This window comes from Carcharhinus amblyrhynchos, chromosome 4 (assembly GCF_965287045.1).
Source record: "Carcharhinus amblyrhynchos chromosome 4, sCarAmb.v2.hapA, whole genome shotgun sequence".
NCBI lineage: Eukaryota > Metazoa > Chordata > Chondrichthyes > Carcharhiniformes > Carcharhinidae > Carcharhinus > Carcharhinus amblyrhynchos.
In genome coordinates, this window is record NC_137327.1 from 62,121,652 (window position 1) to 62,265,830 (window position 144,179).

Here is a 144,179-nt window from a genome sequence, read left to right on the forward strand (position 1 = left end):
ACATATGCAGTGCCATGTCCCATGCAGCACCCCGCAAGCTCTGTGTTTAACATCCTCATTGTGGTCTGAAGTTAGTGGATATCCCTCTTTTACACTTGTTAATTTAAACACCCCACCCCTACAGTAGGCCATTTGGGCTCTGCCAGGTTCAGTACGAAGGCGAACAGTCCAAGATGTTCCACATTCTATTTCTGATCAGAACACAGCTAGAGTTTGCAATGAGGGTAAAGGTGTTAATTAGAAGAAATCTATGTGGAGGGATTGGGCATTCCAGGTGTCGGCAACTGTGTTGTACATCGCCTCACCAGGATTAACTCACCAGAAATAAATGATTTTGGATGCAGTTCTCAGCTGCCATACTGCACCTTCTTCTCTCCTATCAGCTTTTACACTGGCTAGCACTACTGCCTCACAGCACCAGGGACCGGGTTCAAATCCAGCTTGGGTCATTGTATATGTAGAGTTTACGTGTTCTCACCGTGTCTGTATGGATTTCCTTGGGGTGCTCCAGTTTCCTCCCACATTCCAAAGATGTGCGGATTAGGTGAATTGGCCATGCTAAATTGCCCTGGAATTAGGGAATTAGCAGGATAACTATGTGGGGTTAATGGGAGACAACTTTGGTGAGATTGTTGTCAGTGAAGCCTCCATGGGCCAAATGGCTTCCTTCTGCGTTGTAGGGATCTTATGATTTGCTATTGGAAACCCTTCTCCAGGTTAAACACCAACCAATTGAACTGCACTCACTCATTTCTCTTTTCTATTCAATGTTTGACAATATATTCTGCTGCTACCGTTCAGCATTCCCCGAGCTCCCAATGACTGTAAACAATTCACTCAATGTTCACACCATCCAAAATAGGTGGTGCCTTGTTTACAGTTGTTAGCACAGAGTTTGGGGCTGGTATTAGAAGGAGCACAGGAAGGTTTAATCTGATTGAAGGTGATCTCATTGAGCAGTATTTTGTCATAAACTCTCATGTTTGTTCTGCTAGTTCAGACTTGTTATATCCAAGTGTTATGTCCCTGTGGGTCAGTCCAATGGTGCTTTGCAGCAGAGTGCAAGCGAGCCAGTGGCAAGGCCCAGCGATTCGCCACTGTCTCTGCTGTCTGTGGGTGAGATAGGTCTTCAGTGCTGTGACTGTTCAGAGCATTTAAACCTATATTTACATCCATGTTCTTTTTAAATACCTCAAACTCCAGAAGAGAATAGTGGTGTTATGATGTTCTTATTTAGTAGAAAAACCTCTCAGACTTCCAAACTCATGAATTTCAAACGAGAAATACATGGAGCTGAGGTATCTGGGCTTCAACACAAACAATGCAACAATTTGCATTTACATAGCACCTTTAATACAATAATATGTCCCATGTGTTACATTGTCTGTTCTCTGGATCTGAAGGATAAGGTCATTCTGGGTAGATTGTCTGGTTTGGAGAAGATATAAGAACAGGGCAATGAACGATCTACTTGAAGTGGGTTTGGTTGATCTCTTGCCCAGTCCTCATGGGCAGGGGATGTGTCTGCAGCTTAGAGTTGTCCCACTCTGGTATCAGATGAATAATTTCATTACGAAAACCACAGTGTGCAGTTGTCGCAGGAAACAGAGAGTGAAACATTGGTGACGGAGTGGATGATGCTGTGGGCTTGGATGTGTGTCTGGCTATATTTTCAAGCATGTTCTTATTAAATACCTGAAGCTCAAGCTCTAGGCTGTTCTGGGGTCTTTTGGGATTGAAGATTAATGTCCTGGATGTGGCGGACAGCAATTCTGGGCATAGAGTTGCTAGCTAGGACTAAAGGTTGGTTTCATCACATGATTTGCCTCCATTTTCTAGCCATTAGTTGGTCAACATGTTCATCCTAGTGATGCACTGCCTTCCTACAGCCTCTGATTTTTCTCCACCCCATGCAGTGTCTTAAAGAGGCAGGAACCTCATTTCAAAATATTTGAATACATTTAACTATCATTGACGAGCCTTCCAGACATATGACTTCCAGCCCCCTTGCCCCCGGATATTCACCAACATTTACAACAGGAATGTAAAAATAGGAATCAATTGAGGGGAAGCTACTTGAGGTGCAAAGGTAAGTATAGCCCCCAGGAAGGGAGAGAGAGACATGTGTGGGAAGGGCGAGGCCTGATGCTGGTGTGTGGTGGGGGTCACCTCGATGCTGGTGTGATGGAGGTTGCCCCGATACAGTGTGAGGTGGGGATTGTATTGATGCTTGTGTGGAGTGGGGGAGAGAAGGAAGGTGGATTTATTTTTATCACAGTTCAGGATGCTCTTTAAAAACAGGGATAGATACACTCAGGGATCAGTTACCACGGGTTCCCCCAGTAATAAAATATGGACAAGTGGGAAACGGATGCATATGCGTGAGACAGTTCCCCTGTTATTACAGTTGGGACCACACAGAATTGAGATGCCTGTGTGGGTGGGACCAGTCACACAGGCTATCCTAGGAATGGATGTGTTCACCAGGCGGATTGGTCTCTGTGCTTCTCTAAAGTGAAAGTCACCTGAAATATCAGGCTCCTGGAGAGAGATGAACTGTAGGAACTCCCAATTTGGGCTAAGGACAAGAATGATAGTGGACTGTTACAAATGGACCTAGTAACCTTTACGGGTCCCCTCCACCTTGTACCAGGCAGTATCCCATTAGTTACACATCAATAGATGGAATTCTGCCCACCGTGAATCAGTTGGTGGAAAGGGGAATATTGAATAAGACTGATAGTGTATCCGACAATTCTGTTTGGCCAGTGAAGAAAGCAAAAGGAACCTGAAGGTCGATTGTGAATTATAGAAATGCTAATCCCCTTGGTAGATGATCCTATGACAATTTTGAACACCCTATCACCAGACCATAAGTGGTTTTCAGTAATTGACACAGCAAATGGTTTTTGGTCTTTTTCCTTAGTACCTAAAGTTCAGCCTTGGTTTGTTTTTACAACACACCAACAACAGCACACATGAACTAGGCTCCTTCAGGGATTCCACAATAGCCCTACAGTTTATCAAATTACATAGTGAAATCACCTCTGAGAAATGCAATGCCATGGACCAATTCGGTTATCATCCAACATGTAGAAGATATTTTGGTTGAGCTCCAAGACTGAAGAACAGCAGGAGAGTGATGTGAGGGCTTTGTTAGATTGCTTATAACAGAAGGGCCATTAGGCCAAAATTGATAAACCCCAAATTGCCCAGGAGTAAGTTGTTTATTTGGGTCAGAAGATATCCCAGGGCAAGAGGGAATTAACTCAGGATCGTACTGCCTGTATACAGACAGCTAGGCAGCCCACCATGGTCCAGATATTAAGAGCATTTTTGGGCCTCTGCAACTGCAATCAATGCTGGGTAGATTTTTGATTTGATTTATTATTGTCACATGTATTAACATACAGAGAAAACTAATGTGTCTTGCACTCTATACAGACAAAGCATACCGTTCATAGAGAAGGAAAGGAGAGAGTGCAGAATGTAGTGTTTCAGTCACAGCTAGGGTGTAGAGAAAGATCCACTTAGTGCAAGGTAGATCCATTCAAAATTCTGACAACAGCAGGGAAGAAGCTGTTCTTGAGTCAATTGGTATGTGACCTCAGACTTTTGTATCTTTTTCCCGATGGAAAAAGTGGAAGAGAGAACGTCCAGGGTGTGTGGGGTCCTTAATTATGCTGGCTGCTTTGCTGAGGCAGCAGGAGTGTAGATGGAGTCAATGGATGGGAGACTGGATTGTGTGATGGTTTGGGCTACATTCACAGTTGTTTGTAGTTCCTTGCAGTCTTGGGCAGAGTAGGAGCCATACCAAACTGTGATACAACCAGAAAGAATGCTTTCCATGGTGCATCTGTAAAAATTGGTGTGAGTCGTAGTTGACATGCCAAATTTCCTTAGTCTTCTGAGAAAGTAGAAGCATTGGTGGGCTTTCTTAACTATAGTATAGACATGGGAAGGACCATGACAAGTTGTTAGTGATTTGGACACCTAAAAACTTGAAGCTCTTGACTCTTTCTACTTCATCCCTGTTGATATAGACAGGGGCATATTCTCCTTTGCACTTCCTGAAGTCAATGACAATCTCCTTCATTTTGTTGACATTGAGGGAGAGATTATTGTTGCAGCATCAGTTTATCAGATTCTCTATCTCGTTCTGTACTCTGTCTTGTCATTGTTTGAGATCTGACCCACTATGATGGTGTCATCAACAAACTTGAAAATCAAGTTGTAGGAGAATTTGGCCACACAGTCATAGGTGTATAAGGAGTATAGTAGGGGGCTGAGAACACAGCCTTGTGGGGCAGCGATGTTGAGGATGATCATGGAGGAGGTGTTGTTCCCTATCCTTACTGATTGTGGTCTGTGGGTTAGGAAGTTCAGGATCCAGTCGCAGAGGGAGGTGCCAACGTCCAGGCCACAAAGTTTGGAGATGAGTTTCAAGGGAATAATGACATTGAACACTGAGCTGTAGTCAATAAACAGGAGTCTGACATAGGTGTCCTTATTATTTAGGTGATCTAGTGTTGAGTGCAGAGCCAGGGAAATGGCGTTTGCTGTGGACCTGTTGTGGTGACAGGCAAACTGTAGTGGATCCAGGTAGTCCAGCAGGCTGGAATTGATTTATGCCTTTCAAAGCACTTCATAATGATGGATGTCAGAGCCACTGGCCGATAGTCATTAAGGCACACTGATTGGTTTTTCTTAGGTACCAGGATGATGGTCATCTTCTTGAAGCACATAGGTACCTCAGATTGTTGTAAAGAGAGGTTGAAGGTGTCTGTGAATATCCCCGCCAGCTGATCCACGCAGGATCTGAGTGTACGTCCGGGTACCCCATCTGGTCTAGTTGCTTTCCTGGGTTGACCTTCGAGAAAGTTGCTCTGACATCTGCATTGGTAACCCCAGATATAGGTTCATCTAGGGCAGAGGGCATGATCTTGCTCACCTGTTGCTCAAAACGGGCATAGAATGCATTGACCTCATCAGGGAGGGGTGCGTTGGAGCTGGCGATTTTACATGCCTTCATCTTGTAGCCTGTTATGTTTTGCAAACCTTGCCATAATCGGCGGGAGTCAGTGTGGCTAGTCTGGACTCTACCTTGGTCCGGTACTGTCTTTTGGCATCTTCGATGGATCGCCTTAGATTGTATCTGATTTGGTCGGTGTTGCCTGACTTGAACACCTCAGACCTGGACTTCAGCAAGCAGTGGATATCCCTGTTTGTCCATGATTTCCGTCTGGGGAACACACGGATTTGCTTCTTTGGCACACAGTCATCTACACTTTAACTAATGAAGTCAGTTACTTGTAGAGGCGTACTCTTTCAGACTGGTCACAGAGTTTTTAAATACTGACCAGTCCACAAACTCTAAGCAGCCCCATAGGAGATCATCCAATTCCTCAGACCAACATTGAATGACTTTTTTTGATAGATTCTCCCGCTTCAGTTTTTGCTTGTAAGCTGGGAGCAGGAGCACAGCTTGTGGTCTGATTTGCCAAAGTGTAGAGCAGTAGGCATATTTGATATTTGTGTAGCAGTGGTTTACGATGTTTGGGCCTCTGGTGGAACAGGACGCGTGTTAGTTGTAACTTGGTAGTACGCTCTTGAGATTCGTACACACAATTGGCACAACTGTTGACAGACACCCTTAAAGGAAAATGAGACTTGAAGGTAGGAGTAGAACTGAACCAAAATAATTTTTTAGCAACTGAAGGAGGCCTTGTATACTGCTCCAGCGTTAGAAAACCCGTTAATGGAAGACCCTTTATCTTGTCTGTGCATTAGAAAGGAGGATATATGACCAGTGTACTCACCCAGGACCATAGTGATACACTGAGACCAGTAGGCTTTAACTCAGGAAAGCTGAATAATGTAGCCCATTGATGGGGGGGCATGCTTGAGGATAGTGCAGGCCATTTTTATGGTTGTCATAGCAACAGCAGTGTAGTCTTGGATCAGAAGCTTATCATTAAATACTTCATGTGGTTCATACTTTATTATCTATGAATTGGGTCTCTCAGGTACTGCACCAAGGTGGACGATGGTATTGGAAGCGCCTAACATTGAGATCATGAGAGGAAGCCCAGTCAACCTGGCTATCTTGCTTCCTGAGACGGAAGAGGAGGAGATTCCCCATGACAGTGGAGACTTGATACAAGAGATGGAGGAAATCAACAGAGCAAAGGAAGAAGTCTTGGAGGACCCATATATCCTTCTCTATACAGATGGATCATCAGTTGTTGAGAATGGATTCCGGAAAGCAGGCTGGGTTGTGACCAATCTTCGCTCAGTGGTCGCTAGTGGAAGCCTCCCATTAGGGACAGACCAAGTTGTGAGCCCTGGTGGAAGCCTGTAAAATCACACAAGATCAAACTGCCAAAATATACATGGATTCTAGCTACGCTTTTAGGGTAGCCCATGATTTTGGGCAATTGTGACGATAATGTGGTTTCCTCACAGCAGCAGGGATACTGATTAAACACAGGCAGGATATGAAGGATCTATTGGAAGCCATGCAGTTGCCTAAAGAAGTGGCCATTTTGAAATACAAGACACACACTCGAGATACCAACACTGAAGAGGCCAAAGGAAACACCTTAGCTAACGAAGCTGTCAAAGCAACTACTGGAATACAATCCAGTAATATAAAGATTCAAGAGCTTTCTGAAGTTCACTGGCCTCAAGATCTCCCGATATTGCCCCAGATGCAACATGGTTGTACTCAATAGGAGAAATGGACAAGTATGGAAAACGGGGCAAAGTTATATCGAAACGATGGGCCCTATTTTACCATTGCAAATGGGCACGAAAATGTGGTAAGGTCGGGTATGAGGCCATTAACGTGCTCTGCGCCCGTATCCGCGCAGATGGCCACTTTACCAAGACCTGGGAATGGCTGCAATCCGATTTGCACCTGAAACGGGCATTTGCATGCATTTAAATAATGAACTGTCCACCCAACTTTATCACCATTTCCCCCTTTTCCACCATGTTTGCTGAGCCGGAATCGTGCCGAAATGAACTTGCTGAATGAAAGTCTGAACGGGGCACTCCTGCTGCTGAAGAGGTGCATTCAGAGGTTCCAATGGCTCTCTGACTCAGATCAGTGATTGGGTGGGTGGGTGGGGGGTAGGCAGGGGAGAGGCGGGTCACATATTCTTCTGGGGGAGAGGGGAGTGAGGCCAGATCATTCTCTGGGGTGGTGGGGAGAGGTTCGGCAGGGGGGGGAGTGGTGGTGAGAATGAGGCCAGATCATTCTCTGGGGGAGGAGGAGGGGGGTAGTGAGGTCAGATCATTCTCTGGAGCAGTGGGGAGGGAGGGAAGTGAGGCCAAATCATTCTCTGGGGTGGGTGGGGGGAAGAGTGAGACCAAATCATTCCCTGGGGTGAGCTGGGGGGGGGGGTGGTGGGGAAGAGTGAGACCAAATCATTCCCTGGGGAAGCAGGGGGAAGGGTGGGGAGGGAGTGAAGCCGCATCATTCTCTGTGGCGAAGGAGGGGGTGTGGGGGGGGGGCAGGGGCTAGTGAGGTCAGATCAATCTCTGGGGTGGGGGGAGGGGAATGAGGCCAGATCAATCTCTGGGGCGGGGGGGGGGGGGGTGGGGGGAGGGGAGTGAGGCCACATCACTCTCTTTGGGGGGGGGAAGAAGGAGGTGGGAAGGAGGGAGACAGGTAAGATTGGGGGGGGGAGGGGAGGCTCGATCGCTCAATGGTGGGAGGATGGATCTCTGGTGAGGAGGAGAGGGGAGGCAGGGGCAGGGGTATCTGCCGCCATTCTGTGGGCGATTGGTAGGGGGATAGGGGGCAGGGGATTGTGATCAGTCTGGGCAGTGGGGGGGAGTGGATAAGGGGGACAGTGATGTCTGTGGGGGCCATCACTCCCACTTTCTCCACTTTTTGCGGCCCGGGAGTGATCTGACACAAGCACGCCTTTTCAAATGTTTTTCTAACTGCACAAGCACAGTTCAGAGCTCTGATTGTTTTGGGCGCGATAAGCTCTGCCCACAGCGCGATTCAGACCTGTGATTTTTTATTCAGGCTAAGTGTGTATGGGAATGCCTGAAAGCAGATCTCTGAGTCGGATCCAAATTGCACCCAGATTCAGCACTTAGAATCAAAATGCTAAACTCAGGCCTGATGTGTGGCGACGCACTGAGACAGGAAGACCAGTAGCCCGTTACTCTGATGGCCTTCTTGGCGCAGTAAATTCACTCCTGTGGACACCTTGGATCCAAACAGGCAACAGCACAATTTCAGTGCAGCTGGTGGGGCATGGTTTAGAAAGAATGCTCAAGCTGTCGTGGGTCACTGCTTAACCTGTCAAAGGAATAATACTGGGACCAAAGTGCAAAAACCACAAATAAAGGCATGCACACTTCTGGGACCATTCCAGCACCTACAGGTGGACTATATTTCACTGCCATCATGCCAAGGCATGCAGATGTTTTGGTCATCGTGGACAAATTCTTCGATGGGTGGAATCGACTCCTACGTGTTGTGCCACAGCCGCACACAGCAGAAGTCCTCTGTAAACACTACATACCGCGGTGGGGTCTGTAGTTATAAATTCTGCAACCTTTCAACTTTGCAAGGAACTGTGATTGTGGGGCGCATGTGGCTGGAGGAATGGTGGGGGGACTGTGATTGTGGGGCGCATGTGGCTGGAGGAATGGTGGGGGGACTGTGATTGTGGGGCGCATGTGGCTGGAGGAATGGTGGGGGGACTGTGATTGTGGGGCGCATGTGGCTGGAGGGTATAAACAGTAACTGTTGATGTGCTAGGGGCAAGCAGCATTCTTTAACCTCTAGATGTGTTCCACTCCATTTCTCTCCCCCCCATCCCATTTCCACCACTGCCCCCCCCCCCCCCCCCCCCCCACCCACCCCTCAGAGTGACGAGATGACCAGCAGGAGGAGGAGGAAGAGAAGGAATTAGAAGGAGGGAAAGAGCATGCCGAGGAACACCAACCAGACACTGGAGGGCTGGCAGCTCAAATGAGACACGCAAGGGCAGCAAGGGAGGCCCTGATCACCAGGCACTTCAGTCACTAGGAGTTTATATCTGTAGCCGCCATCCTCCCCCACCCCAAAATTCCTTCTACCTCCTCCAGTATTGTCACACCAGAGTGGTGGGCCTGGGTACATTGCGTTAGCGAGTTATTTGGCAGGCAGGAGGGTGATGACTCGCTAAGCACCATTTATGATAATGCCCTGGTGCAAACTACTCTGACTCCTACCTGAGCTCCTCATGCACGCTGGTGCCTGGGCTCACTCTGTGTAGTGGGTAAGGGACCTGAAACATCCCATACAGTGTCTTGTGGTGGGTGGGGTGGGGACGGGAGGGAATTGCTCATGGGGTCTGGGGAACAAATGCTTTCCTTTTCTCAGTGACACAGCATTGAGGGGCCTCCCCAGCTGACATCAATATGAAACATCGTTCCGGTGATCATTAATGGAAGCGGATTCCTATTTGAGACAAATTAGTCACGGGTGGATAGTAAAAAAAAATTTAATTGCAATAATAGTGCTTAAATCAGACGTTCAAACGTAAAAACTTGTGAACAGAAAATGTTAAGGTGCTTAAATATCTTTCCAACTAGAGCAGTCCTTCACCTGTGCCGTCTCAGTGCAATGACAACTTCCTAATCTTACATGGTTTATCAGTACGTCTCAGTGTGACTCTCCAAAATGTACATCGGTGGTGGAGAGGGTCTACCTTGCTTCATTGCTTGTGATGCACGTGGTGGGCCTTCTCTGGAGGCCCTGAACCTTGAGGACACTGGCCTGCTTCCAGGTGTTTTGGATATTTCCATGACAACCTCTTCAGCCCGCTGCCCCAAAGTCAGGAAGTGGGGAGTCAGAAGGTATAGCCACAGCCACAGTCTCCTGGCTGGAAGGCCCCAGCAAGGGCTTGAACCTTTCCTCCTCTCTTGGGGTTCCTGTGGGCCCCTGGATCACTCCATGGGATGATGGTGTTCCTGCAGTGGGTTCCAGAAGCTCCAGTGTCATCTGGCACTGCCAGTCTTGGAGGACTACCTACGTCCTACCCATGGTGGTTCAGCCCTCTATGATGGCACTTGAGTCTGGAGCCACATTTTAATGGCTGCAGCAAATGTCCTCTGAGACTGGGCCACACTCAAGCCCTCAGCTGTGGCCCTCTGAGACTGGGCCAAGTTCTCAAGGGCTGCTGCCATAGTCCACCGTGTGTCAGTGCCGTCCCGCTGGGTTTCTTGCAAGCTCTCGAGCCTCTCAGCTGCAGAACCTCAAGAATCCTGTTCAGTCCCTCAGCTTTGACCCTGTGTGACTCAGCCATGGCCCTCTGGGACTCTGCTGTAGTCTGCTGTGACTCGGTCATCGCTTGGAACCTGCCACTCATGGTGAGGGTCTCCTTCCCCAGGCTTTCCACTTTGGATGCCACCCTTGCAGTGTTGGCCTCAGAAGCACACAAGACAGGCAATAGATGTCCACCTGAAAGCTCTGGGAATTCTTCCAAAAGCCTCGCAGTTGGTCCAGTGAGGTGGTCATCTTTCTTGCATTCTCAGGCTCTGTTGCTGCGTCTCCAGCAGCTGAGGGTGAAGTGATCTTAGAGGCCCAGCATGTAGCCTGGGGCCAGCTGAGTCCTCACCTCTGGCAGGCCCCCAAATGCCAGAGGCCTTTCTTCCCCCCTGTGTGTCCCAGTCTTTTGGCTCAGCAGCCTCTGGGTCAAGTGGGGGTACACCAGTCTGGTAATTGTGTTCCAGCTAAATCTACCACTACAGGTACCAATTCGTAGTGTGTGTTGTCAAATAATATTTTCCCTGTATGTTTTAGTATCAACCCATCTTGGAGCCCCGGGGTGATTTCGGGCCAAATGGGAATGGGTGTATTAACAGTTGGTCTTAATCCATTCTTAAATTCATAGTAAATATACTCGTTCTGAATAACCTTTCCGGGGCACTTCTTTCCTAATTCCAGACCTTTTTCTGGACCATTGGCTAGACAGGCTAGCTCCATGCATCCATGGTTAGTGTACGCCCACCAATCACTAGTGAGGGTCATCCTTAGGGAGCAGTAATCAGAGCTCCCATTATCTTTCCTGTACACCATTCTTTGGTTATTACACCCAAAGGGTGTATTCCTCTTATTGGGGGGTATCATAGGATGCCATCCTCACATTTGCCTGCATCTGGTGGTGTTCATTTAATTGGACTCCATTGAATTGGCCGAAAACGGAACTAATTGGTTCCATAGTCGGCCAGCATGTGCTGTTGGGTGCTCCCCTCTCTTTTGTTGGCAGTTGTTTAAGCCTTGTACTGGGTCATCCCTATTGTAGGCAATGGCAGCCAGAACAGCTGCCTTCATTTCTGGTAGGGTTCCCCCAGCCATGTCCTGGGGTTCGGGTAAGGCGGAACGGATGGCAGGACTTAAACATAGGAAAATAAGTTTCACCTCTTCTGCCTCGTCTAGGCCGTTTAAAACACGATATTGGGTGATCTGGTCAAAGAGAGCATGTGGATCCCCGGAGGGTTCAAATACTCCAATCACTGTAGCAATGTCAATGAGCTGTGTCATGGTGTATGGAGTTACATAAGTTACATTGTGGTTCTGTCCGTCCCGTCATCGGATGGTGACCGGATTCCATCGGTACCGGAACCGGATTAGTGACAGGGCTTATTGGGATGGGAATAGGACAAGGAGCTGAGACTGAGTTTTCCGAGGTGGGAGCTGGATTACGTGGAGCCATTGGTTCCATTACCTGGAAGGGAGGCGGGGCTCCCCAGTCGGCCCAGTCAGCAGTGACGCTAGTTGTTGCATAATGGCAAGCGTCCAAAGGTGTGCGGGTTAGGTTGATTGGCCATGCTAAGAAATTGCCCCTTTGTGTCTAAGGATGTGAAGATTAGAGGGATTAGTGGGTATAATATGGAGGTAGGGCCTGGGTGGGATTGTGTTCAGTGCAGACTCGATGGGCCGAAGGGCCTCTTTCTGCACTGTAGGGTTCTATGAATTCTATGAATCCTCTTCTAAATTCCCCCACTCTACCCCTGTGTAATGTGTATGCACACATTATACCCCTTTTTAGGGCTAGTTGTGATTTTAAATCTGCAATCTCATGCAGGCATTTGGAGTGGTCTGTTGGACGGGCTGTATTTGCTTTTCCTGCTTGGTGCAAAACTTTTACTGCAGCCTGCAGGTCGCTGCATTTATGTTTAAATTCCTCTACCTGTTGCAGCGCAGCCTGTCTCTCACTGACAGCACGCTGTACCTTTTGGTAAGCTTTATCACATTGAGCCTGGAAGTGGCTCATGTGTATCATATTGATTTGGTTCCTTTCCTCTTGTGTGTCTACCTCTGCTTCCAATTGTTGTGCACATGTGGTAGCACTCATTAAGTCCTGCTTTAGTTGGGTTACCCGGGCCTCTGTCCCGTTTAACCCGGATAATCTCTGCTTCTCTACCAAGAAGCTGTTTGAGACAAATAGTAACCACAATCGCCTTCCTAAGCTTGGGAGTCCTTTTACCCAATTCCTTATAGGCATGATTCCAACAATTCTCTCCCTTGGATCCCAGATCCGGTTTTGGGGCATCACCCCACTGTACCCATTTGAGCCACTTATGGTTCAAATACAAATGGAGGACTTCCTCCCATTTGGCATGACTGGCCATAACTATTTCCTTTTAGGATTCGTCACTTGAGTATAGGTAAGGGATTGGGGTAGGGTTCCAGTTTTCACTAAATTCCCTCCCATAGATTTTACCCAAATTCCCTAGACTGTCCTAGTTCTAACTACACAGTTTGTCCACCTTGTGTTACAGACACCGGGTTTATGGCCCTATTTACTGGTTGAATCTGTATTAGTCCTTCACTCACTTAAGACTGGCCGTCTTAATTCAGGCTCAGATGGAGTGTTGCAGAATACCGGGTTGAAGGTTTGACTTTGGAGCAACGTATCACTTCTTATCGAAGGACCATCTGAACTCTCCATTCACCTGACGAAGAGGCAAACCTCAAAAGCTTGTGAGTTTACTATCAAATAAATCAGTTGGACTTAAACCTGGTGTTGTCAGACTTCTTACTGTGTTTAGCCCAGTCCAACGCCGGCATCTCCACATCAGATTCTGACATGGCAGGTTTTCCAAAAGGGAAAATGGCTTCAGAACTGGCTTCCCTCATCTTGGGGAACACAAAAAGAAAAAAGATAAAACTCATTTTCTCCATGGAAACAGTCTTATGAATCATTTAGTTTCAGTGTATTAATAGAAGTTCTTTGGGGCCTGAGCTTGTTTATAAGGTGGTGGGACTGTGCTAAAAGACTGTTTTATATTTCACAGAAAGTCTAGGCTGCAGATCTATCTAAATAAGCCATCGCTGTAAAGTCCTGATTACATTTTAACACTACTATTTGAGTGTCTGATGGTTAAAAAGCTTTCTCAGGGTTTCCATGGTGACATCCATTTTATTCTCCCCTATTCTGATGACGCTAACTGCGGAATATTGTGTTGAACATTGTACAGTGAGTCTGAATCATTTCAGCTTCTCAATTACTGCTCTCCACTGGTGAGGTGAGAATGAGACTGTCAATTACTCTGCACATACCAGACATCTGGGAGCATGTTGCACAATGAATAACAATGTGAAAGTTCTGATATCTGCGTCCATTGCAAGTCTGCTCCAATTCCACTCAGCCAAGTCCCCAACCTGAGAGGCAGAGACAGAGAGAGAGAGAGGTAGCGAGAATTAATCAGCAGTAATTGGTTTTGATCAGTAACTCCTGACAGAGTCCGTGCGTGGATGTCCGAGGAAGACAGTTCACTCCATGGTCGAATGGACCGTGGACGTTTGGTCCTGGGAGACGGGTTAAAGTGTGAGTGAGAACAGGGACAGGTGGTATCTGCGGATTTTGGCTCCACCATGAGGACAGCCTCACTCAGCAGAGGAGAAACGAACCAGTTGTAGAACGACATCACAAATCTCTCACTCATTCCATGGCTGGACTGAGGCACTAAAAATAGAAGCAGGAGTAGGCCATTCAGCCCCTCTAGCCTGCTGCACCATTCAATTAGATAATTGGCTGATCATTTACCTCACCATCACTTTCTCCACGCTATCCCCACATTAGTACTCTCTGTCATGAACATATGAAATGATTAAGGTTCCACAGCCCTCTGGAGTAAATAATTGCAAAGATTCACCATCCTCTGAGTGAATAAACTCCTCATCTCAGTCTTAAATGGGCTACCCCTTATCCTTAGACTGTGTTCCCTTACCCTAGACCCGTTCATCCAGTCAGAGGGAACATCATCCCTGCATCCAGTCTGTCCAGCCCTGTCAGGATTCTATACATTCTAATGCAATCCTCTCTCATTCTTCTAAACTCCAGCAAACATAGGCCCAAATGATCTAATCTCTCCACATCGGACAATCCTGCCATCCCAGGAATCAGCCTGGTGAACCTCCTCTGCACTCCCTCTATGGCAAGTACGTTGTTCCTTAGGTATGGGGACCAAAACTGCATGCAATATCTAGGTGTGGTTTAACTGAGGTTCTATACAATTGGGCAGCACGGTAGCACACTGGGTGGCGCGATAGCACAGTGGTTAGCACTGCTGCTTCACAGCTCCAGGGACCTGGGTTCGATTCCTGGCTTGGTCGCTGTCTGTGTAGAGATTGCACATTCTCCTCGTGTCTGCGTGGGTTTCCTCTGGGTGCTCCAGGTTCCTCCCACAGTCCAAAGATGTGCGGGTTAGGTTGATTGGCCATGCTAAAAAAATTGCCCTTAGTGTCCTGAGATGCCTAGGCTAAAGAGATTAGTGGGTACATGTGTAGGGTTTGGGGGTAGGGCCTGAGTGATTGGTGCAGACTCGATGAGCCGAATGGCCTCTTTCTGTACTGTAGGGTTTCTATGATTTCTATGACAATTGAAGCAAGACTTTGGTACTCCTGTAGTCCTTGAAATAAAAGTCAATGTAACATCTGCCTTCCTACCTGCTTGCTGCACCTGCATGTTAGCTTTCAGTAACTCATGAGCAAGAACACCCAGGACATCAACACTTGTCAAAGACGCGTGTATTAGGTGGATTGGCCGTGTAAATTGCCCCTTAGCTAGGGTAAATTGGGTTATGGGGATAAAGCCTGGGTGGGATTGTGGTCAGTGCAGACTCGATGGGCCAAATAGCCTCCTTCTGCACTGTAGGGATCCTATGATTCTATTCTATGATTTGCCAACTTTCACCTTTTAAGAAATACTCTTCACCTCTATATCTCCTAGCAGAGTGAGAATGAGTAGAATAAGTAACTATTGGGTAGGACTTTTTAATCCTCCCTGCTTGCTGGATCTTCCAGCCCTGCCTTGTCAGCAACTGACTCAATTCCCGTTTGAAGAATGTTTATAAATGTCAGACTCTGGTTTAGGATCACCCAGCATTATGCATTTGGCCTTCTTAACCTGAATGATCAGAAAGTTTCAGGTATCTCTGTGCAATGGCTGTTGTGTGACCTACAGAATGGGAGCAATATGGAGAAAACCCCCTGTTCTCCAGAACCGATTCATGGGACCTTTTATATTCACCTGTGACATAGGGCCTTGGTTTAACATTACATTCAAAAGACAGCACCCCTAACAACACAGTATGGTGCAGCACTCCCTTAGAACTGCACTGGAGAGTCAGGCTTGATTTCTGTGCTCAAACTTAGGACTGAGACTCGAGCCCAGGACTTTGTGACTCAGAGTGTGCTATCCACTAAAGCACAGCTGACACATAGAATGGACAACTTGTCAAAGCCTGGCATTCCCGATGAGACACAGTAAGAAGTCGCACAACACCAGGTTAAAGTCCAACAGGTTTATTTGGTGGTAAACACCACTAGCTTTCGGATGTGTTGAGACCTGATTGGATCTTCTGTTACATTGCTAATGACTGGCTGGGTGCCAAGAGAGGGTGATAATGGTGGTGAGTGCCGAGAGAGGGTGATTATGGTGGTGAGTGCCGAGAGAGGGTGATAATGGTGGTGAGTGCCGAGAGAGGGTGATAATGGTGGTGAGTGCCGAGAGAGGGTGATAATGGTGGTGAGTGCCGAGAGAGGGTGATAATGGTGGTGAGTGCCGAGAGAGGGTGATAATGGTGGTGAGTGCCGAGAGAGGGTGATAATGGTGGTGAGTGCCGAGAGTGGGTGGTAATGGTGATGGGTAAGTGAGATGATAGTGACGGGTGCTGAGAAAAGGTAGCGTTTGGGAGGAGAGAAGTGGTTTTTTTTTGATGATTTTGGGTTGAGAACACAGAATGGAAACTGACAGAGACAGGGAAAGATCTGATAGAGAGAAGTTAGGATTACAAATCAGTAAATAAATAAAAGAGTGAAATATAAACATCGGAACAGGCTGCTTGGATTGAAGATCTGTTTCTCCACTGTAGATTGTGCTATTTCTATGCAAAAACAAATATAGCACTGAAAATAATGATGTGGAGATGCCAGTATTGGACTGGCATGGGCACAGTAAGAAGTCTCAGAACACTAGGTTGAAGTCCAACAGGTAAACCTGAGGAGGTAAACCTGTTGGACTTTAACTTGGTGTTGTGAGACTTCTTATTCCGAAAATAATGATGAAGGAATATAATGCATACAATGATTTTCTGTTATTATTTAAAGAGCCTGAGAACGTGGTGAGGCAAACCTCAAGTGGTTTGTCTCACTTTGTATCAAACACACATGCTGGGGTTTGAGTACATGGTCCAGTGCAGTTCCATCTGTTACTGCTATTGGAGGGGCTGCTTTTTGATTGCAACATCACTCCAGAGTTACAAGAGAGCACCCCCAACCTCCCAATCAAAACTTATATCTCAACCAAATCTCCTCATAAATATAGCATCATTGCTCAGTTCCCTCATTATTGTCTGTGAGACCTTGCTGCGGGCAAATTGGCTGCCTGGGTATTCCTACATAACAATAATGCCGACACTTTGAAATTCTAGTTGTTGTGGAGATTCTGTGATGACAATACAGCAGAGAAACACAAACCGTTTGTAAACGATGTCCCAGCCTTCACTCTATATTGAATGAATATTGCAGTTGTGGAGAGTCCTTGCCAACTCTTATTTCCATTTCAAAAATCAAAGAGCATTCATTCAGAAGGGAAACTTAAGACAGCACTTAAATAATTCCAGGTTGGAAATTTTTACTGTCTATTCCTATGAGTAGACTGACACTGAAATCCATTACAGATTTCTTCCTAGTGTCAGTTCAGATGATCTCTGTCTCTGGTGATTTTGATCTTCCTCCATTTTTTATGCACTTCAAACTTTGCCTCCCACAGAAACACTGACAGCCTCTTGTCTTTTGGAAATTAGGATCTAGCTGAAGTCAGTTTGCAGTCGCAGATCTGCCTCTCTCTGACTTCTTCCAATTCCACGTTCCAGCACTAAATTAGAAATTTGCAATGATAAATAGAAACATTTAATCACCCATCACAGAGTCAAACTGCCTCTTGAATTTAAAATTCTCATCCCTGGTTTCATATTCTTCCATAGCTCAGCCTTCCCCTCCTCCCTATCTCTGTAATCCCCTCCAGCTCCTCAACACTCCCAGAATATTCAAATTCAGTTTTCTCAATCTCTCCTCATCCGACAGTCCCGCCATCCCAGGGGTTAGTCAGGTGAATCGTCATTGCTTTCCCTTTGAGTCCATCCTTCCTTAGATGAGGAGACTGAAACTATACACAATACTCCAGGTGTAATCTCACCAAGGCTCTATAGAACTCTAGCAAGATTTCTTTACTCAAACCTTCTTGCAATAAGCGCCAGTATTTCATTTGCCTTTCTAATTGCTCCCTGCACTTCAGCTTTCAGTGATTTGTGAATACAGTTCACAAGGATGGCAGCCTAGTGGTTGATATCAAGAACTAATAAACCAGAGGTCCAATCCAAGGTTCTGCGGGTATGGCTTCAAATCCCATCATGGTAGTGGGTGGAATTTAAATTCAATGAATCACATATAAAACTTGGTATTGTCAGTTGTTGTAAAAACCCATCTGGTTCACTAATGTCCTTTAGGGAAGGAAATCTGCTGTCCTTACTGGGTCTGGCTGACATGTGACTCCAGACTCACAGCAATATTGTTGCCCCTTAACTACTCTCTGAAATGAAATGGCCAAGCAAGCTAATCAGTTCAAGGGCAATTGGGGATGGGTAACAAATGTTGCCAGTGAAGCCCACCTCCCATGAAAGAATAAAGGAAATCTGTGGCTCTCCGATTCTGGCCTTTTGCATTTCCTTGTTTCCATTGGCCTATTGTTGGTGTCTGTGCCTTAGGTTGTCGAGGTCCTAAATTCTGGCATTCCTTCTTGACACCTTTGCCTCTCTCTTTGCCTTTATGTGACTCGGTGAGAAGTGTTTGAGAACTTTCCTGTCTACTGCCTTAGGGAGTATAACTCGTTAAATGTGTTATCCAGATGCAAAATGTCCACTGTAGGGTTCAGAGTTTGTTTTTTTTGTTGTTGCCTCATAAGTAATGCTGGGCGTTCTGCTGCTTAGGAGTTGCTGGGATATCCTGACTGTGTTGGCAGCTTCTTAACTGCTGCACTTTGCATCCCGATTGAGAACTGTGCCAGTCACTGACATTGTCGATGACTCTGCCTAATTACCGATGCCTGGAAATCAGCTCCTTTCCACTGTACACATCGACGATCCTTCAGCACCACACCCTATTGTGTGGAATTTGCCAGATTAACACATTGAACTGCATTTAACAAAAACAATTGTCGCCTGTAATTTTGGGAAGTAAAACGAAGAGAAAGAGAATTAGAAATGAAGCAAGGGTAAAAAACATCACCCCCCCCAACCCCCTGGAGTGCTGATTAATTAAAGGCAAATGTGAGACAGAAGCGGTGAAAGCAGTCAGGGACCTTTCTCAGAGACAAGTCCAGGCAAGTCACACACTTAAACAATTATCTCAGATGGGTCTGTTAAATCAAAGACATTTGCTTTATAATAAATTCACTTTCCAGTAACTCAGCTGTCAGACTGCTAGAGATTGCTGCAATCATCCTAGCATTCCTGATCCTTACAACAGGAGCACAGCCTATCTGGGAGTTGTCTGACATAAGCAGCCATCTTGAATAAACTGTGAGCTCTGCAACATAGGAACAAGAGGGACCATTCAGCCCATCAGGCCTATTCTGGCATTCAATGAAATCATGGCTAATCTGTAACTTAAACTCATCTATCAGTCTTGTCTGTCTATCAATCTGAGTTTTGGCTTTATCAAATGTAGCCTTGACAGGCTGTGTTAAAAGGATAGGAAGAAGTCTCGTTACACCAGGTTAGTCCAATGCCCACATCTCCACATTTTAAAAAGATAGGCCCAGATTACACTTTGTGCAATAACTCTGTCCATCTCATTTATTTGAGTCCAGAAGAGAAAATGCTGAAAGGTCTCAGCAGTTCTGGCAGCATCTGTAAGGAAGGAAAAGAGCTGACTTTTTGAGTCCAGACGACCTTTTGTCAAAGCTTTATCAAAGCTGTCCAACTGCTGTGGGTTAACCCATAATGCTATTAGGCATTTCCCCAGCAACTCTTCAAATTCTCTTCAGCAACCTCCAAACTCACAGCCATCTAGAAGGATAAGAGCAGTAGATACCAAGGAACACCACCACCTGAAGGTTCTCCTGCAAGTCACTCATCACCCTGACTTGGAAATATATCACTGTCCCTTCGCTGTCACTGGGCCAAAATCCTGAAACTCCATCCCTACCAGCACTGCAGCAATTCAAAAGGCAGCCCACCACCACCACCCTCTGAAGGGCAATTGGGATGGGCAATAAATGTTAGCCTAGATATTAAAAAAACACTTCTCCAATCATCTTTCTTCATCCCTGTGCCTGAGGATTGGAAGATTCAGGCCAGAATTTCTGCAATTCTGCCCTTATTTCCATCAGTAACCTTGGTTACATCCAGTCAGGATGGGTGACTTCTTCACCTTAAGTATCGGCAACCTTTCCCTCGCATGGGACTATTCTGTTAGCAGTGTTCTGCTCGCTCCCCTTCCTTCATTTCCTTCTCAGGCAATCTCTCTCTGGCTGCTCTCAGTTCCTTCCTGATACTGCTGCTGACCTGTGGGATCACATTGTGCAGGAGCTAAAAGCACAAAGTTTTGGCATGTTAGCAAAACATTCCAGTAACTCCACTCTTAGAGTTCAGTCAGTCCTTGTAAAATTATAACTTCATCATCCTGAGGTTTTCAGTCAAAGTCAAGGGCCATTACAGAACTGTCACTTTGATGTTCAATTTAATCAGATTGGATAGGCAATCTGATCTTTGAAGGATAAGTTGTTTTTTTCTGCCAGCGCTGTATCAGAGTTTCTCTGCTTTATATCTCATGGAAGAAACTTCAGAAGAATGTCCTCTGTAAAAGCTAGTGACTATGAATTAGAAAATCCTTTCAAGGGGACAGCACAATGGACCAAGTGGCCTTTTCCTGCTCCGTATGTATTTATGATCCTCTGATATTGCAAAAGAGGGGCTCATAGTAAAAAACACTGCTGCTGTGAAGCCTATTGGGCAACACATTTACTGAATTGTGAGAGAACAGGAATGTTTTCAATAAATTGAGCTTTCCTCAACTCTGTGCAAGGTAGCTAAAACAATCACATGTCCTTGTGTATGCATTCAGATCTTTGAAAGAGCTGATGCAAATTCTTATCTTTGTAAATTTACTAATGAATCTGCCTCCACTACCCTTTGAAACCAATACATCCCTATCCAGAATACCTCACTATGTAAAAGAAATTCTTCCAAATCTCCCCACTCTCTTTTCCCAATTTTCTTTACTCTATGTCCTCTGGTTACTGGCATTCCCATGGAAATTAGTTCTGCTCATTTATTGTACAACTTGGACATCTTCATTAAAATTCCCAATTCGCATCTCTGACCAAAGGCTTATAGAATGATGGAATCGCGACAGTGTATGAATAAGATTGGTATAGAGGGATAGGGGCCAAACATGGGTAATTGGGACTAACTTAGTCATTAAAACCTGGGTGGCATGGATAAGTTGGGCTGAAGGGCCTGTTTCCATGTTGTAAGCCACCATGACTCTATGACTCCAATACAGAAGGAAGCTGTTCAGTCCATCAACCTTTCACCGACAACAATCCCGCCCAGGCCCTATCCCTGTAAACCCATTTATTTACCCTGCTAATCTCTTGACACTAAGGGGCAATTTAGCATGGCCAATCAACCTAACCCATACATCCTTGCATTTGAACAATCCCAGCTTTTCTATCTCCCCATCCTGGATATATGACTGCCCTGATCACATGTCAGGGACTCTGTTCCTTCTCAGGGCCGTCCTGTTTCCAAAATATACAGTGATTGCTGGTAAATGATGAGCGAGAGGTCAGAGTAGGATGTAGCCCATGGCTGTGTCTGTTGTTGAGATATTGAAGTGAAACTAAAGCAGTCTTTAACTTCAGACGGTTAGATTCCAATCAATTAATTACTGAACTGTTCGATTCCCAGGCGGTACTTCAAATAGTTAGAAGATAAAAGGACTACATCATACTTAATTAGCTTGTTCATTAGCATGTTAATTTATTATACCTGTCAGCATTAAAAATTGATGTCAAAGCTCTCATAACTCAGTTAGAGACACATGCAGCAGACAGAATCCTGGAATGATTTGTCTGACCTGATTTCATTCCCTCCTGATTTTATTTCCAATTTGATGGGCTTCAGAAAACTGACCTAGGGCAGAGTGGTGTTCTAATAAGGGCACCCAGTGAGTGAGGGTGCAGAGTGAGACCCAACACATGGCATAGGGTTTAAAAGTCACAGTGAAGTGGCATGAAGTAGAGTTGGATGGAGCATAGCTTCAATAGAGTACTTCTTCAGAGAATTTGGTGTGTGAGGGAATTTTGAGGGTTAATATTTTTAGAAAATTTAATCAATCTTTTTTCACACTTTACCTACAACCTGTAGTATCTTTAAGTCTTAGGGATGTACAAGCTGCCTGCTAGTGGCAGTTGCAAAAATAGTTAATTAGGTAGCTAGTTAGAACTGGTTATCTGGTCAACAGGACTTAACTATGGGGAATTTTTGCTTGCATAGATGCAGGAGGGTCTGCTTACACATAAATAGTACACAGTCCAGCTCAATGGAAGACCACTCCAGAAGAGAACTTACTTACCTGGGAGAATTCAATATGACCCCGTGCTATGTGACCTCTGCTGTGGGATAAGGATGAGAGCAGCTGGTGGAATTTAAATTCGGTCAATAAATGGAATTGAAAGTCCTAATAATGATGACCATGAGACTATTGTTTTAAAAACTCATCTAGTTCACTAATGTCCTTTAGGGAAAGAAATCTGCCATCCTTACCCAGTCTGGCCTACATGTGACTCCAGACCTACAGCAATATGGTTGTGTTGTATGTAAAATTATACCTCTGAGACTGTTAGTGAATCAAAGTACAGTGGTTTTTATTTCAAAGCTCTGGTGTTTATTCCAGAGCTTTGGGAGAACTGGTTCCAAACAGGAACTACCAGACTTCTCCCAGAACACAAACACAAGTGCGCATTTACACATTACGAGTCTTAGTGTCAATCACAATACAAATTTCCAATTCCGGCCAGAACTCCGGGTCTTCCTTCCTTGGTCGTGATTCAGCCCCAGATCTAATCAGGAATTATAGTACTGCAGTCACAACACAGTCTTCAATCCGGTCATGATTCAAGCCCCTTCTACAGCAGCACCGGCATCCCTTTGGTCCCTGTGCAGTTGCAGCAGGAGTCTTCCCGTTGAAAGCTGATATCGTGATTTCCCATCAGCAGCTGTCAAAAGCTGGTATTGTAAATTACCATCTGTGTAACGATGTCCAACTAATACAAATAGGTAAGATTTGCAAAGTCTACAAAATAACAGCCTCATTAAACTGTCTTTATAAAAATGAGAGTTAAAGCATGTAAGACACGAACAAATAACTTATATTAATGCCAGGAGTAATATAAGCTTGAGAAGATCAGTCATGAGGAAGGGTTATGTTTGGGATATATTCTAAGTACAAAATCCATTAACCCTTTCCCTTTTTCAAGGTACAAAATGCATACACCCTTTCCCTACTTCAGTTGGCTCTTTGAAATTGAGTGACAAGCCACTTGAGGGCAATGAGGGGTGTGTATCTAATGCTAAACTTGTCAGTGATGCTCATCTCCCACGAAAGAATCAAGAAGCATATAGAAACATAGAAAATAGGTGCAGGAGTAGGCCATTCGGCCCTTCAATATGATTATTCAATATGATTACAGTTGATCATGCACTTTTAGTATCCCACTCCCAATTTTTCTCTATACCCTTGATCCCTTTAGCCACAAGGGCCATGCCCAGCTCCCTCTTGAACGTATTTAACAAACTGGCCCCAGTAGCTTTCTGTGATAGAGAATTTCACTGGTTCACAATTCTCTAAGTGAAGAAATTCTTCATCACCTCAGACCTGAACCCCTTATTCTTAAGGTATGATCCCTAGTTCTACACTTCCCCAACATCAGGAACATTCTTCCCACATCTAACCTGTCCAGTTCCATCAGGATTTTATATGTTTCTAAGAGATCCCATCTCAATCTTCTAAATTCCAGTGAGTACAAGCTCAGTTGATCCAGTCTCTCTTTATATGTCAGTTCTGCCATTCCAGGAATCAGTTTGGTGAACCTTTGATGGACTCCCTCAATAGCAAGAATGTTCTTCCTCAGACTAGGAGACCAAAACTGCATACAGTACTCAAGGTGTGGCTTCAACAGGCCCTGTATAACTGCAGTATGACATCTTTACTTCTATACTCAAATCCTTCTTGCTATGAAGGCCAGTACGCCATTAGCTTTCCTCATCGCCTGTTGTACTTGCATGCCAATCTTCAGTGACCGTTCCACCATGACACCGAGGTCACATTGCACCTCCCCTTTTTCTTAAATGCCACCACTCAGATAATAATTTTCCTTCTTGTTTTTGCCACCAAAATGGAAAATCTCACATTATATTGCATATGCCAAGCATTTGCCCACTCAATCAGCTTGTCCAAGTCATCCTGCAGCCTTTTAGTGTCCTCCTCACAGCAGGCACTGCCACTCAGCTTAGTGTTGTCTGCAAATTTGGGGATATTGCATTCAATTCCTTCATCCAAATCATTAATGTCTATTGTGAATAGCTGGGGTCCCAGCACTGAACCCTGCTGTACCCCACTAACCACTGCCTGCCACTCTGAAAAGGAACTGTGTATTTCCACTCTCTGCTTCCTGTCTACCAACCAGTTCTCTATCCACGTCAATACATTACCCCCAAAACTATGAGCTTTAATTTTGCTCACTAATCCCTAATGTGGAATTTTGCCAAAAGTCTTTTGAAAGTCCAGATACACAACATCCATTGATTACACCCTTGTCCACTCTGCTCGTCACATCCTCAAAAAATTCACAAGATTTGTCAAACATGATTTCCCTTCAGTGAATCTATGCTGACTTGGACCGATTGTGTCACCACTTTCCAAATATTCAGTTATTGCATCCTTTCTAATTAACTCCAGCATTTTCCCCACTACTGATGTCAGGCTAACTGGACTATACTTCCTCGTTTTCTCTCTCCTTCCTTTATTAAAAAGTATGGTTACATTAGCTACCCCCCAGTCCACTGGAACTCTTCCAGAGTCTACAGAATGCTGGAAAATGATCACCAATACATCCACTGCTTCCATTACCACTTCCTTAAGTATTCAGGGATGCAGAGCCCTGGGGACTTACCAGGTATTCATCTGTAAAATTGCCCTAATACAAGTTCCTAACTAATAAGCAATTCTTTTAGTACCTCCTTTATGCTAGACCCTTTGTCCGCTAGTATTTCTGGAAGGATATTTGTGTCCTTGCTAGTGAAGACAGATCCAAAGTATGTCATAGAGTTAAAGAGTCATAGAGGTTTACAGTATGGAAACAGGGCCTTTGGCCCAACTTGTCCATGCTGCCCTTTTTTTTAAACCTTTAAGCTAATCTCAACTGCCTGCATTTGGCCAATATCCCCCTATACCCACCTTACCCATGTAATTATCTAAATGCTTTTTAAAAGACAAAGTTGTACCCGTCTCTACTACTACCTTTGGTAGCTTGTCCCAGATACTCACCACCCTCGGTGTGAAAAAATTGCTCCTCTGGACACTTTGTATTTCTCCCTTTTCACCTTAAACCTATGCCCTCTAGTTTTAGATTCCCCTATCTTTGGGAAAATATATTGACTAACAAGCTGATCTGTGTCCCTCATTATTTTATAGACCTCTATAAGATCACCCCTCAGCCTCCGAAGCTCCAGAGATAAAAGTCCCAGTCTATCCAGCTTCTCCTTATAACTCAATCCATCAAGTCCTGGTGGCATCCTAGTAATTTTTTTCTGCACTCTTTCTAGTTTAATAATACCCTTTCAATAATAGGGTGACTAGAACTGCACATAGTATTCCAAGTGTGGCCTTACCAATGCCTTTTACAACTTCAACAAGATGTCCTAACTCCTGTGTTTAATGTTCTGACCGATGAAACCAAGCATGCTGAATGCCTTCTTCACCACTCTATTCATCTGTGACTCCACTTACAAGGAGTACACAGAACGAAGAACAACACAGCACAGGAAACAGGCCCTTCGGCTCTACAAGCCCGCGCCGCAATTTTAACATTCAGTGAGTGCCCTCTTCTACCTATGACCTTTGTCTACGCCTATTGGACTCCACATAAAGGTGTGCAAATTTCGAGAATTATAACCAGATTGAGGGATGCCTAATTTAGGGACAATTTGTTAACACCAATCAGCCTAAGAGCATGTTTTTGGGGTGTGGGAGGAAACCGGAGCACCTGGAGAAAACCCACGCAAGCACAGGGAGAATGTACAAACTCCCACAGACACCAGCCCAAATCCATGTATCTGCACAGCAAACAGTGATAGTCACTGAGCTGTCATGTTGCCCGTCAGCTAGTCCAGTTTAAGCATACACTAACGACGTGAAGCACTAGGCAACTCTCGAAGCAACATCCAAGAGCAGCCCTCACATGACCCACTGCGTGTATGCCCCTTGTTGGACAAGGCAGACCGATCACCTGTGGATGTAAAAAAAAGACATCATTAAACATACACAACTTATACAGACATTCACGGAAGATCCCCAGAAGCTCAAACATAAGACAGGTGAGTCATAAAATATGTTGGACGGCCCATAGGAATCTACTGATTCCCAGGAACGTCCTGAGGCTCTTGATCCTTAACTAGAACAACCTTTTGTATCCCTCCATCTCTAGTCTGCTCATGTGCCTATCTAGGTAAGCCTCTAGCATGCCTGCCTCCACCACCCTACTTGGCAGTGCATTCCAGGCCCCCAAAACCTTCTGTGTGAAAAATCTCCCTCTAACATCTGCATTATACCATGCCCCTCTCATCCTAAGCCCGTGGCCTCTCATGATTTTTGTACCCAACCTGGGAAAAAGCTTACCACTCTCCACTTTATCTATACCCTTCATAATCTTATACACCTCTATTAGATCTCCCCTCATTCTCCGTCTTTCTAGGGAGAACAGCCCCAATTTGCCCAATCTCTCCTCATAGTTAAGTCCTTCCATACCAGGCTGCATCCTGGTAAACCTCCTCTGCACTCTCTCCAAGGTCTCCACGTCCTTCCGGTAGCGCAGCAACCAGAACTGGACGCAGTACTCTAAATGCGGTCTAACCAACGTTCTATACAACTGCAACATTAGACACCAGCTTTTATACGCTATACCCCTTCCTATAAAGGCAAGCACACCATAAGCCTTCTTCGCCACTTTCTCCACCTGTACTGCCACCTTCAAGGACTTGTGTACTTGCACACCTAGGTCTCTCTGTGTTTCTATATTCTTAATAATCCTACTATTTATTGTATAACTCCCCCCTACATTATTTCTTCCAAAATGCATCACCTCGCATTTATCTGGATTAAATTCCATCTGCCATTTCTCTGCCCAATTTACCAGCCTGTCTATATCAAATTCACCTAGTCTGCCATCCCGTTGTTGCCCATTATGAATTCACCTGATTGTAACTGTAAGGGACCTACATTTGTTTTCTCCAGTCTTTTTCTCTTCACATATCTATAGAATACCTATATCACATGCACACAAACTTGTAACAAGCTGTGGCATGAGGTTTGTGGAGATGTGAATGGATCTTCTGTTCCATTGCTGATGACAGGTTAGGTAAAGGGGAAGGGGAAAGCTGAGATGTTGGTGATGGGCATTGAGAAAAGACAGTGTTGGTGACAGAAGAGTGAGAGATGATGGTGATGGGTGAGTGAGAGAAGGCGGTGATGGTGATGGGTGAGAGGGAAGGCGGTGATGGTGATGGGTGAGTGAGAGAAGGCGGTGATGGTGATGGGTGAGAGGGAAGGCGGTGATGGTGATGGGTGAGTGAGAGAAGGCGGTGATGATGATGGGTGAGTGAGGGAAGGTGGTGTCTGGGGGGATGGTTTTGCAATGATTTTCGGTTGAGAGCACAGAATTGAAACTGGCAGAGCCAAGGATGATCTGATAGAGAAACAGAAGTTGGCATTACAAATCAGGAAGTTGAATTAAGTAAGCGCAAACACAGCATGGAGTGGATAGATTGAATGGCCTGTTCATGGGCTATATATTCTGTGTAATTCTATTGAGTGTTCCAGGAGGAATGATTCCGGTTTTGGCTCCAAACAGATATGGCCTGAAGGGGAAATCACTGTTAGCACATCCTGGTCTCCTCCTCTCAGGTGATATTCCAGGTCATGCCCCAGGCTCGAGCTGGACCGTGTACCTTTCCTGTGCTACAGGTTCAACTGTGAGGAGGCTGGGAAGGAAGTGGAATTGGGTAGGGTATTAAGACTGGTAATTTTCCCACCCAGTATCCTAGGAGGGGAGTTAAAACCAGGGATGACTTTTCCAAGGGGTTATTGTAAAGTGTTCCAGCACTAAAACTCTGCATCTAATAATAAATCAGAAGGCATCCATCTTTGACTAGGCTTGCTTTGTAAAGCTGATGGAGATTAATGCAGCAAAACGTTATCACTGTGAGGTTCTGAGCTGTTATTGTGCTTCTTTAGGTTTCACAACTGACTGAGATTGGAAAGTTCGAATGGACGGAATAAGCCTTTTAAATAGCAACAAAACATCTGGACCGGCCCTTCACAGCTCCCACAGCGGGCAGGACAGAAAATTTGATGGACTATTGAAAAGTGTGTTAACCTCAGGCAGGAATTTCCAGACTCAGGGAAGATAGCACAGAAAAATCTTTGATTTTTGAAAAAAACTGGAGTTCAAGTTTAAAAAAAAATGGGGAGTTGCTGCAGAGTTTCTTTTAAGTAAAAAGGAAGGAGAGCGCAGACAGCAGTGTTTAAAGTAAAAAAGGAAAATGCCCCAGGGAACTGCAGGACCTGTCCGGAGTGGGGGAGGGGGCTTGGAAGTGGAGAGTGGGGTAGGGTGTGCATATCTGGGCAACTATTGCTGTATAAACAGAGAAGTTCAAAATCTTCAGTGAGAAAAGAAGTTGAGGGAATGCTGCACTGCTGAAGGAGCAGTACTGAGGGAGCGCTGTACTGCCGGAGGTACAGTACTGAATGAGTGCTGCACTGTTGAAGGGCAGTACTGAGGGAGCGCTGCTCTGTCAGTGCTATAGTACTGAGGGAGCACTGCACTGCTGAAGGGGTAGTACTGAGGGAGCACTGCACTGCTGAAGGGGTAGTACTGAGGGAGCACTGCACTGCTGAAGGGGTAGTACTGAGGGAGCACTGCACTGCTGAAGGGGTAGTACTGAGGGAGTACTGCACTGCTGAACGGGTAGTATGAGGGAAAGCTGCACTGTTGAATGGGAAGCACTGAGGGAGCGCTGCACTGCCAGTGGTACAGTACTGAGGCAGCGCTGCACTGCCAGCTGTACAGTACTGAGTGAATACTGCTTATTCTATATTGAGTGAGCACTGCATTGCTGGAGGGGCAGTAATGAGGGAGCGCTGTACAGTTGAAGTGAGGTGCCTTTTCAGATTAGACATTAAAACAAAGTCCCTTCTGGATGTAGAAGATCCTGTAACACAAGCAGGGGAATTCTTCCCGGTGTCCAGAAAAATATTTATTCTTCAACTAACACCTGGTCATTAATCTCATTGCTGTTTCTCAAACCTGACAACAGTGATATCTGCTCTGAAGCATTGTGGGCCATCCTGACGTCAGGAAAGACAGGGTAGAAATGCAAATCTTTTCCTTCAAGAATTTTGAGAATAGTGCTGCCAAGAACTCAAGATCTGTCAGCAAAGTGGTTGATTCAACTGTCCTTTGCAATGGCCCAGCAAGTACTCAGTTTTATCACTGTTACACAAAAGTTGCAAAAGGATAAAATGCTGGAACACCTAGAATTAACCAGCCACCAGAAATTACCCTGCAAAGTCCTCCTTACTAACACTGAGGAAGTTATTATTTCCTATATTAGATGAGCTAGTTTGATTCAACATCCTAACATGGTCATACTCACTGAATCATACATTTGAGCCAATATTCCAGACATTGCCATTCCCTTAATAAAATCAAAATACTGCAGATGCCGGAAATCTGAAACAAAACAGAAAATGCTGGAAATACTCAGCAGGTCTGGCAGCATCTGGAGAGAGAGAAACAGAATTAATGTTTTGAGTGCTTATGACTGACTGGAGAAGAAATGCTTGAAGAAGAGTCGTACAGACTCAAAACGTTGACTCTGCTTTTCTCTCTCCACGGATGCTGCCAGACCTGCTGAGATTTTCCAGCATTTTATGCTTTTATTTCAGATTTCCACCATCATTCCTCAGTATTCACTGTTCCACGAGCAGGCACAGCAGAAGTGACAGCATGGCTGTATGCAACCGACAGTATCCACACCACTCACCGCCTTCTTCCTCATCAACTGATGAAACACTATTCCGCCAAGTTGAACACCATTTGGAGGAGGTACTAACAGTGGGAAGGGTGCAGACTCTGGGTGGGGGAACTTCAAACTGCAGCTGGTGGTGAGGGGAAACAGAAGAGGGAAAAACATACTTGAACTCATCCTCACCAAGCTGCCTACCATAAATGATTCTGACCATGGCTGTATTGGTAGGAGTGACCATCGCACAGGCCTTGTGGCGACAAAGTCTTGTATCTACATGGAGGATACCCTCCATTGTGTTATATGGCACTACCATCATGCTAAATGGGACAGACTTTGAATAGATCTAATAACATGGATATCCATGAGGCGCTGCAGTCCATTATTAGCAACATAAGAACATAAGAAATAGGAGCAGGAGTAGGCCATCTAGCCCTTCGAGCCTGCCCCGCCATTCAATAAGATCATGGCTGATCTGTCGTGGCTCAGTTCCACATTCCCGCCCTCTCCCCATAACCCTTAATCCCCTCTTTTATCAAAAACCCATCAACCCGCGTCTTAAAAATATTTAGCGAGGCAGCCTCCACCACTTCAACGGGCAGAGAATTCTAGAGATTCACCAACCTTTGAGTGAAGAAATTCTTCCTCAACTCCGTTCTAAACCGCCGCCCCCCCCCCCTTTATCTTGAGGCTGTGCCCCCTAGTCCTACTGTCCTTTCTGAGCGGGAAGAGTCTCTCCACCTCTATCCTATCCATCCCATTCATCATCTTATACGTCTCAATGAGATCTCCCCTCATTCTTCTAAACTCTAACGAGTACAAGCCCAGTTTATTCAGCCTCTCCTCATAGCTCAACCCCCTCAACTCCGGCATCAGCCTTGTAAACCTCCTCTGCACTCCCTCCAAGGCCAAAATATCCTTGCGTAAGTACGGCGCCCAAAACTGCACACAGTACTCCAGCTGCGGCCTCACCAATGCCCTATACAGCCGTAGCAAGACCTCCCTACTTTTATATTCAATCCCCCTCACGATGAAGGCCAGCATCCCATTCGCCTTCCTGACCACCTGCAAGCTGGGTTTTTGCGACTCATGCACAAGGACCCCGAGGTCCCTCTGCACCGTCGCCTGCTGCAGTTTTTCGCCACATAAGTAATAATCCTTCCTACCATTATTCCTACCAAAGTGGACCACCTCACACTTGCCAACATTAAATTCCATTTGCCATTTCCTGGCCCATTCGCCCAGCCTATCTAGATCCTTCTGCAGACTCTCCACACCCTCCGCACAATTTGCCGTTCCACCAACCTTGGTGTCATCAGCAAATTTCGACACCCTACACTCGGTTCCCTCCTCCAGATCATCTATATAAATGGTAAATAGCTGAGGCCCCAGCACCGACCCCTGGGGCACTTCACTAGTCACCAACCGCCAATCCGAATAGCTCCCATTGACCCCCACTCTCTGCCTCCTATTTGACAACCAATCCTCTATCCACGCTAACACCTTACCCCCAACTCCATGTCCCCTGACCTTCTGCAATAACCTCTTGTGAGGTACCTTGTCAAACGCCTTCTGAAAATCAACAGAATTGTACTCAACCACAATCTATAACCTCATAGCCTGGCATATCCCCCACTCTACCATTACCACCAAGCCAGGAGATCAACCCTGATTCAATGGAGAAGACCAGGCATACCTAAAAATGAGGTGCCAAATTGGTGAAGCTACTACAAAGGACTACTTGTATGTGAAGCGGTTTAAGCAACAAGTAATAAAGCCAAACGATCCCACAACCAAAGGATCAGATCTATGCTCTGCAGTTCTGCCATATTCAGTTGTAACTGGTGATGGACAATTAAACAACTCACTAGAGGAGGAGGCTCCACAAATATCCCCATCCTCAATGATGGAGAAAGCCAGCGCATCAGTGCAAAAGGTAAGGTTGAAGAATTTGCAACCATCTGCAGCCAGAAATGCTGATTGGCCTCCTCTGGAGATTTCCAGCATCACAGATGTTAGTTTTCAATCAATTCGATTTGTTCCATGTGATGTAAAGAAATGGCTGAAGGCACTGGATACTGCAAAGGCAATGGGCTGTGACAATATTCCAGCAATTGTGGGGCAGGCTTGTGCTCTAACACTTGCTGTTACCTTAGCCAAGCTGTCCCAGTACAGCTATAATACTGGCATCTACCTGGCACTTTGGAAAATTGTCCAGATATGTCCTGGTCGTAAGAAACAGGACAAATTCAACCCAACCAATTACTGTTCTATCAGTCTACACTCGATCATCAGTAAAGTGATGGAAAGAGTCATTAACAGTGCTATCAAGGGTCATTTACTCAGCAATAACCTGCTCATTGACGCTCGATTTCGCTTCTGCCAGGGTCACTCAGCTATTGATTACATTACAGTCTGAGTTCAAACATGAGCAGAATAATGAATTTCAGTGGAGAGGTGAGAATGACTGCTTCTGCACCATTTGACCGAGTGTGCATCAAACAAATGTATATTTCCATCCCCACTCTTGGTGTTGGTTTTAATCTCAATTCCAAGCTAGAGAAAAACCACACCACAGACACATGAAGTAGCTGACTCATTGGATGATTGTTGTCACTGCTTTACAAGCTAGGCTATTCCATAGCTAAATTAATACTAATGACCCATGTGAAATGTTTCACCATTGGTTTTTTTAATATAGATTTCAATACCAACATTGTCAGATTTTCTCTGCTGCTGATAATGTTCATTCCCCTGGAGTACCATAGACTCACCTTTAGAATTATATCACAGAGGATTAGCTCCTTTTCCAAGGATTGTACACTGCCTTGGTGCAACTTTAAAGAACAAAGAACAAAGAACAACCCAGCACGGGAAACAGGCCCTTCGGCCCAACGAGCCCGCGCCGCCGCATCACCCTACACCTATTCTACCCTGCATGTCTACGAATGGGACCCTACTCAGTCAGATTCAGGGAAGAAATAGTGTCAATTTGGTAGTTTGGTAGTCAGGTGAGTGGAGAGTTCTCACCTAACGCAGAGGCAAACCCCGAAAGCTTGTGGGTTTACTATCAAACAAACCTGTTGGATTTTAACCTAAGGTTGTGAGACTTCTGTGTTTACCCCAGTCCAACACTGGCATCTCCACATCACGAATGGTGAGCCCAGGCAGGCACACCACTCTTGCATGGCTACCAAGCTGCAAGGTGAAATCCCTCAGACTGGACACTTGGCATGGATAAAATTCCAGCAGTGATGGGAGGAGGGAGGAGTTCCTTAATTGGCCTCAATTGGCTCAGGGGTGGATCTCCTTCGACTCGTAAAATGGCAGCAGGGGTGGGTAAGCAGAGAGGAAAATGTTGCTGTCATCGTGCCCAATTTGACAAACACGATTCTCACCCCACGCCACCCTACCCCCCACACAGACTGGCCATCCAGTCCTGAACACTCCAATACACAAGCTATGATGAGATGAGTACAATACTGGGAGAGTGCTGGATGGTCAGAGGTGCTATTGTTTAGGTTAGCAGTTAAACTGAGACCTTGTCTGTCTTCAGTTGGATGTTGAAGGTTCCTGAAGATGCAAAGCAAGTATCCGAGTGTCCACTGAACCAACACCTCGCAATACATTCATTGCTTATTCAAATCAAAGTTGTTGTGCGTCAAATTGCTGCCAACTTCACTACAATACGAACAGTGTCTCATAATAATGATTGATGAGGTATTTTAAGATGGTTTGACAGAATATGTCAAAGTTTCTCTTCTCCACTCTGATTTCAGTTTTTTAAATTTCTTTTTGCAATGAACACACCACAATGAAAAAGCTGCAATTTAAATTTATTTTGCTGCTATGTGTGGTTTAACATCCTATTACTACAGGCTGTAATTCTCGCTGATGTGTTAGTATCAAGGCAATCTTTTATCACACATTAGCATCACCCTGTAATTGTGAAATAGATTTACTGATATACAAACAGAAAGGCCAGTCAACTGTGAGGCTGCAACTACTGGTGTAAACATTAGCTCCAATCAGATAAAATCTCAGTGCTCAAAGTCAGTGTAAGAGGAAAACAGCCAGTGCCAGAGGAATTCCGTGTTAAACAACTAGCGATACAATATCATGGAATTAAAACAGGAAATGCCGGAAATACTCGGCATGTCTGGCAGAGGGAAAAACAGAGTTAATGTTTCTAATTTGATTAACTTCTTCAGACCTAAAGAGAAGGGGAAACATGGTTGGTTTTATACAGTTTAAGATGGGCGGAGAATGTGAAGCAAAATAGAAGGTTAGGGATTGGTGGTAGCTTAGGAGAGATTGACAAAAATGTCATGAGAACAAGACAAAGGGAGTGTTAAAGACTAAAAAAGGTGCTGATTGTGGCATAAAGGTAAGGCAGCAGAATGTATTAATAACAGCACAAAGTTCTGTGAAAGCAAAATTTAAGAACTGATTAGGCACTTTACAGACTTCTGGGCCGGAACACTGACCACCTCGCCCACCCAGAATCAGAGTGGACGAGGATATGACAATGGAAATCTCCATTGAGCTCAGGCAGAAACTTCCGGTCTCACCCAAGCGAGGCCATAGAATCCCAACCCCGCACTTAACATTGAGTTCAACAATCTCAAGATCATGAAGCCACTTCTCCATCTTGATCCCTTTTTAATGTAATTTTTTCCAACCAGCCCTATTCCACCCGCACCCGCCACACTGCACCCCCCACCTGCCGCCTCATATCCACCCCTTTAGGACCATTTACAACTTGTTCTTAAGTTTTGCTCTCACGGAGAGCTGACCTTGTTTTAATATTAACACATTCTGCTATCTCACCTTTATGCCACTCTTCACACCTTCTTTAACACTATCATTAAAACTCCCTTTGTCTTGTGTCCTTGACATCTTTGTCAATTTTTTCCTGATTTTCCAGAATGAAAAAAAACAGTAACAACTTCAAAATGAGAGTACTGGTCCAACATGTTTTCTCCGATTGGGTTGGATGGTGCTTGGAGGTAAATCAGGGGGCAGTTGAGTGGGGAGGGTTGTGGGATATTTAGGAGGTCAGGTGAATAGTTGGGATTCAGGAGGGTAGTTGAGGGGGGTAGTTGGCAGGCCTGGAATGAAGTTACAAAGATGGGAAGGTAGTCATGGGGTGAGGGGCCAATGGGTAGTGAGAAGGTGCAAGGATATTTGGATGTCCATGAGATAGTCAGGAATATTAAAGGATATTCTGAGGGGTTTGGGGGGGGGGGGTGCAGTTTGTCCAGGGGAGGTGTCAGTACCATAGAAATGGTTTTAGTCCTTTAAATTTTCCCAGAGTAACTCTTCTGCTTAGAGAGTCAGGCCCATGTGAAGTCTTTGATTTAAATCAGGTTATCGGATTGTTGCTGGTCCAGAATTTTGCAAAGTTTTAACTCCTGGGCAAACTCTGTGCAATTTGTGCCTTGGTACATTTAGGAGAGTTCTGGAGAAACCCAGGGGAACAGCTATTCTGAGCCAATATCTAGTCATGATCACATTGCTGTTTATTGGGGTTTGCTGAGAGCAAATTAGCTGTCCTGTGCCTGACATTACAACTGTAACTACTCAGAACTGGGAGATAGGAGACCCTCAGGAGGACAGTGGAAATGATTTAGGGATGTCCTCAAAGCCTCGCTGAAGAAGTCAAACATACACACTGACTTTAGAATGTAAGCCTCCAAACAACCCATCTATCTTGCCAGCATTTTCTGCCCCACAAATGGCAGTCTGCAGATCGTGTATTGGAATTATCAGCCAGCTCAGAACCCATTAAACCGGAGCAGAAGCAAGTCATCCACGATCTGAGGGACTCCCCAAGAAATCGAAGAATACATTTCAAGAAGTACTCCATTGGTTGTAAAGTGATTTGAGATATCTGGTGGTTGTGGGAAGCAACATATAAATGCAATGTCTTTTTTATCAGTAGAAATCCACAATAATAAGTATTAGAAATAAATATTAGCTAGGAGACTTCTGCTATCCTCATTATAAATATCAAAAACAGTTTGGGCGTGAAATCAAACAGTGAACTTCAGGCAGACTATAACTGATGGGAACAACTGAAGGTGTATCAGATGAAAGGACATATGGAGCAAACAGGGCAAAACATTTATTAAATTTCTTTACAGGATGTGGGCATCACTGGCTAGGCCAGCATTTATTGCCCATCCCTAATTGCTCTTGAAAGGTGGTGGTGAACTATCTTCTTGAATCTCTGGAGTCTCTGAGGTAGGTACACCTACAGCATTGTTAGGGAGGGTTTATGGATGGGTTAGTGCTAGATAGGAAGATGGGACTTAGGAGCTGGAGGCCATTCAGCCCTTTGAATCTGTAAAGGGCCAATATCCTGGGTAGGTGGATAATGAGTGGATTGAAGTTTATTACTGAGTTGCGGTGGGGGCGCGGAGGGATGGGTTGTTGTATTGGGTGGGTAGGTGGAATTGGGGTGTATGTCAGGCATCTAGTGGTCTGACTGTGAATTGGTTGCTACGCACGAGAGAGTGACCAATTCAATTCTCCATATTTTGGATCTCCCGCACATGTCCAATTTCACTCCCCATTTGTTAATGATATTATTGCTATCAGGACACATGACCACTGCCATTTTCAGCTTAGTTTATCTTCCCCACGAGATTGCTGATCAGACTCTGGAGGGCCTCAGCTTGGTCACGCGAGGTTTGGAGGACTTCCTCGTGGTTGGCCTTCTGTTGGCTGTTATAGTCCATCACGACCTTGTTGGTGATGAGGGAGATGCCAAACACTCGCATTCCGCAATGTCGAGCGAGGATCACCTCAGGTACTGTGCTCATACCTGCCGAGAAAAACACTTTCAACATCAGCCTACTAAATAACTGGACGGAGTTGAAACAGAAATTGGAGCAGGATTAGGCCATTTGGTTCTTCAAACCTGCTCCACCATTCAATATGATCATGCATTCTACTCCTGCACTCTCCCTACATGCCTTGATAGCTTTACGGTCCAGAAATCTTAAAATGCCTCCACAGCCTTCTATGGCTGAGAATTCCACAGGATCATCACACTGAGCGAATTTCCCATCTCAGCCCAAAATAGCTTAGCGGATGTCCTGAGTCTGTGACCCCTTGTTCTAAATGCCTTCCAGCCAGAGGAAATGATACTAATGCATTCAGTCTGTACAGCACTGTCAGAATTTTAAGATTCAATGAGGAGGATTTTACAGCCTTGCTTCAGCGAGACTGGAAATTCTTGCCTAAGATCAATGGACATTTTCATAGTCTGCTCCCTGCCTGCTGAAATTCTGTGGTGGGTGAGGCAGTAGAATTCCAGCAAATTAGTGAGTGTTCACCTAAGCCAGACTCAACACGCTGATCGTTTAATACCATCATCCACTCTCAATGGATTCAGAGTGCAGCAGTTGGGATGATATCAGGAATTAAGAGGCAAAATGAGGTATCATAGAAGGAGGCTATTTAGCCCATCATACATGTGCTAGCCCTTTGACTGAGCTATCCAATTAATCCCATTCCCCTTTCCCATATATCTGCACATATTTTCCCTTCAAACACTTATCCCATTCCCTTTTGAAAGTTCTTACTGAATTTACTTCCACTGCCCTTTCAGGGAACATCTTCTGGTTATCATTCTACCTTTATTAATGGCAAGAAGCAAGGAGTGTGGTGGATATCTGTGAGTTCAATTCTGAACAAACAATGCACTAGAATAGTGGTTAAATCTCTCCACGCAAGGTTGAGAAATAAAAATAAATTTTAAAAGAAAAGTCAGGAAAGAAAAAGCTGCAATCAGTAAACATAACAATTAATCTGTCCAATTTTTGTGAACTCACATCTGGATCATTTATGTCTTTGAGATGGAAATTCATTTGACCATAAAACATAGGAGCAAAAGAAGTCCATTTGGCCCATCGAGTCTGCTCCCCTATTCCATGAGATTGTGATTGACCTGATGTGATAATCCTCAGCTCCATTTTCCCATCTCAACCCTTGATTCCCTTACTGATTAAAAGGTCTATCTCAGCCTTGAACATACTTAACAACCCAACCTCTACAGCCCTCTGAGTTAAAGAGTTCCACAGATCCATTACTCTCAGAAGAAATTCCTCCCCATCTTTGTCTTAAATGGGTGACTCCTTACTCTGAGATTATGCCCTCTCCCACAACAAGAAACAACCTCTCAGCATCTGTCTCAATAAGGTCGCCTCTTATTCTCCTGAACTCCAAAGTGTACAGCCCCAACCTACTCAACCTCTCATCATAAGAAAATCCCTCCATACCTGGGATCAGTCTAGTGAACTTTCTCCCCAATGCCAGTATATCATTCCTTAGATAAGGTGACCAACACTTTTCACAGTATTCCAGGTGTGGTCTAACTAGTGTCTTGTGTAGTTTTAGCAAGGTTTCCCTCATTTTACAAACCAGTTTTCTCCTCAGATCTTGTCTCCTTAACTTCCAAAAACGAGTGCGAGTGATTTGCTTGATCACTCTGGCGAGGCAGTGATTCTTGGAGCTGGGAACCAGCGCCACTAAGATAGGGGTGCCATGAACCAAAATTAATCTTCACCCCTCCGAGCACCACATAGGTGTCTATAGCCCACTCACACAATCCACAATCCTCCCCCCACCCCCACCTCAATCATTGCTGGCATCAGCATTCTTCTACCCCCAACCGTTACCAGCATTAGTCTCCCGACCCCTTCATCCCTTTCCTCAGATCATCGCCAGCAACCCCCACCCTCTTTCCCCACTTTTCCCTGTCCATCTGGCAGTGCCAAACTTTACCAGGGGGAAGTGTTAGATCACTGCCTGCCATGTTGCTTTCCCATGGAAGCTACATTTGCACCCCCCAGGGGGGAACCCCAGGGCAGATTCATGTTGCGGTGAACCTGTTGTAATGCTTGCCAATGTGCCAAAAATCTAGTGAGAGGGAAAAAAAATCTAACAAGGCGGTCTTTAGTCATATATACATTTATTTAGATGAAGGTTTTCACCCATCATGATTCACTGTTTAAGATGATTAAAGGATTTGATAGGGCAGGTAAAGACAAACCATTTCCTCTGGATGGGCAGTTCTGGACATGACAGCATAACATTTCAGCTCAGCTGTTCACGGATGAAGTCAGGAAGCATCTCTTCACACAAAGGATGGCGCAGGTCTGAAACCCTCTCCCCCAAAAATCTACTAAGCCTAATTCCACCTCTGTCACTATGTTGTGTGCAGCAATAGAAGGTAGAAGCAAGGTGGGCTACCTGGCAGCTTTCACTGTGCAGGCTACTGTCAGGAAAGAAGGGAAGGGCACCTCCTTTGACATTTGCTTTTGTTGGGTGCAATACAGTTCACAGAGAGAGGGTTTTGCTTTTTGTAAAGTTAGAGTTTAGATCTCACCTACTGCATCTGCTCCCAGTATTTTCAGCATACGGGACTCTGCAATTGTTTCATACGAGGGCCCAGCCAGCATGCAGTACACCCCTTCATGGATAAAGTCTTGGTAGCCCAAATCCTGAGAACTGTCCAAAGCCATCTGGCGTAAGGTCTTGTCATAGGCATCCGACAGGCATGGGAACCGCACACCAAACCTGGCAATAGGCAACAGAGAGTCAATTTTAAACCACTGCAATTTAACCCCAATTTACCTGCAGGGTATTCCTCAAAATATATTGCAGTATTCCCTTAAATATACCACAATATACCTCAAAATATATTGCAATATCCTTAAAACATCTCACAAAATCCCTCAAAGTATTTTACCGTATTCCCTAAAACATACAATACTCTCCCAAAATACACTGCAATATTTTCTAAATTACACTGCGATATTCACTCCAAAATATACTGCGGAATTGCCTAACCCCTCTACAGGATAAATCACGATCCCAAGCCTAAGGAGGGGTGGGGATGGGGGTTAGATTTCTACACACTTTAAACAAAATCAGATGTGCATGTTCAATGCAAATATCAAAAGGTTTCTGTAAGAAATGTACCATTTATCCATTAACTTTTGTGAAAGCAGCATCTCAGATTGAAATGAATCAAATGGTATGGAATTCTTGTATTTGCATAATGACTCAAGGTATAATCACCATAGAAACGTCATTCAAGTCATTTTAACTCTGTTACCTTTTCATGACATGAGTGTTAATTACTTCTGGGCAACCTCTCCATACTTGTAATAAATTATTACCAATATGGAGTCCCTTTCCATCTGGTTGTTACTGTTGTTGGATATTTCAAAATGGAAAACATTTCCCCTCTCTATCTTAATTTTGTCTTTCACATTCTGCATCTGATTTGGCACTGAACTTACACTCTTAAAATTACACTTCTTTTTCAATCCTTGAACTACAAACTTCACGATCCTCCAGATTGATTGGTTAGCTGCTTGCCCTGTACATTCAGACCTCAGATTCCCAGGGCCGGATTTTCCCAGATTGGATGGGAATGGAGGCAGGACTGAGATAAAAACGGCCATCAGGCTGCAGGGCCTGATGCTCCACCTCTATTTTTGACCCTCTCATTTTCCCAAGGGCAAAGGAGAGTGTTGGTGTGGAACAGGCCCATGACAAGAGAGGACCTGATTTATATCACTGTGGACTCAAAAAGAGCCCATCTCCACTAAGAGTATTCAACATTCAATGGGGCCACCAGATTTAGCTAAAATTCCATTACAGGGCAGAGGAGGAGCCAGGATTTTTACCCGCTTGGCATTATGTGGGCATTTGAACAAGGCTATTTGGATTCCATCTGATCACCAGGAAGGCTGCATCTAGAAATGGGTACTGCACCCTCAGAAATTAGAGGTAGGGTGGCACAGTGGTTAGCACTGCTACCTCACAGCAACAGGGACCCTGTTCAATTGCAGCCTTGGGTGACTGTCTGTGTGGAGTTTACACATTCTCCCTGAGTCTGCGTGGGTTTCCTCTGAGTGCTCTGGTTTCCTCCCATAGTCCAAAGGTGATGTGGATTAATCCTAGAATTCCCGATAGTGCAGAAAGAGGCCATTCTGTCCATCAAGCCTACACCGACAACAATCCCACCCAGGCCCTATCCCTGTAATCCCATGCTAGTCTCCCTGACACTAAGGAGCAATTTATTATGACCAATCAACCTAACATGGATTAGCCATACTAAATTGCCCCTTAGTGTTGGGGGATTAGCAGGGTAAATACATGAGGTTATAAGGATTGGACCTAGGTGGGGAGTTGTCAGTGCAGGCTCAATGGACCAAATGGCCTCTTTCTGCATTGTAGGAATTCTATGATGACAGCAGCAACCTCCAGAGGAGGGGCAGACATTGGGCACTGGGAGGCCAGAGGAGGGGAATAAGGGGTGTGAGGGAGAAGGAAACATTATCCTGAGGACAGGATCTACAGGCAGATGATTAACGGGAATGAGTGTTGAAGAAGATTGTAGCTCTCCAGGCATATGATCACAGACATCAGTGCCCACATCAGCGTGGTCGCCTGGCATTTCACAGGCGGCTGCACACCGTTGCGTCACTTAGGTGATAGATGCCTCCTTCACTACATCTGGACAAAATTCAGATTCATAATATAGGTTCTGAGGGAACTGGATCTGGTGCCTGGGTTGGTTAGGTGTGCCCTACAATGCCCTCCTACAAAGGTGTTAGTCATTGTGATGGTCCTGCTGCATTCCCCATTTTGGCTCCACCAGAAGGTGTGAACTTTGAGGATGGTGAGGCCCCAAGAGGGGACAGCTCATCAGGACAGAATCAGGAGTAGGAAGTAAGAAAACAGAAGCAATAGGTGGTGAAGAAAGGTGACACTGAACATAAAAGTGCCTTGATGATGAGGTGGCCTCTGAAAGCCACCTTCCAGGAAGAGCAGCTGTCTCCTCACCCTCATCTGTGCCAGGCATTTGGCGACCTTGTGCCACCTGGGGTTGCTGTGGTGCAGTGGCAAAATTTGGCACCAAATCCTTTCCTTCAGGACGAGCAACAGGCTCAGTGAAGATGCTGCCGGGGGTTAGCTGAAATCTGCTTTTATTCCTGTGCCCAGTTGATTTAGTTGGTCAGGAAAGCCTGGTTGGATTTTCTAGCCCCGTCTGTCAGCAGGATTTTCCAGCCCCGGTGACCCCTCCCCCCAGTGAGTTCCCTGGCAACAAGACAAGCGAACCATACAAAACATTGCATATTTCGGCAGGACTAGAAAATCCTGCCAGTGCCTAATGATGAGCTGCCTCTGCCATCAGGAAATACGCTACGGAGGATGTGGTGTGGGCGGGACGGGGGGATGGAATATCCCAACCTTGGTCTCAATTTCAGTTAAAAGTTCACCCCAAGGAATAATAACATTCAGCCATGTTCCCACTGGAGGTGGTTTTTGACACTAAAACAGATATTGCTGCTGTTTCCTGTCTACAGTGGGAAAACTGAACCTCTGTTTCCCTCACTGCCACATTTTTGGTTTATATTTTCAGCAACTTGCTGTGCAAGATTAAATTTAAAAGTCCAAATGTACAAAGACAAGTGTAGCTAATGACAGATTTTGATTGCCTGATGTAACAAATGATGGCCCATTAACTTCCAGTGTAAAAAAAAAATTCTTAACACCCCTCTTTTTACCAATTACTTTATATCTGTGTAATATTTACTTAAAGAAACAATAAAAAAATCTAGAAACCGAAAATATTCTAAAAGTGGTGGGCACAGGTTTCAAATAGGAAAGCCATTCTTGACCAAATTAAATTTTAAATACTAAATTTTCTGAAGGAGGAACAGAAAGGGTAGACATGGATAATGTAGCAGATTTAATATATTAAGAGTCTTTGACGAAGTACTGCACAGAACTAAGGTTAGAGCATATGGAGTCACAAGACAGGAACAGAATGAACAAAGGTACAGATTAAAAGCAGTTACTCAGGTGTTCCACAGGGACACTGAGGTCACTGTTATCCTTGATTTCCATAAACAATTTGAACTTAGAAGTCTGCATTGTTATTTTGAAAATTGTGGGGAACATTAAACTGGGACCTGTAGTTGATGCTGAAGAGAGCTGCAACAAATATAGGAAGGCATTAATAAACTTGCAAAAAGTGTGTGTAACTGAAAAAAATCAATATGGATGCATGGAAGGTGCTTTGTTTTGGTCGAAGGATAAGAAAGCCACAAACTCCTTAGAATATGTGTCTCAATGCAAATTGAAGAACAGAGTGTTCTGGGGACACAGACACAAAACACTGAAAATTGGAACATAGGTTAATAAGGTAATTCTAAAAAGCACACAAGGCACTGGGGTTCATTTCTAGACAGTCAGAAATAAAGAATGATGAAATGATGTTAAACTTGTACAGAATGTTGTTTAGACTACCTTTGCATGAACTGAAAGTGGTTCAGCCTATAAGGAGAAAGAGATAGAGGCTTCGGAGAGAGAACATAAACATTTCCTAAGATGAAAGCAGAAGTGAGACATTATGCCTGTCAAGCAAAGGTTGTAGAGGTCAGGGCTCTATTCCCTAAATTGATGAGTGAAGATCCAATAGAAGACTGCAAAAACATTTGATTGAGTAACCTGGGGAGGATAGGTCCACTCGAGGGAAATTCCAAAACTAATGGCCATAAATATAAGATCGTCACTTGGGGATTCTGGAAGAATCTCTTTGCCCAGAATGTGAACTTACTCACACAAGACCTTAAATAGCAAGGATATATTGAAGGGGAAGCTGGGTGAATACCAGAAGGACAAAATCAAAGTCTGTGGATGCTGGCAGTTTGAAATTACAGTAAGAAGTCTTACAATACCAGATTAAAGTCCAACAGGTTTGTCTGGTAGCAAACGCCACCAGCTTACAGAGCACTTGCAGCTCTTTCGTCAGGTGAGTGGGAGATCTTTTCACAAACAGGACATACAAAGGCACAAACTCAATTTACAAAATAATGATTAACTGTGAAGATTCACATTTCAATCAAGTCTTGAAGGTACAGAAAATGTGAGAGAGCATTAAGCACAAATTAAACAGATGTGCATTGTCTCCGGACAGGACAGTTAGTGAGATTTTGCAAGTCATGGGGGTTACAGAACGCAAATCCTGGTTGAGGCCGTCCTCATGTGTGCGGAACTTGGCTATCAGTCTTTGCTCAGCGACTCAGACACAAAAAGCAGGATGCTGACCAGCTGCAAAACTCTACCAAGCAGATGAGACAATGGACTACACCATCTACATGCACACCAAGAACAGGAAACTTGAGAAACTCGGCATCACCACCAACAGCAACCAAGCCTCTCCTGGTACCACAGTAGAGATTCCACACACGAGGACAGCCTCAACCGGGATCTTGGGTTTGTGTCACACTATATATAACCCCCATGACTTGCCTGGACTTGCAAAATCTCGCTGTCCTGTCTGGAGACAATACACATCTCTTTAACCTGTGCTTAATGCTCACTCCACTTACATTGTCTGTAGCTTTAAGACTTGATTGACTGTAAAGACTCGCATTCCAATCATTATTCTGTAAATTGAGTTTGTGCCTTAATATGCACTGTTTGCGAAAAGATTTTCCAATTCCCTGACAAAGGAGCAGCAAGCGCTCCGAAAGCTAGTGGCGTTTGGTACCAAATAAACCTGTTGGACTTAAACCTAGTGTTGTAAGACGCCTTACTGTGTTTACCCCAGTCCATTGCTGGCATCTCCACATCAGTCTAAAATTAAATAGAAAATACTGGAAACTGGAGGAACAACATCTTATCTTCCGATTAGGCACTTTACAAGCTTCAGAGTTCAACAGTCTCAGACCACTCCTCTCCATTTTGATTTTTTTCCTCCTTGACAGGGGCCACTGTAACTTGTTTTGCTTTCACAGAACATTGACCCTTATTCTGCTATTAGCACCTTCTGTTGCCTTACCTTTATGCTGCTATTAGCACCTTCTTTAGTTTTTAACACTACCATTAACATTCCCTTTGTCTTGTTCCCATGATATCTTTTTCAATCTCTCCTGAGCTCCCACATAATCGCTGACCATATATTCTGCTCCACCTTCTCCAGCTCACTCTCGAAATATATAATCTATCACATATCTTCCACTCTTTAGCCCTGAGGAAAAGGGTTACTCAGACTCAAAACATGAACTCTGCTTCTCTCTCCGCAAACACTTGAGGGGGAATGGAATTAAAGGATATGTTGATGAGGTGAGATGAAGGAAGGTGGAAGGATACTCAGTTGGACCAAATGGCCTGTTTCTTTGCTGCAAAATATGCATTTATATGTAATGTGTGGTACAACCATTAAAACAATTCTGAAAATAAGATGTTTGTCTTTGTAAAAATGGTGAACACAGAAAGACCAGATTGGGTTGGTTAATATCCTTTTGAAAAGAAGGTTGACTGTCCTTACATGGTCAACGTCTATACATGACTCCAGTCCCACTTCAACACAGTTCACTTTTCACTGCCCTTGAATGTGAGCCAATAAAACACTCAGCTGTATTACACTGCAGTGCTTAGAGGAGGCAGGTCACCACCACCTTCTCATGCCAACTTCTCATGAACTTCTTACCACACAAACCAGTTGAGAGACTGGTGTTGAGAGACTTCTTACTGTGCCTACCCCAGTCCAGTGCTGGCATCTCCACATCTCAACTTCTAATTGGCATTATATACTGGACTTGCTCATATCCCAAGAATAATAAAATATATTTGAGGGCACAGCCTCAAAATAAGGGGGGGCAGTTTAGAACGGAGTTGAGGAGGAACTTCTTCACTCAAAGGGTGGTGAATCTCTGGAATTCTCTGCCCATTGAAGTGGTGGAGGCTACCTCATTGAATATGTTTAAGTCACGGGTAGATAGATTCCTGACAGATAAGGGAATTAAGGGTTATGGGGAGAAAGCAGGAAAGTGGAACTGATCCACGACAGATCAGCCATGATCTTATTGAATGGCGGGGCAGGCTCGAAGGGCTAGATGGCCTACCCCTGCTCCTATGTTCTTAAAATTCAATCCCCTAATCTACAAATCTTTAGACACTAAGGGGCCCTTTATCTTTAGACACTAAGGCCACCACCCACCGGAGGCCAGGCTGTCAATCTTGTGCCTCCCGCTGTTCTGAGAGAGGCCAGGATAGAGGGCACAGACAGGTAAACCTAATCAAATCCCCATTCAAACATGAGTGTTTTCCAACTAGGGGTGAATGCATGGTATTAGAAGCAGAACCCCCGCTAATTAGCTTTCCTCCTACTTTCGAACTCATAATTGTGCCCCAAATGGCACAACTATGTTTGCCATCCCAATGCCATAACAGAGAGATACTTGTTCACACATCCACTGCTGCTTTTCAGTTCACCATCATTTACCCATTGGTGACCCTGGCTATGACATTAATAAAGAGTAGTGGATTGTGGTTAGGTCTCATTGATGTCACTGATGAGATCTATGACATCAGTGTAATATGACACACTCGCTGGTTCCAGTTCTAATCATCAAAACATGATAACTAGGTACGACTGGGAGACACCAGGCATGTCTACAGGGGTGTTCCTTTACAACAGTGGACTTTATGTGGCAATGTTACCATTAAAGGTAGGACTTATAACTCACATTCCCAGTTATTCCCAGCTGGAATAACAAGTGTGGGCTGAAACCACAGAGTAGGGAGGAGAAAATGGTTGGGGGCAGGGGGGGGAGTAGAGGAACAGGACTCAGATGTGGCTCCTGATCTCTCTTCAGCCAACCCTCAGTGTGGATGTCAGCTCAGGATAGAATTGGACCGGGCTAAGATGCCTTGCATAGTTGAATTTGTCCCTGGTAACAATAGAGGGTGGGGCAAGGGAATGGGCAAGGTAGGGGTGAGATTGTGAATTCCCTGTTCTATATTAGTGAATAATTGAGGTTATATTAAAAAGAGAATTGTGTATGAAAAGTAGCAATGTTGAAGAGATTATTCATACCTGTTGGTTGTGCCTTCTGTATGGAAGGATTCTTGCTAACTCACCTTTCCTCATTTCTGCCTCTCAGCGGGTTCAGCCCTGCAAAGCCTGGCAGGTTAATGTGATCACTGATGATCATGATATCACCGACTTTAAAGTCATCATTTAAGCCCCCGGCAGCATTGGTTACAATCAAAGTTTCAATACCCATCAGGTGGAAAACCCGGATAGGAAAAGTTACCTATGAACAAACAGTGAAGATTATTACACTCCCAGTAACGGAATCAGTTACAGTCTTGACAACAGAAGTGGTTACGCTCTCGGTAATGAAATATTGTGGAATCTGTTACAGTCCCATTAATGGTGGAATCTGAGACAGTTCCAGTAATGGTGGAACTTGTTACAATCACAGTAATAGTGGACTAAAAGAGAAAAATGCTGGAAAATCTCAACAGGTCTGGCAGCATCTGTAAGGAGAGAAAAGAGCTGATGCTTCGAGTCCAGATGACCCTTTATCAAAGCTAAAAGGCACAGAAAGCGGGAGATATTTATACTGTAGGGTGAGGGAATGAAAGATGAGTCATAGCCACAAAAACCAGGGGAAAAAGGCTGCTAATGGCAATCCATAGAGAGAATAAAGGGTGTGAATGGCCAAATGACAGAGAAGCTAAAATCAGAGGGTAAGCTGTGACAGATGAAGATGTGAAGGGAGGGGAAAACGGGTGGGAGAGAGATAAAATTTAGAAAAAAGGGGTAAAGGGGAAGCAAAAGGGAGAAAAGGTAAGGAATGGACGGTTAAAATAGGGGGAAAAAAGTGGAGGGGAAGAAAAATGAAGAAAGACAATAAAGAAATAAAAAGGTAGAGAACAGTAAAAATTAAATAAAATTAAAAAAAAGGGCCGAGATGGGGTAGAGCTAATCATCTGAAAGTTGTTGAATTCAATGTTGAGACCAGAAGGCTGTAAAGTGCCTAGCTGGAAGATGAGATGCAGTTCCTCCAGTTTGCCTTGAACTTCACTGGAACATTGCAGCAGACCAAGGACAGACATATGGGCATGGGAGCAGGATCGTGTCTTAAGATGGCAAGTAACCGGAAGATCAGGGTCCTGATAGCTGAGCACTTTCTATCTGTGCGCAAAGTGATCACTCAGTCTACGATGTCGAGGAGGCCACATTGGAAGCAGTGAATGAGGTGCAAATTGAAAGAGGTGCAAGTGAAACACTGATTAACCTGGAATGGCTGGAACACAGTAATAGTGGAACCTATTACAGTAGCAGTAATGGTGGAACCTGTTACAATTCCAGTAATGGTGGCACCTGTTTCAGTGCCAGTAATATAAGAACATAAGAACTAGGAGCAGGAGTAGGCCATCTGGCCCTTCGAGCCTGTTCTACCATGCAATAAGATCATGACTTATCTTTTCATGGACTCAGCACCACTTACCTGCCTGCTCACCATGACCCTTAATTCCTTTACTGTTCAAAAATTTATCTATCCTTGCCTTAAAAACATTCCCAGGTTTAAAAGGAGGCCTGATGCAGACAGCGGGCAGCTTCGGAGCAGGCAGCGGAGTGAGGGGGAAGCGGAGTGAGCTACTAGGGCTTTGGAGAAAAGGGCCAGGTAAGTTCGTGTTGAGATTGTTCAATATTACTACAGGGAATAATGGAGGGGCATGTGATGTGCTGTTTGTGTATGATGTGGGAGCTGGTGAACCCCAGGGTCCTTCCCAGTGACCATATCTGCAGTAAGTGCTGGTTGCTGGAGGAACTCATAAGAACATAAGAAATAGGAGCAGGAGTAGGCCATCTAGCCCTTCGAGCCTGCCCCGCCATTCAATAAGATCATGGCTGATCTGTCGTGGCTCAGTACCACATTCCTGCCCTCTCCCCATAACCCTTAATCCCCTCTCTTATCAAAAACCCATCAACCCGCGTCTTAAAAATATTTAGTGAGGTAGCCTCCACCACTTCAACGGGCAGAGAATTCCAGAGATTCACCACCCTTTGAGTGAAGAAGTTCTTCCTCAACTCCGTTCTAAACCCCCCCCCCTTTATCTTGAGGCTGTGCCCCCTAGTCCTACTGTCCTTTCTGAGCGGGAAAAGTCTCTCCACCTCTATCCTATCCATCCCATTCATCATCTTATGTCTCAATGAGATCTCCCCTCATTCTTCTAAACTCTAACGAGTACAAGCCTAGTTTATTCAGCCTCTCCTCATAGCTCAACCCCCTCAACTCCGGTATCAGCCTAGTAAACCTCCTCTGCACTCCCTCCAAGGCCAAAATATCCTTGCGTAAGTACGGCGCCCAAAACTGCACACAGTACTCCAGCTGCGGCCTCACCAATGCTCTATATAGCCGCAGCAAGACCTCCCTACTTTTATATTCAATCCCTCTCGCTATGAAGGCCAGCATCCCATTAGCCTTCCTGACCACCTGCTGCACCTGCAAGCTGGGTTTTCACGACTCATGCACAAGGACCCCTAGGTCCCTCTGCACCGTCGCCTGCTGCAGTTTTTCGCCACGTAAGTAATAATCCTTCCTACCATTATTCCTACCAAAGTGGACCACCTCGCACTTGCCAACATTAAATTCCATTTGCCAGTTCCTGGCCCATTCGCCCAGCCTATCTAGATCCTTCTGTAGACTCTCCACACCCTCTGTGCAATTTGCCGTTCCACCAATCTTGGTGTCATCAGCAAATTTCGACACCATACACTCGGTTCCCTCCTCCAGATCATCTATATAAATGCTAAATAGCTGAGGCCCCAGCACCGACCCCTGGGGCACTCCACTAGTCACCAACCGCCAATCCGAATAGCACCCATTGACCCCCACTTGCTGCCTCCTATTTGACAACCAATCCTCTATCCACGCTAACACCCTACCCCCAACTCCATGTCCCCTGACCTTCTGCAATAACCTCTTGTGAGGTACCTTGTCAAACGCCTTCTGAAAATCAAGAAAGACCACATCCACCGGTTCTCCTCTATCCACCGCCCTAGACACATCCTCGTAGAACTCCAGTAAATTTGTCAGACACGACTTCCCCTTAACGAAACTGTGCTGCGTCTGCTCTATCAAGCAATTCCCCTCAAGATGCCTCGCTATTTCCTCCTTGATGACGGATTCTAACATTTTACCTACAACAGCCGTTAAACTAACCGGCCTATAATTCCCTGCCTTCTCTGGAATTCTCTGCCCGTTGAAGTGGTGGAGGCTGCCTCGCTAAATATTTTTAAGACGCGGGTTGATGGGTTTTTGATAAGCGAGGGGATTAAGGGTTATGGGGAGAGGGCGGGAATGTGGAACTGAGCCATGACAGATCAGCCATGATCTTATTGAATGGCGGGGCAGGCTCGAAGGGCTAGATGGCCTACTCCTGCTCCTACTTCTTATGTTCTTATGTTCTTAAGCAGAAACAAGGTGAAGCACAGCAGGGTATTACAATCTGGAATTCGCTGCCTGAAAGGCAGATGGAAGCAAATCCAATAATATCTTTCTAAAGGAAATGAAATTAATTCTTTAACAACAAACAGGACAATGGGGAAAAAGCAAGGTGTTCAGGGAGTGTGTGACAAACATCTAGTGCCTGGTCCACATTAATATTTTAGAGTAAATGTTTAGTTCTAGGAAGATTAAAGTTTCTGTAAAGAGGATAAATGTAACTAAAGCAGCTTGGAATCTACTACACTTGAAAGGTCGAGGCCCTATTTACTTAATGGGTTAACAGCTAGGAAGATAATATCATAAAACAGCAGATGGCCTTAACTTTATTGGAGACATGGACTGAAATTTTCCTGCCTTCCCACTGGTGGGATCTTCCGGTCTGGCTGATGGCAACCCCCTGCGGTGCATTCCCTGGTGGTGGAGAGTACAGGACACAGAAAACTACTTATCCATCAGAGGGACCAGCCATTGACAAGCTGCCTACACCACGAGGGGAGGTGGAAAATCCCACCTACAGTGTCTATAACACATGCGAAGAATTTCAGTCAAGAAACATGTTTTATTCTGGGCGTTGAAGATATAGTAGTTTAAAAGCATTTAATGAACACTGAAAGGCTATGTCATCATGGGATGAATGGAGCTTTAGAATATTCTCTGGTTTCAATTTATCTGTGTGTTTGTTGGACAGGGAGTTACTTGCAGTTTGGGCTTTGTGTGCTTTACAGCTGAGAGAGAAGCCCCGGTGGCTGTGTGGTACAGTTAATGCTCAGGAAAGGTCCTGGGGAGCTGAGAAGGTAGTGGAAGGCTGTTGGTTCCACGCTGGTAAGGGTTAGGGCTCAGAGGAAGCAGCGGGAGTCATTTATATCTCAGTACTTATAGTTAGGAGAAACCCAAGGGCAATGAAAGTTTAGTGAAGCTAGCAGTCTGTGAAAAAGATGGGACTGTGCTAGTAGGAGTACAGCTTTGTGAATCTGATGGAACAGTCTCAGGAGGGTGAGCAGTCATTGATGAAGTCCAAGTCTGAGTGGCATTTTAGGGAATTCAGAGGCTAGACCTTTGAAAGTGAGGAGCTGAAATCCCTCCTGAGATAGAGTTTTATGAGGATTTTGTGATTCAGAGGTCACTGAAGTCGGGACGGGTTGCTGAGAAATCCATGGGATCACATCTGCCATTTAGGCCAGAATTTTATCCCTTGCCCACTCCAGAATTGGGGTGGGTGAGGCTCGCAGACAGAAATCTCCATAAGCCTTGGGCGAAATTTTACGATCTTGCCTGAGCGAAGTCCTAATGTCCCACTCCAAATATTCAGTGTCATATGCTCACTAGAGTTTTCCTGTTAATTCGTATTTACCTCATGTTAATTCTGAATGTTAGAGTACAGGATAGATATTGTAAATTGTTTTATTTTAAAGAAAATTGTGGATTCTGTAACTGGGTAACTGGGATTTCAAACAATTGTCTGCTTTAAATAAAAAAAATCACAGGTCTTAATTGGATTTTCCCAAACAACAGGGAAACAACTTGAGAGAGGCAGCAGAGACACAATGGGTTGAATGGCCTCCTTCTTGCTGTAAGGTTATTCTATGGATAAGGCAGCAATGTAAGAGTCCCTGCTGTTACCACCTCCATGAGGCTGAATCACAACAAAAGTCTAATGTTATAAAAATAGTCTTATAAGAATTGAAGAACTATGCTGGAGAAGTCATATTTGAGGTGAGTAACTCTGTCTCTCTCCACAAATGCTGGCAGATCTGAATATTTCCAGCACTTTGTTATTATGTAACATTTCCAGCATCTGCAGTATTTTGCTTTTATTTAAGGACCTGGTGTTGCTAGGGGTTACAAGATTAATGTTTGAATGGCCATGGCAGGCATCGATGAAAAGAATGATCTACAGTTGACACCACAGTTACTTCATTGGAGCAACGTCCCTGGAGGCCGTTTCCATTTGGGAGGTTCCCCGCTCCTTTGAACACCATACTTCAACAGCAGTCACTTTTCCCCCTCCCCTACCCCAGCCCCACATGCCAATCCACTCCATGCTGCCTAGAACTCTGAACCGGAACTTAGATTGTTGTCCAGTATTGGCACTAATAATCTGGGTAGGTGAGAGGCCTGTCTCATACCATCTTGCCAGTGGGGAAACATTGGGTACTTGAAGACATCCTTCCAGATAACTGTCCTGAGACTGCTTTTTTACCAGTTTGTAGCTAGGAACGAGGCTAAATGAAAGGTATGCTCAGACAACCTGATCTGTAGGACATGACTGGTGAGTGTGAAGTTGAGGCAACTGATCTTAAAGAACTGTAGTTCACTATAAAGCGGAATTTGCAACGCTAACAGAAAAATGGACTAATTGTTCATCTTGGAGAGGCACATGACCATCACAGCTTCCTTTGTCCTAGTTATGCTACAAGCCCGACATGTCATTTGCCTGAAGTGTAATTTATTGTTGCTGAATATCAGTCAGTAATGAGACCATCTGTTGTTCTTACCTGACGGATATGAAAGCTGTGAGTGTAACTAATGACTCTATTAAATTAACACTTCATTGCAATGTGGGCTATTGCAGATACCTGGGGGCAGGTGAAGGTTTGCACTCTCAACAAGGACACACAATGGGACCCGTATGGCACTGGCACGATTCTGTCCAGTTCTGTGGAGAGCCTGAGGGCAATGTTCCTCCTAATCAAGGCCAAGACTGTGGAGTCACAGAAAGGTCACAGGTCAGGCCACACTGCAGACAGTGTGAAGGCCCTCTCTGGAATATGGCAATTCCCGTCCCTGAGATCATGAAGCTGGGCTGTGGGCTGTTTGCTCAGATGAGTATTTGCAGAGTATTTATTGAGATGGAGGTTTGATTGAGGGGGTTTTATGTTGAGGTGGGTATATTGAGGGAGTTGAGTGTTGAGGGGGGATTTATTGAGCAGCTCTAATGTTGAGATGGATGTACTGAGGGGGTTGTGTTGAGGGAAAATTTTATTGAAGGAGTCTAATGTTGAGGGGAAATTATTGAGAGGTTTAGTTTGAGGTGGAGGTATTACTGAATGGGTTTAACTGAGTGGGTTTAGTGTTGTGAAGGATATTATTAAGAAGGATTATTATTGAGGACGAGGTATTATTGAAAGGGTTTAACTTGAGAGGTTTAGCTTTGAGAAGGAGTTTTATTGAGGAGGGAGTTGTAGTGAGGGGTTTATTGATGGGAAATTTTGCTGAAGGATTTATTGCTGAGGGGATATTATTCAGGAGCTTTATTCTGAGGAGAGTGTATTGGGGGAGTAGTGTTGAGGTAGGGGTTTATTGAGGGAGTTTATTGCTGAGGAGGCGTTTTACAGAGGGTTTTATTGCTGACAAGGGGGTTTTGAGGGGTTTACAGTTTACAGAGAAGAGTCCCAGCTCCCTCAACCTATCTTCATAAGGCATGCCTCCCAATCCAGGCAACATCCTTGTAAATCTCCTCTGCACCCTTTCAATAGCTTCCACGTCCTTCCTATAGTGAGGCGACCAGAACTGCGCACAGTACTCCAAGTGGGGTCTGACAAGGGTCCTATAATGTTGCAGCATTACCTCCCGACTCCTAAACTCAATCCCTCGATTAATGAAGGCCAGTACACCATACGCCTTCTTGACCACATCCTCCACCTACGAGGCCGATTTAAGAGTCCTATGGACCCGGACCCCAAGATCCTTCTGCTCTTCAACACAGCTAAGACTCCTACCCTTGATATGTTGTTGGGTCAAAATCCTGGAATGAACTCCCTAACTGCATTGTGGTGTACCTACATCTCAGGGACTGCAGTGGTTCAAGAAGACACCTCACCACCATCTTCTCAAGAGCAATTAGTGATTGGTAAGGGAGAGGGGGCGAAGTGGAGCAGGAGAAAGAAGGGGAGGAAGAGGGGGAGGTATAGAGGTATAGAGAGAGAGGAGGCAGAGGGGGAAGGAGAGACAGAGAGATGCAGGTGGGGGGGGGGGGGGCGAGCTGGTGGGTAGCGTGGTGTGTCCGGATTGGATGTAGGAGAGAGGGAGATAGTCCCAGTGTTCAGGGCCCAGGACCTGAAGGCAGCTGCCAATGGTGGCATGATAAAATGAGGCTGCTCTAAAGACCAGAATGTCTGAAGTTTGTGGGGGCTGGAGGTGGTTACAGAGGTAGGGAGGGTTGTGGGGGTTAGAGGACGTTACAGAGGTAGGGTGGGTTGGGCTGGAGGAAGTTACAGAGGTAGGGATGTGTGTGGGGGCTGGAGGAGCTTATAGAGATAGGGAGGGCTGGGGGCTTCAGGAGTTTACAAAGATAGAAGGTTTGTGGGGGTTGGAGCAGGTTAAAGAGATAGAGAGGATTATAGGCATTGGAGAAGATTATAGAGAGACAGAGAGGATTGGCAGGACTGGAGGATAGTAGTCATGATGTGGGTATGCCGGCGTTGGACTGGCGTAAACACAGTAAAAACTCTCCATTCACCTGACGAAGAGGGAAACCTCGAAAGCTTGTGAGTCTATTATCAAATAAATCGGTTGGACTAAAACCTGGTGTTGTCAGACTTTTTGCTAGGACTGGAGGATACAGTGATAGGGAGGGTTGTGGGGACTCAAGGAAGTTACAGAGGTAGGGAAGGTTGTGGGGGCTGGAGGAGGTTATGATGTGGGTATGCCGGCGTTGGACTGGCGTAAACACAGTAAAAAGTCTGACAACACCAGGTTTTAGTCCAACCTATTTATCTGATAATATACTCACAAGCTTTCGGGGTTAGCCCCTTCGTTACACAGAGATATATAGGGTTGCGGGGGTTGGAGGAGTTTACAGAGATAGATAGGGTTATGGGGACAGAAGGAGGTTAATAAGGATAGGAGGGTTGGAGACTGGAAGAGGTTACAGAGATAGGGAGGATTGTGGGGGTGGGGGAGGTTACAAAGATAGATATAGCATTGTGAAAATTGGGAGAGGTTATGAAGATAGGGAGAGTTGTAGGGTTGGAGGAGGTAATAGAGATAGATTGGAATGTGGAGACTGGAGGAGGTTACAGGGATAGGAAGGGTTGGAGGCTGGAGGGGGTTACAGAGATAGGAAGTGTTGTGGGTACTGGAGGAGGTTACGGAGAATAGGGAGCGTTATGGAGACAGGAAGAGGTTACAGAAATAGGGAGTGTTGTGGGTGCTGGAGAAGGTTACAGGGATAGGGAGTGTTATGGGATTGGAGGAGGTAACACAGATTGGGAGGGTTGTGAGGACTGGAGGAGCTTAGAGAGATAGGGAATGTTGTGGGGGCAGGAAGTGGTTTCGATGTAGGGAGGACTGGGGGCTGGAGGAGGTTGCAGAGATAGATAGGGTTGTGGGGACTCAAGGAAGTTACAGAGATAGAGCGCATTGTGAAGACTGGAGGAGGTTACAGAGATAGGGAGGTTTGTGGGGGCTGGACGAGGTTACAAAGATAGATAGCGTTGTGGGGGTTGGAAGAGGTTATGGAGATAGGGAGGGTTGTGGGGTTGGAGAAGGTCATAGAGATAGATTGGAATGTGGAGACAGGAGAAGGCTACAGGGATAGGGATGATTAGAGGCTCATAGAGGTTTACAGCATAGAAACAGGCCCTTCGGCCCGACGCTCATGCCGCCTTTTTTTTAAAACCCCCAAGTTAATCCCAATTGCCTGCATTTGGCCCATATCCCTCTATACCCATCGTACCCATGTAACTATCTAAATGCTTTTTAAAAAATAAAATTGTACCCACCTCTACTACTACCTCTGGCAGCTTGTTCCAGACACTCACCATGCTTTGTGTGAAAAATTGTCCCTCTGGACACTTCTGTATCTCTCCCCTCTCACCTTAAACCTATGCCCTCTAGTTTTAGACTCCCGTACCTTTGGGAAAAGATATTGAGTATCTCCCTTGTCTATGCCCCTCATTATTTTACGGACCTCGAATAAGTCACCCCTCGGCCTCCTACGTTCCAGAGAAAAAGTCCCAGTCTATTCAGCCTCTCCTTATAACTCAATCCACCAAGTCCTGGTAGCATCCTAGTAAATCTTTTCTGCACTCTTTCTAGTTTAATAATATCCTTTCTATAATAGTGTGACCAGAATTGCACACAGTATTCCAAGTGTAACCTTACCAATGTCTTGTACAATTTCAACAAGACATTCCAATTCCTGTATTCAATGTTTTGACCGATGAAACCAAGAATGCCGAATGCCACCTTCAACACTCTGTCCACCTTGACTCCACTTTCAAAGAGCTATGAACATGTACCCCTAGATCTCTTTGTTCTCTAACTCTCTCCAACGCCCTACCATTAACCAAGTGAGTGCTGCCCTGGTTTAATCTACCAAAATGCATCACTTGATTTGTCTAAATTAAACTCCACCTGCCATCCCACTGGCCCAACTGATCAAGATCCCGTTGCAATCGGAGATAATTTTCTTCACTGTTTTTCATAGAGTTGAGGGGGGGTGGTACTGGAGAAGATTACAGAGATAGGGAGTGTTGTAGGGTGTGAAAGAGCTTACAGAGATAGGCAGTGTTGTGGGACTGGAGGAGGTTCCAGAGATGGGCTGGGCTGGTTAGCTGCAGGAGGTTACAGAGATAGGGAGGATTGCGGGGACTAGAGGAGTTTACAGAGATTGGGCTGGTTAGCTGCAGGAGGTTACAGAGATAGGGAGGATTGCGGGGACTAGAGGAGTTTACAGAGATTGGGCTGGTTAGCTGCAGGAGGTTACAGAGATTGGGTGGGTTGTGGGGACTAGAGGAGGTTACAGAAATAGATAGGGAGTGTTGTGGGGACTGGGGGCTGTTACAGGGATAGGGAGTGTTGTGGGGACCGGGGGCCGTTACAGGGATAGGGAGTGTTGTGGGGACTGGGGGCCGTTACAGAGATAGGGAGGGCTGGAGGCTGGACGAGGTTACAGAGATAGATAGGGTTATGGGGTCTGGAAGAGTTTACAGAGATCGGTAATGTTGTGGGGGCTGGAGGAGATTCCAGAGATAGGCAGGGCTGGTGACTGGAGGAGGTTACAAAGATAGATAGATTGTGGGGATTGGAGGAGATTACAAGGTAGGGAGGGATTCAGGCTTGAGAAGGTTCCAGAGATAGGGACCGTTGATGGGGTTGGAGGAGGTTGCAGAGATTGGGAGCTGGAGGAGATTACAGAGAAAGATAGGGTTGTGGGGGCTGAAGGAGGTTACAGAGTTAGATCAGGTGATGGGGGTTGGAGGAGGTTACAGAGATAGAAAGGATTGTGGGGACTGGAGGATAATACAGTGATAGGAAGGGGTGTGGAGCTTGGAGGAGGTTACAGATATAGAGAGGGTTGTGGGAGTTGGAGAAGGTTACAGAGATAGGAAGAGTTGGAGGCTGGAGGAGGTTCCAGAGATAGGAAGGTTTGTAGGGGGTTTCAGAAATAGATAAAGTTATGGGGCTAGAGGAGGTTACAAAGATAGGGAAGATTGTGTGGGCTGGAAGGAGTTACCGAGATAAATTGGGTTGTGGAGGCTGGAGGAAGTCACTGAGATAGGGAGCGTTGTGGAGGTTGAAGGATGTTACAAAGATAGAATTGCGGGGACTGGAGGAGGTTACAGAGATAGGGAAGGTTGAGGTCAAGGTCACGGAGGGATTTGAAACTAAGAAGAATTTTTAAAAATTGAGATGTTGCTTACCCTGGAGCAGAATGGGTGACAGGGGAGTGGGACTCATTGTTAGCTTAGGGATGGGATGATGCTTCTGGAGGCTAGTAGGTAGGAGTTGCCCAAGGGTATGTTGGTGATGTTGTAATGTGAATTTATATTGTCAGCACCTTCACAGAGCCTCAGTATAACTGGAAAAGGCTGCATAGTATACATCACTTCCCAAAGAGGGGAAAATCCTGTTGAAAAATTACATGGACGTGTTTGAGTGGTGGTGTGGTGGTAGAGGTGGCAGCCAATCAAGATTGCTGGTGTTCACTTCTGGCATTCATAGGATTTTCCAGGATGGTGATCAAGAAATGAGTTTTTCCAGAGGCCCGGTTAATCGTAAGATATGTTCTGAATTTGGTGTTGCTAACTCTTCCCTCCTCGCCACCCCCTCCAGCCAGTATTTAGTACTTCCCCAACACCTCAGCAGTATGCACGAACACACTAACCTCATTAATTGGGTAACCCTCGTAGAAATGGAACCGGCCTTGCATACAGGCACATGGCTTCCCGCTCAGCTCCCCAAAGACAAGCTTCCCTGCGTGACCTGGAACTGAAAGAATTTAGTGAGTAAGTATCTCCTGTAAGTTGCGGCCAGAACTCTAAGCAGGTGGTGGTCTCAACTACCATCGGTCAAAATTGGAGCATTGCTAATGGGTTATGGACAGTCCTTCACACAGGTCCTCTCAGGGGTCAGTTCAAAGACAATTCTTCATTGTCATTCCTTGACCACGTAGTCATCACACAGATAGAATCATAGAAACCCTACAGTGCAGAAAGAGGCCATTTAGCCCATAGTGTCTGCACCGACCACAATCCCAACTATGCCCTACCCTCATATCCCTACATATTTAACCGCTAACCCCTCTAACCGACACATGTCAGGACACTAAGGGGCAATTTTAACATGGCCAATTAGCCTAACACGCACATTTTTGGACTGTGGGAGGAAACCGGAGCACCTGGAGGAAACCCACGAAGATACGAGGAGAATGTACAAACTCCACATTGACAGTGACCCAAGCCAGAAATTGAACCCAGGTCCCTGGAGCTGTGAAGCAGCAGTGCTAACTACTGTGCCGCCCGTTAGATCATCGACTCATGAAAGGACAGGACTGGCGTTTCCACAGCTCCTGTCACCATCTCAGGGCAACCCAAAGTCCATTTCCAGGCAATGGGAAATACAGTCCCTGTTGTAATGTAGCATTCACAGCTGATAATTTGTACACAGAGGGATACCACAAACAGCAAAACAATCAATGACCCCCACCCCCAGATAATCTCTGACAGCCAGTATTTGTGCTCCAGTATATGGAACAAGGGGTTAGTCTTTAACCCACAACCTTCAAATTCATAGGAAGCAACCACGTGAGAACCCAGGCAGATTCACCTGACACCAAAACGACATTTGGCACATGGTGGTGGGAGAATGTGCTGTACACAGGAGGTGAGGGGACTCTACTATACATGGGATGGGGGAGGGCACAGTGTTGTACATGGGGCGGGGGACTGTGCTGTACACGGGAGGTGGGGGGGACCATGTTGTACACAGGGGTAGGGGGATTGTGCTGTGCACAGGGGTGGATTGCATTATATACGAGGATGGATTGCGTTGTACGGGAGGGTGGATTTTGTTGTATACGGGAGGTGGATTGCATTGTACACGGTGGTGGATTGCGTTATACTCGAGAGTGGATTGTGTTGTCCAAGGGAGTGGATTGTATTGTACATGAGGATGGATTGTATTGTGTTGTATATGGAGATGCGTGTGTTGTGTTATTGACAGTGCCCGCCTCTTTCCTCACCTGTACTCTTCGGGAAGCCTGGGATCTTCTCATATGGAATTGTTATCTTGTCACTCAGCAGATCAGCGAGTCCCCCAAGGCCAGATCCACAGATCACTGCTATCTGAGGACGGATACTGATCTCAGCTAACAACCAATCAGCTGAGTCCTTATATTCATTGTAGGTGTTCCTGGATATGTGAGCAGAGAGAGAGACAGATAGAATGATCAAAGTAGCGATTCAATGACTCCTACACACAGCCTTTCATTATATCTCAAAAATTGTTTTTATTCTTAAATATTGTTGTCTGCCAGATGAGAGTTAACAGTGGTGACAGAAACTCATGGCCCCCCATTAAACACTCCCAGGACAGGTACAGCACGGGGTTAGATACAGAGTAAAGCTCCCTCTACACTGTCCCATCAAATACTCCCAGGAAAGGCAAAAGGACAGACGAGGTATATCAATTCTGGGATATGTGTTTTTTTCACAACCTTGGTTATATTGTGATCTGCAGATTATTTGGTTTTTGTTGGGAAGGTCCTCAGATTTGTATTTGAGGTTGCCAAACCAACACTTTTCCGCATTTTTGTCGTTTCACAGTACTGTGAAATGATCCATCAGTTCAACTGAGAAGACAGAAGTTCCTGCAGAGACTGAGCAACTGAAGTGAGGCACAGGAGTTGGTGAGGGAGCAGGAGATGCAGCTGGAGGGGTGGCCGGAGCCTCAGTGACTCTCTATGCGACTGACAGCTGGACATCCCACAAAGGTAAGGGTCAGCAGTGTTAGCCTTGGCTCAATCAGTGGCATTGTTATCTCAGAATTGTGGGTCCACGTCCCACTCCAGGACTCGAATACAAAAAGCTTGCCTGACACTCCTGTGCAGTATTGAGGAAGTGCTACCCTGTCAGCGGTGCTGCCTATTTAACGGGATGGTAAACAGAGTACTTGATTTTCCTCATGGATTATTTGACAGATGAGCAGAGGAGTTATCCCTGGGTTCCTGACCAATATTTATCCCTCAATCAACATTCACAAAAGCAGACCAGGTGGCTCTGTGCACATTGCTACTTGTGGGATTCTGCTGTGAGCTCATTAGTTGCTGCGTTTCATACATTACCATGGTGACTCTCTGAATTCTCTGCCTGAGGGCTGGTTTGGCCCACACTGTAAAAAGTCTGACAACACCAGGTTTTAGTCCAACCGATTTATTTGATAATAGACTCACAAGCTTTCGGGGTTAGCCCCTTCGTCAGGTGAATAGAGAGTTCTGGCCTCAGACAGAGCATATAAAGCACAGACAGTTTAGAGATTACTGATTAGAATGCGAATCCTTACACCTAACCTGCTGTTCATGACCTGGAGTGGCTGACAATGTGAGTGAAAGGAGCACTGATCACAGGTTACAGAGATGTGTATTGTCTCCAGACAGTATAGTAAGTGAGGTTTTGCAAACCCAGGCAAGTCACGGGGGTTACAGATAGTGGGACATGAGCCCAAGATCCCTGTTGAGACCGCCCTCATGTGTGCGGAACTTGGCTATCAGTCTCTGTTCAGCGACTCTGCGCTGTCGTGTGTCGTGAAGGCCGCCTTGGAAAATGCTTACCCGAAGGTCAGAGGCTGAATGCCCGTGACCACTGAAGTGTTCGCCAACAGGAAGGGAACAGTCTTGCCTGGTGACTGTCGAGCGATGTTCATTCATCCGTTGTTGTAGCGTCTGCATGGTCTCCCCAATGTACCATGCTTCAGGACATCCTTTCTTGCAACGTATCAGGTAGACAACATTGGCCGAGTTGCAAGAGTATTTACCATGTACCTGGTGGATGGTATTCTCACGTGTGATGATGGTATCCATGTCGATGATCCGGCACGTCTTGCAGAGGTTGCTGTGGCAGAGTTTTGTGGTATTGTGGTATTGTGGTCACTGTTCTCCTGAAGGCTGGGCAGTTTGCTGCGAACAATGGTCTGTTTGAGGTTGTGTGGTTGTCTGAAAGCAAGAAGTGGGGGTGTGGGGATAGCCCTGGCGAGATGTTCGTCTTCATCAATGATATGTTGAAGACTCCAGAGAAGATGTCGTAGCTTCTCCGCTCCGGGGAAGTACTGGACGACGAAGGGTACTCTGTCCACTGTGTCCCGTGTTTGTCTTCTGAGGAGATCGGTGCGATTTTTCGCTGTGCCGCATCGGAACTGTTAATCTATGAGTCAAGCACCATATCCTGTTCTTATGAGGGCATCTTTCAGGGTCTGGAGGTGTCTGTCACGATCCTCCTCATCTGAGCAAATCCTGTGTATACGGAGGGCTTGTCCACAGGGAATAGCTTCTTTAACATGTTTAGGGTGGAAACTGGAGAAGTGGAGCATACGACACACGGCAGCGCAGAGTCACTGAACAGAGACTGATAGCCAAGTTCCGCACACATGAGGACGGTCTCAACAGGGATCTTGGGTTCATGTCGCACTATCTGTAACCCCCGTGACTTGCCTGGGTTTGCAAAACCTCACTTACTGTACTATCTGGAGACAATGCACATCTCTGTAACCTGTGATCAGTGCTCCTTCCACTCACATTATCAGCCACTTCAGGTCTTGAACAGCAGGTTAGGTGTAAGGATTCGCATTCTAATCAGTAATCTCTAAACTGTCTGTGCTTTATATGCCCTGTCTGAGGCCAGAACTCTCTATTCACCTGACGAAGGGGCTAACCCGAAAGCTTGCGAGTCTATTATCAAATAAATCGGTTGGACTAAAACCTGGTGTTGTCAGACTTTTTACTGTGTTTACGCCAGTCCAACGCCGGCATACCCACATCTTGGCCCACACTGCCATGATCTCGACAAGGGATAGGAAAAGGGGGAGGATTCCAAACCACCCTGTGTTGTTGGCCGTCCTGAATGAACCTGCACGCACACCCATTCCTCCCCACCCCCAACACACACACACACACACACACACACAACCACTCTTCTGCACGCATGCACAAACTCACAGAAACATTCACACACTTGCGACACACAGACTTGCACTAACAACCCACCCACCTGCCCATATACGAAGCCAGAATTTGTGTCCAATGCTTCAGGTTGAGAAGTTCCACTCTACCACAAATACTTGACACCAAGATGATGAATATTGGGCAGAAGAAGGTGCACTATCTTCCTCTATCTTTATCCCAACATCAACCGCTCATCCACATCTCAAGCTGGTTTGAAGCTCCTGGGGAATTGTCGTTTGATGAGTAAAGACTTCTCCCTGATAAAGCTGTCATGTTGTTCGTGGAGAATGGCTTGGAGCCTGAATCAGGCCCATTCTTTCTTCTCTACACCTTCTGCAGAAGGATATCTGACTGCACCCTTGTCTCTATTTCCCCATTGTGAATAATTGAGTAACGTTTTTGGTCCTACAAGAACACAGAAATTAGAAGCAGAAGTTGGCCATTCAGCCACAATCAGGGCTGATCTGATTGTGGACCAAACCCCACTTTCCTGCCTGTCTCCTATAACCTTGACTTCCTCTTCGACCATAAATCCATCTAATTCAGCTTTGAATTTATCCAATGACCCAACCTTCTCCAGTCTCTGGGGGAGAAAATTCCACAGAGAGAAGAAATTCCTCCTCATCTGTCTTCAGAGAGAAACCCTTTATTATTTTTAAATATATCCCAGACTGGGAAAACATCCTCTCAGCATCCACTCGGTCAAGCCCCCTCAGGATCTTATATCCCACCCCCTGCACCAAGCCCCTTTAATAGTGACATTCCCGGATTGGCTCAAACCACATTCTCTGGGAAATGCTGGGGACGACAGTGAGGAAATTATGCACAGTCTGCCCTTTCCCTTCCACCCAGGAGACCTGTTGGAGCTTGAGGTGGGCCAGCCTAGTATCACAATGGAAGGCTAAACTAACTGGATGCTTAACACAAGGTTTAAAGGATCAGTTCAGAGTTTAATGTCAAATTTTTATTCTCGATTTAAAGGTGATTGACATTTTGCAGGATCATCAAGCTCACAGTCACATGTTTATGTAGCTCAAATATAAAGTTTGACATTTTGAAGTTGACACTGGGGTTAGGAAGAATGCTAAATATTTCATACTAGCCTCTTAACAATAGGTTACTGGCAGAGCGTTGTTTCAGTCCAGTCTTCCATAATAATGATCAAAATAACACCTTCTGAAGGGTCATGTCCTCCAGCCTGGAGCATCAGCTTGCTGAGCGGGGTACAGATGGGAACTGCAGTGACCCCTTTCCCAAAGGTCAACGATGTGAAGAAGCAGGGAATACATTTAAACAGTGACTGTAGTTTTTCCCAAAAGTAAAGAACTTTCTGGAAGTTCTGAGGCTCTTTCTCAGTCTTCTGCCAAACCTCTTCTTCCCATGTCGGCATCACATTTGAATGCAGATCATTTGTGTGACATTAACCTTAATGAGATGGATATTGCCTCACCCCAAGTAATTAACAGGTTAGCCAAATATTTTTGCCATGCAGATGGAGTCTGTTTGGAACTGGCATCATGTCGAAGGATCTTTAATATGCAATTAACCAGCCTCCACTTGGTGCTGATACTTGATGCTGAGCTACTGAAGTGAAATCTTTTCAATTTTTTCAGTAAACGTCTCGACATTTGATGAAACATTAGGCACTGGGGGTGGGTGGGAGCACTTTGTCAGAGAGTCTGGGTGTGGCGGAGGGCTTTGTCAGAGAGCGGGGGGAGGGCTTTGTCGGACAGTCCATGGGGAGGGCTTTGTGGGAAAGTGGGTTTGGTGAGGGGAACGCTTTGTTGGAGAGTGGGGGGGGGGGGTTTGTGAGAGAGTGGGGGTGTGTGTGGGGGGCTAGGCCTTTGTTGGAGAGGTAGGATAGTGAGGGGAGGGCTTTGTCACTGGATTAGTAATGCGAAAACCCAGGGTAATGCTCTGGGGACCAGGTTCGAATACCACCATGGCAGATGTTGGAATTTGAAATTAATAAATATCTAGAATTAAAAGTCTAATGATGACCATGAAACAATTATGATCATCATAAAAATCCATCTGGTTCAATAATGTCCTTTAGGGAAAGAATCCTGCCTTCCTTATCTGATCTGGCCTACATGTGATGTGATTCAAGACTCAGACCAATATGGTTGACTTTTAAATGCCCTTTGAAATGGGCGAGCAAACCACTCAGTTGTATTCAAACGTGACAAAGAAAACACAAAAGGAATGAACCTGGATGAACTGCTTGCATTGACCTTGGAAGTGAAAAAGACAGCAGCAAATCCAGTCCTGTCAACTTTGCAAAGTCCTCCTTACTGTTGTGGAAATTCGCCATTTTGGAGTCAGACTTGAAGGTTCAACAAAACAGTTTTATTCAGATAAAGCTTTGGGAGAAGCGCTGGTACTCGCAGTACTGGCAGCCACCTTCTCAACTACACAATGATAGTTGAGCATCTTTTGTACTTTTCAGATAATAGACAGTACGGACATTAGCTATTAGCATATCGTTATAAGTTGAGTAGACAGATATGGACATTGATAGTTAGCACATCATTATACACAAACAAGTATGGACATTGTACATAGAGGACATAACTGCATAAATGTATCTACTCTATTAATGGCTGATATTATATACATTTATGTCCCTATCAGTGGCTGATCTCGTTATCAAACTCATTGTTCTGGGTCTGTTCTTATTTCAAGTTTTAAAGGTGCCTCAAGGTCTGACCAGTTTCCTGCAATGATTTAAACACTACAGGTTTAACTCTTTGTGTAAATGTCTGTGCCCAAAGTCAGCACCTCTTAATGTCCCTTCCCAGAGTCCATTTTGTGTGCCAGGTAACCATTTTGTGTCCTTTACTTCGATTTCACGTTAACATTACTAACATCTGGAGATTTGTGCCAAAATAGGGGGACAGACTAGTCGAGCAACAGCCTGACGTTATCATATTCACAGAATCATGCCTTACAGATAATGTCCCAGGCATCATCATTGAACTTCCTACGTTCTGTACCACCAGCAGGATAGATTTAGCAGAGGTGGAGACACAGCAGTATACAGCTGGAAAGGTGTTGCCCTAGGAGTTCTCAATATCAACTTTGAACTTCATGAAGTTTCATGGCACCAGGTTAAACATGGGCAAGGAAACCTCCTGTTGATTACCACACATTGCCTCCCCCTCAACTGATGATTTAGTACTCCTCCATGTTGAACATCATTTGGAGGGTGACAAGGGTGCAGAGTGTACTCTGGGTGGAGGACTTCAATGTCAATCAATAAGAGTGGCTCGGTAGTACCACCACAGACCAATCTAACCAGGTACTAATAAACATAGCTGATGATGAGGAGCCCAGCACGAGTGCAGAAGTTAAGGTTGAAGTGTATGCAACAATCTTCAGCCAGAACTGTCAAGTGACCTCCTCTGAAGGTCTTCAGCATCATAGATATCAGTCTTCAGCCAATTCAATTCACTCCACGTGATATCAAGAAACAACTGCAAAACTGGCATCTACCTGCCAACGTGGAAAATTGCTCAGGTATGTCCTGTACACAAGAAATGCAATGCATTGAACCCGTCCAAATACCATCCCGTCAGTCTGCTTTTGATAATCAGTGAACTAATGGAAGGGGTTGTTATATATTTAAGTGATTACAGATTGCTTATGAGTTGATCACATGATTTGATGGTAATTTCATTAGGAGTTAGCAACAGTGCTATCAAGTGGTACTTACCCAGCAATAACCTGCTCACTGATGTTTAGTTTGTGTTCTGCCATGGTCACTCAGCTCCTGACTTTATTATAGCCTTGGTTCAAACATGGACAGTGAGCTGAATCCAAGAGGTGAGGTGAGAGTGAGTGCCCTTGACATCAAGGTAGCATTTGACCAAGTGTGACATCAAGGAGCCCCTGCAAAACTAGAGTCAATGTGAATCAGGGGGAAAACCCTTTGCTGGTTGCACTCAGAGTGAGTGCAAAGGATATTTGGTTGTGGTGGTTGGAGGTCAATTATCTCAGCTCCAGGACATCAGTGCATAGTTTCCTCAGGGTAGTGTCCTAGCCCAAACCATCTTTAGCTGCTTCATCAATGACCTTCCTTCCACCAAGGTCAGAAGTAAGGATGTTCACTGATAACTGCATAATGTTCAGCACCATTCGCATCTCCTCAGATACTGAAACAGTCCATGTCCAAATGCAGCAAGGCCTGGACAATATCCAGGCTTGGGCAGACAAATGGCAAGTAACATTTCCGCCACTCAAGTACCATGGGCAGCACGGTAGCACAGTGGTTAGCACTGCTGCTTCACAGCTCCAGGGACCCGAGTTCGATTCCTGGCTCGGGTCACTGTCTGTGTGGAGTTTGCACGTTCTCCTTGTGTCTGCATGTGTTTCCTCCCACAGTCCAAAGATGTGCGGGTTGGGTTGATTGGCCACGCTAAAATTGCCCCTTAGTGTCCTGGGATGCTTAGGTTAGAGGGATTAGTAGGTACAAATGTTGTAGGGGAATGGGGGTAGGGACTTGGTGGGATTGTGGTCAGTGCAGACTCGATGGGCCAAAGGGCCTCTTTCTGCACTACAGGGTTCAATGATTCTATGATCTATACCAGTCAATGACCATCTCCAACATAGAGAATCTAGCCATTGCCATTCTAATCTTCACACTCAATGGCATTACCATCATTGAATCACCCACAATCAACATCCTGGGGGGGGTTACCATTGACCAAAAATTTAACTGGGCTGCCATATAAATTCTGTGGCTGTAGGAGCAGGTCAGAGGCTAGGAATCCTGTGGCAAATAATTCACCTTCTGACTCCCAAAGCCTGTCCACCTGACGAGGCATAAGTCAAGAGCGTAATGGAATGCTCTCCACTTGTCTGGATGAATGAAGCTCCAAAACTCAAGAAGCCTGACACCATTCAGGGCAAGTCAGCCATAAAAATCCAATCCCTCCACCACTGATGAACAATGGCAGCGGTATATACCATCTACAAGATGTACTGCAAGAACTCACCAAGACTCCTTCGACAGCACCTTCCAAACATGTGACCACTACCATCTAAGATGGACAATGGAGGCAGATACCCAGGAACATCATCACCTGGGAATTTCCCTCGAAGCAACACCCCATCGTGACTTGGAAAAATAAATCACCATTCCTTCACTGTCGCTGGGTCAAAATGCTGGAACTCCCATCTTAACAGCACTGTGGGTACACCTAATCCACATGGGCTGTAGCGATTCTAGAAGGTGGCTCACCACCACCTTCTCAAGGGCAATTCAGGATGGGCAATTAATGCTGGCCTAGCCAGCGAGGCCCGCATCCCGTAAACAAATAAAAATAAACATATACACATTCATATACACACACACACACACACACACACATACACATACACACACACACACACACACACACATATATAAGTGAAAATTAGCAGCCATTATTTATGTATGTTAATCTTACACAAACAACCTTGGGGTGGGGAGGAATTATGTTCTCCTTGACTTGAATACACCACTCTTTCTGATTTGTCACACTTTATGTCCCAAAGTCCAATAACGAGTGAACAGAAGTTTCTTCAATTCCCACCATGGATTCCATTCTCAGGCCACTATCCCTTCCCCTGGTCAATTTCTGAGGCTTAAGATGACTGTTTGTAACCAGTCCTGAAATTCTGCTCCTGCTACAGCACTAATGGCAACGCCACAATATCACTGGACTTTGCCCCGCTTCAGTTCATCTTCTCTCCTGCAAGACTGTCCAGGCCAGCAGTTGACTTCAGCTCAAATTCATTCAAATCTTTAAGGCCTGTATCCTAACACACCAAATTTCATTCACCACAACCACTGATTATCGGAAGCATGATGGAATACTCTGCACTTGCTGGATGCAGCTTTACCAACACTCAAGAAGCTCAACATCATTCAGGACAAAGCACCCCGCTTGATTGGCACTTCTTCCACAAGCATTTAATCCCTCCACTACCGATGAACAATGGCAGCCGTGTTCTATTCACAATATACACTGCAGGCTCTTTAGACGACACTTTCCAAACCCGCAACCACTATCATCCAGAAGAACAAGGGCAGCAGATATATGAGAATACTACCACTTGGAGGTACCCCTCCAAATCACTCATCATCCTGACTTAGAAGTAGATCGCTGTTCCTTTGCTGTTATTGGGTCAAGATCCTGGCGCTCCCTCCCTAACAGCACTGCAGGTGGACCTACACCTCAGGAACTGCAGCAGCTCAGGGACACAGCTCAGCATCTTCCCAAGGGCAATTAGGTTTGAGCAATAATTGCTGGTCTAGCCAGTGAAGCCCACATCCCATGAAGGAATAGACAGAAAAAATTCTAATTAGATCCATGACTGTGTTTCATCCACCATTTGAGTAATGTTTCCTTTGCAATTATTTAATTCCTATTTGAAAAAGTTATTGCTGAATCTGTTTCTGCCACCACTCTTTCAGAAAGTACACCCAAATCAGAAGAACTCACAAAGTCAAAACATCAATTGTACTCCTCTCCTCTTTGAGGTTTCTGCCAACTATTTTAAATCTGTGTTCTCTGGTTACTGACCCCTCTGCCAATGCCCCATCTACTCTCTCACAATATCTCTATTAAATCTCCCGCTAACATTCTGTAACCTCAGGAGAACAATCCCAGCTTTTCCAATCTCTCCAGGTCACCTGAGTCCCTTAGCTCTGGTAGAAAGGTTTGAAGCCTGAGCTGAGAGACAATGTCAGACAAGCTTGTTCTCATGCCTTGTTCAGGAGTGTTGTACAAACACTGATGCAGTTTAATAGACTAATTTATTGACGGGGTTCCCCTGTGCCCTACACTTCTGTTTTTACAGGCACCATATGTCTACAGCAGCTAATCAGCTGCAGTCTGAAGCATGTATGTTAGTGACGGGTCAGAGGCACCCAAGGACAGTTGGCTGCTCAGTCTGCATAGACTTTGAATGAGGGCCCTCCATGTCACCACATGGGATATGCACACAGCTAATCCCAAGAGCAATGAAGAATTAGACCAGCAGCACCTGGACAGCAAATTTTCAAAGACTGGTATTTCTATTAGATTGACTGGCTATCAGGATAGACTTTGAGGAACCTTTCACAGTATGCAAGCTTGCTTTCCCAATGCTAAATGCCCTTCAACTGAATGGCTTGCTAAGCCCTTTCAGCTTCAACCACATTGCTTTGGGTCTGGAGTCACACGTAGAATGATAGACTTCCTTCCCTAAAGGGGAATTAATGAAATAGATGGGTTTTTACAATAAATTATAATAGTCATAGTCATCATTAGTGAGACTAGCATTATATCCCAGATTTATTAGTTGAATTGAAATGGCATTACAATTGCTGAATCTGCCACCATCAACATCCTAGGGGTTACCATTGAATCAGAAACTGAACTGCACTAGCCATATAAATAAATACTACAAGAGCAGGTCAGAGGCTAGGAATCCTACAGTGAGTAACTCACCTCCTGACTCCCAAAGTATGTTCACCATCTATAAGGCATAAGCCAGGAGTGTGGAAGAATACTCCCCATTTACCTGGAATCGTGCACATCAGCAATACTCAAAAGGCCTGGCACCATTCAAGACAAAACAGCCCATTGGCACCCCATCCACAAACATTAATTCTTTCCCCCACTGACGAACATTGGCAGCTGTGTGTATAATCTACAAGATGCACTGCAGGAACTCACCAAGATTTCTTAGGCACCACCTTCAAAACCAACGACCACTACCATCTAGAAGGACAAGAGCAGAAGATTCCTGGTAACACCACCACTTGGAGGTTCCCCTCCAAGTCAATCACCATCCTGCCTTGGGAATTATCACCATTCCTTTACTGTTGCTGGGTCAAAATCCTGGAATTCCCTCCCTGACAGCACTGTGGGTGTACCTACAGCTCATGGATTGCAGTGGCTCAAGAAAGCAGCACACCACCACCACCTCAAGGGCAATTAAGGATAGGCAATAAAAATACTGCCCTAGCCAGCAAAGCCCACATCCCATGAATGAACCAGCTGCCAGGTTAGGATTGGAACCTACGTCCCCAGTGCATTAGATTTGGCTGCTAGATTACTAGGTCTAATGACATTACCACCATCTTGCCAGTTATGGCCATCCAGACCCAAGTCCAACTGGATCACTGTGGGGACTTGTTCTTGGTAATCGAATATTCCGCTTTCTTTCCATATGAGCACCACAGCATTGACTGGAATGAAGATGGGCCTCCAAAGATGTGCTATTAGGCTGACTGGAGGTAATAAAATTGTCCCTAAATTAGTTTCCCTCAATGTGGAATGCCATAAACAATAGATAAGGGTCACGGGTGGAAGGGGGGACTGGTAATGTTAAAATGGCAGTGCGGGCTCATTGGGCCGAAGGGCCTGTTTCCCGGGCTGTTTTTGTTTTTTGTTTCCTCCTACACTCTATGAAGCATATCCAGTGATAGGGGGAGCTTGTATTTTATTGGTCTAGTTGACTAATATTACTGCTTCACTAGTGTCCTTCAGAGAAAAAAAATCTGCCATCTTTGCCTGGTCTGGCCTACACATGACTCCAAAGCCACCACAATGTGGTTGACTCTCAACTGTCCTTGGACAATGAGGGATGGGCTATAATTGCTGACCCAGCCAGTGATACCCCTGTCCTGTGAATGAATAAAAAACATCTAAGCTGCAACCAAAGCAAGATTATCAACAATAGTTACTGAATTATATGACAGCAAATTTCTAAAACTGTAAACTGGACATCAAGTCTCTGATTGTAAATATTTTCAAATGTCAATGGAAAACCAAAATGTTTAAGTTAAACATCATTTGAGCAACTCAATAAAATGCAAGGGTTTGTTCAGGATGGTGGGCAACTGGACATACTGGAATGTGATAATGTAAAGATTAAACATGAGAAAGAGACAACACAAAGTAAAGGGCCAGATCCTATCAAACAGACACTTCAACAGGTTGAAAATAGACAAAAACAAGGTGAGATCTCTGAGTGAAAGGTAAACAGAAGTTCATGTTTGAGGGTCATGGGAAGCCCCAAAGACTTGAGAAAGAATGAACTGGACTTGGGTTCAGTACAAACGAATTCTGATTTTAACCCAGTGCAGATATCAGGAGCTGAAATAGTGCATTTGTAGAAACAACTGACAGCAGCCAAGGAAGAACATACAGACATAAAGAAACTTGCTGGAATTGTATAGATCCTTGACAAGACTACTCCTGGAATATTGTATTAGATATTCTTATCTAAGGAGAGATATGCTTGCCATAGAGGATGTGTACCAGAGGTTCATCAGACTCATTGCTGGGATGGTGGGATTGTTTAATGGGAAGATATTGGGGAAACTGGATCTGTATTGTCTAGAGTTTCGAAGGGAGGACAAAAGGGGATACGAAATAGCTTTGGCAGCTAAAATAAAAGAGAATCCAAAGAGATTCGACAAGTATATTAAGGGCAAAAGAGTAACTCGGGAGAGAATAGGGTCCCTTAAAGATCAACAAGATTGCCTATGTGTAGAACCACGGAGATCAGTAAGAACTCAAATTAATATTTCTCATCAGTATTTACTGTGTGGAAAGACATTGAAGCTAGGGAACATGGGGAAGTGAATAGTGATGTCATTACAGAAGAGGAGGTGCTGGAGGGCATAAAAAGATAGATAAATCCCCAGGACCTGATCAAGTGTATCCCAGGACATTGTGGAAAGCTGGGAAAGAAATTGCGGGTCCCCTAATGAAGCTATTTGTATCATTGACAGCCATGGGTGAGATGCCAGAAGACTGGAGGGATGCAAACGTTGCGCCGTTAATTAAGAAAGGCAGCAGGGAAAAGCCAGGGAACTACAGACCGGAGAGCCTAACTTCAGTGGTGGGTAAGTTGTTGGAGGGGATTCAGAGAAGCCAGATCTACATACATTTGGAAAGGCAAGGATTGATTAGGAATAATCAACACAGCGTTGTGAGTGGAAAATCAGGTCGTACAAATTTGATACAAGTTTTTTGAAGGGGTGACCAAGAAAATAGATGATGCAGTGCGATAGATGTTGTCCACATGGACTTTAGTATGGCCTTTGACAGGGTATCGCATGGTAGATTGGTCAGTAAGGTTAGATCACATTGGATGCAGGAAGAACTAGTCAATTGGCTTGCTGGTAGGAACAGTAAAAAGTCTGACAACACCAGGTTTTAATCCAACCGATTTATTTGATAATAGACTCACAAGCTTTCGGGTTAGTCCCTTCGTCAGGTGAATGGAGAGTTCTGGCCTCAGACAGAGCATATAAAGCACAGACAGTTTAGAGATTACTGATTAGAATGCGAATCCTTACACCTAAACTGAAGCGGGTAAGCATTCTCCAAGGCGGCCTTCACGACACACGACAGCGCAGAGTCGCTGAACAGAGACTGATAGCCAAGTTCCACACACATGAGGACGGTCTCAACAGGGATCTTGGGTTCATGTCGCACTATCTGTAACCCCCGTGACTTGCCTGGGTTTGCAAAACCTCACTTACTGTACTGTCTGGAGACAATACACATCTCTGTAACCTGTGATCAGTGCTCCTTCCACTCACATTGTCAGCCACTTCAGGTCTTGAACAGCAGGTTAGGTGTAAGGATTCGCATTCTAATCAGTAATCTCTAAACTGTCTGTGCTTTATATGCTCTGTCTGAGGCCAGAACTCTCTATTCACCTGACAAAGGGACTAACCCGAAAGCTTGTGAGTCTATTATCAAATAAATCGGTTGGATTAAAACCTGGTGCTGTCAGACTTTTTACTCTGTTTACGCCAGTCCAATGCTGGCATACCCACATCATTGCTGGTAGGAGACAGAGGGTGGTGGTAGACAGTTGTTTTTCACACTGAAGGCCTGTAACCAGCTGTGTGCAGCAGGAATCGGAGCTGGGTGCACTGCTGTTTGTCATTTGTATAAACAATTTGGATGAGAATATAGGAGGCATAGATAGTAGGTTTGTGGATGACAAAATTGGTGGTATAATGGACAGTGAAGAAGGTAATCTAAGACTACAATGGGATCTTGATTTACTGGGCCAGTGGGCCAAGGAATGGCAGATGAAGTTTAATTCAAGTAAATGCAAGGTGTTGCATTTTGATAAGACAAACCAGGGCAGGACTTACACAGTTAATGGTATGCCCTGGGGAGTGCTGTAAAACAGAGAGACCTCAGGGTGCAGCGACATTGTTCCTTGAAGGTGATAAAGAAGGCGTTTGGCACACTTGCCTTCATCAGACAGAGCACTGAGTACGTGAATTGGGATTTTATGTTACAATGATACAAGACATTGGTAAAGGCCACATTTGGAGTATTACGTATAATTCTGGTCGCCCTGCTACAGGAAGAATGTTATTAAACTGGAAAGGATGCAAAAAGAATTTACAAAGGATGTTACCCCGACTGGAAGGTTTGAATTATGAGGAGAGGCTAGGTAGGCTAGAACTTTTTTCCTTGGAGCATAGGGGGATGAGGGACATATAGTGGTTATAAAATCATGAAGGGCATGGATAAGGTGTATAGCCAAGGTATTTTCCCCAGGGTAGGGCAACCCAAAACTAGAAGGCATAAGTTTAAGCTGAGAGGGGAAAGATTTAAATGGGACCGGAGGGGCAACTTTTTCACACAGATGGTGGTGCATATATGGAATAAGCTGCCAGAGGAGGTGGTAGAGGTGAGTACAATTACAATATTAAAATACATTTGGACAAGTACATGGATAGAAAAGGTTTAGAGGGATATGGGCCAAATGCAGGCAAATGGAACTAGGTCAATTTAGGGAACCTGGTCAGCATGGATGAGTTGGTCCAAAGAGCTTGTTTCTGTACTGTATCTCTCTATGACTCTACGAATGAGAGGTGATCTCAACTTAAAATTTTTTTTACAGGGCTTGACAGGGTAGATGTGGGTAGGATATTCCTCATGGCTAGTGAGTTTAGAATCAGGGGCAGGCCATTTAAGGCTGAGATGAGGAGAAACTTCTTCACTCAGAAGGTGATGATCTTTAGAATTCTCTACCAGAGGGCTGTGGAATCTCAGACATTGAGCATCTTCAGTACAGAAATTGATATATTTCTGGATATTGACATTAAGGGATACGGGGACAGTGGAAAAAATGGAGTAAGATGTGGGTTATCAGCACGATCTCATAGAACCCTACAGTGCAGAAAGAGGCCCTTTGGCCCATCAAGCCTGCACCGAACACAATTCCACCCAGGCCCTAACCCTACATATTATACCCACTAATCCCTCTAACCGACACATCCCTGGACACTAAGGGGCAATTTCTTAGCATGGCCAATCAACCTAACCCCACACATCTTTGGACTGTGGGAGGAAACTGGAGTACCCGGGGGAAACCCACGCAGACACGAGGAGAATGTGCAAACTCCACACAGACAGTGACCCGAGCGGGAATCAAACCCAAGACCCTGGAGCTGTGAAGCAGCAGTGCTAACCATTGTGCTACCATGCCTACTGTTTGAATTGTAGAGCAGGCTTGATGGGCCAAATAGTCTACACTATTTGTAGTCTTTATGAAAGCTCACATGCATCTAAAATATTCATCCCAACCACTGGTCCCAGGCTCCACATTCTCCCCTCTCTTTTGAGTAAAGGAAGATTTGTCACATCAGAGATTGCAATTCTATGACTGACTGACCCAACTACAAGGCAAGAGTTTTTCTGTCTGCATCCTTAGCATATCAGAACTGAACAGACTGGGAAACCTCTCCACCACCTCGATTTTAGCATTCACTGGGTGAATGTCTGGGGGATTTAACTTAAAATGGATTTTTTTTCTCTACATCCTATTTCTTGGTATCTTTAATGCCGACCTGTTTTTTTTCTTGGCCAGTGGATGAATATGAGCTGTGTACGTGTCTCTGGGCGTGGGTTACTGCAAAAAGTGAGATGGATGTGGTGAGGATTCCTTGGACGTGAGAGGGTTGAGGACATATGAGCCAATTCCAGGAAATCTGTTCGGATATTGCTGCTTGGGGTGGGCTGGCTGTGACGAGTCTGTGGTCTCGCAACTTCCTGCCCAGTTTTTCAAATCAAAACTTGTAGATGTCTAAAACTAAAAACTTATTACCCAAGTAATACTGTTTAAATTTGAAGTGCAGTTTTTGCAATTCTTCCTGTGCCTCATGTTGGTACAGTTTTTAATTGATTTTCCTAAGCTTAATTGAAACTACCTCTTGGTGACTCCTATCATTCCCCCAATACAGATGAAGTTTGGTAAAAAGCTTACAATCCTGCTGAATAGACAGTAATATTTATCATCATTAATAACTTGTGTTTAGGTAATATCTTTTGAATTAAACATTGCCTGTACCTGGCTCAGCTCAATGGTTGCTGAAACCCTTGTTCACACCATTGTTACCTCCAGACTTTGATTCCAATGCTGACCTCCCATATTCTCACTTCCCTAAACATGAGGTGATCAAACTGTCTGCTGTCTGCCTCCTTTCTTGCACTAGGTTGCATTTGTCCCATCACCTCCATGTTCTCTGACATAAATTGGCTCTCAATCAAGCAAGGACTTGAGTTTGAAATTTCCATCCAAATTTTCAAATTCCTCCATGCCTTCACTGTGAGTTTCCAACCTGTAAACATAATCCTCATTGCGTTCCTGCCATTCCAGCCTCTTGAGCATCCCACCATTTATCACCTATCATTAAGTCAATATCACCTCTGCTGCCAAGGCCCTGAAGTCTGCAATTCCATCCCAAGGCCTCCACTCTTCTCTCCATAATTTTTCTCCTTCACAATGGTCCTTGAAACCTATCTTTTTGACCAAGCATTTGGCCTAACATCTCTGACTTAATTGGTGGAATTTTCTGGATGGTCCCACTGGAGGATCTTCCAGTCCCGCCAATAGCAATCCCCCACCATGGGTTCCCCAGCAGCAGAGGACGCGAACGATGGGTAACCCCAATGATGGTGGCGAGACCAGAAGGTCCCACTGTTGGCCAATGACAGGCCATCTACATGCCATAATGGGAATGGAAAATCTGGCCCATAATCTCTTTTCTGTAACTTGGTGTGAGATTTTTCTTTGTATCATTCCTGGAAAGTACTTTGGGGTGTTTTAGCATGTTAACGGCACAATATGAATACAAGTTGTTCTTATAAATAACCTCAGGCATTTCACAGAGAACTGAGGACAAAATAGATGCCAAATAACAAATGAGAGATGAAGGCCAATGACCAAAAGCATGGTCAAAGTGAAGCTGACAACCTTCCAGGATGGGCCTAGTGTTTCCAGGAAATGAAGATCTATCTACAGGACACTGCTATGTGTGCCCCTGGAGAAAAACCAAAGGGACATTAAAGGAATTTATTTTTTAGTCATTTTTTTGAACATTGTAGATATAAAAATATTGAAAATGCCAAAAAAGGCTGTTTGGCTAACTGTTAAGAAACATTCATTTGGGTAATGAGACTTTTTGCTTTCCAATTGGCATATGAAGGCAGTACGTCGCCAGGATGGATGTGTTGGCTGACCAATGGCCACAGCATGGGGAGAGTCACATGATGAAACCTCCAGGAATATATTTAACCACAGTTGGCCATCCAGAGTCAAAGTGCTGGTGGTCTTGTGTCAATGGTAGCACTTGCGCACCTGAGAACATCATGAGTTTTAAGATCCACTCCAGCAACAAGCCTGGGTTGGTTCACCTGTGCTGGGGTGTGTTGACATATTGAGGGTGCTACCTTTCAGATGAGGCATTTGAATTAAGGCCTTCTCAGCCCTTTCTTGTGAATATAAAAGTTGTCATGTCACTATTTGAAGAAGAGCAAGAGAGTTCTCCCTGGTGCGCTGGCTAATATTTGTAAATCAATTAATTTTTTAAAATTTGCTCATGGAATGTGGGCGTCACTGGCTGGGCCAGCATTTAATGCCCATCCCTGAGGGCATTTAAATGTTAATCACATTGCTATGGATCTAAAGTCACAAGTAGGCCACACCAGCCAAGGATTCTCTAAAGGAAGTGAACTAGTTGGGTTTTTATGACAGTTGTTTCATCATGCTCATCATCAGACTTTTAATTCCAGAATTTTTTGGATTCAGATTTCACCAGTTGCCTTGATGGGATTTGAACCCAGGTCTCCAGAGCATTAACCTGAGTATCTGAATTATTGGTCCAGTGATAATACCGCAATGACACTGCCTCTCCAGTGTTGCTTCAAAATAAATAGGTGGGCCGGAATTTTCTAGCCCTGTGCTGGGTTCAATGAGTATTCGTTGACTTTAGTGGGACCAGAAGATCCCACAGGCAGCAGGGCCAGAAGATTCCAGCCATGGTCCTTTATCTCATTGTTATTTGTGGGATCTTCTTGTGTACGTACAGTTCCTGTGCTTCATGACATTAATCTAAGAGTGACTTTACATCCAAAGAACTTTGGCCTTCAAGCAGATACAGACCTCCTGGGACTATCAAATGCTATAAAAGTGGGTATTAGAGGAGGAGAGGGAGAGATTGAAATTGAGGAATCGTGAAGGAGGGAATCCCAGAGAATGGGATCTTGTCTACTGAGCTAACTGTGGCAAGTTAAAGGGAGGAAGAGGTGCGCAAGGGACTGACAAGGGTCAGAGGCACTGCAATTAGGGTTAGAGGAGATAGAAAGATTTGGGTCAATGAACTCATTTGAGATATTTCCAGACTGGGAGTCAATGTAAATCAGGTGCTGTGTAAGAGAGGATTCGATTCTGTCATAATTTTATAGTTCTTTCTTTGCACATAGAAAAACACTGTTTTGGTATAGTCTTCAATTGCTGATGTTGCTTTAGCACATCACATAACTTAGTTGATGAGTGGGATGCTATGTTCTGCAGCTGTCCCTTGTTATCTCAGCATTTGATCTCAGGAGCTTGTTTTGGGTCTTCGGCCTAATGAGTCTCCGTCTGTTTCTTTATCTGCTAAACACCTAGTTTACTCAAGTTGGGAAGGCCTTTAATTTTTATGGCTTGGAATTTTTAGTTTGTTCCCATGGTTCAGGTTACATACATATACCTTTAGTTGTCTACATTTCCCATCATGCTTGGAAAGAGCTCTCATCACTGCATTTGTCTGTTTATAAAACTCTGGATACACATCGCACTTAGTGCGAGTTCAGGTAGGGATATCAGAGTTTTGGATGTACTACAAAAACTGGGGATAGGCCGACCAGAGTGCATTGGAATGGTCACATCAAGAGGTCACAAAGGCATGGCAGAGGATATCAGCAACCAAGAAACTATGACAGGTCATGTTGAGTGACATCACAGAGGAGGGAGCCTCTACGTTCATAGAATAATAGAAACCTTACAGTGCAGGAGGCGGCTATTTGGTCCATCAAATCTGTACGAATAACAATCCCTGTAACCCCATATATTTACCCCACTAATCTCTCTAACCTACGCATCCTGGGACACTAAGGGGTAATTTAGCATAGCCAGAGCACCTAACCTGCACATCTTTGGACTGTAGTAGGAAATCAGAGCATCAGGAGGAAACCCAAGTGGATATTGGGAGAGCATGCAAACTCCACACAGACAGTGAGTGACCCAAGCCGGAAATCGAACCCAGGTTCACGGGGGTGTGCAGCAGCAGAGCTGACCACTGTGTCACCATGCTGCCTGTGAAACTGGAGTTAAACCATTTCATCCATAATTCACCAGAAAAGAATAACTTTTTTTTCTCTGCCAAGAACCAGATAAGATCTCAAGTACACACCTTGTGGGAACAGCTCCTACTGCAAGTGTTATATTATTCATTGTCCTCACTTCAGGCATTGACTTAATCCAGAAATTATTTCCTTTACCCACTCCTACCCCACCCAATCTGCCAACTAGACCATATATAGTTTTCAAAATGCCAGAACAGATTTTCTTTTTCAGGTAGAATTTGGCAAAAGGCAAATTCTATGAAAATGGGTCAGATGTAGAAGTTTCTTCGCTGCCTAGTACATCAACCTCGCCCTGGAAAGGTTCACATTCTGGTTTCAAAATGTAGCTGAGTCAAAGATAAACACAGTTCCATTTGTTTAAAAAGCTTTTGCTTGATTCATATTAGTCACTTCAAGGTGATGTATGTACATGCCTGTCAATATGTGTATTCTCTGTTTACGTGTACCTGTGTCTCTCTCTCTCTATGTGTGTGTGTGTGTGTGTGTGTGTGTGTCTCTGGCCCTGTTTCTCCCTGAGTTTCTCTGTCTTTGTATCTGAGTGTGTTTCTCTCTGTCTAGGTGTTTTTCCCCTGTTATCACTTGCCTCTATCTGGTTGCTGGATGAGAGCCTGAAATCTTGTCTAAATTTAACTCCAAGTATAAATTTTACTGGTGGTTGCCACAGCAACTGATATTCAGAAAGGCAGCAGAATAAACTTAGTGGCTGAGCGAGCTTCACTAATTCTTTTATCTGCAATTTCTCAGAGAGAAAGTAGAAATGTGCAAGAAATATTCATTTATCGTTAGATTGTGTCGACAGAGAAGGTTACAAATGTCGGTTTCAGCCCCATAAACAGGCCTTATTTTCTGTGTTACCTGATCAACAAGAATTTCTCAGAACAGGATATTACAATTGACTCTTTTATCATAGATCAACTCCAGTTACTGGTTCTTGAACAATTAACAACTTTGTTTGTACAAATGTCTGTCTGTGCCCCTCCTACACCCTGCCCTCACTTCCCCATTACATAAGAACATAAGAAATAGGAGCAGGAGTAGGCCATCTAGCCCCTCGAGCCTGCCCCACCATTCAATAAGATCATGGCTGATCTGAAGTGGCTCAGTTCCACATTCCCGCCCTCTCCCCATAACCCTTAATCCCCTCTCTTATCAAAAACACATCAACCCGCGTCTTAAAAATATTGAGCGAGGCAGCCTCCACCACTTCAACGGGCAGAGAATTCCAGAGATTCACCACCCTTTGAGTGAAGAAGTTCCTCCTCACTCCGTTCTAAACTGCCCCCCCTTTATCTTGAGGCTGTGCCCTCTAGTCCTACTGTCCTTTCTGAGCGGGAAGAGCCTCTCCACCTCTATCCTATCCATCCCATTCATCATCTTATACGTCTCAATGAGATCTCCCCTCATTCTTCTAAACTCTAACGAGTACAAACCTAGCTTATTCAGCCTCATCCTCCATGCTAGGTTCCCTTCCCGAAACACCTCTCTTTCAAAGTTTTCTGAAAAACTCCCCCTTTAACTATGAGCTTTTATCTATCTCTTTTGGTGACTTGGTTTCTGTTTATTTTTGATTATGCTCCTGAGAGGCATCCCAGGAGATGTCTTAGTACGTGAAAAATGCCATATATATGAAAGTTGTTACTGACAGGAAAATGACTGGCCAGAGACGTGTTGTTTTCCCAGTAATCGCAAGCTTCATTTCAATAAAGAACATGTAGCACCAGTAGTGGAAACGTGGCTCACTGTTTTGCTGTGGCTCAAGTGGCTGATTTGAATAACGCAAATGATTTTCCACCAGACACTCCAGACCTCTATTTTCCGGCTGCATTATGCCTAATGTAGATTGCACCAATCCGAGAAAAATACGTGTGGGCTCAAAGATGGGTTTTGTGCCTGGTGCTAAACGGTTTGCAATCTTCCTGGTCCCTTTTGGCTGGCGCAAACCAGATCTCACTCAAAGGGTGTACCATGGGGGTTTTGGTGGGACTGGCTGTGAGGGCAGGACTTGCTGCAGAAATATGGCAGGAGATGGGGCAGGACTTACTATGGAGAATGCAACTTAATCATACAAAGGGATTTTCCAGTCACTCCCACCAGTAGGATCTTCCTGTCCCTCTGATGATGACTCCTCACCATGGGTTCTCCAGCAGCAGAAGGTGCCAACAATGAGAAATCCCTTTGACAGCAATGTCACTGGAAGATCTTGGCAGCAGGTGAGACCAGAAAGTCATAGTGATAGAGTCACAGAATCAGGGAGTCATTATGCTACCAAGGGGCATTCAGCCCACCAAGTTTATCCATTTGAAATAATAAAATTCATTAACACTTCTGAGATAGGAGACTGGGTGATCAGCTGGAATGCTTTCATGGATGTGACTGACTAGTTTCAGTTACAGCAATTTGCACCTAGAAGGCCATTTGTGAATTTGATTGGAAACTCACCGAGCCAGTTCTTGGCAAGAGAGTGAGTTTGGGGTAGCAGTATCAATGGCTTCCTATACCGTAAGAAAGTTGTGTGAGCTAAAGGTAGTCAGACGGTGAGAGAAAAAGATCTCTAAGTTTCTGTTACCAGTTTCAGAAAAGTTAATAGTGGAGCAGGTGAATTCAGCCCATTGAAGGAGATTAAGGGTCACATTTTTACTGTGTGTGTGTGAAATCATCTTTAACTCATGGGGAATGTTGCTCTGTTCCTTCACATAGTATTTCTGCAATAAATCATAGTGTTGGTTTATAATGGACCTTGTGCAATTTAAGCGATCATTAGCCTGCTTTTCAGATGATAAAAGAAATGGAAGTGATGTTACCGTTATGATATTATAATTCAATGAACATCCTCTCCACTCTTATTCTCATGTGTTTGGCAACTGAGCTGTAAAGGGTAACTCCAGATTGTAAGAAAAATGGGGACCAGTGCTGCTAAACTCAATAAATATATTGACCAGATCTGAATCTTATAATGCATCCGATTCTGGTTAAAAAAAATTGAACAATTCATTTGAGTGCTTTGTGGTGTATGTGTGTTTAATTGGCAGTTCCTGTATATGTGCCGAAAATAATGGGTAAAGGCTGCCTGGCACTTTATGTATTACTGGACAAAGGTTACCGCTCTCTGCTCCATCACCAGAGCTACATCCAGGAAACTCAGCTTTCTCTTTTGTGCCAAAAACCTTGTCTTTTCTCAAATGTCAACTCACCCCAAAGCTCTTATCAGTCGACAGTCTGCTTATGGCTTCAATACGTGGAAATGTTTCACTCATCCCTCTCTCAACTTCTTGTGCAGGATACAAACAAAGGTTTGCTGTTTAATGGTCAATCCCTCATCTCTAACTTTAGTCTTTATGAAAATATTTGCTCAGGCAGATGTGGTGAGAATGTTTCCATTTGTGGGATGTGCAGAACTAGGGACCAGAAATACAAGATCATCACTGATAAATCCAACAGGGAATTCAGGATAAACTTCTTCACTCCCGAGTGATTGGAATGTGAAACTTGCAACAAAGTGGTTAACACAGATACATCCAACAGAACATAAGAACATAAGAAATAGGAGCAGGAGTAGGCCATCTAGCCCTTCGAGCCTGCCCCGCCATTCAATAAGATCATGACTGATCTGTTGTGGCTCAGTTCCACATTCCTGCCCTCTCCCCATAACCCTTAATCCCCTCTCTTATCAAAAACCCATCAACCCGCGTCTTAAAAATATTTAGCGAGGTAGCCTCCACCACTTCAACGGGCAGAGAATTCCGGAGATTCACCACCCTTTGAGTGAAGAAGTTCCTCCTCAATTCCATTCTAAACCGCCCCCCTAGTCCTACTGTCCTTTCTGAGCGGGAAGAGTCTCTCCACCTCTATCCTATCCATCCCATTCATCATCTTATACGTCTCAATGAGATCTCCCCTCATTCTTCTAAACTCTAACGAGTACAAGCCTAATTTATTCAGCCTCTCCTCATAGCTCAACCCCCTCAACTCCAGCATCAGCCTTGTAAGCCTCCTCTGCACTCCCTCCAAGGCCAAAATATCCTTGCGTAAGTATGGCGCCCAAAACTGCATACAGTACTCCAGCTGCGGCCTCACCAATGCCCTATACAGCCGCAGCAAGACCTCCCTACTTTTATATTCAATCCCCCTCGCTATGAAGGCCAGCATCCCATTCGCCTTCCTGACCACCTGCTGCACCTGCAAGCTGGGTTTTTGCGACTCATGCACAAGGACCCCGAGGTCCCTCTGCACCGTCGCCTGCTGCAGTTTTTCGCCCCGTAAGTAATAATCCTTCCTACCATTATTCCGACCAAAGTGGACCACCTCACACTTGCCAACATTAAATTCCATTTGCCATTTCCTGGCCCATTCACCCAGCCTAACTAGATCCTTCTGTAGACTCTCCACACCCTCCGCACAATTTGCCGTTCCACCAATCTTGGTGTCATCAGCAAATTTCGACACCCTACACTCGGTTCCCTCCTCCAGATCATCTATATAAATGGTAAATAGCTGAGGCCCCAGCACTGACCCCTGGGGCACTCCACTAGTCACCATCCGCCAATCTGAATAGCACCAATTGACCCCCACTCTCTGCCTCCTATTTGACAACCAATCCTCTATCCACACTAACACCCTACCCCCAACTCCATGTCCCCTGACCTTCTGCAATAACCTCTTGTGAGGTACCTTGTCAAACGCCTTCTGAAAATCCAGAAAGACCACATCCACCGGCTCTCCTCTATCCACCGCCCTAGACACATCCTCATAGAACTCCAGTAAATTTGTCAGACACGACTTCCCTTTAACGAAACCGTGCTGCGTCTGCTCTATCAAGCAGTTCCCCTCAAGATGCCTCGCTATTTCCTCCTTGATGACGGATTCTAACATTTTACCTACAACAGACGTTAAACTAACTGGCCTATAATTCCCTGCCTTTTGCCTGGCACCCTTCTTAAACAACGGCGTAACATTAGCCATTTTCCAATCTTCCGGCACTTCCCCGGAATCCAGCGACGTCTGGAAAATAACCACCAAGGCATCCACTATCACCTCCGCCATTTCTTTCAGAACCCTCGGATGCATTCCATCCGGTCCTGGCGACTTGTCCACAATCAGCCCCTCCAGTCTGTCGAGCACCGCCTCTCTAGTAACAGTAATGTCATTAAGACCCTCCAGTCCTACCACCTTTCCATCTCTAACACCTGGCAAATTATTCACGTCCTCCTCCGTGAAGACAGAAACAAAAAAGTTATTCAAGACCTCAGCCAAATCCCCATCCCCTACCACTAAGTCCCCCTTCTCATCCTCTAATTGTCCAACGTTCACCCTAGCCAGCCTCTTCCTTTTTATATATTTATAAAAACTCTTGCTATCCTTTTTTATATTAAGCGCTAGCCCAGCTTCATAGTTTCTCCTACCCTTCTTTATCAACTTCTTTGTCAATCTTTGTTGACATTTAAACCTCTCCCAATCTTCTTCTCGCCCACTACTCTTAGCAACTCTAAACGCATCCGCTTTTAATTTAACACTTTCCTTCACCTCCTTCGTTATCCACGGCTTATTACCTCTCCTCCTACTGTCCTTTTTGACCATCGGAATAAATTTCTGCTGAGCACCAAGAAAGATCTCCTTAAAGATCCTCCACTGCTCCTCAGCAAACCTACCTTCCAACGCGCTCCCCCAGTCCACATTCGCCAATTCTTCTCTCATCCTACTGTACTCCCCTCTGTTCAAACAAAGGACGCGCGTCTGGGAACCCACTTTCTCCTCCTCCATCTGCACCAGAAACTCCACCATACAATGATCACTCTCCCCAAGAGGATCCTTCACCGCAAGGTCCCTAATTCTACCCGCCTCATTACATAACACCAGATCCAAGATAGCTCGCACCCTCGTCGGCTCCAACACACACTGTTCCAGGAAACTATCCCGGCAGCATTCCAAGAACTCCTCCTCGAGCCCACCGCGTCCAACATGGGTCGACCAATCTATATGTAGATTGAAATCCCCCATAACTACGGCCGTCCCATTCCTGCACGCTGCACTTATTTGCGCGTTAACAGCCCGCCCCACCTCCAGATCATTATTCGGGGGCCTATAGACGACACCCACCAGCGTCTTCCTCCCTTTGCTGTTCCTAATCTCTACCCACAACAATTAGAAGCTTGATCAGTACATGAGGAAGAAAGGGGAGGATGCGCATGTAGAGGGGCTGTTCTCCTTGGAGCAAAGGAGATTGAGGGAGGAGTTGATAAAGACATACACAATTATGGGTGGCTTAGATAAGGTAGATAAATAAATGTTGTTTCCAATATCTGGTGGTACTATAGGGCTAGGGGACACAGATATAAGATTTTGGTAAGAGATGGAGGGGGAATTTGAGGAAAAACCATTTTACTCAGTGAGAGGCAATGAGCTGGAACTCGCTGCCCATGAGGCTGGTGGCAGTGGAGACAATTAATGATTTCGAAAGGGCATTTGAGGGAAAAAGACTCGCAGAGCTATGAGGATAGAGCAGGAAATGTGACTGACTGGATTACTATACAGAGAGCCAGCCTGGACTCAATGGGTCAAATGGTCTCATGTGTGCCATAATGGCTCTAAGGGAAAGGAGGCTCTTGGGACACAATTACCAGCGTGTCTTAGCTGGGCTGAGTGGTCTGTTTCTGTGCTCTAAATTCTTTGGGTAGAATTTTATGGCCCCTCCCAATGGCAGGATTCAGTCAATAGAGATTTGAACAGCTCGCCACATTCTCTCCCACCCCGCCCCCTGCTCCCTCCACTGTAACAGGGCAATAAAATTCCACCCTCTGAACACAATAACACCATTACATAAGACCATAAGATAGTGGTGAGCAATCCATGGCCTGGGAGCCACATACGGCTCATCAGGGCTCTGAGCGAGGCCCACAAAAAATTCTGTTGGTGGTTACTCACACACAGGGTTGCCATATCCCGTTGATTTCTTTTTTTTTAGTTTTTTTCTTACCAGTATGATTGAAGTGATATACACGTAAAGCAAGGGCAAATGAAGTATGGTTTGTGCTGATTGCTCACAACATTGACTGTGAGAGTCACACACTCCCTCTGTGTCCAAAGTGTAAATATTTATTTTGTTTTCACCATTGATGGTCACTCCAATCTTCTATAACTTGTTTTTCATGGGATTATGGTTAGTGAGCAAGATTTCAATCTTGCAGTCTAATGAGATGAAGTGTCCCACTCACTAGCCTCGGTTGCTCATCACTGCTATAAGATATAAGAGCAGAAGTAGGCCATTCAACCCATTGAATTGCTCTGCTATTCAATGAGATCAGGACTAACCTGATGTGATAACCCTCAATTCCACTTTCCTACTTATCCTCCTTTGATTCCCTTACCGATTAAAAATCTGTCCATCTGAGCCTTGAACATATTTGATAACCCAGCCTCCACAGCCCTCTGCAGTAAAGAATGCCACAGATTCACTACCATCTGAGAGAAGAAATTCCTTCTCATCTCTATCTTAAATGGGCTACCCCTTATTCTGATTGTGTCCTCTGGTCCTAGGTTCTCCCACAAGGAGAAATAACCTCTCAGTGTCTGCCCCTGTTGAGCCCACCAAGAATCTTATTTGTCTCAATAGGGTCAACTCTCATTCTACTAAACTCCAATGAGTACAGGCCCAACATACTCAATTTCTCCTCGTAAGAAAATCCTTCCATGCCCAGGATCAAACTAGTGAACCTTCTCTGGACTGGCTCCAATGCAAGTATATCTTTCCTTAGATAAGAGAACCAAAGCTGTTCATAGTATTCCTGCTGTGGTTTAACTAATGCCTTGTATAGTTTTAGCAAGGCTTCCCTATTTATATACTCCATTCCCTTTGAAATAATAGGCCAACATTAGTATCAGCACATCCACTATCTCTGCAGCTACTTCCTTTAATATCTAGGATGCAATCCATCAAGTCAAAGAGACTATCAGCTTTTAGCCCCATAACTTTCCCGAGCATTTTTTCTCTAGTGATAGTTATTTATTTTCTCTCCCGCTTTTGCCACTTAATTATTTAGTATTTTTGGAATGTTAATAGTATCTTCTACCATGAAGACTGCCATAAAGTATCCTTTAAATTATCTTCTGCTATTTCCTGGATTCCCATCATTGAATGTCTTTAAGACAGAGATGGATAGGTTTTTAATCAATAAGGGAATGAAGGGTTATGGGGAGAAGGCAGGAGAATGGGGATGAGATTCATGTCAGCCATGATTGAATGGCAGAGCAGACCCAATGGGTCAAATAGCCTATTTCTGCTCCTATATCTAATGGTCTTATTATTATTTCTCTAGTCTCATTCTCATTCACTTTGACCTCTCTTCCTTTTTATATATTTAAAAAGCTCTTACTATCTATTTTTATATTACTTGCTATTTACTCTCATAGTTTATCTTCTCCGTAATTATTAGTTTTTGACCATCTTTTGTTGGTTTTAAACTTTTCCCAATCCTGGCTTATCACTAATCTTTGCAAGATCATATGCTTTCTTTCAGCCTAATACTATCCTTAATTTCCTTGGTTGATTTCTCCCCTTCCGAGGATCCTTCTTCCTCATTGGGATATATCTTTGTTGTTAGTCATGAATTATTTTCATAAATATCTGCCATTGCTGATTGACCATCTTTTCAACTAAACTGTTTTGCCTGGACACTTCAGCCAACGCTGGCCTCATTACTTTGCAATTAAGCTTATTAAGTTTTGCACATTTTGTTTCTGATCTAAGTTTCTCATTCTCAAACTGAATGCTAAATTCTACCATGTTATGGTCACTGTTTCCAAAAGGATCTTTTGCTCTGAGATTGTTTACTAAACCTACTTCATTACACATTACCAGATCCAAAATAGCCTGATCCCTGGTTGAATCCACAACAACATATTGTTCCAGGGAACTGTCCCAAATACACTATGAATTCTTCCTCATGGCTTTCTCTGTCAATTTGATTTTCCCAATTTACATGAAGATTAAAGTCACCCATTATTAAAGTCCTGCCTTTTTACATGCCCTCATTATTTCCTGATTTGTTTTCCATCCTACAGTACAACTACCGTTAGGGGGCCTAAAGACTACGTCCACCAGTGTCTTCATCCCTTGTTATTTCCTACCTCTACCCATTCTACAACTTCCAATCCAAAATCATTTCTTGCTATCTTACTTATTCTGCTTCCACCTCGTACTAATAAAGCTACTCCACCACCCATTTCTTCCTGTCTGTCATATAATAAAAGCCACTAAATATTTAGTTCCCAGTTTTGATCTCCTTGTAACCATGTCTCTATAATGTCTGCAAGATTATACCCTTAATCTCAATTTGTGCCATTAGTTCATTTATTGTGTGCCAATTGCTATATGCATTTAAGTAAAAAGCCATTAATTTGGTCTTTTTACAATTTTCTCCCCCGTTTTGACGCTATTTGCTGCTTTTTTATATGTTTGTACACTCTGTCACACTCCTACCACACTCTAGGTATCACTACCTAAATAACTGGCTTGTAATGCAACCACATTCTTTTGATTTCTACTCTCCAAAACCATCTCCACTCCCCCACACTACATTCTCACAACGTCAGTCAGTCAACTGTGAAGGGACATAAAAGTAAATCAAGGGGAACAGGAGGATGAGCAAAGAAGGGCATAAACTAGACTTGGATACTCACTGCAATCTGTGCGCTGGATGGAGCAGGTCATTTTCATCCACGTTCATGTTTACTCTGCTCGTGGCTTCCTTGGGTGTGAATAGCTGTAGATATGTAGCTCATAGATTCAGCCTCTCACCACCCTAGCTCTCACTGCTAATCCCATGCTGATAGACTAGAGAAATTGTTGGAAGTGAAGATGTAATTAGACAGCACTAGTTTGTTATTTGATTGGTAGCTGGAACAAATGGTTTTTGAGTTTGCAAAATGCTCTCCAGTTTCACAGATATCACGTCCCACTTAGAAACAACTAGATCCTTGTTCTCAGGTTATTCCTTTTGTCTCAACAGTAATGTTGGATGCACATTGTCAGCACGGGGTTTGCATACTGATTAAATCAGGCAGTTAGAGGACTTACTCAGCAACTTTTTTTGTATCACTCATGTGAATCTTGGCTGTGACTCAACTTTCAACAGTGTGGTATTTGTTTGCAAAGTGACTGTCCCACAAAACTTTCTGAATGGTGCAATTTGCACTTGTGTAAGAGTTCCAATCTGGTCAAAGAAAAAGCTTCACAGGAGCATACTTGAAACCAAGATATTAGGACTGATGACCACAAATTTGTTCAAGCAGGTAGATTTTAGGGAGCATCTTAAAGGAGAAAAAGAAAGTAGAGAGGTGGAGAAGATTAGGGTCAAGAAAGCTGAAGGCACGGCAACCAATAGCTGAACAATCAAAATTGCTCATGCCCAATACGGCAAAACCACAGCAGCAGAGATTTCTGGGAGGGTTGTAGTAAGAAGTTGCATAACTAGTGAGGGATGAAGCCATGGAGAGATTTGAAAAATCAGACAAGATAGTAGTTACAAAACAGAAACAGGTCATCCAATCCACAGTGGTATTTATGCACAACAGAAGCCTCCTCACACCCGAGCACAGTAGTAATTTATGTCTAATACATGACTTGCTTCCTTCATACACTGTAGTGATTGTAAATTTATGCTGTTCCATTACTGATTTACTAAGCAGAGGAAATGGTCCTAAGCAGTTCGCAGATTGTCAAGTAGCTGAAGAGGTCACCTTGAATTGGCTGGTTCAATTCCAGAATTGTCCTTCCTCTGCTCAAAAACATGTTAAATGTAGAATTACATGGAATGCGCATCACAGAAATAAGACATTCAGCCCATGATGGTATTTATGCTCCACTCAAGCCCGGGGTGGAGGCCCGATCATTCTCTGGTAATGGTGGGGGGGAGGGGGCACCCAATTATTCTCTGGGGAGGTGGGAGGAGGCCTAATCATTCTCGAGGTGGGAGGGGAGGCGACATGGATCTCTGCTGAGTGGAAGAGGAAGGTGGGTAAGATGTACTTCTGGTGGGGAAGGGGAGGGGGAGGGGAGGCCAGATCGTTCTCTGGTGGGGAGGGTGGGTAGGGGGCAAGGGGGGACTGCTGCCATTCTGCGGTCAATGGTTGGGGGCAAAGGGTCACAATCGGTCTGGGTAGCAGGAGGTGGGTAGATAAGGGGAACAGTTATGTTGTGGGAGTGGTGTGATGTCTGTGGGGGCCATTGCTCCCATGTTTTGCTCCCAGGCCGCTTTATTTGCTTTGCGACAGGAGCGCATTTTTCAAATGTTTTTCTCACTGCGCATGTGCTGTTCAAAGCTCCGACGAAACCAGTAGCACTTTGGGCGCAATAAGCCCCCACCCACAGCGCAATTCAGACTTGTGATTTTTTTTCCAGGCTAAGTGCATACATGGGCACCAGACAGCAGTTTTGTAAGTCAGATCTGAATTGCGCCCAGATCCAGCACCTAGAATCAAAATGGTAAAATCAGGCCCTAAGACTACAAAAGTTTCTGAATTACAGCATTAGCTAATTTCAACACCTCCTGCTCCCAGTGAGTTTCACCAACTGTAGGAATGAGGCTAGACCAACACTCAACACCACTGCTGTCTGGAGAGAGAGACAACATTGCCTATTTCGAGCAGGGGAAAAAAGTCACAGGTTTCACACCCCAACTCCAGTTTGCCAGCAGACATTTATAGGAAGGAACATTTGAACAGAATGAGGCCATTCAACCCCTCAGACCTTTTCTACACTCAGTTCCATCTGTACTTCAACTCCATTCACCTGCCTTGTTTTCCTAGCTCATAATATTCTTGGATGCGACTCTCCGGCTTCCCAGCCATGTATTTCTTGGTGGCAGAAGGCTGTTCGCCGGCAGTGGGATTCCCCACCACTGTCAATGGGAGTTTGTATCGTAGCCACCCCGTGCTGCTGGGAAACCCGTTGGTAGGGAAGCGCTGCTGGTGAGACCAGAGAATCCTGCTGCCAATGAACAATTCTGCCCCAAAGAAAGTAATTCTAACAATTAATCTAGAATTCAGGATTTCCACTATCTTTTATGTGTAACATTGTTTCCTGACATCAACACTGTAAGGCCTAACTCTCATTTTAAAGTCATACTGCCTTGTTCCAGAAGGCTAGCAATCAGAAAGGCAAGATGTCATGGATATCCACTCCTCAAGAATGTGTTACACATACAATAACAGAGGTTATACAGCATAGGAACAGGCCATTCAGTCTAACCAGTCCATAGCAGTGTTTGTGCTCCATTCAAGCCTCCTCCTTTCACAAACTTACCTCACAGATCCTAATCTAATTCTATCAGCATAATCAACTGCTCTTTTGTCCCGCATATGCCTATCAATCCTCCCCTTAAATGCATCTACACTATTCATCTCAATCACCCCTGTGATAGCCTTTTCCACATTCTCATCACTCTTTGGGCAAAGATTCTTCTGGATTCCCTATTTGATATATTGATGACTACCCTATACTGATGATCTCTAGTTTAGCTCTTGATGCAAGATTAAACAGAAGTTTAGCATAACTTCTCCATTTTTCAGTTCTGTCCCTCCAGAAATAAACATTGGTGCTTATTGTGTCTTTGTATCATCTTAAAACTCCATATCATACAAAATGATTTGTGTGTTTGTACACAGAGATCACTTTGTTCCTCAACCCCATTAAGATTCACATTTTCCAAGTACTTTTTATTTTTCTTACAAAATTGTACAGCCTCACACTGAACAGTGTTGATAACAATTTTATTAATGTCATCCTGTGGTTTGTGCTTCCCTCCGAATATCAACTTTCCTCTCCAATTTGATAACATCCACAAATTTAAGAAATATATTTTTAATTCCAAAGTCTAAATTGTTAATATAAAATTATGAATAATTGAGGTCTCAGGACTGATCCCCACTTCTCAGCTTCTGCCGTTCTTAGAAGCTACTTTTTATTCCTTGTCTTTCTCAGGGCAGCATTAAAATTGGATGATCACTGCCTGCAATTAATCTTTTATGGATGGGTTTTATAGCTGACTGAAAGCCCACTAAACGGCAGGTATATATTCAAGAAAATTCAGTATCGTTTGGAAAGGATTATAAAAAAGACAGATAAGGGTAAGTTCATCAATCTCACTGCCCAATTGGAGAGATTCAAGGAAGCATGGGTTATAGACAGGACTGTAACACTTGGTGCAAATTCTTCAAGTCACACTTGTTTCGAGCACAACTTTCTGTTGAGGGTGTAGAATTGATAGATTTGCCTAGGGAGTTATTAATTATTCATACTGAGCGTTTCACAACAGCTATTAGGTACATGTTGCTTTCAGAATTTGCTCTATGACATTCAGAACATACAGAATGTTCTGTATCTTTCCTGAGGTCCAAATTGGTATCATCACGGTCTATGCACTGTGAACTGTATAATGGAAATATTTTGGTATCATTTCTTGCACTGGAACAGTGGACTATACGGTCTGGATTTTTGTAGCGTTCGAGGTGCTACAGAGACTACAAAATGGCTGATGTATCCCACATTGGAATTCCTGACCCCATTTCACCAGCAATGGAAAGGGGCAGAGATGTGACTCATACGTGAGGAAACCTCAAACATGGCAGGGCCATTTGAATTCAATACTGAATTTAAACAGATCCCATTTTTGATGCAACAACTGTGCCTTAATCAGTGGTGTAAGTTACAAACTTTGGGAGCTGTCATAAAAACTCAGGGGGATACTAAATTTGATCGACAATTTGATTGATAGCTCAAAGAGGTTATTAAAGGATTAGCTATCTTTGATTTGGGGTTGAGACTACAAGTCTGTTTTTGTTAAGTATTATATACTTTGGGGGAATTAAATGTTTTGAGTGGGTTTTCATGAATGGGGCTGTGTTTTTTCTTTCAAGGCTGTCATATGAACATACAAAACCCATGGGCCAGAACAGACCAGCTATCCCACACTGATGATGACCAGAGCATCGTCATTTCCATGCTCGTCTCACAGCCATGTGATTTCCTCAGAGAAGCAAAAAATCTTTATTTTCTCAGAGTATGTTACCATGTATAAAAAAATGGGAATCTGAGTTAAGCAATAGATGCACAGAGGCCTGAAAGAAGGCAATCACTATGGCAGCACATTGGTTGTGGCACCTGGAGTTGAGAGTTCAAATTCTATCACAGCAAGTTGGAAAATTGAAGCTTTGTGCCAGTGGCAGAAATGAAAACTAAAATCAGCAGACAACATCCACAGAGTTCTTGTATTTCTGAGAAGAAATCATTCAGTATTGTTACAAAAATACCAGAGTTACAGTTTCAAACACTTGTTTGTTCAATCCTGGGATATGCAAGTTATGCGTGGGATTCTTTATATGGTGACCAATACAAATACAACTGAAGCAACACAAAGACATGCTGCACAAATCAACATGAGAAATAAACCTGTGTCACATCCGATTTGGAAATGGGAATCATTAAAGCAAAGGCAAAGAACCGTGTTCTATGAAATATGGAATGGATGGGTGGGAGTCAACAGAGCCTGGAAGAAACATGAGCTAGCCATTCACACAAACTTTAAGGACCATGAGCAGAATTTTACCACCTCATCGTGCCCATTTTGTGGCAGGAAAAGTCATAAAATCAGGCGTGATGCAACCAGTGGGAATGGCGCCTCTTTTTTGCACACATTCCTGTTTTATCACACACAAAAAAAGGCACAATCAGAACCTTGCCCAAAACAAGCGAAACATCAATTTGCATTTTTTTACATCCATCAAAATGTAATTAGCGAAGTCAATCCCAATTGTTCCAGCCCATCTGCCTCATTTGCTGCAGTTGGAATCGATCAAGAAAATACCTCAACTATAACTGCTCTGTGCTGCTCAGGGGAGGTTGTTTCATGGTGACCATGTTGCATTTTGGGTCAGCAGATGGGGGGGGGGGGGGGGGGGGGGGGTTGGTGGTTGCAAGTGTACCGAGGGTGGGGGGTTGCTGTTGCTCATGGGACCAGATTTCGGACTCTCAGCATGGATCTAGGTCTGAACACTGACCTCGGCTCTTAATGCTTTCTTTGGGTCTTAGTGCTGGCAGTAACAAGCACTGCTGTTGGTGGGATGGACTGGAAACTCTCTGAAATGTGGTGCTGCAGCCTCAGGACAGCAGCACTGTCTGGGGGGCAACTACTGCATGAATTCTGAGTGTGTATATTCATGAGTGTGGGGGGGGGGGGTAATTATTGGGTGTGTGTGTAGAATGGGTAATGTTGCTGGGGGAGGGGAAAGGAGAGTGTGTGTTGCTGGTCTGGGGGCGAGCTGAGTTCCTTAACCTATCCATCTGCCTCTCTCCTTCCCCAACCATCCCCTCCTCCCCCCAGCTTTAGATTGATGAGATGGCTTTTGCAGTGCAACCAATTGATCTTGCTGGAGCTGAGGAAGAAAAGCAGCAGGTTTAATTGTGGGCAGAGGAAGCCCAGGCCTTATCAAGCACAAGATTAGAGGGAGACAGCTGTCAGAGGCAGAACATGGCTGCCATTTTCCCCAAGGGGGTGTCAAAAGAAGGAGGAAGCAGACACTCTGGTAGTTCCGCACACAGATGTTCTTTGAGCAGCTGTCCATCTTTGCATGCCATCAATGGCTCCGGCTCCAAAAGGAAACATTGTGACACCTGTGCCATTTGTTGCAGAACCTGGCACCTTGAAGCTCCTGGTAGCTGTGAAAGTGACGACTGCCTTAAACTTTTACACCACTGAGTCAAAGAACAAAGAACAACACAGCACGGGAAACAGGCCCTTCGGCCCAACGAGCCTGTGCCGCCATCTTAACAATGTGTTTTGCCTCTTCCACCCTTGACCCATGTCTATGCTTATAGTACTCCCATTGGAAACCAGATTAAGGGGAGAATAATTTAGGGACAATTTGTTACACCAGTCAGCCTAAGAGCACATCTTTGCGGTATGGGAGGAAACCGGAACACCCGGAGGAAACCCACACAACCACAGCGAGAATGCGCAAACTCCCACAGACACCGGCCCAAATCCTTCCAGAATGCCAATGAAGCCTTTTTTGGCATTTCCCAATCATCCATCCACAAGAGTGAAGGAGGTCACAGATCCCCAGTATGCCCAGGCTGGCCAGTATATTAAGTTTGACCTGGACCAAGCCCAGCAGGAAGCCTGGGCTGCAGGATTCGTGGCCAATGCAGGGATGCCAAATGTTCATGGAGCTACAGAGTGCACCCACGTCACCATCAAGGCCCCAGTAAAGAATCCAGGAAGATTCACGAACAGAATGGGTTTCCATTCAATGAATGTGCAGTTGGTGTAAGACCATCAATGGAACATCAAGCACGTCTGCGCCAGACACCCCAGCAGCGTGTACAATAGTTTCATATTGACAAGCTCCAATGTTCTGGAGGTCCTTGAGGAGGAGCCCAGAGTGCAGGGATGGCCCTTGAGGGACATGGGGTACCTGCTTCAGATTTGGCTGATGACGCCTGTGCAGAGGCCTGACACTGAAACCCGTTAAGATGAGGCTCACGTTGCCATCTGTTCTATAGTGAAGTGATGCACAGGACTCCTGAAAATGCAGTTCAGATGCCTAGACTGCTTTGGCGGGGCCCTCCAATATAGTCCCCTAATGTCATCCTGCATTGTGGTGGTATGCTGTGCCCTACACAACCTGGCGCAGCAGCAAGGACACCTTTTGGAGGAGGAGGACATAGAGGCCAACCAGCTGGGCATTGCTGGGTGGGAATGCTTGAGGAAATCTCTCCTGGGTTCTGCAGATACCACAAGTACTGCCAATGTATGCCACCCGTTTTAGGCAGCGAATTGTTTGAAACTGCAGCCTCTCAGCCATGACCCTCTCAGTGGACCACATTCTCAAGGGCTGCAGCCATAGCTTGCTGTATCTCCTGTAAGGTCTTGAGCCTCTCAGCCATGGGCCACAGAATCTCCAGAAGTTTGTTGAGGCCCTCAGCTGTGACCCGCTGTGACTCAGGCACAACCCTCTGGGATTCCACTGCGGCCTGCTGTGACTTGGCCATTGTTTGGACTCTGCTACTCATGGTGAGGCTTTCCTGCCCCAGGCTTTCCACCACAGACACCACCCTTAGCAGTATTGGCCTGGGAACTACGCAATACAGGCAATAGCCAGTCCACTTGAAAGTTTTAGGACTCCTCCCAACAACCTCACAGTCGGTCCCATGTTGCTGTCGGCCCCTTCTGCATTCCCTGGCTCTGTTGCTGTATCTTGAGCAGCTGAGGGAGAGGTGATCGCAGAGATCCAGCATGTAGCCTGGGGCCAGCTGAGTTCTTGCCTCTGGCAGGCCCCAGCATGCTGGAGGCCTCGGATGATGTATCATGTACACCGGAGAGTGACCCAGATGCCTAACCACTAATTTGACCCACCAATGTGAGAGCCTTCGGGATGATGAATTGCGATGTGGAAGCGGACACAAAACTGGTGCCAGCCTCACAGATTCCTTCATTGGCTTCCTCCAAAAGAGTCTTCTGAACTGTCAAGGACAGAATGGGCGAGAGCATTAATGGGGGCCTCAATGCCAGATGGCCCAGGCCTGTCAGGGTCCCTTCCTGCAACACAGGACATAAGGTTAAGTGCAAGGCAGGTACAGGAATCTGGGCTGTGTGCAACTTATTTGAGATATCTCCAGTGAGTTGAGGATTGACAGGTGCTCACTTCAATGCTCAGCTCGACCATGCCGTCAGTAATGGTCTATATCCCTCCCCTCCCGCAGCTCCAGTGCCGGCTCTTCAAAGGGGCAGAGGACCTGAATCTTGTATACCACCCCCTGTCTTCGTCCTCTCCTGTCGACTTTGGCCATTCTCCTCCTGTGGAGACAGAAGGGGCCATGTAAAATCTGATGGCACAAATCCTGGAGGGTATCAGGGGTGGCCTCTGTGATGATCGGAGGCAGGGGAGAGAGAGGGTCATTTTGGTCAGCCATCAGGGCCAGGGTGGTGATGCAGGGGCCATGTGCAAGTGGGTCCAGGGAAGGTGTGTGTGATAAGAAGGCCAGTAGTGTTGGGGGTGGGGGGGGGTGGTGTGCGTGGAAGGAAGTGGGGGGGGGTCTCTGATGTCCATGGAGGCGAGAGGAAGGCTGTATCTGGCATGGAGGTACTCTGTCAGGAGAGCAGCTATTTGTTTCACCTTTTTCTGTGCATGCACAGTTTGTGGCTCCGATCTGAGCTGCAGGCTGTCTGGTGAATTAAACCCCACCTACTGCCTCTCGTGGCGAGATACACTCCAACTCATTCTTTCAAAGACTGAGCGCATAAGATTCAGCACGAAAACTTGCCTGAAAAATGGATCAGGAACTCTTCCGTTTTCACACAAGCTGGCCTCTTAGAAAAAAATCTCGTTAAATTCTGCCCTATTTGTTTCCAAGGCAAGTGAGAAGGATTTTCCAGCCACACTTGTCCCAAAACTGGAAAATCCTGCTCGAGGTCAACGGACCTTTGCATGGCGCACGTAGAGCCTGCTATGATTCCTGTGCACAATTCAGGTCTCCATATAACAAAATAGCATATAAAAGCCTTAGTAAAACAACAAAATATATTTCTAAGCATAAAACTCAAACCAAGAGTTGATATCTATTGTTGAGTAGAGTTAAGTAGCGATTGAACTTTCCTCTCAAAAATAGAAGGTTGAAGTGAGTGAGGCTCCTGAGAGAGTTGATTAAAATTTGATAGGGTGAATGCAGGGAAGACCTGCTTGGAATTCAAAAACCAGAAAGACAAAATAAACCCCATCAAGAATTCAGGAGGAACTTCTTTACCCAGGCAGTGGTTAGAATGTGGAACTTGCTATCACTAGATATAGCTAACGGAAACCAGATATATTTAAAAGGAAGTTAGAATGAATATAAAGACATAAATAGTTGGAACAGAAGTAGACGAAATGGTTTCCAAAGCCTGCTCAACCAATCAATGAAATCATAGCCAATCTTTAACCTTAACACTTTTCCACCCACTACCCATATCCCTGGATTCTGAAATCTGTTTATTGCAGCCTTAAGAATACTCAACAAGGCAGCATCTGCAACTCTCTGGGGTAAAGAATTCCAAAGATTTACCCACTTTCAGTGAAGAAATTGCTCCTCACCCTGGTCCTAAATGATCAGTCCTTCCTCCTGAGATGAAGGGCTGATCATTTCGTGTTCTAGATTCTGCAGCCGGGGTAAACAACCTCACAGTATCTACCCTGTCATACTCCACACAGCATTCATATGTGGACTCACCAAACCCTTGTAGGAAGACTTCCTATTTTTGCGTGCCAATAAAGACCTTTTGCCTTCCCAATTGTTGCCAGTACTACCTTCATGTTTACTTTGTGTTTTTGTGCGAAAGCAAAGCTTTCTGAACATCAACAGTGAAGTTTCATACCTTTTAAAAGATATATTGTTTCTGTATCCATATTATCAAAGTAAATAATTTGCACTTCCCCAAATTATACTTCATCTGCCACCTTGTTACACACACTCACTTAACCTATCTATGCCACTTTGCAGCCTCTTTGTGTTCTCCTCAGTTTACATTTGCACCTAGCTTTACATCACTCACAAACTTAGAATATTACTCAATCTCTTTATCCAAGTTATTAATATAGATTGTAAATAGCTAATGCCCCAACACCAGTAATTGCAGCGCTCCACTAGTCACAGCCCCAACTCTCCACTTCTTGTCTGTTGACCAATACTCTTTTCATGGTACTAAATTACCCCAAACACCATGAGTCTTTTTATCTTTTGCAAGTCACCTATTGAAAGACTTTTGGAAATCTAAGTATATCACATCTACTGGTCCGCCTTCATCTACCAACTATTGCATCCTCAGAAAAACAGTAAGAAGTATGGGTGGCATAGTGGTTAGCACTGTGCTTCACAGCTCCAGGAATCTGGTTTCGATTCCCGGCTTGGACACTGTCTATGTGGAGTTTTGCGTGTGTTTCCTCCAGGTGCTCTGGTTTCCTCCCACAGTCCAAAGATGTGCAGGTTAGGTTGATTGGCCTTGCTAAAATTGCCCCTTAGTGTCCTAAGATGTGTCAGTTAGAGGGTTTAAGCGGGTAAACGTGTAGGGATATGGGGCTTGGGCCTGGGTGGGATGTGGTTGGTGCAGACTCGATACACCAAATGGCCTCTTTCTGTACTGTAGGGATTCTATGAAGTCTGTCAAACACAATTCCCTTTCATAAAACCATGTTGGTTCCATCTGGTTCTACTGATTTTCCACATGCAATTATTATTTCCAGCATTTTCCAAAAGACTCTCAGGCTAACTGGCCTGTTTTCACACTCCCTCTTTTCCTAAATAAGAACATGAGGGGAAAGAAATAGAAGACTATGTGCTCAGGTAAAATCAAGGGTGGGAGGAGATTTTTGTGGAGCATAAACAGCTAGATAGCAGTTAGGCTGAATGCCCTCTTTCTCTGTATAGCCTGTGCAAAAAAGCAAAACAGTACAAATGCCAGAAATTTCCTGCTTTTATTGCCTCATTCTGGGCATACCTGGTGTTAAATGCAGTTGCTGATTGGGTTGCTAACCCTCCAGGATTAGCTTGAAGTCCCCAGTAATTGAAGATCAATCTCCGGAGCAGGGTTGTGCACAATGCTAGAGAAAAATCACTGGGACACTAAAAAAAATTTCCTCCATTTTGTTTGAATATTTATCTTTACTAGATATAAAATATCAAACATGGGAGAAAAGCGCTGTTTGGCTGACAGTCAAACATCATCCATTGGATAATGAGTCATTTTTGCTTTCCAATTGGCAGGAAAGCAGCATGTCACAAGGATCTGTTGGCCAACTAATACCTGAGCGAAGAGGGATGGGAATCATGTTATGAAACTTCCAGCTGGGCAACCCTGGCTGCTCGTTGCCTGAGTTCACAAGTTCGCAATAAAAAGGGCGACTGCTTCCAAACCCCACTAATCCCTAAAATTGTTGCAACAGTTACGTCCAACCAGGGACGTCGGGAGAGGGACATGAGTAACAACAGGGACAAGTCAACCTCACCCCTGCCAATGCTGCAACACCACTCCAGAGTCTCAAGTTGTTAGTCAAGCGGCCCCTGGAGTCACGAACACGAAATTGCCTTTTTTGTGTCGAGAACAACAGACAAGTCTGTAAATGTTTTGTGTACAAGGGGAATTTAACTGTCCGCGGTATTCGCCGTCCCAATCCATTCAATTCCGGATTAACATCCGGATTAACATCAAGGTCAATGTCAATTCTGATGAACACTTTGTCAGAGGGGGACTTTATCAAGATGGATGCTGCTCCCGAATACACAGAGGACGCCTCCAAATTAAAACCAGTTGATACACTGGCGGCAACGTCGAAGCTTTGGTTTCCATAGGGATCGCGCACCGAAACTGAAACAAATGTTAGTTACCAGCTGAGCCAGGAGATGGGGGTCCTTACCTGTAACCACTCTCAGCCATGCCAGATTCCAGCTTTGCCCGAAAGATGTACAACTCTGGCTTTAACAACCAATTGATTATTCACTCTCCTCCTACCTTCCAGGGATAGCTCGCTCTTTGTTGTTAAAAGAGTGGATTAATCAACTCAGCCTGACGTCAAAGACGGGGGAGTGTCCAGGTCAGGGACTGGAATGAATACATTTATTTTCCTCTAAAGGTGAGGTCGGAAACTAGATGAAATCAGCCTGGCTCCTCCACTAGTCCCAGAGGAACAGGCAAACAAAGTATTTCTTATTTATCCTTGTTTTCAGGGCTACAAAGTAATGTGGAAACTTTTTTGGTTGAAGGAGCCCTTATTTTTCAACAGATTAGGAATGACGTCCCCTCCCCCATATAATACACCTATATTATAAACATAGAGTTATAGAATCCCTACAGTACGGAAGGAGGCTATTTGGCCCATCAAACTTGTACCGACAACAATCTCACCCAAGTTGTATCCCCATAACCTCATGTATTTACTCCGCTAATCCCCCTATTTAGTATAGTCAATCCATCTAACTTGCAGATCTTTGGATGATGAGAGGAAACCCGCGCAGAAACAGGGAGAACGTGCAAACTCCACACTCTTGGAGTTGTGAGGCAGCAGTGCTAGCCACTGTGCCACCATGTTGCCCTTTAAAAACTGTTAATTCAATGCACATTTCCATTTTTGAATGGGAAGTTCTTTTAATACTTAACCTTCAAGGCACCCAAAATGCTTGGGTTTGATGAGATGACAGAGTATGGTGAAGCTGCTGGGACCAAATACTGCTGAAAATGTTACCATCCTTCAAAAGTTCAACTCTGGGCAGCTTGTTTCATTACAAACACTTACTCATAAGAATCTAATGTCACCCTGTCGGTCACATTGCTAGCCTCACACAGTCTCCCAAACTGAAGGAAAGCCCAGAAGGTGATATGCCTCAATAACATTTTGAATGAAGAATTAAATATTTCAAAGCTGTACATTAAGCTCAAAAGTGACTGAGCTCAAAGAGTTCATAACCAACCAGAGCTCCAACTGTATATGTCCTCTGACAGACCAAAACTTTACCTGTATCTTTTTTTTAAAGAAAGATGTGTTCATTGTTTTTTTTTAAAACATCAAACCGGACCAAGACCTAAAATGGCTGATCCGATTTCAGTCTGTGGCCCTGAACAAAAAGAGCTGCCCAGCAATCTCAGAAAAAACTTGCACATCATTATCCCAGAGGAGCCACTAAATGACCCCTGTGGCTGCACAGGCGAAATTCAAGGAGAACTATACAAAGGCCATCTGCATTTCATAATCCATGCTGACCATGAGGAGTCTCTGCTCATCTGCTAAAACAAATAGTCCCACAACTTTCCATTCCTTTATTGTGGGCACGAAGGACATGGGACGTCATTAACAGCTGTTGGGTGATGGAATAGGAGTTCCCTCTTGAACAAGCAGAGCATGCACAATAAGAGGTGAGCAGCAGGAGTTTAATACTCACATTCACAGCCTTGACTATGGGTTACATAGCTCAGATTTTGATTTGTTGTAAGCCGCACGCACAGCCTTTTCTTTGTTTTAATAAAGCTGTGTTGTATCAGAGGACCTTTATCATTAAGCAGAAAGAAGCATTGCTTCTCTGGTAAGAAAAAAATAACAAAAATGCCTTTCTTATGACACAAATGGAGAAGGCTGAGCCCAGCACATAGAATGCATGCTCTACATCTCCCAGGCAAATAATACTGAGGAGGGTGGAAGGCACACGTAATCTTGCTCAAAGCTTTTGGGGCCTTAACATTCAGCATAATACAAAACTTGACTTACCCAGGTACTCTTGACTTTCAATGAACTTGTAAATTTGGTTAAAAACCACTACGATCCTAGGTCCTATCATACACCAGAGAAATCATTTTAATACAACAGGGAGAACCCCTGGGTATCCATTACAGAATTTTTGGCTAGATTTTGGAAACTGACAGAACATTCTGAATTCAGGTCATCTCTGAATGAAATGTTGAGAGACAGATTGGTGTGTGGAATTAACAACTCAATGATCCAAAAAATCTATTGGCAGAACCTGATTTGGACTTAAAGAGAGCTATTGAAAAAGCCTTGTCACTGCAAAGTGCAGAAAAAGGGCTCAAGATATGTGAAGGATGCCTGGAAGCAATGTTCTCCAGACAGGGAGAGGAGCCATAAGTATTACTGACCATAGCTCAACTGAGGCAACTGTGCAATTAAGATGCCAGAGTCACTACAATCTTGAAGCCCAGCACCATCAGACAAAACCAATCTAGTTCACTATTGTCCTCTCAGGAAAACATGGCCTTACCTGTTCTGGCCTATATGTGCTTCCAGAGTCACAGCAATGCAGTTGACTCTCACCTGCCCTCTGAACAAGGGCAACTAGAGATGGGCAATAAATGCTGGTCAGTCAGTTATACCCATGTCCAAAGAATGAATAAAAAAAAGTCATCAGGCAGTCGAGGAAACACAATGATATCCCCAAATGTGGAAGAGATCACACTTTGGAAGGTTTCAAGTGCCAAAAGTTGGACTGTTGTAGGCATGGTCAGGCAACTCAGCTGAGGCATGGTTGTAGGAGTAGACAAAAGGCATGTTGCTCCAGAAGGAGACAAAGGCCAGTAGCAGCCCTTACCATGGAGATACATCCACCACCTTCATACCAGTTTCAACTTTTGAAATTAGAAAACACAAAGGTTGGACTAGCCATCTACACAGGTAAACCACTAAGGAGAACTAAAGGGCACTACAATGACCTCAGTGACCTATGGACAGCAATCAGCCCAACTCCTACACACTGCTATCTGTGGGCAAGGATCAAACCAATGGGAAGAGATTAGCTCCAGAAAATCAGGTTAAATTGGTTGGAAAATTCTGGCTAGGTGAGCGAAGGCTGCATGAATTCACTAACAGACATCCTGAACTTTTTCAGGAAGTCAAAATTTATGTTGACCCTGATGCCATGCCCAAGATCTGTTCCTTACTCCCTATTAGAGAATGTGGAGGATTAATTCGGGTGCGTTGAAGAATTAAACAATAAAAGACCAATACAATTTACAGAGTGGAGCGCACCTTTCATCTCTGTCCTCAAGCCAGATAAATCAGTCCTCATTTGTGGGAATTATAAGCTAACAGTCAACCGGGTCTCTAAATTAAACAGGTACTTGATTGCCCTGGATTGAGGACTGGTACACCACGTTAGCTGACAACCAGACATTCATTAAGCTGGATATGAGCCATGCTTATCTTCAAATTGAACTAGATGAGGCATCTTGAAAGTATGTTACGATCAATACACACAACGAAACTACTCACCTGCCTTTCAGCGTCTTGTTGGCATGTGTTATATTCCAGTGGACGATAGAGAATATACTTCAAGGGTTACCTAAAGTGGCAGTTTACTAAGACGATGTCCTGGTCACGGGCACCTCAGAACAAGAGCACTTGGAGAACCTGGAAGAAATGCTAAAAAGATTTTTGAGTGCTAGGATACAACAAAAGAGGGAGGGAGAAATATGCCTTTCTAAAATGATTTGTTTGGTTTATCAGTGGATACAAAAGGTTTACATTCTGTGGAAGAGAAAGTGAGGACCATCAAGGGGGCACCAGCCCCAAAAAATACCAGAGTTAAAATCCTCCTTAGGATTAGTGAACTACTATGGGAAATTCATTCTGGACTTGGCTACCTTACTGGCATTCTTGAACACACTGCTGTGGAAACATCAAAGATGGTTGTGGATGGGACCCAGAATGAGGCCTTCAACAAGGTAAAACAATTATTAGAATTAAACCTGTCAACACATTTTGGCCGTAAGAAGGAACTCATCCTGACGTGTGACATGTCCCTTTATGGAATCAGGAATGTGCTTTCATATTGTTGGAAAGAGGGAACAGAATGACCCATAGAATGTGCATTGAGGACCCTCTCAGATGCCGAGTGGGGGTTCACTGAAGGGCAGACTTTGCTTCTAGCCTAGAGACGGCAGCTACCGGTACAGAACAGCTCAAGGTTAACCCAGAGCCCAGTACAGGACAGCAGCTCGAGGCTAACCCAGAGTCCAGTACAGGACAAAACTCAGCATTAACCCAGAGCCCAATAGGGGACAACAGCTCGAGGCTAACCCGGAGCTCATTCTCTCAAATGATGAAGAAACAGACTCTGAGATGAAAGCTGCAGAAGCAGGCACCCCGAGTAAACCAAATCCTGAAGAGGAATCCACGTCCGTGACACTTTGGCACTCCCTCTGAAAACAAGAGTTCATGATTAGGTACACGTTCAGATCTGGCGGCACATCGAGTTGTCTTGAAACTGGTCATCAAACGGAGAAAATACCTCCTTCCCAGTAGGGATACTGTGGATCTTGGTTGGGGCGGCGGGGGCTTGGGGGGAGGTGTTATAATTACCATGATGGATATGGGTACCATTAATAGATCTTCATGTGGCTTCGAGGAATACAAATTTCCTTATGAGTGAGCAGGAGCTCGCCCAATGAGTAATCTGCACTCACAGCCTGGACCGCGGGTTATGTAGGTCCAGAACACAGACTTTGATTTGTTATAAGCTGCACATTCAGCCTTTCTCTTGTTTTTTTAGTTAAGCAGTGTTTTCCCAGAGAACTGGCTTTGGCAAGGTTATCACAATTCAATTCCTAACAGTTGAGACATTTAACAATCTTGGCGGTCCAGACAAGGAACATGCATTCTTTGTCAGAGACAGTGTGGAGAGGTGAGAGTCATATGACATGGGCCTTTGGCTTGTGGAACCAGCAGTATTGCCTTGTTGAACTACAAAGTCTAAGTCTGTGTTTTTAATCACCTGAATAGCAGCCTCACAGATCAGGAGCTCTGGCCCAGGTTGGACAACTAGTCCCATCTATACTGCTTCTACTGGAAAGCCTGCACCATCAACTACAAAATCAAATCATCTCTGCCTAGCTATCTCATTTTTTGAAGTGAAAGTTTTTGGAAAAGTGAATTACCCAGCATCAATTGTCAGCTCACCACCCTCCATGGATGTTAATTCTGGGACTCAGGAACCCTGGTGAAGCAATATTTCCTTTGTGGTCTCTGCACTATAAATTTTTATTTTCTCTATCCCCTTTTCACTCTATGCCTGCAAAGAAGGCAACGTTGTGATCCTCCTCCCATGTTGAGCGTGTATAAATGAACTAACCCTTTAAGTTTGAACTGTATCAAGTTTACTGTGGATCAAAACTGAGGTGTTGGGAAATACACCATGACTTATAAAAGGGGAAGCAAATCAAAAACACCTTCCTATTTACATTGGGTGGTGAGAGGAGAAATGAATGCTGTTTGAATTACAGTCCTCTTGTCCATAACAGCCTCAACATGCTTTCTTTGCTATCTTGTTTTTCCCCAAGAACAATTTAAGATTGGGACAGTTTTCCACAAACCTTAATCTGCATGTCCTTCAAGGATTCATTTAAGTAAAATCTGTTGAATTTTTTAAAACTAATGTGACCGTCGACACCATTCATTATTCAGCCCCTCATGTTAAAATTCCCTAAGACCACAGCGTAAGTATCAAGGTCTCATTTGTTTTTTTGTTGGACATTTTGCTGGTGCTGGGCAGTAAACACTGAGCGTACACAATGGATGTGAAAACTCTTATCTTCCCTTCAGCTGAAAGGTAACCAGTTCGGTTCAGCAATGGGAATACAGAAAGTGCTAGAAATCCTCAGGCAGCAGCTGTCCATAGAGATGCACAAGGCTGACTTTTCAGACCCTGCTGGGCTATGCACACAGGTGGGTGGGGCAAAGGGAGGTGGGGTTTGTAGGATAGACCTGTAAAGGGAGGCAGTTACATTGTAAGAGATAATCATGGCAGTCCCAGGGACATACCTCAGTCACAAGTAAGCTTAACTGGTGCAGAGGGGGAAGTCATGCACTGACAAACAGGAAGCTTTGGCAAGGAGAGTGGGCAGGAAGTGTTTGGGCAATTCAGAGGTTTGTCTTCCTCCTTGCATTGTTGGGTCAGGCGATAAGGCTGTCATGGGCAATTGGGCAACCAGCTGAGCACAAGAGAGGCAGCAATTGGCAATGATGTTTATTTGATTTATTATTGTTACATGTATTAGTATGTAGTGAAAAATATTGTTTCTTGTATACTACACAGACAAAGCATACGTTCATAGAGAAGGAGAGGGTCATAGTCATAGTGTATATGACTATGAGAGGGTCATATGAGAGGATCATATGCAGCGTCATAGTCATAGCTAGGGTGCAGAATAGGATCAACTTAATATGATGTAAGTCCATTCAAAAGTCTGATGGAAGCAAAGGGAAGATGTTCTTGAGTGGTTTGTGACCTCAGACTTTTCTCCTGTCAGAAGAAGTTGGAAGAGAGTATGTCCGGGGTGAATGGGGTCCTTGATTATGCAAGTCAAGGATTTTGAGCCCAGTGGCAATGAACACTAATACCCTCCAAAGGAAGGGCAGAGCTCCAGGCATTTGAAGGATAGAGGAAAGGAATGAGGGGCAAGAAGGACATAGAGCCCACATCCGCAACACCAGGTCTTGAGGCAATCAGAATTAGAAGAAATAGCCCATTGATAGAATCCTTACAGTGCAGAAGGAGGCCATTTGGCCCATCAAATCTTTACCAACCAGAATCCCACCTGGGCCTTATTCCTGTAATTCCACCCATTACTGTGCTAGTCTCCCTAACATTAGGGGCATTTTAGCATGGCCAATCAAGCTAACCCGCACATTTTTGAACTGTGGGAGGAAACCAGAGCACCCAGACGAAACCCATGCAGACACGGAGAGAAAGTGCAAACTCCACACAGACAGTGACCCAAGATAGTGATACCTTTTTTGAACCCTTATTGCCCCCACAATGTCAAACATCCTCTCAGCATTAACTTGTCATGCTCCTCAGAATCTTATATGTTTCGATAAGATGAAATCACTTCCTTCTAAACTCCAATGAGTATAGTTCCAACTTGCTCAGCCTTTCCTCATAAGGCAAGCCTTTCATTCTGGGAATTGGCCTAATGTACTTTTTCTAACATAATTCCAGAACAAGATTGTTTAAGGCCATTCTTTCCCCTTCAAATTTTCAACCATTCTTGGATTGTTTTCAGTGCCTTCTATTGTGAAGACAGAAACAAAATACTTGTTCAAAATTCTTTGTTTCCCATTAGTAATCCCCTGTTTCATCCTGTCAGGGACAAACACTTAGCTACTCATTTCCTTTATATTTGAATCAAAGCTTTTATTGTCTGTTTTTTATATTTCTTGCTGGTTTTCTCTCATACGCTAATCCTCCCGCCTCCGATTCTTTACTGGTTACTAAAATTTTCCCAATCTTCTATGTTACCACTGATCTTTGCAACATTGTTGTTCAATTTGCTAACATCCTTAACTTTGCTAGTTAGCCACAAATGGTGTAACTTCTCATAGTCTTTATTTTTCAATGGAATATATCTTCGTTAAGAGTTATGAAATAGCTTCTTAAATGTCAGCCATTGTTTCTCTACCCCTCTTTCCTTTTAATATATACTTTTTGTCCATTTTAGCCGACTCTATCTTCATAATCCTATATTCATTTAAATTTTTGATTTAATTTTAAGGGACTAGTTTTATACCACATTTCTCACCCTCAAACTGATTGTGAAATTCTCACATGTTATGATTGTTCTTGCCTAGAGGATACTTTACAATGAGATCAATAATTAATCCTGTCACATTACACATTACTAGGTCTCAAATATTCTGCTCCCTGGTTGGTTTCAGAACATATTGTTTTAAGAAACTTTCCCAAATATGAATTCATCCTCCTTTATCAATTTGATACATCTAATCAAAATGAAGATTAAAATTGTGCACAATTACATTTCTGACAAGTCACCATTATTATGGTGAGGGATTGGAATGCCCTGCCTGCTGCAGTTGTGGATGCGCCCAGTTTGGGGGCGTTTAAGAGATCCGTGGATAGGTTTATGGATGGAAAGGGTTTGGTTTAGGTTAGAGGGTCATTGTTTTTTAACTGGTCGGCGCAACATCGTGGGCCGAAGGGCCTGTTCTGCGCTGTAATGTTCTATGTTCTATGTTCTATATTTCTTGATGGATACTTTGTCCTACAATGTAGCCACAGTTAGAAGACCTATAAATGGCTCCTCCTGATGAATCTTTCCACAAGTACCATGATGTATTCAGTTGTCATTGCCATTAAAGGATACTACTTGGACACCATGAAGCAGTCTTGTATAAGTTACAAGGAAGTCTTTATTAACAACACTTAACTATGTACATTTTTACAATAGGTATGGACAGGACTCCATTGTATATCCTTACACATTACCATTCATCCCTAGACTGACTTAGTTCTCTGTGAAAGGTAGTGTACTCAGCCTCATGTTAACCCTTTACGTACTGGATCCTTCTACTGCACCTACCAGTGACGACTTTTTTTAACTATTCATCTCCACTCAAACTGATTCTATACTTTGATCATCTGAACCATGATTAATTCTCACTACTGTACTGATTTCATACTTTATTCACAGCACTACACCACCTCCTTTCCATTTCTTACTGTCCAAGAGTGAAAATAAATTTTCTTACCAGTGAAATACCTAAGTACAGTGTTAAGAGAAAGTGAGCCATGGTTATGAGAACTTTACAAGGTTCATCCCAACCTTTCATCACCAAAATTTACACACGGAATATGAGAGCAATTAGAAATTGCACACATCAAATAGAAGATCTAAACATATTCTTCCAACCAAAAGTGATTGCTCAATTATCACACACAAAAATATACAATTTTTCAAAAAGACCTAACTAGCAGAGACTTTTTGCAATGCAACAACAGCAGAAAAATGGTCCTTTGTCGTATATGTAGAGACATGGCTTTGTGCATTAATTAATGTACCTGCGTACATAAAGAGAGACATGGCCAGAATTTTACTGCACTGCCCGCCATGGGAAATGGAGTAGGCGAGGAGCAGACAGTGGAATGGTTTGTTGACCTCGAGTGGGATTTTATGGTTTCAAGATGAGTGTGGCCATAAAATCCTGCCTTTGGGGCGAAATTTTGTAATTTTCTTTTCCAAAGTGTTGTCTCAGCTGGGAAGAATGGAAGGCACTGCACCAGCTGCCTTGTCGGCTTTTCCTGCCAAATTTTCAAGCGGTTTGAAAAAATTAGAAAGGATGGAAGCCATGATGTCATGTTGGTGGGGCCAGAGCCCCAGAAACCTTGCTGCCTGACAATTTGGGCACCCTTGACTCTTGCCCTGATCTAAAAATAATTTAAAAAAACACAACCACTCCACGGAAACCCCCGCCCCTGCCCAATATGAATTTAGACAGCACAGACTCAGGAACCCACACCAATAGACTCAGGACGCCTCACACCTCCGCTCCAGGGAACTTCCTTTCAGCCCAAAGCTCCCCAACAGGCCCTCTTGGCAGTGCCTAGGCCATTCAACAGATCCTCATTTTTCAGGAACTGTTGTAAACCTCATGGGCGTGACATCACATTGTGGGGAGGGGGAGATCCTAATGTGGCAGATAATACAGTGGGGAAGACTGCTAGTGATATTTAAATGTTGGTAATAGGGTTCCCATCTTTCATGGTGGGAATCCCATTACACCATTAGCAGGGTAGGGACAATATCAATGGGAAATCCCGCTGGCATGAAAGCCAGTCTCAAGGAGTCTCCTTGATTCTCTTGTGAAGTTGCACGAATGAAATAGGGGGAAAATTGGTCAAGTATTTGGTACGAAATAAGGAACACTGACTCCACATAACCTTAGACATGAATAAGACCGTGAAAGTCAAGACCTGATAAGGCTGACTCCACGTGACCTAGTGATGGATGAATGAGGCAAGATAAGGTCAGAAATGACAACGTCATCGGCCTTCTTCTGTTCTATCAAAAAGACAAGATAAAAGTGTGAATGATGAGACAAAGAGGTCTTGGAGGTCACTGGGTTATAACACAATTAATGATGTTGCTACTGTTTGTATTACTAATCGAATTCCTGAAGTCATGTAAAAGGTATAACTATTGATTCTTTATGAAAGGGCGGACTTGAGAGCAGAATTAGCAAGTCATAACGACAGCTCTCTGAACTCAAGTTTTTGCTAATACTGCATGCAGTCTTTCGGAAATAAAGATGTTGTTTTGTTGGAACGAATTTTGTTGAGTCTTTCTACCACAGTCAAGAAGCAGGAAAAATTTCCACTTCAACATTTGGTGCTGCGGAGCAGAAACCAATACCGTGGCTGAATTCCATAGGAGACTGAAGAAGTGATCGAGCCATGACCCGGAGGGAAGAGACGGATGCCAGCACAAGGTAAGATTTACCTTGGTCTCTCTCTTTCTCTCGGATTGGTGCTATGACCCCTCATCCCTTATGGAGGATGCTAACAGGTGACGGTACTCGAATCTAAATTGGACTGTGAGTAGATTGTTTAGGGTCAGGGACCCAACGAGTAGAGTGTTTAGGGTCAGGGACCCAACGAGTAGAGCGTCAGGGATCCTATTGCAACTAGCCTAAGCTTGGGGACCCCTTTGATCTTGTTTTAGATCTGGATCATGGTTACATAGGCTTAATTTGGGTCAAGGACCCCATGATTTTTCTTAATTTGGGTCAGGGACCCTGTGATTTTTCTTAGTTTGGGTCAGGGACCCGTGACATTTAGGTCAGGGACCCCGTGATTTGATTTTGGTACCAGGAATTCTTTTTATTACCGTTTTTGCCAGGGGCACGGTATACTGACGTTATGGGACAGATTTTAGACAAGACAGGAAACAAATTCATTAAACAGATGAGGAAAGGGGGGTGGGATCCATCTCACCCGCTAGATCAACAATGGAAATGGTTGGAAAAAAAGGACAGAACTAAGAAAATTGGAGTTCTCTTATTTCACCAATTGACCGGATTAATTGAACAGGTCTCAGTCTTGGGTAAAAAATGGGCTGACGACAAGGAGAGAATTAAAACATTGGAATCACAGATTAGAGAGTTAGAAAAGAGAAACCAGACAAAGAAGATAGGAGTATTGTTAATACATCAGTTAGCTGGACTAATTGAAAAAGTAGTCACTTCCACGAAGGGCTAGATGGCCTACTCCTGCTCCTATTTCTTATGTTCTTATGTTCTAGAAGTGGAATGAGGATAAAAAGATTAGGGAATTAGAATTCACAGTAAGGGAACTGGAGAAACAAAACCAAGTGTTAAAAGACCACTGCAGGATGACATTACCTCCCTACCCCGGCAGTATGACCACTGAAACTCACAGCGCCTGGGGGTGACTTTGATACTGAGGAGGAGGTCTGTGACCTTGCTCTGGTAACAAGGGGAGGAACAGTAAATAATCCATTGACCGATCTAAATCCTTCACACCAGGGGAAAGACATCAGATCCTACTGTTGCTGGGAAAACTGCAGCCCTGGACTGCAAATATCAAACTTTGGTATTATCATCGTCCCACAAGATATTTACAGTATTAGATATAGCTAACGAGTTCTGGTTCATTCCCTTGAACTTTAACTCACAGGATAAATTTGTCTTCACAGTAGGCGATAAGCAGTATACATGGACTAGCCTCCCACGGGGATTCCGTAATAGCCTGGTCATATTTCACCAAGCAATGAGCAATTCCTAGAACAATTGGAACTCCCGAAAGGGAGCACAATCTTACAGTACGTAGACAATATTTTGACAGCCTCTGAAACTAAAGCGGACTTGAGAGCAGAATTAGCAAGTCGTAACGACGGCTCTCTGAACTCAAGTTTTTGCCAATACTGCATGCAATCTTTTGGAAATAAGGGTAAGTTGTTTTGTTGGAATGAATTTTGTTCAGTCTCTCTACCACAGTCAAGAAGCAGGAAAAATTTCCACTTTAACACTCTGCTCTCACCGCTATATCTGCCTGCTGAAAACAGGGGCAGAAAATTTCCCCCCTCCAATTGTCTAGTGCAATTAGAACTGGAAATGGGTCAACTATTGTTTAGAAAGGTATGGCCTGATGCACTACCAAATGAAATTTCATCTAATATATTATAAACAGTAAACATCATCTTGTGCATTAATAACTGAGAAAGGATCTGTAGCAATTCAGCCAAATGCCAGTTTCCCATCAGCAACCCCCTTTATTGTGCATGAAAGGAAAGGGCCACACTTGTGCTTACAGTCAAGCAGTCTTCAACTTGGGACCTACTACCACAATCCAGGTAGAGTAACAGATGTGAAAACTCCCACTGACCTTTTCCCATTGGATGAGCCACCACTCATTCAGGAAGGCCGCACAAAGTCCATGGAGAGATCTATCGATGATCCTTCATGGCCGTCATGACAGGGTCAATTATAGTGTATATAGAAGTACAGTGCTGTGCATTAATAAGTTTAATTGCAGATCACATAATATATACAGATATAGTGCGAAGAGAAAGGTAAAACGACATGTCCTCATAACTAAGACAAGGTCTAGAGTAACATAAACTGTTACATGGTGAAATGCAGTGATGTCAGAAGCAGGGCAGAGTGTAATATAGCTAAACACGTCGGCTAGTAATTTATAAATAAAGACATGATAGCAATACTTAGAAAGGGTTCATTGTCATAGCCACAGAAGCCTGGCCTAACATAATAATAACTAACCCAGGACCTAATAATCCAAACAGACAGGGTCAAGTGCAATGATTCACAACCCCTCTCCCCATGTCCACTTCCCACCTCCTGGCTATTTTCTTACTGGTACACTGTGTCGGATCATAATAGCTTATTTTCATCTCTGTTCCTGTCCTTCCTAATTGCGAAAAACTTTTGAATATTCCAGTACCAACACTGATCACTTTGCAACTATGTCTCTGTAATGTCTAGCATATCATACTCATTAATTTCTATTTGTGTTATCAATTCTTCCACCTTGTTACAAATGCTGTGTGCATTCAAATAAAGAGCCTTTTGTTCTGTCTTTTTATCATTTTTCACTACTCTTTGCTGGTGCTCTCTTATGTTTGTATGTTCTGTCCCTTCCTGTCACACTGCGATTCCATTACCTGTGTCGCTACCATACGCTATTGCCTTGTTCTTTCTCTTTAACTTTCCCAATTTCCGCTTACATCAACCCTCACCCCATTATTTAGATTAAGGAATTAATCTGTCTCCAAAGGCAGGCAGCATGAGGTCTTGCCAGAAGAGACAGCAATGGATTTTGCTGCCATCACTGGATTGGCACTACAGGGCATTAAACGCACCCATGTGGTCAGATATTCACCCTTCTACAGAAAGCCTAGAGTTCATTCAGCCAATGCCTTGCTCAGTAGGGCAGCAATTGAGAAAGCCATCAGGCTTCTGAAAATGTAATTCTGGTGGCTGCACTGAGGAGTTACTATCCTTCAATACCCTCCTGCGAGGTCTTGATCATTGTGGTAGTCTTCTCAATCTTCATAATGAGACCCTACTGGACAGCTGAGGTCCTGGAATAATACAGCTCAAGGGAGGAAGAGGAGGAGCAGGAGATGAGACAGGAAGACAAAGAGGAGGCTGGGGGATGGGGGTGGAATACCGAACACCAAGTACCTTGGCTGTCCCCAAGATGGCCTGAGTTTTCTGCCTCTTCCAGACAGGAGGTACATGATTTTATGTGGGGCGGACTCTGTACATATTGTGATGTCACAGTTGTTTTGCTAAAGGGCCATTTCCTGATTGTTTTTGCTGAGCAATTAAGGATGGTAACAAATTGTCTTGCCAGTGATGCCCACATTCCATGAAAGAACAAGAAAATGTTCCAATTACTGTTTTCAGCAGGAATGCATGTACTTTTTAAAAACCATGTTAAAAGAAATTTATGGCAAGGGTGTTGCCTTCATTCAACAGGAGGAACAATTCCCGTAAATTATTTCAATGAGAACAAAGCTTTAATTGTGCTGATGCAACACTATTTTCACACCACACCTAATGCTAGTTATATTGCATTTTTAAAGCAGGTCAAGCAGACCAGGTAATAATAGCAGATTTCATTCTCTAAAGGACATTAGTGAACCAGAGTGGTTTTTACAGCGATGATGTTTGTCATGGTCATCTTCACTGAGACTAGCTAAATATTCCAGATGAATTAATTGAATGTAAATGTGATCAACAGCTATGGTGAGATTCGAACCTGTGTCCACAGAGATCCCCTGGATTACTAATCCAGTAACATTACCACTACGTCACTGTCTCCTCATATAATTATACATAATTATTAGATATTATAATTCCATCATAAGGGGTGTTTGTTCATGACTGCACAACATTCATCACCATTTATGACTCCTCAGATACTGAAGCAGTCCAGATCCAAATTTGGCAAGATCCGGACAATATCCAGGCTTGGGCTGGCAAGAAGCAAGCAACATTCACGCCACATAAATGCCAGGAAATGGCCATCTAACCATAGCCTCTTGACATTCAATGCCATTACCACCACTGAATCCTCCAGTGTCAACATCTTCAGGGTTACCATTGACCAGAAACTGAACTGACTAGCCATATAAATACTGTGGCTACCATTCAGGACAAATCCTGCTGTAAGTAACTAGCCTCGTCACCTTCAAGACCTGTCCACAATCTATAAGGCACAAGTTTGGAGTGCGATGGAATACTCTCCACTTGTTTGGATGAGTGCAACAACACTCAAGAAGTCCAACACCATCCAGGACAAAGCAACCCACTTGACTAATATTCCTTCCACAAACATTCAGTCCCACCACCAGCGACAACAATGATAGACATGTGTGCCACCTACAAGATGCACTCCAGGAACTCACCAATGTTCCTTAGGCAGCACCTTACAAACCCACGATCACTAACAGCTAGAAGGACAAGCGCAGACCATCACTTGGAGCTTCCCTTTCAAGTCACTCACCATCCTGACTTGGAAATACATCACCATTCCTTCGCTGTTGCTGGGTCAAAATACTGGAATTCTCTCCCTAACAGGTGGGTGTACCTAACCTCAGAGACTGTAGCAGTAAAAGAAGGCAGTTCACCACATCTTCTGAGGGCAACTAGGGACGGGTAATAAATGCTGGCCCAGCCAGTGACATTCACCTCCTTTAAAGTGAATTTCAAAAAACAAATATAGTTAATAGAATAGAATAGAATCCCTACAGTGCAGAAGGAGGCCATTCGGCCATCAAGTCTGCACTGTCTACAATCCTACCCAGGCCCTATCCCCATATCCGATAAATTTACCCTAGCTAGTCCCCCTGACACTCAGAGGCAATTTAGCATGGTCAATCCACCTAACCCATACATCTTTGGACTGTGGGAGGAAACTGGAGCACCCGGAGGAAAACCACATAGACACGGGGAAAATGTGCAAACTCCACACAGACAGTAACCAAAGTCAGGATCGAACCTGGGTCCCTGATGCTATGAGGCTGCAGTGCTAACCACTGTTATTCCATAATAATATGTTTAAAAATGTAAACATGAGGACAATGTGAAGAGCAACATACCATCATTTCACTTCTGGGAACTGGGTCAGAATGCTGACTAGATTGTATCTAATTCATACTCTACTTATCCAGAAAATTATTGATATGTGAATAATATAGAGCAAACTCTACTTTATATTTAATTTGCACTGTACCCAGGGAGCATTGATGAATAAAATGTAGAGGAAGCGTTATTCTATGTCTAATCTCATGCAGCCCTAGGAGTGTTTGATGGAGACAGTATAGAGACAGCCTTATTCTAACCCCCATGCTGTACCTGTCTTCAGAGTGTTTAATGAGTGTGGTGTTAGTCTACCTTTAAGAAGTGTTTTTTTTAAATCTTGTACTCTGCAGTTGGAAATGAACTTTTTCAATTTGTTTTCTTATTGTTGCTAGGCTGTCTACAAGAGTCTTTTTATTTCTGCTTGAATGGGGATTTGTTTATTTTCATTGGGATAGTTATGACTCTGCATTGTTAGGAAAAACTGGTTGGTCGGTCAGGTGATAGGAGTTCCTTTTTTCAGTTTGGAGCTGCAGCTGAAAAGAAATCTCTCTCTCCCTGGTTTTGGAAGTGCTGCTGGTTTTCTGAAAGTAAGGTCTTGCTTTTCTGAATGTGGGCGTCGGCTGTTGGTGGCTTGCCTAGGGTCCCTGGCGTTTTGGGAAGCTGTTCTGACTTCAAACTGTTCTGAGTCTATCCTGAGAATGCAAACTTCATCCAAAAGACCCAGGTCCAGTATTACATGAGCATTAGTCTTTGCTGTGTTGAACCTGTTCAAACGTTTTTGCCTAAAGGAAGCTTGGTTTTGACTGGAACACATTAGATATATTTGTTACGGACTATACATTATTATTACTGTTCTGTTTCTTGTCTGTAATTGATAAATGTTCTTGCTAATTTTCTTCCCATACATGTTACTTATATTCTTAAATAGACTTTTTATGATAAAAGCTCTCTAATGGGTCATTTGAATCATACCTGAATTGAAACATATCATGCTTATCCTAGCCAAATTCAAGAGGCAAAACTTATGATCTAGGTGGGCTCCATAAAACATTTCGGAGTTTCTGACCTGAACCATAACAATGAGGACAGTATAGAGGGAACTTTACTCTGTATCTAACCCCATGCTATACCTATCATAGCAGTGTTTGATAGACTGTATAGGCAGAGCTAATCACATGCTGTACCTGCCTCTGGAGTGTTTGATGGGGACAGTGTAGAGGGAACTTTTGTCTGTATCTAACCGGGTGCTGCACTTGTCATAGCAGTGTTCGATGGCACGGTGTAGAGGGAGCTTTACTTTGTGTCTAATCGCATGCTGTACCTGCTCCAGGAGTGTTTGATGGGGAGAGTCTAGAGGGAGCTTTACTCTGTATCTTACCCATGCTGTACCTGCCCCAGGAATATTTGATAGGGATGGCGCAGAGGGAGCTTTACTCTATATCTAACCCTATGCTGTACCTGTCCTTGGAGTGTTTCTTAAGGACAGTGCAGTGAGACCTTTACTCTGATTCTAACTCTGTGCTGGACCTCTCCTGGGAGTGTTTGATGGGGAAATGTAAAGGGAGTTTGTCTAGTTCCTAACCTGTACCCCTCCTCCTGAGATGGCCACTGAATCTCAGGAGATGGTGGCTGGGCCTTCACAATTGTGTCGTTGTGGAGGACACACCAGGGCAACAAAAACATGGGAATCCTCTGGAGTATTAACTGCCAAGATCCCCCGAGAAATCTGAGCAGCAAAACCTCTGTTATATGAGTCTAGTGGCTCACTCCACTGTGTGTGAGTCCATGGCTCTTGTTAAAAGCCCATTGCCCTTATGTGTTGGGATGATGGAAAGGGTCAGGAACTTTTGTGAAGTGGGTAGCAGCTCCTTATTTCTAACCAGAAACTTGTTGTTTGTCTTTGAGACCTGAAGATGGTGGGCAGAGTAGACTGTTAATGAACCAAGCTATTCTGATGATGTCAGGATAGCAGGCTCTTAGCCAGATGAATTTCCTGGCGTGGCCACATTCAGAGAGTGAAAGCCTTTGTAGGGTTACGGTAACACTCTCTGTTCATCTGGGAGACACGGTAAATCCACCTATGTACAGTTGGTGCTCTGTACCATTAGGAAGGTCACTATTCTATATGACCTCACATCCTGATCTTTCTCCAGTAGTGAGGCTAAGTCCAGCTCCCAGATACATCTGAGGGCAATGAGTTCTGAGATGTTAAGTTGCCAGCTCCACTGGAAGGACAGAAAGGAGAAATGGTGATTGTTATGGCATTGGGAGTGTCATCCTGATTTGGGACTCCAGAGAACCTTGAAAAAAGTACTGAAGCAAAATCTACTGAAACACTGCTCCTTGCTTAGACCAGTGTAGGTTTAGTACTCACAGAATACTCCCTCAAGGTAGGACCTTCTAAGAAGGTCCATTTCCCCACTCTTCACAGAGATTCCTCTCTGCCTCCTCCTGTTGCTGTCCTCCTCATATTGTTGAAAAAATGCAACTGCAACTACCTCCCCTCCTCTATCCACAACCCAGCCCAATTCTCAAAAGGATCCTTTAAGCTCCTCCAGCAATACACCATGATCTGCCCACCAACTTTACACATTAATAAGGGCCACAGCTTGCTGAGTGGCCCTTGTCATTGACCTGCCCAGCAATAGGTAGAGACCTGCCTAGTCACAGCAATAGCTAGCATTCAAAGGGGATAATGAAATGCAACCTTTCCCAATAACAAGATTAGCAGACAGTCTTGTGTAAATAGCTATCATCAGGAAACAGTTTACCTCGATGACTAAGAAATCAGTGGAGGTATATAGATCTTAATTTGAGAGTCATGGAATGTAAAAGATGCAGACGGCCCAAATACACAGAGGAACCTTGGTAAAATTGCCAGCACATGCAGAGGCAGGCAAGCTAATTTAACATCTTGCTGCTGACGGACAAATTTAACATTTAACAGCCAAGATGCCATTAACCTTCAAGAGCTGGAGAGGCCTGTTTTACAGCTCAGAGTCTGAAAGGCCATTTTACCATTTAAGAAGTCTCAGAGTCCAGATAGTGCAGGGGCCTTTACAAAAGCAGTTTAAGTACCTTCTCTGGCCAGGAAAAGACGTGATCCAGACTCGATCATTTACTTTGAATCAAGTTGTAATTATGTGCTGGATTTTATGTATAGATTTATTTAATTTGGATGTTGTTTGGAAATGTTTAAAACTTAAAGTTTATTTATTTTTTAGTGTCACAAGTAGGCTTACATTGCAATGAAGTTGTTGTGAAAATCCCCTAGTTGCCACAGTTCAGAGATCACAGATATAGTAAAAAGTCTGACAACACCAGGTTTTAGTCCAACCAATTTATTTGATAATAGACTCACAAGCTTTCGGGGTTAGCCCCTTCATCAGGTGAATGGAGAGTTCTGGCCTCAGACAAGCATATAAGGCACAGACAGTTTAGAGATTACTGATTAGAATGCAAATCCTTACACCTAACCTGCTGCTCTGTCTGAGGTCAGAACTCTCCATTCACCTGACAAAGGGGCTAACCCCGAAAGCTTGTGAGTCTATTATCAAATAAATCGGTTGGACTAAAACCTGGTGTTGTCAGACTTTTTACTGTGTTTACGCCAGTCCAACGCCAGCATATCCACATCATCACAGATATATACATAGTGTTTGGTAATTCATACATTTAATTGTCTTATGGAGTTAAAGTCCTAGTCATGTGTATCTGTCTTTTCTTTGGTTTACTAAATAGTCTTTAGTAATCATTACATGATGACTGGGATGGTTGTTCTCACTGGAGGTTTCATGTCACTCCTCACATCATTCCAAAACAAAACCATATACGACCACGAACCGGTGTTGCAAATTGAACATCTGCATGGTTCATGACATCCTTTATACAGCCTAAGTCCAGGCCCCACCTTGCTTGCTAGCTCGTTTTTGGAATGAATAAGGAAGACATAGAAACATAGAACATTACAGCACAGTACAGGCCCTTCGGCCCTCAATGTTGTGTCAAGCTATGTCCAATCCCAAGATCAAGCTATCCCCTCCCTATAATTCTGGAGTGCTCCATGTGCCTATCCCATAACCGCTTGAAAGTTCCTAAAGTGTCCGACTCCACTATCACAGCAGGCAGTCTATTCCACACCCCAACCACTCTCTGAGTGAAGAATCTACCTCAGACATCCTTCCTGTATCTCCCACCCTGAACCTCATAGTTATGCCTCCTAGTAACAGCTACATCCACCCGAGGAAATAGTTTCTGCACGTCCACTCTATCAATCCCCCTCATCATCTTATAAACCTCTATTAAGTCTCCTCTCATCCTCCTCCGCTCCAAAGAGAAAAGCCCCAGCTCCCTCAACTTTTCCTCATAAGATATTTCTGACAACTGCCTGTGTGCCTCACTTCAACCTCATTTAGCTGTCTGGGCTGTGTGAGAATTCTCCAGCTGCAGCTCCTGTACTCCTGCAAAGGAGAGGTCGGTCTGCACGACACCATGACTCGAAACTTTGCCAATGCTGGAAAAGGAAATAAACACAAAAAATGCAGAACCGACGCAATGTCATTGACCTGAAAAGTGAACACTTGTTTCTCACTGCACAGATGCTGTCTGACCTGCTGAGTGTTCGTGATGTGGATATGCCGGCGTTGGACTGGGGTAAACACAGTAAAAAGTCTGACAACACCAGGTTTAAGTCCTGGTGTTGTCAGACTTTCTGCTGAGTGTTTCCAGCTTTTTTCATTTTTATTATCAAATTCTATCATATTTTACTCCTCTAAGGGAAATTCTGTTGGTTACTGGAGTTAATCAAGTAGGAAAGTTATGTGGAATCTATATTGTATGGCTTTAACATAGGAGTGGAAAGGGAAGGGAAGTTTCGCATGTCACTCTTCACAATAATCCTCCTACAGAGGTTTTTGTCTGTAATTTACTTCTGATGTTTACACATATTGAACAATTATATTCCTAAAAGGAATATAAGTTAATTTATTTATTTCACATAGCATGCAGAAGACACACAGAGGGTTATATAATGAGAGCAGAGTTAGAACATCAGCACACAACATTCAGTGCTGACAACAGGGCTCTCACCTTCTGGTTGAGGAGATGGCAAGAGCCCCACATTACGTCCTTTCGAGAAGGTCTGCTGTATTGAAGTGAACAGTCTTCTCCATCATCAAGGGATCCCTGAAATGCACTAAAAATGGCATTCTACCTGCTGTTGAGTGACAATCCCTCCCCATGCGATGGATGAGGCTGGTGTCAGTTGGAGAGTTTGGATGGGAGAAGGTTGTAGGTCCATTGCAGAGATTGGGCAAGACAAGGCCATGGAGGGATTTAAACACAAGAATTGGTATTTCAACATTGAGGCATGGGGGTGTGGTGGGGGAGAGGGTGCTGAATATGAGGATGGGACTTGGTGGATATGGTTAACAGAGTTTTAGATGAGTTAAGGTTTACAAGTGGAGAACAGATGATGATCAGGGCTTAAATTCAAGGGAAATTAGTTTGAATGTGGATGGATATAAGTTTCCAGACAGATGATTGGATGTTCTGTGGAATGGCTTGGTTAAACAAAGAACAACACAGCACAGGAAACAGGCCCTTCAGCCCTACAAGCCCGCACCACCCATTTTAACACTCAGTGAGTGCCTCATTCCAATCCTTCTTTTACCTGTGACTTTTGTCTACGCCTCTTGGAGTCCACAATAAAGGGGTGCAAATTTAGAGAATTATATGTGCGCCAGATTAAGGAAGGTCTAATTTAGGGACAATTTGTTAACACCAATCAGCCTAAAAACACTGGGCTGTGGGAGGAAACCAGAGCACCCGGAGAAAACCCATGCAAGCACGGGGAGAATATGCAAACTCCCACAGACACCAACCCAAGTCAGAGATCTGACCCAGGTCCCTGTATCTGTAAAGCAAACAGTGATAGTCACTGAGCTGTCGTGTTGCCCATCAGTTGGTCCAGTTTAAGCGTACACTAACGACGTGAAGCACTAGGCAACTCTCGAAGCAACATCCAAGAGCAGCCCTCACACGACCCACTGCGTGTATGCCCCTTGTTGGCCAACAAGGTGGACCGAATCACCTGTGGATGTAAAAAAAAGACATCAATAAACATACACCGCCTATACAGACACTCACGGACTGAACATACAAGTGAGGAGGACGTCGCATCACACAGAGGGAGGGACTAATTTACAGATCAGTATTTGATATGAATAACCTATAAGTTAAACTAAATCAAGTAATTGAGGCTTTAATTTATTTCTGGTAACTTTGGCAAATTGTCTACTTAATAGAGAGTGACAGGCACCTCAGCTCCATGGAAGTTCAGGATGCCTCTTCAGTTCCAGAAAACCATGTGCTGAAAGTACCATCAGTTGGAATTTGAGATCCAGGTTTCAGAGCTTGAGCAGCAGCTAATGTCACTGTGGAGCTTTCATGAGACTGAAAGCTACGTGATTGGAATGTTTTTATATGCAGTCATGCATAGCTTAAGAATGTGCAGGCAGAGAAGGAATGGGTGGCTGGTACTGTACATGTACCCTGAATGCATCTCACTCTCAAACCAGTATTCAGATCTGAATGCCTGGGGACAGGAGGGAGGTTAGGAAATCAAGATTCATAGGGAATTTTATTATTAGGAAGCAGACAAGCATTTTTGCAGCTGCAAATGTGATTCCAGGATGGTGTGTTGTTTCTGTCAGGGTCAAAAATGTCATACAATGTCTGTAGAACATTCTGAGAGAGAAGAGTGAACAGTTATTAGTCATTGTTGATGTTGGTACCAATGACATTGGTAAAAATAGGAATGAGGTTTTGCAGACAGGTTTTAGGGAGCCAGGAAAAAAAGTTTTAAACAGCGGGATCTCAAATCAGCAATCTCTAAATTACTCCCAGAACTGTGCAGTCATGCAGTAGGGGGAGATTCATGTGAGGCTGGAGGGATGGTGTCGGAAAGATCAAATAGTTTGTATGTAAACAAAGCTGGGACTAATATTGTGATGGAGAGGTTTACATGTGCTGTTGGGGAGGATTTAAAACTAAATGGGTAGAAGGCTGGGAAGAGCAAAGGGTAATTGTTGATGGGTATTTTTGTGATTGGAAGGCTATTTCTGTTGGGGTTCAATACCGAATCCCTTGCTTTCCATGCGATCTCAATGATGTGGACTGAAATGTAGGGGGCATGGTCTAAAAGTCTGCAATGATACCAAGATTGTTCATGTAGTTGAGAGTGTAGATGAAAGCTGGAAATTATCAATGCACTGGGTGGCACGGTAGCACAGTGGTTAGCACGGCTGCTTCACAGCTCCAGGGACCTGGGTTTGATTCCTGACTTGGGTCACTGTCTGTATGGAGTTTGCACATTCTCCTTGTGTCTGCGTGGGTTTCCTCCGGGTGCTCCGATTTCCTCCCACAGCCCAAAGATGTGCAGGTTAGGTTGATTTGCCATGCTTAAATTGCCCCTTAATGTCCTGAGATGTGTAGGTTAGAGGGATTAGTGGGTAAAATATGTAGGGATGTGGGGGTAGGGCCTGCGTGGGATTGTGGTCGGTGCAGACTCGATGGGCCAAATGGCCTCTTTCTGTACTGTAGGGTTTCTATGATTCTATGACTGTTCAGGTGGGCAAAAAAGTGGAAAACAGAATTCAATTTTGACAAATGTGAGGTGTAATGCATTTGGGAGGGAAAACAAAGCAAGGGAATCCATAATACATGAAAGGATACTGAGAAATATAGAGGGACATTGGAGCGTAGTTCCATAAATACCAGAAAGCAGCAGGACAACCAGATACTATGATTAACAAGGCATATGGGATGCTTTCCTTTACTGGTTAAGGCATAGAACACAAGAGAGGAACGATAACTAATGTTAATGAGGCAGATGCACAGTTGGATGTGTGGCGGGATGAGAAAGGACAAGATCAGGAACCAGTACATCAAAAGGTCAGTGAAGATGTGGAAGCATTGAGGATAGTAGCCACAAGGAAATTGGAGAGAGGATAAGTAGTGAGGGGAATGATGGAAGTGGGACGGCCATAAAGAGGAGAAGAGACAGGCCTATGACCAGATCAAAAGATGTGGCGATGGCAGAATTAAACACAATGGGATTGGAAGAGGAATGGGTAATTGACAGATGGAGATGGGTGGTCAACTAGCATTTTGTGGCAACTTTCCAAGCAACATGGAAGAAGCTGAAATAAGAAACAAAAAAGATAGAAAGTAAGAGCAGAAAAAGTATGCTGGAATTGTATAAAACACAATTAGATCACAGCTAGAAAACAATGTAGCGTTCTGGTTACTGCATTATAGGAAGGATGTGATCCCACTACAGAGAATACTGGGGAGATTTACAAGGATGTTTCTAGGATTGGAAACCTCTAGGCATAAGAACATAAGAACATAAGAACATAAGAAATAGGAGCAGGAGTAGGCCATCTGGCCCTTCGAGCCTGCCCCGCCATTCAATAAGATCATGGCTGATCTGTCGTGGCTCAGTTCCACATTCCCGCCCTCTCCCCATAACCCTTAATCCCCTCTCATCAAAAACCCATCAACCCGCGTCTTAAAAATATTTAGCGAGGCAGCCTCCACCACCTCAACGGGCAGAGAATTCCAGAGATTCACCACCCTTTGAGTGAAGAAGTTCCTCCTCAACTCCGTTCTAAACCGCCCCTCCTTTATCTTGAGGCTGTGCCCCCTAGTCCTACTATCCTTTCTGAGCGGGAAGAGCCTCTCCACCTCTATCCTATCCATCCCATTCATTATCTTACATGTCTCAATGAGATCTCCCCTCATTCTTCTAAACTCTAACGAGTACAAGCCTAGTTTATTCAGCCTCTCCTCATAGCTCAACCCCCTCAACTCCGGCATCAGCCTAGTAAACCACCTCTGCACTCCCTCCAAGGCCAAAATATCCTTGCGTAAGTACGGCGCCCAAAACTGCACACAGCACTCCAGCTGCGGTCTCACCAATGCCCTACACAGCCGCAGCAAGACCTCCCTACTTTTATATTCAATCCCCCTCGCTATGAAGGCCAGCATCCCATTTGCCTTCCTCACCACCTGCTGTACCTGCAAGCTGGGTTTTTGCGATTCATGCATAAGGACCCCGAGGTCCCTCTGCACCATCGCATGCTGCAGTTTTTCTCCACGTAAGTAATAATCCTTCCTACCATTATTCCTACCAAAGTGGACCACCTTGCACTTGCCAACATTAAATTCCATTTGCCAGTTCCTGGCCCATTCGCCCAGCCTATCTAGATCCTTCTGCAGACTCTCCACACCCTCTGCGCAATTTGCCGTTCCACCAATCTTGGTGTCATCAGCAAATTTCGACACCATACACTCGGTTCCCTCCTCCAGATCATCCATATAAATGGTAAATAGCTGAGGCCCCAGCACTGACCCCTGGGGCACTCCACTAGTCACCAACCGCCAATCCGAATAGCACCCATTGACCCCCACTCTCTGCCTCCTATTTGACAACCAGTCCTCTATCCACGCTAACACCCTACCCCCAACTCCATGTCCCCTGACCTTCTGTAATAACCTCTTGTGAGGTACTTTGTCAAACGCCTTCTGAAAATCAAGACAGACCACATCCACCGGCTCTCCTCTATCCACTGCCCTAGACACATCCTCATAGAACTCCAGTAAATTTGTCAGACACGACTTCCCCTTAACGAAACCGTGCTGCGTCTGCTCTATCAAGCAATTCCCCTCAAGATGCCTCGTTATTTCCTCCTTGATGACGGATTCTAACATTTTACCTACAACAGACGTTAAACTAACCGGCCTATAATTCCCTGCCTTTTGCCTGCCACCCTTCTTAAACAACGGCGTAACATTAGCCGTTTTCCAATCTTCTGGCACTTCCCCAGAATCCAGCGACGTCTGGAAAATAACCACCAAGGCATCCACTATCACCTCCGCCATTTCTTTCAGAACCCTCGGATGCATTCCATCCGGTCCTGGCGACTTGTCCACAATAGCCCCTCCAGTCTGTCGAGCACCGCCTCTCTAGTAACAGTAATGTCATTGAGACCCTCCAGTCCTACCACCTTTCCATCTCTAACACCCGGCAAATTATTCACGTCCTCCTCCGTGAAGACCGAAACAAAATAGTTATTCAAGACCCCAGCCATTTCCCCATCCCCTACCACTAAGTCCCCTTTCTCATCCTCTAAGGGTCCAACGTTCACCCTAGCCAGCCTCTTCCTTTTTATATACTTATAAAAACTCTTGCTATCTCTTGTATGATCCTGTGTCAGTTGTAAATTTGGATGTGCAATTGCCATCAAAGATGCTAGGGGGCAAATCAAGTTGCATAGGAAAGCCAGACATGAATAGGCCGATTGATCTACTCCACTTCCTATGGTACACAGTTCAAGCTCAGCATCCTATAATTTTAAATCTTACCTTCTTGAAGCAAAAAAAAAGTGACAATTAAAAACAATAAATTGTTGTGGAATGCTTTACCTGTTGCATATACAAACTTGAGCTCTCACAAATATTACAAAACTGTCACAATGAACACAGATCAATTAATATTACAGGCGGCCAAATCGGAAAATTTTGCCCATCAATTCAAAGCGCATTACTCAGCCGAAAATATTTTAAAGGATACATGATGTGAGAATCGCAGCCAGATAGAGATGCCCAGCAGATTGAGGTCCCCTTGCAATGTGTGAAGTGTGAGAGGATTGAATAAGCTGGGGTTGTTTTCTACAGGTAGAATTCCACACTTGGTGTGTACGATTGCAGGTGGAACCTGAATGGCTATATATCCTGGTCCTGCCCAACTCCAATAAAAACTTGCATTATAAGTGGCTGTATTGGATGAGTGGAGCTGGTGGGGATGGATGCTGTGTCAATGCAGCCACAGGCTGTAGATAAAGCCATGGCTGTAGAATGGCTACTATGATGGCCTAGTGGTATTATTGCTGGACTATTAATCCAGAAACTCAGCTAATGTTCTGGGGACCCACGTTCAAATCCCACCATGGCAGATGGTGGAACTTGAATTCAATTTTTAAAATCTGTAATTAAGAATCTACTGATAACCATAAAACCATTGTTGATTGTTGGAAAAACATGTGACTCCAGAGCCACAGCAATGTGGTTGACTCTCAACTGCTCTATGAAATGTCCTAGCAAGCCACTCAGTTCACCATCTTCTTAAAGGCACTTAGAGATATGCAATATATACTGGCCAGCCAGCAGTGTCCCTATCCCATTAATGAATAAAAAAGGGGATGCTACATCAGGTGGAGGGTAGCCAACAAGAACCCTGTTTCCCTGATGACTGCCCCCAAACCCTGGTGGAGACAGTAACAGAAAGAAGGGATATCCTGATGCTAAGGGGTGGGAGGAGACAGCCACCTCATCAAGACTTGACTGAGGTGGCAGTGGGGGTCAGCGGCCGTGATTTTGTCTGGGGAAACTGGATCCAGTGCCAAAAAGGTTCAATGATGCTTCGTGTTTGGCACGGACGAGTAGTGAGTGGGCATTGAGCTGAATGGGATACTGAGGAGTGCGGCCATCCCTTGTGAACATGTGTGTGGATGTCAGATAGTCTTAAAGCACACCTATGTTGGTGTGTCCAAAGGCTGGTGAAATGAGCCAGCAGCCTTCGGTTCATCAAAGGCTCAGGTGGCCAACAGGTAGTATCTTTCTCAACCTACTCGGGGATATTTTGAATTGGGGAGGCAGCATGTCATGGCATTGGAAGTGCAAGTTTCAGCTCTGTACTAATTTGAAGGAGAAGCAAAGGAGGCGATTCTCCCAAAATTACTGAATTGTCGAGAAGACTGGTCTAGATCACAACTGTTTTATCAGTGCAACTTTAGACCTGAATCTCCTGACTCCATGTATTACAGAGGTCCCAATTGTGAATATCATTAAAAACCCAGGGGTGGGGTCTGTTTGCACCAGAGTCTGACAGCTGTGGAACTCTGCGCATGCACAGTGGCCCCAGTCTCTCAGTCTCCCCTTTTGCTGGCCAGCCCAGGACCCCCACAGTGTTGCCCTTCCAACGCCCTCCCCCACGCCCATCGCGGCTGCCACGACAATTCCCGGGCCGGCCCTGATTTGGAGCGCCCTGATCTCCAGCCCATCCCTCCCCAGCAATGACGATCACCCCCCTCCCCGGGGTCAGACGGCTCCCAGGAGACGGACCCCCTGTCTCCAGCAGACCACCAACCCACCAGCCTGCTCCCAATCGCTGGCCTCCCTCCAGCCCCAAACAATCCTATCTGCACCGTGGCAGCGGGACCCCCATCCCCACTGCTCACCCCTAGGTCCCATCCACAATAGGCCCCACCTCCTTGGCACTGCCCAATGCCCAGTGAGCAGGGCCGAGATGCCCCCTGGGCATAGGCACTTTGCCCTTTGGGTAGTGCCAGGAGACACAGGCAGGCACTGCCAGGGTGCCCATGCCATGGGCACCACCCACCCACTGCCAGGCCCCAGGACTCCGGTGGGGTCTCCCGCTAGTTCCCCAACTGTGGGGAGCTACTCTGAACCCCAATGGAATGAAGTACTCCTGGTGGGCTGGGAGATACTATCGGGCCCTGCAAGTTCTGTGCCAGGCCCAATAATCACATGTAAACTACATTTAAAATACATTAAAAACAGATTCAAATCACTTACCCGGCTTCCCGCTGGTTTTGTGGCTCTGGGAGACATACATGCATCGGGAACGCATGCACAAATCCCCTGAAATGGCCGACATGTGATTCTCCCAATCGGACCCACCAGAAAATTTGTGGGTTGCGATGGGAGAATTGCCCCCAAAGCCACTATAATTGGGAATGATCTGACACTGATGGTGGGGTGCCAAATCTAGCGTTCCTCACCAGCCATGAGCTCGGAACTCTGGAGTTGGAGGGTGAGCGAGGATGGACGTCGTAAGGCTGCAAAGAGACTGGTGTCTCAGAGGAAGATCATTGGATGGAATTGGGACAGAATGAGGCTGAAAACGATGAGTGAGTGTTTTATCCATCAGGATGACTTCATTTATGTACCAGTCACTGAGGAATCTCAATGCAACTGAGACCAATCGTGATGGGCAGAATTTAAACCCTGTGATATGAGTTATGCATCTTACCCTTTGTTTTCATCCCTCAGATGAGCCGTCTGTCAGAGTCAGCCAAAAGGCCGAAGGCACTTTCTTGACACCCGAGAAATGCAGGCACACAATCTCACAGCACTGAGCACCAATGCAGATATAGGCACACCAGTGGCCATGCCCTTGTCATAGAATCATAGAAGCCTACAGTGCAGAAAGAGGTCCTTCGGCCCATCGAGTCTGCACTGAACACAATCCTACCCAGGCCCTACCCTCAAATCCCTATTATACCCACTAATCCCTCTAACCTACACATCCCTGGACACTAAGGGGCAATTTCTTAGCATGGCAAATCAACCTAACCTACGCATCTTTGGACTGTGGAAGGAAACCGGAGTACCCAGAGGAAACCCACGCAGACACGAGGAGAATGTGCAAACATACAGACAGTGACCCAAGCCAGGAATCGAACCCAGGACCTGGAGCTGTGAGGTAGCAGTGCTAACCACTGTGCTACCGTGCCGCCCATAAGATGGATTGTTAGGGCACAACAGTGAGGACACACCATGCTTGCTGGGGAAAATGGTGAAGGCAGGGAGTTTCCAGAGTGCTGGCATTCAAAGAACAAAGAACAACCCAGCACGGGAAACAGGCCCTTCGGCCCAACGAGCCCGTGCTGCCGCATCACCCTACACCTATTCTACCCTGCATGTCTACGAATGGAACCCCTAACTTAGCCAGATTCAGGGGAGAATAGTGTCAATTTGGTAAAACCAATCAGCCTAAGAGCACATCTTTGGGGTGTGGGAGGAAACCGGAGCGCCCGGAGGAAACCCACGCAACCACAGGGAGAATGCGCAAACTCCCACAGACACAGGCCCAAATCCATGTATCTGCACAGCTAGCAGTGCTAGTCACCGAGCTGTTGCGGCGCCCGTCTACCGGTCCAGGATCAAGCACACACACCGACACGAAGTACTAGGCCACTCCCGGAACCTCCAAGAGCAGCCCACGCACGACCCACCGTGTGCATGCTCCTCGTTTGATACGAGGTGGACCTCCACCTGCGGAATAAAAAGACAAAAACGTTAATCTTACAAGCCTGCTTTTCCAGTGTCTCCCGAGGTTCTAACCTTATTTAATAGCCCCTACCATAACCCTCCATCCTCGTTTCACTCATGTGTCTATCTAACTGAACCTTAAACGAGTCCAACGTTCGTGCCTCCACCACCCTACTCGGTAGCATAAGAACATAAGAAATAGGAGCAGGAGTAGGCCATCTAGCCCTTCGAGCCTGCCCCGCCATTCAATAAGATCATGGTTGATCTGTCGCAGCTCAGTTCCACTTTCCCGCCCTCTCCCCATAACCCTTAATCCCCTCTCTTATCAAAAACCCATCAACCCGCGTCTTAAAAATATTTAGCGAGGCAGCCTCCACAACTTCAACGGGCAGAGAATTCCAGAGATTCACCACCCTTTGAGTGAAGAAGTTCCTCCTCAACTCCGTTCTAAACCGCCCCCCTTTTATCTTGAGGCTGTGCCCCCTAGTCCTACTGTCTTTTTTGAGCGGGAAGAGTCTCTCCACCTCTATCCTATCCATCCCATTCATCATCTTATACGTCTCAATGAGATCTCCCCTCATTCTTCTAAACTCTAACGAGTACAAGCCTAATTTATTCAGCCTCTCCTCATAGCTCAACCCCCTCAACTCCGGTATCAGCCTAGTAAACCTCCTCTGCACTCCCTCCAAGGCCAAAATATCTTTGCGCAGGTGCGGTGCCCAAAACTGCACACAGTACTCCAGCTGCGGCCTCACCAATGCCCTATACAGCTGCAGCAAGACCTCCCTACTTTTATATTCAATCCCCCTCGCTATGAAGGCCAGCATCCCATTCGCCTTCCTGACCACCTGCTGCACCTGCAAGCTGGGTTTTTGCGACTCATGCACGAGGACCCCAAGGTCCCTCTGCACCGTCGCCTGCTGCAGTTTTTCGCCCCGTAAGTAATAGTCCTTCCTACCATTCTTCCTACCAAAGTGGATCACCTCACACTTGCCAACATTAAGTTCCATTTGCCATTTCCTGGCCCATTCGCCCAGCCTATCTAGATCCTTCTGCAGACTCTCCACACCCTCCACACAATTTGCCGTTCCCCCAATCTTGGTGTCATCAGCAAATTTTGACACCCTACACTCGGTTCCCTCCTCCAGATCATCTATATAAATGGTAAATAGCTGAGGCCCCAGCACCGACCCCTGGGGCACTCCACTAGTCACCATCCGCCAATCCGAATAGCACCCGTTGACCCCCACTCTCTGCCTCCTATTTGACAACCAATCCTCTATCCACGCTAACACCCTACCCCCAACTCCATGTCCCTCGACCTTCTGCAATAACCTCTTGTGAGGTACTTTGTCAAACGCCTTCTGAAAATCTAGAAAGACCACATCCACCGGCTCTCCTCTATCCACCGCCCTAGACACATCCTCATAGAACTCCAGTAAATTTGTCAGACACGACTTCCCTTTAATGAAACCGTGCTGCGTCTGTTCTATCAAGCAATTCCCTTCAAGATGCCTCGCAATTTCCTCCTTAATGACAGATTCTAACATTTTACCTACCACAGACGTTAAACTAACCGGCCTATAATTCCCCGCCTTTTGCCTGGCACCCTTCTTAAACAACGGCGTAACATTAGCCGTTTTCCAATCATCTGGCACTTCCCTGGAATCCAGCGACGTCTGGAAAATAACCACCAAGGCATCCACTATCACCTCCGCCATTTCTTTCAGAACCCTCGGATGCATTCCATCCGGTCCTGGGGACTTGTCCACAATCAGCCCCTCCAGTCTGGAGAGCACCACCTCTCTAGTAACAGTAATGTCATTAAGACCCTCCAGTCCTACCACCTTTCCATCGCTAACACCCGGCAAATTATTCATGTCCTCCTCCATGAAGACAGAAACAAAAAAGTTATTCAATACCTTAGCCATATCCTCATCCCCTACCACTAGGTCCCCTTTCTCATCCTCTAAAGGACCAACATTCACCCTAGCCAGCCTCTTCCTTTTTATATATTTATAAAAACTCTTGCTATCCTTTTTTATATTAAGCGCTAGCCCAGCTTCATAGTTTCTCCTACCCTTCTTTATCAACTTCTTTGTCAATCTTTGTTGACATTTAAACCTCTCCCAATCCTCTTCTCGCCCACTACTCTTAGCTACTCTAAATTCCTCCGCTTTTAGTTTAACACTTCCCTTCACCTCCTTCGTTATCCACGGCTTATTACCTCTCCTCCTACTATCCTTTTTGACCATCGGAATAAATTTCCGCTGAGCACCAAGAAAGATCTCCTTAAAGATCCTCCACTGCTCCTCAGCAGACCCTCCCTCCAACACGCTCCCCCAGTCCACATTCGCCAATTCTTCTCTCATCCTACCGTACTCCCCTCTATTCAAACAGAGGACGCGTGTCCGGGAACCCACTTTCTCCTCCTTCATCTGCACCAGAAACTCCACCATACAATGATCACTCTCCCCAAGAGGATCCTTCACCACAAGGTCCCTTATTCTACCCGCCTCATTACATAGCACCAGATCCAAGATAGCTCGCTCCCTCGTCGGCTCCAACACACACTGTTCGAGGAAACTATCCCGGCAGCATTCCAAGAACTCTTCCTCGAGCCCCCCGCGTCCAACATGGGTCGACCAATCAATATGCAGATTGAAATCCCCCATAACTACGGCCGTCCCATTCCTGCACGCCGCACTTATTTGTGCGTTAACAGCCCGCCCCACCTCCAGATCATTATTCGGGGGCCTATAGACGACACCCACCAGCGTCTTCCTCCCTTTGCTGTTCCTAATCTCCACCCACAACGATTCCACCCTCTGCTCCTTGGCTCCAATATCATCCCTTGCTACCACCGTGATGCTATCCTTAATCAGCAGAGCTACGCCCCCCCCTTTTCCCTCCTGCCTATCCTTCCTAAACACCTGATAGCCCTGTACATTCAGCTCCCAGTCCCTGTCACCCTGCAGCCACGTCTCTGTAATGGCCACCAGATCGTATCCATTTGTGTCGATCTGCGCCACCAGCTCATCCACTTTATTCCGAATGCTTCGTGCATTCAGATAAAGTGCTTTCATCCCAGCCTTCACCTGGACCCTATTTGCCGTAACGCCACCAACCATACTCACGCCCCCTACTCCCTCTATTATTGGGACATCCTCGGCCTCTTCCCTTACCTGTACCCTCTCCTTAACTTTAGACCTCATAACATCACCTACCCTCGCACCCTCCCCCCCCCAGTTAGTTTAAAGCCCTGTCTACAGTCCTCTTTACTTGATTCGCCAGCACTCTGGTCCCAGCACGGTTCAGACCAACCCCATCCCACCCGAACAGGTCCCACCTACCCCAATACTGGTGCCAATGCCCCATAAATTCAAACCCATTCCTCCCACACCAATCCCTGAGCCACCCATTCACTTCCTTAATCCTGTCAACCCTACGCCCGTCTGCACTTGGTTCAGGCAGTAGCCCAGAGATAACCACCTTGTCGGTTCTACTTTTTAATTCCATTCCCAGCTTCTCATACTCCCTCCCCAGATCCTCAGTCTGCATTTTGCTTACGTCGCCGGCACCCACATGTACCACAACGACCGGATTCTCACCCTCCCACTCCAGGTTCCTCTGCAGCCCAGCTGCGACATCCTGGACCCGAGCACCAGGCAGACAACACACCCTTCTGTGCACTTTGTCATTGTGACAAAGGACAGTGTCAATACCCTTCACCCCACTATCCCCAATCACTACTACGTTCCTTTTCCCCCTCTCTTTGCCTATGTCCTGCTGCATCACTGTACCGTGTGCAGTTTGCTCACCAACCTCACCTGCCTCGTTCTCGTCCAGCCTGGAAGCAAGAACCTCAAACCTGTTATGCAGATTAAGAGGCTGAGGCCTCCGCTCCTCACCCCCCTTCCTCCTCCCAGCAGCCCCCTCTTGTCCCTGACCCTTAGAGTTAGCCAGTCTGGGGGGGATGGATGTCACTTGCACCCCATTGACAATGGCACCCTCTCTCCCCCTGATGAGCCTCAGCGTCTGTAGCTCAGAGGCCAGCTCATTTACCCTGAGCTGGAGCTCCTCCAGCAACCTGCACTTACTGCAGACATGGTCACTGGGATGGACCCTGGGGTCCACCAGTTCCCACATCATACAGAAATCACACATCACATGCCCCTCCATTATTCACTGTAGTAGTTTTGAAAAAAAATTTTTTTGTTTTTTTTTCCTTGTTTTTCAAACGAACTCACCTGGCCTTTTTTCCTTCAAGCCCTTTTTGATATTAAGCCCTAATAGCTCACTCTGCTTCCCTCTCACTCCACTGCCTGCTCCGACGCTGCCCGCTGTCTACACCAGGCCTCCTTTTAAACCTGGCGCTGATTTAAAGCTGATGGCCCACAACTGCCTGCTAACCACTCCCTCAGAATTCTTAAAGCAGTAAATACAATAAATAAATGCTTTAAACAGTTCTACAAAGAACAAAGTGCTTTAAACTTATTTTAAACAGGTTTTTAACAGGTAAAATCTTAGCTCTCTCTCTGCTCCTTCACTCGTCTGCTCCAGCAAACAACGCGCGTTCCACACCCCCACAACTCTCTGCGTAAAGAACCTTCCTCTCGGAGGACTTCTGCAGACCAGAGCTATGCTAAGACTGAGGAAGATGATAAGCCTCTAGAGTCATCCATAAGGTGTAAAATCCTAGATGTTCAGTGGAATGCATGGGGAGATCTAACAGAGATTCCTGAGGTTCTGGGTACCATGATCTCTGTCATGGAGGAGTACTTGCAGATCATGAGCACTGCATCGACCCTGAGTTCCGTGTACACAACCTTATCCATTCACACAGCACTGACTCCCGTGGAGAGACAGCTCCAGGATTGCAATGATGCATTACAGGGGTTAGGAACAGGAACATAGGAACAGGAGTAGGCCATTCAGATTGTCGAGCCTGCTGTACCACACGTGCACTTCATGGTAAAGGGGCCAAATGCGTTGTGGCTGGTCAGACACTTCAATTCCTTTTCTACCCAATATCCCCATAACCTTTTACATTACTGTCAATTAAAAATTTATCAACTTCTGCTTTAAAAATATTCACTGACTGAGCTTCCACAGCTGTCTGCAGTAGAGAATTCCAAAGATTCACAACCCTCTGTGTAAAGAATTTTCCCTCTCTCGGTCCAAAGTAGCTTTCACTTTATTTTGAAATTGTGCCCCCTGGTTCTAGACTCCCCAGCCAAGGCAAACATCTTACCTGCATCTATCCTGTCAATTGATTTAAGTACTTTGTAAGTTTCAATGAGATCATCTCTCATTATTTGAAGCTCTAGAGAATACAGACCCAGTTTACCCAATCCCTCTTCATAAGACAGTCCCACCAACCCCTGAACAAGTCTGGTGATCCTTTCTTGCATTCCCTGTATGGCAATAATACGCTTTCTCAGGTAAGGGGACCAAAACTGCACACAATTCTCCAGGTGCAGTCCAACCAAGCTCCTATACAACGGAAGCAAGACCTCACTATTCCCGGTACTCATTCTTTTGTGTTAAAAGTTAACATTTCATTAGCCTTCCCAATAGCTTGCTGTATCTGCATGTTGACCTTTGGTGACTTTGTATCATCAACAAACTTGGAAATCTTATTACATTTGGTCCTCACATCCAAATCATTGATATGTATTGTGAATAGCTAGGACCCAAGAACTGATCCTTGCAGTACCCCACTAGCCACAGCCTGTCAATATGAGAATGACCCATTTATTCCTACTCACCATTTTGCCTGTTAGCCAATCCTTAATCCATGACAATACGTTGCCTTTTAACCCATGTGCTTCTATTTTGCTAATTAACCTCCTCAAGGGTCGTAGAGGTTACAGCATGAAAACAGGTGCTTCGGTCCAACTTGTCCATTGTGCCCTTCTTTTAAAATCCCTAAGCTAATCCCAATTGCCTGCATTTGGCCCATATCCCTCTATACCCATGTTACTCACATAACTGTCTAAATGCTTTTTAAAAGACTAAATTGTATCTGCCTCTACTACTACCTTTGGCAGCTTGTTCCAGACATTCACCACTCCCTCTGTGAAAAAATTGCCCCTCTGGACACTTTTGTATCTCTTCCCTCTCATCTTAAACTAAACCCTCTAATTTTAGACTTTCCTATCTTTGGGAAAAGATACTGACTATCAAGCTGAACTGTGCCTGTCATTATTTTACAGACTCTATAAAATCATCCCTCAGCCTTCTACACTCCAGACAAAAATGTCCCAATCTATCCAGCCTCTCCTTATTACTCAATCCATCAAGTCTAGGTAGCATCCTAGTAAATCTTTTCTGCACTATTTCTAGTTTAATAATATCATTTCTATAATAGGGTGACCAGAACTGTACACAGTATTCCAAGTATGGCCTTACCAATGTCTTGTACAACTTCAACAAGATGTTCCAACTCCTGTATTCAATGTTCTGTCTGATGAAACCAAGTATGCTGAATGCCTTCTTCACTACTCTTACCAAAACTCCAAATATACCATACCCATTGACTCTCTGTATCAATGTATTAACATCCTCAAAGAACTCCAACAAGTTTGGCGGTCCAAAGATGTGTGGGTTAGGTTGATTGACTCTTCTTAAGTTGTCCCTTAGTGTCCTGAGTTATGTAGGTTAGAAGGATTAATGGGTAAAATATGTAGGCATGTGGGGGTAGAGTCTGGATGGGATTGTGGTCGAATGGCCTCTTTCTGTACTCTAGGGTTGCTATGATTTCTATGATTTCCCATTCGTAAATGCACATTGACTATGCCTAATCAAATCATGATTGTCCAAGTGTTTACTTATTGCATCTTTTATAATAAATTCCAGCATTTTCCCAACAACTGATGTAAGGCTAACAGGTCTGTAGTTCCCTATTTCCTTTCTTCTTTTCTTCTTAAACATTGAGGTGACATTTGCTACCTTCCAATTTTCAGGGACCATTCTAGAATCGACAGAATTTTAGAAGATGATCACTAATGTGGCCACTATCTTTATAACAATCTCTTTCAACCCTGGTATGCATAATATCAGGTCCTAAGCAATTATCAACTTTTAGATGCATTAATTTCTCCAATACTACCTCCCTCTACTAATTTCCTTCAACTCCACATTCTCCCAAGTCCCTTGCATCTCTAGATCTGAGAGATTTCCTGTATTTTCATCAGTGAAGACCGACACAAAGTAACCATTATAAATTCTCCTGACTGTCTGTAATGGACCCACATTTATCTTAGCCAAATATTTCATTTTTACATAGCTATAGAAGTTTTTACAGTTTGCTTTTATGCCTTTTGTTAAGTTGCATTCATATTCTGTTCTTCCTTTCTTTATCAGATCCTAGGTCATCCCTTTAAAAACTTCCCAATTCTCAGGTTTACCACTATTTCTGGCAATGTTATAAGCCTTTTCTTTTAACCTTGAAACATATAAGATGATTAGAGGTTTAGATAGGGTGGATAGTGATAGCCTTTTTCCTCTGATGGAAAAATCTAGCACGAGGGGGCATGGCTTTAAACTAAGGGGGGGTAGTTATAGGACAGATGTCAGGGGTAGGTTCTTTACCCAGAGGGTGGTGAGGGATTGGAATGCCCTGCCTGCTGCAGTTGTAAATGCGCCTAGTTTGGGGGCGTTTAAGAGGTCTGTGGACAGGTTTATGGACGAAAAGGGATTGGTTTAGGTTAGTGGGTCATTGTTGTTTTTTTTTAACTGGTTGGCGCAACATCGTGGGCCGAAGGGCCTGTTCTGCGCTGTAATGTTCTATGTTCTATGTTATACAATCCTTAACTTCCCTTATCAGCCATGTTGATTGGCTTTTTTGGGGTTTTTGCACCTTGAAAGAATGTATAGACACTGCCCGCTGTATAATAGTTCTTTGAAGACTATCCATTGCCTATTCACAGTCCTACCTTTTAATATATTTTCCCAAACCACCTCAGCCAATTTGTCCCTCATGTCTTCATAATTTCCATTATTTAACTTTAACACTCTGGCTTCAGATTGAACATCCTCACTTTCAAACATAATGTAAAATTCTACCGTATTGTGGTCACTCATTCCTAAAAGTTCTTTTACAACTAGGTTATTAACCAGCCCTTTTTCATTACATAATACTAGACCTAGAGTAGCTGGTCATCTTGTTGGCTCCCCAACATGCCGCTCTAGAAACTCATTCATAACATACTCTAGAAACTTGCATTCCCTAGCATTAGTGCTCATTTGTTTTAACCAGTCTATGTGCAGAGTGAAGTCACCCATGATCATAGTATATTGTCCTTGCTACATGATTCTCTGTCTCCTGATCATACAATGCCTATATTAGCATGACTATTGGTGGCCTATAGACAAACTCTAACTAATGTCCTCTGTCCTTTGCAGTGTTTTAGCTCCATCCAAACAGATTCCACACAATGTTCTGATGTATGATCCTCCCTTACTATAGCATTATCCCATCCTTTTTTATCAGCACAACACCACCTTCCTTCCTTTATTGTCTGTCCTTCCTAAACAACATGATTCAGGTTTCTACTAGAGAGAAAACCATGAAAAATGCTGAATAAACTTAGCAGGTCTGGTGCCTCTATGGAGAGAGAAACGGAGTTAATATTTCGAGTCTGCGTGACTCTTCTGCAGAACAATTCTGGGATGGCACAATGGTTAGCACTGGTGCCTCACAGCACCGGGGACCCAGGTTTGATTCCCAGCTTGGATCACTGTCTGTACGGAGTTGCACGTATCTGCATGGGTTTCCTCCAGTTGCTCCAGTTTCCTTCAACAGTCTGAAAGACGTGCTGGTTGGGTGCATTAGCTATGCTAATTCCTCCCTCAATGTACCTGAACAGGCACCTGAGTGTAGTGACTAAGGGATTTTCACAGTCATTTAATTGCAGTGTTAATGTAAGCCTGCTTGCAACGCTAATAGAACAAATAAGAGTCATTTGAACTCAAAACTTTAAATCTATTTCTCCTTCCACAAATGTTGCCAGATCTGCAGAGGTTATCCAGCATTTAAGAACATAAGAACATAAGAAATAGGAGCAGGAGTAGGCCATCTAGCCCTTCGAGCCTGCCCCGCCATTCAATAAGATCATGGCTGATCTGTTGTGGCTCAGTTCCACTTTCCCGCCCTCTCCCCATAACCCTTAATCCCCTCTCTTATCAAGAACCCATCAACCCGCTTCTTAAAAATATTTAGCGAGGCAGCCTCCACCACTTCAACGGGCAGAGAATTCCAGAGATTCACCACCCTTTGAGTGAAGAAGTTCCTCCTCAACTCCGTTCTAAACCGCCTCCCCTTTATCTTGAGGCTGTGCCCCCTAGTCCTACTGTCTTTTTTGAGCGGGAAGAGTCTCTCCACCTCTATCCTATCCATCCCATTCATCATCTTATACGTCTCAATGAGATCTCCCCTCATTCTTCTAAACTCTAACGAGTACAAACCTAGTTTATTCAGCCTCTCCTCATAGCTCAATCCCCTCAACTCCGGTATCAGCCTAGTAAACCTCCTCTGCACTCCCTCCAAGGCCAAAATATCCTTGCGCAGGTGCGGCGCCCAAAACTGCACACAGTACTCCAGCTGCGGCCTCACCAATGCCCTATACAGCTGCAGCAAGACCTCCCTACTTTTATATTCAATCCCCCTCGCTATGAAGGCCAGCATCCCATTCGCCTTCCTGACCACCTGCTGCACCTGCAAGCTGGGTTTTTGCGACTCATGCACAAGGACCCCGAGGTCCCTCTGCACCGTCGCCTGCTGCAGTTTTTCGCCACGTAAGTAATAGTCCTTCCTACCATTCTTCCTACCAAAGTGGACCACCTCACACTTGCCAACATTAAATTCCATTTGCCATTTCCTGGCCCATTCGCCCAGCCTATCTAGATCCTTCTGCAGACTCTCCACACCCTCCGCACAATTTGCCTTTTTCTGTTTTTATTTCAAATTTCCAGCATCCGTAGTATTTTGCTTTTAAACTTTATTTTAGGATAACCACAATGTGCTACTGCCAGGTGATGGATTGCATACAATCTTTCACATAGAGGATTTGAATTTGTCATCCAAGCTGACATTTCAGTGCAGTACTGAGGGAGTGCTGCCTCGTTGCAGACACATTCTCCTGCTCCTATCTTCTATGTTTACAGGGCTAATTCTGACTGCAGACTCACAATATAAACAGGACTAATTCAGACCATTGACCCACAGTATAAACAGGACTAATTCTGACTGTCGAGCCACAATATGAAGAGATCATTCAGATTGTAGACCCATAATATAAACAGGGACAATTTAGACTGTAGACCTACAAAAAAAACTGGGATAATTCAAATTATAGACCCAGAACATAAACAGGGCTAATTCAGACTGTAGACCCACAATATAAACTGGGATAATTCAGACCATGGGCAGTATTTTACCATCGCATTGTGCGTGTTTTTGGGCGTGTAAATTTGGCAAAGTCAGGCATGAGGCAAGTAGTGCGATCAGTTTGCACTTTACCACAGCCAAAAAATCAGTGCAATTGGGAGCCTGCCCAAAATGGGCACACGTCAATTTATATATTTTTATATGAACCTTAATCCAATTAATGAGCTGTACTCCCCAGTTTACCAGCACGTCTGCCTTTATCTTCATGTTCATCCAATCTGGATCAGTCTGCAACAGACATGCTCTATAAAAGTCTGATTCTGGTGCTCCATCAGTGAGGGTTAGTGGGGAGGTAAGTGCCTACCATTGGATGGCTCCATGCTGCTCACATGGATCCTTTAGTGTGTGGGGGAATAGGGTCTGTTGCTCAGCATGGTGCCTGATGTCTGATTTGCAGCAAGGACCTAGGTCTCAGCACTGACCTTGGGTCTTGGGGATGCTATTGGGTCTGAGTGCACACAGCACTCTTCCAGCTGGGGATGTGCTGGGGGAAGGATGGGCCTATGTTGCTAGGGGATGGGGAGCTATGTTGCTCGGGGCTAGGGGCTGTGTTGCTCGGGGAGGGGGGTGCTGTGTGGGTGGGGAATGGGGTGCTCTGTTGCTGGGGGGTCCTTTGTGGAGGGGGGGAATGGGCAGTATGGGCAATGTGTGTTGCTGGGCTAGGAGCAAGTAGTGTTCCTTAACATTTCCATGTGTCTCTCCTCTTCTCCAAATCTACCCCCCCCGCCCCACCTCCCGCTTTCAGTTTGATGAGATGGCTTTTGCAAGTCAACCAATTGATCTTTCTGTTCATTTGGTTGCTGCTGGAGCTGAGGAGGAGGAGCATAGGACAAAGCACAAGGAAAATTACATCACAGGAATAGGCCCTTCGGCTCTCCAAACCTGCAATGACCATGCTGCCCATCTGGATTGTAAACCCCTACTCGTCCGGGGACCATATGCCTCTATTCCCATCCCATTTATGTATTTGTCAAGACATCCCTTAAAAGTCACTATCGTATCTGCTTCCATGACCTCTCCTGGCAGCATGTTCCAGACACCCACCACCCTCTGTGTGAATAAACATGCCTCGTACATTTCTTTTAAACCTCGCACCTTAAACGTATGCCCTCTAGTAACTGACTCAAATTTAGTGGTGAATTGACAGGTCCTCACTTCTCGACTTAAGCCCGACCATGCTGTCGCTGACAGCTCGGATATCCTCCTCTCTGGACAACTCCAGTGCCCACTCCTCAAAGTGGGTGAGGACCCGAAGGTCAGGTCACCGCCCCTTGTCATCTCCCTCTTGTGAGTGTTATGGATATGCTTCTCCTGTGGGGACAGAGGAAGCTATGAAAGAAATGATGGCGTGACTCCTGAAGAGTATCAGGGGTGGGCCTCAGAGGGCAAGCACAGTGGTGGTCTTGAGGGGGGAAGAAGGAGGTCTTGGGGGTCAGGGCTGGAAACATACAGGGTACTGGGGGTGGGGGATTCTGGGGGTGATTTGGGGGAAGATGCTAGATGAGGTTAAGCACCCACCCTTGCTGCCCAAATGAGGTCAATAACCTCTTTGCGACACTGCTTCCTTGGTCTGGGGTCCAGTGCCATGGCACTAACCGAGGCGGCAACTGCCTCCCAGGCCGCTTTGCCATCACCTCCTTTGGATCTGCATCCCTCGCCATCCCTCTACAGCATCCAGCAATCTGCTGAGGCCAACCTCAGTGAATCTGGGCACTGACTTTTTTGCATTTTTTTACCTGCATTGCCCGTTCACCCTTGGGGTTTTTATAGAGCTGCTCCTTGTTTGGGCAAATCAGCTGCTGATAGTTTGGAAGAGCATTCCAGCAAGTTAAATGCAGTTTGTTTGTTAGCACTAAGGGGAAGACAAGTGAGCACTTGCAGGTGTGCTGAAGGGGTGGGGCGATGTATGCCTCTATGATGATTGGGGCAGGGGAGAGAGAGGGAGGTGTCATACAGCCATCAGAGTCAGGGGGAGATGTGGGTCATATGCAGGTGAGTTCGGAGGAGAAGCCACTCTGCCTGCAATCAGTGGGGGGAGGGGGGCTGCTGCTGCTGCCACTCTGCCTGTGATTGATGGGAGGGAGCGGGCCGTGATCTATCTGGGTGGTGGGGAATAAGGGGGTCAGTAATGTTAGGGGGTCCAATGCTGAGGGGGTCAAGGAGAGGTCATTATTCAGCCCGAGAGGGATCTGGCAGTGGAGCAGCAATTTTTTGCGTGCACGCAGTTGAAGGCTCTGATTGGAGCTGCAGGATTTTGGGCATGTTAAGCCCCACCTATCGGCTTCTATAGCTAGAACTGGACTCACTCCAAAGCTTGCAGGCAGAGTTTTTTTTTGTTTTTATTCCAATTCAATCCAATCAAGTCCAATTCAGAGTCTCAACAAGTTGAGACATTCCCGATCCAAGCTGACAAGACAGGGCTCTCACCTCCTGTCTTAGGCTTGATCTACATGATCCTAGCTGATTGGATTAAGCATAGGTCCTCCTCCAAGGCTTGATCTCATTTGCATCTTAGCCAAAAGGCTGAGGTGCCGCTTTTAAAAATTGTTTCAAATGAAGCTGAAATGTAACCTAATGACTTCAGCCAAGCACAGCATGTCAATATTACACTTGATCTTAGCCAAAAGGCCAAGCATCAAAGTCTGCAGGCAGAGGAGGGGAGGGGGGGGGGATGCTAAAAACATACCCAAAAGACCGATCCGAAACTCTCCCAGTTTCAAGTCCACCCAGCACTTCATCAAAAAATGGTAAAGACCCAGGCCATCTTCAAGTTTATCTGGAGATCAAAGATGGATCACGTCCGGAGGGAGGCGATGCACAAATCTCCAGAGAATGGAGGGAAAAACGTTCCCAATACCGTCCTCATCCTGATGGCCACCTTTGTGTGCGGCTGCATCAAGCTGTGTGTAGATCCTTGGTACACTAACAGCAAGTGCCACTACTTTTTGAGGTTCTATCTGTCCCAAGTGTTGCGGAGGATGGATCTGGCCACACTGCCACGGAACGCTCCAAGTAGTTGGACCGTACCACAGCACCTGTTCTTCGTGGAGAAATTTTTCCGGAAGCACACCTTTGATCACACGGTGATCAAGCAGTGGTCAGCGTGTAACGTCCTGGAGGCCCTGAGAGAAAAGGAGATGGTGGATCCTGTTGGATGGTTCCGTGAGCAGACTGTCAGTGTCATCTGGCAGGATGCCTCATCTCCAGATCTCAACAAAACAAGCACCAAGATCTGGCTTGGCTGTGGTGAGAAGTGCACTTCCCGTCAGATC

General features: G+C 44.8%; 1 protein-coding gene across 3 annotated transcripts; it reads right to left on the reverse strand.

The window, feature by feature from the left end:
* Window positions 1-33,708: 33,708 nt before the first annotated feature.
* Window positions 33,709-100,943, reverse strand: pnp6 (purine nucleoside phosphorylase 6). Of its 3 annotated transcripts, none has more exons than XM_080187272.1 (7): window positions 100,809-100,943; window positions 89,046-89,199; window positions 59,698-59,867; window positions 58,342-58,439; window positions 46,849-47,024; window positions 39,287-39,477; window positions 33,709-36,718 (listed from the first exon to the last, which is right to left on the reverse strand). In XM_080187272.1, the coding sequence occupies exons 2-7, from the start codon at window positions 89,090-89,092 to the stop codon at window positions 36,519-36,521; spliced, it is 882 nt and encodes a 293-aa protein (XP_080043398.1). In that variant the 5' UTR covers window positions 89,093-89,199; window positions 100,809-100,943; the 3' UTR covers window positions 33,709-36,518. The 3 variants fall into 3 exon arrangements, with proteins under 3 accessions (XP_080043398.1, XP_080043397.1, XP_080043399.1); XM_080187271.1 differs by having other exon boundaries at window positions 58,342-58,445; XM_080187273.1 differs by lacking the exon at window positions 89,046-89,199 and having other exon boundaries at window positions 58,342-58,445.
* Window positions 100,944-144,179: the final 43,236 nt, after the last annotated feature.

What these genes read in the sequence shown, in the direction of transcription:
- pnp6 (XM_080187271.1), bottom strand. Translation starts at nt 89,092, where the DNA reads ATGAACGTGGATGAAAATGACCTGCTCCATCCAGCGCACAGATTGCA. An exon ending in AGGGTTACCCAATTAATGAG is followed by an intron (nt 47,025 to 58,341) that starts GTTAGTGTGTTC and finishes GTTTGTTCATAG; the next exon opens with GTAACTTTTCCTATCCGGGT. An exon ending in AGAGGCAGAAATGAGGAAAG is followed by an intron (nt 39,478 to 46,848) that starts GTGAGTTAGCAA and finishes GCCTATTGCCAG; the next exon opens with GTTTGGTGTGCGGTTCCCAT.